This window comes from Hesperophylax consimilis, chromosome 30 (assembly GCF_061612785.1).
Source record: "Hesperophylax consimilis isolate HC1 chromosome 30, BYU_Hcon_1.0, whole genome shotgun sequence".
In the NCBI taxonomy this organism is placed as follows: Eukaryota; Metazoa; Arthropoda; class Insecta; order Trichoptera; family Limnephilidae; genus Hesperophylax; species Hesperophylax consimilis.
The window spans coordinates 18,431,033-18,575,211 of NC_142865.1; the positions used below are offsets into that span (position 1 = coordinate 18,431,033).

General features: G+C 34.8%; 2 protein-coding genes, 1 long non-coding RNA gene and 4 other non-coding genes across 8 annotated transcripts; 2 read left to right on the plus strand and 5 right to left on the minus strand.

The window, feature by feature from the left end:
- Positions 1–30,508: 30,508 nt before the first annotated feature.
- LOC149409723 (rho-related protein racG-like) lies at positions 30,509–72,240 on the minus strand. Its single transcript, XM_089649548.1, has 6 exons — positions 72,229–72,240; positions 68,375–68,475; positions 66,413–66,583; positions 50,817–50,899; positions 48,618–48,778; positions 30,509–34,626 (listed from the first exon to the last, which is right to left on the minus strand). The coding sequence occupies exons 2-6, from the start codon at positions 68,473–68,475 to the stop codon at positions 34,507–34,509; spliced, it is 636 nt and encodes a 211-aa protein (XP_089505674.1). The 5' UTR covers positions 72,229–72,240; the 3' UTR covers positions 30,509–34,506.
- Positions 72,241–76,454: 4,214 nt separating this feature from the next.
- LOC149409724 (uncharacterized) lies at positions 76,455–77,977 on the plus strand. 2 transcript variants are annotated; one of them, XR_016305147.1, is made up of 4 exons: positions 76,455–76,499; positions 77,311–77,395; positions 77,523–77,585; positions 77,687–77,977. It is a non-coding gene; the product is annotated as an uncharacterized LOC149409724 (long non-coding RNA). The 2 variants fall into 2 exon arrangements; XR_016305146.1 differs by lacking the exon at positions 76,455–76,499 and having other exon boundaries at positions 77,111–77,395.
- A 1,766-nt stretch (positions 77,978–79,743) lies between these two features.
- On the plus strand, positions 79,744–106,760 carry LOC149409725 (ras-related protein Rac1-like). Its single transcript, XM_089649476.1, has 6 exons — positions 79,744–79,852; positions 87,331–87,443; positions 95,766–95,930; positions 99,374–99,456; positions 103,555–103,715; positions 106,683–106,760. The coding sequence occupies exons 1-6, from the start codon at positions 79,850–79,852 to the stop codon at positions 106,758–106,760; spliced, it is 603 nt and encodes a 200-aa protein (XP_089505602.1). The 5' UTR covers positions 79,744–79,849.
- Positions 105,674–105,792, minus strand: LOC149409726 (5S ribosomal RNA). Its single transcript, XR_016305165.1, has one exon. It is a non-coding gene; the product is annotated as a 5S ribosomal RNA (ribosomal RNA).
- On the minus strand, positions 106,115–106,233 carry LOC149409727 (5S ribosomal RNA). Its single transcript, XR_016305159.1, has one exon. It is a non-coding gene; the product is annotated as a 5S ribosomal RNA (ribosomal RNA).
- A 6,382-nt stretch (positions 106,761–113,142) lies between the features above and the next one.
- On the minus strand, positions 113,143–113,261 carry LOC149409728 (5S ribosomal RNA). Its single transcript, XR_016305166.1, has one exon. It is a non-coding gene; the product is annotated as a 5S ribosomal RNA (ribosomal RNA).
- Positions 113,262–113,583: 322 nt separating this feature from the next.
- On the minus strand, positions 113,584–113,702 carry LOC149409729 (5S ribosomal RNA). Its single transcript, XR_016305160.1, has one exon. It is a non-coding gene; the product is annotated as a 5S ribosomal RNA (ribosomal RNA).
- Positions 113,703–144,179: the final 30,477 nt, after the last annotated feature.

Consider the following 144,179-nt stretch of genomic DNA (forward strand, 5'->3'; position numbering starts at 1 on the left):
CCGGGGTGGGACGATTGCCACGAATCCGTGACCTCGTTGTAGTAGGTTTTGAGGGGTTTAAAAAACACCCGGTCGAGTGGCTGAGTTTTGTGGCTCGTATGGGGTGGCAAGCTGAGCATAACCACATTCAATGCTTCAGCCTGAGATATTGATTCGATTGAAACATGCGAGGCATGATTGTCCAGGATAAGAAGAACAGGAGCTTCCGGAGTGGGTTTGGCATGTTCTGCAAAGTGTTTTAACCACTTGGTTCGTAAAGGTCATGATCAAAAAATTTTGTACGTAAATCATCTGGACGACCTCGATAAATTAATATAACAAATCACTTACTTGAACACACCAAACTGAAATACCTACTGAGAACATGGATAAGGAAACAATAACTACAAACAAACCAGATGAACTGCTAACTCTTAAAAACAATTTTAATATATTAAATAAAAATATACGAAGTATCAACAAAAACTTCGATGAACTTCAAATACTAATTAAGAATCTAAAAATTAATCTTGATATAATTATCCTCACTGAGTGCTGGATAAAGGATAAATATTCACCCTTACATATTAATAATTACACCTCATATGCAACCAATTTGAATTACACAAAAAATGATGGTGTGATAGTGTACATTAAAGATGACACTAAAACTGAAGTCAATGAAATAAAATTCCCAAATGCAAACTGTTTGAAAATCAAAGTGGGTGATGAAACCACTATATTAGCTCTGTATCGATCACCAGCTACAACTAATATTAATCAGTTTCTTGAAACGCTTTCTAATGAACTCAATCTTCTAAAAAACAAAAAAAATGTCTTCCTCATCGGAGATATAAATATTGACATACTAGAAAACGGTCATCCAAATAGAACTGATTATCTGCAAACAATGGCCGCCCACGGACTTGAAAGTTTGATAAATAAACCTACGCGTGTTACAAATGACACCAAATCTTGCATCGACCACATATTCAGTAAGACTGTTAAACCAACCAACTCTATCATATTCACCTCTACTATAACCGACCACTATACAACAATTTTATCTATTACAAAAAAGAAAATACAAAGATCGCAGCCCTACCCAATTATCGTGCAGAAGACAGAAACCATATGGAATGAAGTAAAACAACAATTACTAAATACAAAATGGATAAACCTACTGGAGAACCTTGATACAAATAGTGCCTGGAGTAAATTCATTGAATATATAACTCATACCATCATGTCAAATACCAAATCAATAGAAAAAAAGATTTCACATAAAAATCAACATCTTAAACCATGGATAACCCAAAGCGTTATAAATTGCATTAGAAAAAGAGATGAACTACACAGGAAAGTTAGTTTAAATCCTTGTGATATTTTTATACAACGATATTATAAAAGATACAGAAATATTTGCAAAAATGTTGTACGCAATGTCAAAGAAAATTATTATAAGAAAAAAATAGACGAATGTAACAATGACCCACGCAAATTATGGAAGATCATTAATGAAATTACAAGGGCAAAATCATCCCATAACAAAAGCATAGATGAACTAACAATTGAAAATACCCAAATCTCTTTCGAAAAGCATCCGGACAAAATTCTCGAATACGTAAACGATTTTTTTACAAATATAGGGTCAAAATTGTCAAAGCAAATCAGACATCCAAAAACTAGCATTTTACCAGAAGAAAAGGAAAGTATGAACCAGATAGATAAATTAAAGTTAACTAATGTAACCAATACTGAAATCAGAAACGCAATTGTATCCCTCAATGTTAATAAATCATCGGGAAATGATATAATCTCAAATAAAACAATAAAACAACTCCAAAATGAACTGACCTTCCCTTTGACATACTTGGTCAATCTGTCTATATCTACAAATGTATTCCCCTCATGCCTTAAAAAAGCAACAGTTATACCTATACATAAAAGTGGTAGCAAAAAGGATATATATAACTACCGACCCATAAGTCTCTTAAGCTCCTTTTCAAAAATCTTGGAAACTGTAATGAAGAAGCAAATTGTTCATTTTCTTGAACAAAACAAATTATTATCACCATCCCAATATGGCTTTAGGGAAAATCTAAGCACCAATGATGCCATAGAAAATCTAACAAGCATAGCCATAAAAAACATAGATGAAGGGAAAAAGTGTTTGGCTTTATTCATAGATCTTCAAAAAGCTTTTGACACAATAGACCATAAAATATTACTAACTAAGCTAAAAAAAATAGGAATGGCCGAAACAACAATGAACTTATTAGAGTCATATATAACAGGGCGAGAACAACAAGTACAAATTGGCAAACAAAAGAGCAAACTACTATCTTTAAACTATGGCGTCCCTCAAGGAAGTGTACTGGGACCGATCCTATTCATTATCTATATCAACGATTTAACTAACCTTACCATTAAAGGAAACATAATCAGTTTTGCTGATGATACTGTTTTATTATTTCAAGAAGAAAATTGGACGGATACATTTAATGAGGCTGAAAAGGGGCTTAGTGCACTTCAAAATTGGCTTAAAATCAACTCGCTTACCCTTAATATAAGCAAAACAAAATATATAACATTTTCAATAAACGCAAGGAGCCAACCAATAAAATCACTAGAACTAAAACTACACGAATGCCATGGAAATAATATACAATGTTACTGCCCCGTCATCGAAAAAACACAAAACATAAAATATCTCGGAGTAATAATCGACGAAAATCTTAGATGGGACCTACACATCAAAGGTATTACGGAAAAACTCACAAGCCTTATATATTTCTTTAAAAATCTAAGAAACGTATTAAATAAAAAGGATATGAAAAAGGTCTACTACGCATTATGTCATTCTCGAATTGAATATGGAATCATAGGATGGGGATCTGCTACACATACGTACCTACACAACCTGAATACGATTCAAAAAGGAATCATAAAGACCATATTGAAAGTACCAATTAGAACGCCTTCAATTGAAATATTCAATTCCTTTGACGTACCAAATGTACAGCAAATATATGCCAAAAATATATTATTGAAGCTCTTCAAAAATAACAAATCCTCTACTAGACTGTGTATGCATAACACTAGATCGAACAAAAATGATATAAAAAATATTCCAAGTTATAAAACCACATTCGGACAAAGAAACTATACATACTTTGCAACAAAACTCCATAACATCCTTCCCCAAGACATAAAACTAATAAAAAATCCTAATGAATACAAATCATTAATAAAAATATGGCTGAAAGAGGTCAATGAAAAAACCCTAATGAAAACACTAAAAACGATATAGAAGACACTAAAAACGACATAGAAGACACTAAAAACGACATAGAAGACAAATAAACCATATTTAAATAACTTTAGTCCGCCTCGGCACAGGACCCCCTAGTGAGGAGGACTAAGAAATACAATATTTTATACTTAATTTCACCATTATATTTTGTATGTAACAATTATTTTATATAGTCGCTAAAAAAAAAAAATAAAAAAAAAAAAAACTTAATAAATGTAGGAGTGTCAACATATCCCTTGTCAGTGACCGACATCTTACAGCCGACCGGGCCATTTTTTATTAAAAGAGGATTTTCCCTCTTTCTTTTGAATATAAAATAGGGCGGAATGTAGCCACCGTTGGCGTTGAGGCAGCAGATAACGGTAACTGTTTGGCCTTGTTCGGCACTTACATTTTTAGCTACTTCTTTCTGGCCCTGGTCGGACACAATTTTCGGAAGTTTGTCTGGAACAGTCTGGAACAGTCTGGATTCCAGTTTCGTCCATGTTGTATATGGAACCAGGAGCAAACTTGTATTTTTGATAAGCCGATTCTAGGTTACCAAAAAAACCTTCCACTTGATTGCGATTAAAACCCATTGTTCGGGCCACTGACGTTTTTCTCGCAGTTCGCAAACTTAGTTTGTGTCTCTTCATGAAAGAAATTGTGTAATCCTTCCCTGCCATTCCCTTTTCTTTATTAAAGTTGTGTCGAATCTTGTTTTCTTCAGCATATTTGAATATAAGAATTCGGAGCGTTTTGAAGGAAACACCATAAAACATAATGTTATTTATTGGCAGAATGAACATCTAAATGAGCATTACATCACAACAATATAATACTCCACCATGCAAGACGGAAAAAGAGTAGATTGGGAATACATAACACAATAAATAAACGGAATAAGTCGAAGCAGAGCTATTCAGTTTGTTTTTAGATTTTTGTATTTGCTTCTATTTATATTTGTTTATATTTAGTGAATGGTACGATGCGTTCCGAATATTGGTACTTAACGTATGGACTGTAATTATAACGAGTAAATAAGATCAAACGATCGTGTTTAATGTGTTTTCACAAAGAAAATAAGAGTGGGAAAAGGAAGCCTTTACATTGTGAATGATTCAATCTTTATTACAATATGGTATTATTGGTTGGGGAGGAACATATAATAAAATTTTGAACACACTTTTTTTTATATTCTTTATATTGGCTTTCACTCATTAAGAGTGATTTTGGCCATACATTACAACATTTTTCTTATTAATAAATACAACAAATTACAGGATAGAATTGACATGATTGACAAAACAACATTGATAAAACAACATAACATAACATAACGTAACATAAATAAACCAAACATAACATAACATAAATATAACATAACATAAACATAACATAAGCATAACATAACATAAACATATCATACTTAACATAAACGGTACAGAGCTGGTAACAGTAGATTATCACAAAATTATAAATATAGGAACCTGTGTACAATATAAGTGGGCGCTTTTCGTTATTAAACCAAAGATTTTTCTAAGTCACTTAAAGTAGTTCAAAGATTGGTAATCAAAGTAATTTTGAAAAAACCGTCAAAATTTTCTACCGAAATTCTTTTTTAAATTTTCAAAGTACCTACAGTAGACAAAATGTATCAAAAATATTCAATACTTCAAATTTACAAAGAAATACAGTCAAATACTCATAACTTGCAATTCAATACATCGGCAAGATACCAGAAAACTATTAAAATCCCAAAATTTAACACTAAGCTCATTTAAAATATCTATCTTTATAAAGGTATAATTTATTTTAATAACCTTCCATTAAATTTAAAAAATATCTAAAATATTCAGGAACTTCACCTTAAATTAAAAAATTACCTTAAACTATGATAAGTCCAAAATACGTCCACTACTTACATCTAGAAGTAATATTGTTTAAATCTTGTGTTGTTTCTTAATAATTTATTTACCTTAATACTAACATGTACATAATTGAACTAGAATTCCCTCACCAAACACAAGAGCATTGTCTCTTTATGGTGAGGAAAGGCTACTTTAATTTCTATTGTTTTATATATACATATGTATATATATATTTTTTTTTTTTGTAATTATTTTTTATTTTTAATAATATGTTTACATGGTACATAATTCATTTTACATCTTGTATTTTTTTTACTACTCTTCCATTGAAAGCATTTGCTTGTGTATGGAAGGGGAGTGTACATAAATGTTGTTGTTAGTTAGTACTTAAATAATTCTTTTTACATAAATGTATGTTTGCTGTAGTATTTTTTTTGATAGTAGTGAAGGATAATATATTAATTTATTAAATTTAAAAAAGAAAGGAAGTTATGGAAAACTAAGGATATTTGTGAGATTAATTAAGTGACAGTAGTTTTTTTTTTCAGAATATTTTTAAAATGTCTCTTGACAGAGAGCAGTATTCGGGTTTTATCATTAATGCTTCTGATTTCTTCTGGTAGACGATTGAAAAAAGTATCTTGTTTATATCCTGAATAAAAAAAAAATAAATAAAAATAAATAAAATTGAAAAATTACAAACTCTGATCACCGGGATTCAGGTAGACCAATTTTTTAAAATCTCAAACTTCTGACAGTGACGGACATATATATAATGGAGTTATGCCTGTTAGTACGATCATCTCCAGAAAAGTTCCGACAAAAAAACTCAACACGCTACAAGATTCACAGAAAACTTATTAATCCCAAAAGCAAACAAAACTATATTTCAATACACACCTTTTTTTTATTATTTTAATATAAAGATCATAGTTACATTAATACATACATATTTTGAAAAATATAATATTTAGGTCCATAATTGGTCATGTATACCTTATCAGAAAAGAGGAGCTCTTGTGCCTGATAAGGGAGCCACGATTCTTACTTAGATTCAATGTTATAATATGATGTTATGTGTAAAATATAAATATAATATATATATCTATATACATATATTTTTTTTAATATAAGGTTTTTTGGAAAAAAAGTTTGATTTTATTTATTTGTTCTTGTTGGTTCGTAATACAGCGCAATTCGGAAGGGAGAATGAATACCTTACATAAATTAAATACCTATGTTTTTATTTTTTATTCACATACATTTGTTAACATGTAATTGTTGGTGTTCGCGCAATATATATGGGATTGTTAGGTATGCATCCACAGGCTTAATGGACAAGTGTAATGTCAATACCAAATCCTGCAAATGTCCTACCTACCCTTTTACCCATCCCAAAATGTCACCATATTAAAAATATTGTTGCGACACATGTAAAATCTGACAAGTGGTGTCAGTTGCTTATCAGAGTTCGGAGTGATAATTAATATCAGACAGGGCGAATATACATATAATTTGTGAAGTGAAATCAACTAATACTCCTGGAGACGTGTGATAGTCATCAACGGGTGAGTCCATCTTTCCTGCATTCCAATCTGGGCTTATCTTGTGCTCCAGAAGCCCAGATTTATACCTTTGATTATTGCACTGTCCATCGGGTTTGTCGGATGCATATATCGTCCCATACCTATCATTCGGAGTAGTTTGGGACTGGTCCTTTGGGCGTGTGGCATATCACACCACCTCTAAAATATATAGTGGAGTCGCAGCTTCGCGACACCATTTTTGGTTCTTTAGAGCCGGATTACCAACGGGGTATTTAAAATTAACATATTTAAAGTTATAAATAAATATTATTTCCTCTTTATACTTTGTTAATTTGTATGTACTAGGTTGCATTTGTAATTATTGTTGTGTTTAAATTCCTACATACAATTAATCATGGCGACTAGCGATAGTACTCAGGATATTAAAATCAAGTTAGTAGAATCGAAGATTAATTTGATGCATAATCGTGTTAATGAATTATACGAGAAAGCGAAAAGTATTGCGGACAGGGAGACGAGAAGTTCGGAGGATTTTCTTAAACAAACGGTTAATATAGCTACATATTATGCACAATTTAACACATTTTGTGATGAATTTCATACACTTCAGTTGAAAAAGGATTCAAATTACAATATGAATTTCGATTTATGGAGTAAATTCGAAAATAAGTACTGTTTTGTAGTTTCTATACGCGAAAGCATTATAGCAAAGCAAGATTCATCACGTGATCGACAAAAGTTAAATAATTCACCATTAATTAAACTCCCACCGATCGAGATGCCATCGTTCGATGGTAATCAAGAGAATTGGTCGATATTTTATGAAGCTTTTAAATTAAACATTCACTCAAATCAAAATTTGAATACGTCGCAAAAGATGCAATATCTGATAGGGAAACTCCAAGGAAAGGCGTTGTCAGTTTTTGCGGGAATGCTTCCGAACGAACAAAATTATTTTTTAATTTGGGAAGCTCTCGAAAAGAAATATCAGGACAAACGCGTGCTAGGTACCTTTTATCTGAACAATATTTTGAATTTAAAATTATTGGCACCTAGTAACCCAAATGAGTTAAATAATTTTATTGAACGGTTTGCGTCTTCCATAGCTGCACTCAAGGAATTAGGTATTGATGACCTAACCGATTTTATAATATTACATGTTGCACTGAAAAAATTAGATATACAGTTGGTGCAAAATTTCGAAATGTCTATACGGGAGAAAGCTATACCTACATATACCGATTTAATAGAATACATTCGGTCGCATGTTAAAATCCTAGAACGAACTGGGCAAAATGATAATAAAGTTGTTAATAATAAAAACAAAGTTACGCATTCATTCGCTGTGGTCGAACCGAAGTCAAGTAATAATAATCGTAACAGGTGTCGGAAATGTAATCATTCTGATCATGTTGAATTGTTTAAATGTGAACAATTTAACGAATTAAGACCAAATGCTCGCTTTCAGTTTGTGAAATTAAATAATTTATGTGTAAACTGCTTAAGCGATAAACATAAAACTGTGAAATGTCCATCTAAATCGGATTGTAGAATTTGTAAAAAACGACATCACACCGCTCTGCATTTTGAGAGCACGGTGAATACTGAAAGTCAATCGAAAAACGAAGCCATTACATTAATAGCGCGTAATCATAAACATCATAATAATTTTTCTGCGGGTAATATAGCTACGAATGTACTACTGTCAACCGCGCAGTTATTTGCTTATGACAATAAAAATAATCAAGTAACCGTAAGGTGTTTAATTGATTGCGCCTCGCAACAAAATTTAATCAGTTTAAACACTTGTAATGAATTAAATCTTAAAATAATTCCTTTAAATAATTCAGTAGTTAAAAGTGTTGGTTCAGTAGAGACACCAATATTGGGACACGTTGCGTTAAAAATTAAATCCCGCGTTTCAGAAGATACTTATAAAATTAGTCTATTAGTTGTCGATAAAATAACTGATAAGCTTCCTACACAACATGTTGACACAAAGTCATGTGAGCATTTAGTGGGTTTAAACTTAGCGGATGAATCCTGGAACGTTCCATCCGATGTTGATATCTTATTAGGTGCACAGTTATTTCCATATATTCTGCTGGGGAATAAGGTTTTATCTAAACATAATACGAATGCACCACCGGCTATACAGACAGTATTCGGGTATATTTTTTATTATATGTATATTATATGTATATTTCTGTATTATTTGTAAAACATTTATGTACTACAGATATAATAACTATTTTATTTATATATGTACGTAAACTTTTCAATGTCACATAGTTAATGTAATAACACTAATAACAATGTATGTAAAAGCCCAATGGGCGTTTAAATAAATAAATAAATAAATATTGTAATGGGTGAAATACCTACGTGTACGCCGGAGGTTTCGTGGACGTTCGGCCCCATAACCAATGTAGATTTATATAATGCGTTATCCAAGTTTTGGACAATGGAAGACATGCCTATTAAGTCGTTGATGAGTGCTGAAGACGCAGAATGTGAAAAAATGTACCTCGAGTCAGTCCAACGGGATGAATCGGGAAGGTATATTGTATCTTTACCGTTTAAGATAGATCCTAATAATTTAGGTGATTCGCGCCGTGTCGCGCAGCGTCGATATGAATATTTAGAACGGAAATTTAATACGTCGCCAGAATTGCATTGCAGTTATAATGAAGTAGTTTCTGAATATCTGGAAAAGGGATATATGAGGGTTGAAGTTCCGTCTTCATCTAATATTGATGAGGGATATTTCATTCCCCATCACGCAGTAATTCGTAAAGATAAAACAACAACTAAAACTCGTGTTGTATTAGATGCAAGTACAAAGACCAGTTCAGGGTTGTCACTTAATGATATTTTATATACAGGTCCAAATTTGCAATCTAATTTATTTACACTTTTAATTAAATTTCGCTTATTCGCTGTAGCATTAACCGCAGATGTTAAGCAAATGTATCTACGTATAATGGTAACGGAAAGCCATCGAAAATATCAAAAAATTCTTTATAGATTTCACAAAGATGAACAAATTGGAGTTTATCAATTTAATTCACTCGCGTTTGGTTTGAACTGTTCACCATTTCTAGCAATGCGAACTATACGGCAGCTAGCGAGCGATGAAAGAAATTGTTATCCGAAAGCGGCGGAAGTTGCAATTAATGATTTATATATGGACGATTTTGTATATTCTGTAAATACTATAAGTGAAGGCATCACTTTGGCTACAGATTTAATGGCGATGTTCAAGTGTGGAGAATTTGAATTAGTCAAATGGTCGAGTAATTCTCCTCATTTACTGGCCCAATTACCAGAGTCGCACCGCGCGACAATGGATTTTTCGGATAAATGTAGCATTTTAGGATTAAAATGGGATCCGATATCTGATTGTTTTCGATTTATGATATGTCCGACGGAGGAAAAAACTATATGTAAAAGATCAATTCTTTCCACAATAGCTCGTTTATTCGATGTATTAGGTTTGGTTGCTCCGGTAATTTTATATGCCAAATTACTTTTACAAGAGCTGTGGTTAGAGAAAGTAGGATGGGACGAGGAACTACCCCAAAGTATTGTTAATAGATATGTCAAATTCAAGGAAGAATTACCGATGCTTTCTAATTTAAATTTACCTCGATATTTGGGAGTAAAGGAGGACTGCACGATAAATATTATCGCCTTCGCAGATGCGAGTATGAAAGCATACGGTTGTGTAATATATCTTCATGTCACGGATAAGGGTGGCAACACTACAATGAATTTGATATGTTCTAAATCCAAGGTGGCCCCTCTGAGAACAGTGTCGCTCGCTCGATTGGAATTATGCGCTGCGCTTATTTTATCTAGACTCGTTAGATCTATTATAGATACTTATAGAAATCGCGTTTCGATAAACGATATATTTGCTTTTTCAGATTCAAAAATAGCACTTTCTTGGATTCACTCGTCCCCGCACCGGTGGCAAACTTTTGTAGCTAATCGAGTTAGTGAAATTCAGGAAAATTTACCCGCGAAACATTTTTATCACATAGATGGCGTTACCAATCCTAGTGATTGTTTATCACGAGGACTACTGCCTGCTCAGCTGGTCGATCATTCTCTTTGGTGGCACGGTCCGCCCTGGGCTGCGAACCCAGTATCCGAGTGGCCTGTCGAAAGATTTTCCCCCTCACGGTAGGAGGAGAATACTTTGGAATTGAAAAAATCGCATACATTTACGATAACGTCAATAGAGAAAAATTCTCCGATATATAATCTCGCTTTAAAAATTTCCTCATGGCCAAAACTGCTGAGAATTGTGGTATATATTTTACGATTTATGCGAAAGTTATCACGCTCAACAGTTATAAGTTCCACGGAATTAAACATTGCTGAAATGAATGTATTAAAAGCTTTACAGAATAGGCATTTTAGTGCCGATATACAATTAATACAGAGGGATAAATTATGCTCACCTTCAATCCGAAAACTAAACCTGTTCCTAGATCATAATGGCTTGTTACGTATAGGTGGTAGATTAACAAACGCGAATATACCTTTTGAAAACAAACATCCAGTACTTTTGCCAAGACAGGATCATATTGTCGATATAATTATAGACTTTCACCATCGTGTGAATTGTCATACTGGTGCACATCTCCTTATGTCAATAATTAGACAGCGTTATTGGATCTTATCGGGGAGAAATCTAATACGCAAAAGAGTACATGCTTGTAATTTCTGTTTTAAAACTGCACCTTCTAATATTATACCGCTAATGGCAGATTTACCTACAGCTAGAGTTCAGGAAGCAAAGGCATTTACACATACGGGTGTAGATTTTGCCGGACCAATAAATATAACCCTTTCTAGGCGTCGTGGGGTAAAAAGTCAAAAGGCATATATATGTCTATTTATTTGTTTAACAACGAAGGCTATACATATGGAAGTGGTATCAGATCTAAGCACGGACAATTTTTTAAACGCATTTAAGCGTTTTCTATCCAGACGCGGACCGGTTTCGTGTATGTACAGTGACAATGCGACAAATTTCATAGGCGCAAAGAATTGTCTGGATGACTTATATAATTTTTTAGAGGCAAATTCAACTAAAGAAGTTCTTCGCAATGAATTTAACAATCGGAGAATTGAATGGAAGACGATTCCACCCCGCGCTCCTCACTTTGGAGGATTATGGGAGTCAAATATTAAATGCATTAAATCGCATCTGTATAGGGTTGTGGGTACTCAACTTTTATGTTATGAAGAGCTTCTCACAGTTCTGACACAAATAGAGGCTGTACTTAATTCACGGCCATTATGTTTATTAAGCAGTTTTCATTATCCAGAAGCTCTTACTCCGGCTCATTTTCTGATGTCTACCCCGATTCAGCATCTACCTGCTTATGATTTGACTAATGAACGCATTAGTCTACTGAAAAAGAAAGAGCTTTTGGACCACCTCGTTCAATCTTATTGGAAGAAGTGGCATATAGAGTATCTTCACTCTCTGCAGATGAGAAAAAAATGGAATAGTCCCGCGAATAACATTCTAGTAGGTACCATAGTATTGGTGCATCAAGAGGATGCGCCTCCACTTTATTGGCCGGTGGGCGTTGTTGAGGAGGTGTTCCCTGGTAAAGACGGAGTGGTTCGTGTCGCACGCGTAAGGACCCCACCGGGAACTTTAAACGACCAGTCGTAAAATTGTGTCCTTTGCCTACACAATAATTATTATTTCTTTATTTCATTATTTTTTTTTAATTTTCGTTTTAACTTTGTAATATTAATAGCGTATTGATAAGAATATTTATATTTCATCTTACTTCGTTTTACATTTAATTCTTTACTTTATTTGAAAGTACTTAAAATTTCGGAAGGTACTTTCAACGCCGGGAGAATGTTCGCGCAATATATATGGGATTGTTAGGTATGCATCCACAGGCTTAATGGACAAGTGTAATGTCAATACCAAATCCTGCAAATGTCCTACCTACCCTTTTACCCATCCCAAAATGTCACCATATTAAAAATATTGTTGCGACACATGTAAAATCTGACAAGTGGTGTCAGTTGCTTATCAGAGTTCGGAGTGATAATTAATATCAGACAGGGCGAATATACATATAATTTGTGAAGTGAAATCAACTAATACTCCTGGAGACGTGTGATAGTCATCAACGGGTGAGTCCATCTTTCCTGCATTCCAATCTGGGCTTATCTTGTGCTCCAGAAGCCCAGATTTATACCTTTGATTATTGCACTGTCCATCGGGTTTGTCGGATGCATATATCGTCCCATACCTATCATTCGGAGTAGTTTGGGACTGGTCCTTTGGGCGTGTGGCATATCACACCACCTCTAAAATATATAGTGGAGTCGCAGCTTCGCGACACCAGTTGGGTTATGTAATATAATGTGTATTTGTTGGGTTAGCTGGACGAAATAGTATGTAACCTATACCCTTTGTACTCTTTTTGTGAAATAAATATTTTTTTGAATTTTGAATTTTGATCTTGCTACATTTGGTAAATCTGATGTTAACATGAAAGTTCTGGGACACTATATTTTATTGATGTGCATCTAGTATTGTTTCACAAAACGAACTGAGGCTGATGTGTACTGTTTTACGATAATTATTACGAGTGGTGCGACATATATGCAACATATAAATACATACATACATGAATTCAAAATAAAAGCAACAAAAATTTGATGTACAGTGAAAAATAATAACAATAAAGTTACGATAAAAAAAATACATACAAGATATAAAATTACAGCAACAAAAATTTAAAGTACCGTGATCAGAGAATCACAACATTATTGTTACGGTATTTGTTCGGTATTGGTTTCGCATAGTACAAAACCGCTGTACCGGGGAATTAGCTAGTTGCAGGAGTTCGGAACTGTCCGATTTCTATTTTAATATTTTATATGAGTTAATTTGTAATGATTTTTTTTTTATAACTAAATAATACTATAGATTATGATGGTTTATAATACTTCTACGAATCATACAATTAATTTCTAAGATTTAGGTAGATAAGTTTAGTAAATTTGCCGATGTAGTTTGATAAATTTAACAAAGAACTTCTTTAGTGAGGACTTGTATCATGGATAAATGAATTGATTATTTCATGTTTATATTGTATCAGTGACATATTCCATACATCGATGTGCGAATACATATTTCCTAAGTTTTGAATTCTGTGTAGTGGTTTATTGAACTGCGCCCTGGTAGTAGTATTACCACAATAAAACGGTAGTACTGACCTTGTGTTTCTGGCTGGCAATAATTCAGGGCTGTCAATTGTATTATGCAAGATTTTAAATAGAAATACTAGACTACTAACTAATGATTCTGTTTTTTGGCTTACAAAGCTCAACATTTTAGAAGCATTTTTTGATTTAATTTCAATGTCATTAATAAAATTTAGTTTTTGAATATGAACCTCGGTTACAGTTGATAGCACTATATCACTGATGGAGTAATCATTAATAAATTGTTTTTTTATTCTATGAAATATCGTAATTAGATATAAATGCTTAAATGCATCTTGTATGCTTTGTCTGGTTAACAATATTTCAACACTGCAAGCCTACTCATATGTAAAGCATTTAAGCATTAAAATGAATCATCAACATTCAAAAGTGTTTTTTTCAACTTTGAGGATTTAAAAAAAAAAATCTCTGGTTGCGCCACAATACGAAGTATGTCAAAAAAATACAAATAAATAGTAGTATATCTGTGTGTAAGGATATAATGGCCAACCTTATGATTCCAGAGATAGCCTCATTTTTAATGTCAGTGCCATACAAACTTTTCTTAAAAAAATGATAACTCCTTCATTTGTACACGCAATTGCTTCATACGAAATTTTATAGCATAGTAATGATCAGCAGAATCCATTTCTAGCCAAAAAACTACCCTTGAAAATTCAAGTCTCTATGTCTATGAAAGGCGATTTTCAGCCCACTGTGCGGCGCCCTGGGAAACATTGATTGGATAAACAACACTTCTGCCATACGTCACCCAAAGTAGCAAGCTACGTTTGATGATTTAGTAGGAGTACCCGGGTTCATCGGTTGAGGCGTCTTCAGAATGCACCTGCTCATCGATGACACGCCAGATCGGGAGAGGCTGGTTTGGGGAGAGCCTTTGACCTCTCCAACTGGTGGTTGTGTCTCTCTCGACCCATCGCCTTGCGCCGCAGCGGAAGGGATATATTATTCGTCCTTCACTCCTGGAGACACTGATCCCTAGATTCCAACTCAGCCTTCCATAACTTTTTCCTACCTAGAACTTCCTCTCTTTCATTTCCTAAAAAATACCCTCCACACAGCACAACTCCAAAGGTGACCCTGTGTGGGGCTTATGTAAAAAGAAATTAAAAAATCTAAAAGCAATTTCGTTTGATACGGACGTAAAATTTTAATAAATGTTTTAAAAATTTACTGTTGTGATCAGAAAAGCAATAAATTTAATCAGTCCTAAGAGTATATAAGGCCGTCTTTTGTCCACAGTTTCATCAGAATAGGAAATTCTTTCGTAAACCAACAAAAATGAAGATCTTCGTGGGCTTTGCAGCAATTGGTAAGAATTATTCTGTTTGTTTTATTCTTGGAAATTTTGCTTAAGAGTTAAAACCCTTTAGAAAGCTGTGTAGGAATAGCCACTACATTATCTTTTCATCATTTAAAAATGTGCTCAAGCAATATCCTTAAAAAAAATTGTCAAATTTACAGCTACAGACAATACATATTAACATTTTAAAAGTATAGGATATGTTTAAAAGTGTGATAATTTTGAGGGTTTGTCATGTTTTGAAGGAAGATTTGTCCGGAAGAAAGTATAATAATGTATTACATAATAACCTTTATAAGTATAAGTATCAGAGAAGAAGAAAATAATACCAAGAAATAACGACACAAGGAAAAATAAAAAAGATAGATAATAAAGGGATAGCTAATAGGTAAGAACAATTTCTTACAGCTAACCCATTTAATATTAAGGTGCGTACCGTAGAGACAGAAAAAGATATATTTTATTCATTTGAAGTATTCGTTGAAGGTGGTAGTGACATTAATTTAACTTGTGATTGTCTAATAAATTTACCTACAAATTTGTGAAATATCTGAATGCTTCCGATGTATTTAAAATGTGCCACACATTTCTTACTTTTGAAATAGTCGTAAATAGATAAATATTTTAGAAACTAGAGAAAATTATCTTTGAAATGTTTGTATTAAAAATAAATATTGATATTTCTAAAAAAAAATGATTTTCATGTTTGAGATTAACAGAAAAACATTCCAGGGTATTTTGAATTGAAACGTCTATAATTTTGAGAGAATTCAATAATTAGAAACCACATTCGTTATATTTAGGAAATTAGTTAGAAAACTGTTACTTCACTTTTTATGCCGTTCATACAAAAATATATCGCACACCTAGATGAAGAGTAGTACAACTCAAAATACCTCTTTTTTCAGGAACAGCAAAAAACATTTTACTCGATTTTTATGTGACCGATTAAAAATATTTTTATATAATGTTGTATGTTATTTTACTAGAATATTTATTTGCTCAATTACTTATCATCAAATACACGTGTCACTTGTTTATTAATTAATTTCGTGTTATTTTAGTATTCGTGACTAAATCATTGTTTAATAATTTTATCAACTCAAATTAATCAACTATTATGAATTAGTAAAATTAAAATTACTTACTTTTTGTAAACAAAACCGGAGTATGTGGAGTTGATATGTAGAACGCCCGAGAAACAAGACAGGTTCAATCACGAATACCAAATCAACTAAAATAATTCACGCTTTATGACTGCAGTTAATCACGAATACAAAACTAAGTCGAAATAATCCAGTCTTTGTGCGTATTGACAGCACCTTCCCCTACTGCTGGTATGTCGTAATTGGTGATGTGTTACTGTTGTTGGTGGTGGGTGTAAGTGGAGCAACTCAGAAAGACTAATTTACATCGCCATCACATTATTATTTATGGAGATTTTAAAACAGGTGTCTTTGTAGTTTGTGTAGTTTTCGACGCAGATTCCGAAAATCGCAATAACTCAATTTTGAATTATTTCGAGTTGTGCTACCCTTTATCTAGGTTTGCGATATATTCTTTTAACTTTCAACTGATAGTGAAAAAATCCCCCAATTTCTAATCATACAATTTTAAGTTTTTTGGATGTATCCATGTAAAGAATAATTATATATCTTTTCAACAAATCACATATCCTGGTCAGATATGTCATTCAAAGACTCTAATGGAATATTTATTTATTTATTAGTAAAGGTAAGAGACAAACAGCTTATACATAAAATATAAATATATACATGTTAAATACAGTCAAGCCAAAAAAGTCTCCTATATTAAAATTGATTGGAGATGGAGTTTTATTGCATAAAAAAATATATATATATTTTAGGTGAGGAGGGGAGGAATAGGAATTTAGGATGAGGATAGGAGATGCTCTGGATACATTCCATACTATTGTATTAATTTTCGATCGTACGTTTTACTTCTAATCGATATTTGTGAAGTGTATTGCTAAAAATGTCTATGTTTTGAAATTTAGTATTATATTGGGCACATATACGTGGAATTGGCGAATTTTGTCTAAAGTTAGTTCTATATGTAGGTAAATGAAGCAAATGGGATTGCCGTGTTGATCTTGTTGGAATATGAATATTTATTAAATTGGTTAGCTCTGGTGAGTCGAGGCCATTGTTAAGAATTTTAAATGATAAGATTTGGTCAAAAATCAAACGTCGTGTATCAAGGGAGTTGAAGTTGTAGTAATTAATAGAATCGGTGTAATTTGAGAAATGTAAGTTTTGTTTATAATTAATGTGTTTAATTTTTTTTTTGAATTCTTTCGATTCTTTCAATGTGAGCTTGGTAAAAAGGAGTCCAGATCGGTGTGCAGTGTTCTAGGAGAGGACTGATGAACGCTGTGTAAAGGGAATATAGAGTCTTAAGGTTGCGGAAAGGTTTCGTTAAACGTATTATAAATCCTAGCATTTTGTTGGCTTTGTTGATGATTGCATCAGTGTGTTGAATGAAGTTTAATTTCACATCCAGTATTACCCCAAGGTCTCTGATAGATTCTACTTCTTTGATATGTGTCCCGTTTAATGTATAATCAAAGGAAACTTAATTTTTGTTACGTGTAAATGATAATTTATTGCACTTTGAGGTATTTACTACAAGTTTATTTGATTCACAGTAGTCAAAAAGACGATTGAGATCCTCTTGAAGCTTAATGCAATCTTCGATTGATTTGATAACTAAGTAGATTTTTTTATCGTCTGCATATTTATGCTAGGTAATTGGCGTGTAAAAAACATTTGTGAATATCATAAATATACACATTAAATAATAATGGCCCTAAATGAGAACTTTGAGGTACACCGGAGCGCACGGAAAAGAAACTGTACTTAGTTCCCGCAACTGATATACATTGAAGTCTGCTCCGAAGGTATGAAGTGAGCCATCGAAGTAAGTCACCATGGATGCCTATTTGACTTAATTTTTTAATTAGAATGAAATGGTTTACTTTATCGAAGGCCTTAGAGTAATCAGTGTAGATTACACCTACTTGGTTTCTATTGTCCATATTGCTCGTTAAATATTCCGTGAAATTTACCAGATTTGTTGGTACCGATCTTTTTTGTAGAAATCCGTGTTGTTGGTTTTGTATGTTGCGAACAATTGTTGCATAAATTTGATCGTAGACAATTTTTACAAAGAGTTTACTAAATACCGTTAGAATTGAGATTGGGCGGTAGTTTACAATATTGCTTTTAGAACCTGTTTTATGAATAGGGATTATAGTTGCTTCTTTAAACGCTGTAGGAAATTTTCCTGCTTTTAGTGACATTCTTAATATATTAGTTAGGGGGTATGAAAGATTTTTTGCATATTTTGAGACAAAGTATGGCGATATACGATCACTGCCAGCACCCTTACTAATGTCTAAATTCTTATTGATCAAAAAATTGTTTATTTGTACGTTCCCAATCGGGTTATGATTATTCATATGGGTAAAACTATTGACTATACTGGGATCATTCGTGTCCTTATCATTAACGTAGGTGGACTGAAAGTGTTTAGAGAATAGTTGACACACTTGATGAGCACCGGTGCCTGACTCATCTTTAAGGAGCATGATTTGTGGGATGCCATTTGTTTTACTTTTGCTATTAGCGTAGTTCCAAAGTTGTTTATTATTTATAAGAATATTAGATTCAATATGATGTTTGTGGCTAGTAATGTCCTTCTGAGGCTTGGAGGGTTAAAAAAGACGTTTCAGTGACGACTCAAATCGTGTGATTATTTAATGTTTCAAGGTTCAATTTTTTTTTTTTTTTTTTTTCTTTATTCATAAAAATATATCTGGAAAACTGTGGGTAGCCAACTTACAGACGATACATTTATATTATTTCTAGATAGGTATTTTAATTTAAATTATTGATTTCTTAATTGATTTCTGAGTAAAATGTTAGAAATTATTCATGGCTATTACCCCAGTAAAGTGGGCTACCCACAGTTTGATAATGCCTTCAGAGGGCGAAACAGCTGTCACGCGTAATAATAATTACACAGCAGAACTTGTTTAAAAATAAACTGTTTTTATGAACCCAATAACAATATTATTGAATATATAAAAAATAAAAAAAAATAAACAAAACAAAACAAAAATCTGTTTTATTTTTATTTCTTATTGAGTAAGGCATATGAAACCTTTGTACAGTTGGCATGCTGATGATCCTGGTGACTCTGGTGACACCGGGCACGACTGCACCAAACAATGGTCAATTGTTAAAACTGGGATGTAATTTAAATTGGGACCCGATTTGCGCCTACACAGGAAACGGGAACTGGCAAACCTTCATTAACAAGTGTTTCGCCGACCTTGACGCGTGGCTGCACTTCAAAATAGGTAAGACTGGAAAGGGGTGTTTCTTTCACGATGTTATTTCGTTCAAAGCGTGATTCACGGGAATATATATAGAACCTCCTAATTAAATTAAATGTCACTGTGGATGAATAAATTTTCCATATCGTTTTAAAATGTGGTGTTTTTGAACTTGCAGCTAAAACGACATAATTTAAACTGATTTGTGGGATGAAAATTAAAATTTCTACCCATGATGTTTATAATTTTATTTTATTTTCACAGTGCTATGCTAAAATGCTAATACAATGCTAAATTTTCCTCTTAATAATTTGTGTACATATGCCGTTTGGGTCCCACCCAGGATTAGTGTGTTCAATTCCTTGATTGGCTTTTGAAGTTCTCCATCACAACACAAACAACATTTTTAGCTTACTGTGGTGGTAGTAGGAGATTTTCAAATATTGTCAGGTTATTCGTAACACGGGAATGGTTTTCATTCTTATTTTTATTAAATAAATAAAACACCACATTGTACTGGATATTTGCTGTACCTTTTAATTTATAAAAATTTTGTGTATCAAAAATCTGAATCCTTTATTTAATATTTCTCCACATCACCATACTATTGTATTTCCATAATTAACCTCCCCACTCCCACCCGTTCATTTCTTATCAATTCTTCTGCCGATTTGGGTTTGTCTCTCCCTCCACTCCTTCTAACCCCTCTCCAAATGTTGATATATATTTAACTTTTGCATACAACCTTTTCTGGTGAATAGAACATAATTTTTGTAAAATGTAGATTGTGTATTTATTTACTCTTTTATAAGCCTATAAGTATATTGAATACATGAAATGTTTATTATAATTTACACTACGATTATTTTTATTCCAGAATACTCACCATGGTACTATGGTGAATGTTAGGCAGTAAGAGTTCCGTATGTATGTACTACGAGCAAATCAAATTTAAACCAAAATTCAAAATTACAATAAACTTAAAATCCAATTTCCAAAAAAAAATTTTTTGAAAGCATGTTCAACCAATATATATTTTGAAATAAATCATTTATTTGAATACAGTTTTCCTTATTTTCCCGTCCACTTAAGATAAGATTTATCCCTATTTCTTATTTTATTGATGTCATCTTGCCGACCAACAATACTTTAATCATTTTTTTTAAATCGCATTCTTATCTTAACAAATCACTAACTGGAACTTAATAAATAACTGAAAATAATTATTTTTGAACGATGTTAACGTATAGCAATAATAGATTAGAATTGAATTAGAATTGGATAGCAACAAAAAAGCCGCTGTCAATTGACAAATCTACTCTCATTACTTCTGGCTGCAACATCATCCCTAAATATGGCATTAAGCTTCTAGGTGTTCATTTAGATCAGAGTTTCCCAAAGTGGTCTATATGGACCCCCAGGGTTCGATATCGGCTTGCTGGGGGTCTAGGTCAGCGTGAAAAAAATTTGGGGGTCCACGAAATTCAAAAAATTCATTTACCTCAAGTCAACATTTAAGAGTTCCGTAAATGACACAATAGACCTAACACAAATATAATAGACTGAGAAATTACTTATTTTATATTTCGTTAAGTTGTTAATTGAGGTATATAAGTGTGTTTGTTGGAAGTGACTTGCCAGGTAAGTATGTTTTGGTATCATTTCTAAATAACAAATGTAGATCCTAGGAAATAAATTGTACAGCGCCCTTGAGGTGATTTTTCACAAAAACGGCGCTCTACAAATTATCCAATTATTATTATTATTATTATTATATAAATAGAAAACATTGCACATTGGAAGCCGCGAATTTTCCTAGTTTCCCAACTTGTTTTTTGAAAAACGTCCAGGGTAATAATGACGTTCAACATTTAAATTTACTTTACACAGACTTCAAAACTAAGTTTAAGAATCGGAAAACATGTGACAAGAAGAAATGACCGCAATAAGCACTGACAAATAACTTAAGGGGCAGTTCTGTAGGGTCAGCTACAGAAAGAAATTCCCGTTGCTTATCCTGCTTCATTTTTATTTGGTGTAATACCTCACAAGGGCGCCCTTGTCTGCACAGTGCAAAAACAGAGGAACTTTATTGCCACCCAGTGGTTGGGCAGGCAAGGGGAGGGAATCTTTTTACGAAAAAAAATAATGATTATCACACGGGACGTTAAAAGTTTTAGGAAAATTCAATATTCGGCAGGCAGGCAACAAAATATTTGGCAAGTGGTCTACGGGGCAAAAAAGTTTGAGAACCTCTGATTTAGATGAAGGTCTTCCTCTCAAATCCCAAATTAACAAAACAGTAAGCGCAGGTTTCCATTTCCTGCGTCAAATCAAATCTACAACGAGAAATATTCCGGCTAACGCCACAAACATGTTGGTTGATATTTTAATTTTATTTTATATTATAGAAACAAACAGTACATGTGTATTGAACAAGAAAACACGATTTTATTGCATTTAATATTATAAAATTTGCCAATGAAAAATGCATCAAAATAATCGGTTACTAGGCGATTCAAGCTGGAAAAAAAAATAATATTGAACACCTGACGCTGACTCATACACACACCTGCGTTTAGAACAGTAAACAAGTTTTTTTGTTTCATATTATTGGTGTCACAAGAACGCCTGTTGGAGAAATTATATACCCAGTTAAAAAAATATTGGGTCAGTCAAATTTCAAAAATTAACACGAGTGGACGGAACACCTCCAGTTAAAACGCGATCTGTTAATTATAATTATAAATTCCCGAGTGTCAACTGAAATCTGTAGTCGCTTCTGTTCCTCCATCACGGCACAATCATTTTAAAGATTACAACTATTTGCAAGAGCTGTTTACGGCCGGCACTCTATCATCTGAGCCAGACGCATCTGTCATCATTACCTAGAAGCCGGCCAATTCTTCCTGGCTATCAACTGAATTACCAATTGATGCTGAAAACCTAGAAGCCGGCCAATTCTTCCTGGCTATCAACTGAATTAGCCATTGACGCTGAAGCCTAGAGGCTGGCCGATTCTTGCTGGCTACCAATTGAACTGGCCACTGCTCCAGCAGTCCTCTACGCCATTTGCGGTATCGTATAGCGCGATGATGCACAATGTGCTCCAATCTGAAATTATCGCTGAAAGGATTCCGATTGTATCAGTTTTCTATCTGTGTTTTAAATCCCAGTTGTATTGAAATACATATAACTATTTCTTGTGAATTTTGTTGGCTGTAAAAAATAGGAAGTACCTATAAGCTACACCCCTTTGTACGTTCTGTACACCAGTACAATACTTGTAATTAAAATGTGAATTTTGATTCGAATCGTCTTTCTTTTATGATGGTTTGGATAGAACAACTCACGGTGTTTTACTTAAATCATTACCCAGGTTGAGGACTGATGTGTGTCGGTGCTTATTATTTACAGTCTTTTCTTTTCCTGGCAAACACGTCCCGTACAACATGATTTACAGATATGAAACAATATACAGGAATAAGATACCTCATGTTGAGTACCTATGATATGTATATATATATAATATATATTGTTGTAATTGTGTTGATATTGCCTTATTATAGACATCATCAAGTTCTCTTGTTTTATGAAAACTTGTTTTATTTATTGAATACACAATAAATAAATCTAAACCTACTTGGTATAAATGAGGTGAAATTTTAAATGCGGGCTCTCCATTTATAAAGGTTTTCTACAATCTACAACCTACGATCTACAACCTACGATCTACAACCTACGATCTACAACCTACGATCTACTACCTACGATCTACAACCTACGATCTACTACCTACGATCTACAACCTATGATCTACTACCTACGATCTACTACCTACGATCTACTACCTACGATCTACAACCTACGATCTACTACCTACGATCTACTACCTACGATCTACTACCTACGATCTACTACCTACGATCTACTACCTACGATCTACTACCTACGATCTACTACCTACGATCTACTACCTACGATCTACTTCCTACGATCTACAACCTACGATCTACTACCTACGATCTACAACCTACGATCTACAACCTACGATCTACAACCTACGATCTACAACCTACGATCTACAACCTACGATCTACAACCTACGATCTACAACCTACGATCTACAACCTACGATCTACAACCTACGATCTACTACCTACGATCTACTACCTACGATCTACTACCTACGATCTACAACCTACGATCTTCAACCTACGATCTACAACCTACGATCTACAACCTACGATCTACAACCTACGATCTACAACCTACGATCTACAACCTACGATCTACAACCTACAATCTTTAAACTTCGATCTACAACCTACGATCTACCACCTACGATCTAAACCTAATTTATTAAACGTTCGTTCGGTCGTTCAACAATGTATTTGATTTCGTATATATATATTTATGTATTGACGTTATTTTATAGATTGACACATTCTTTTGTAGAAAGAAATTTACAAGTTATTGGGATATCTGACAACATCGTGCTGTTACAACTAATATGCGTTTTAACAGGAAAGCTTTTTATTCGAAATTTTGCTTAATCAATCTATATAAATTTAGACAAAATTCAATCTAAATCTTTGCGAATTATAACTGGAGCGATGCAATCGTCACCCATCAATTCCCTTCAAGTAGAATGTTCTGATCCTCCTCTTTATTTAAGGCGTCAACTATTTGCTGACAAATTTGTTCTTAAATGTTTAAATTCTAAATGTCATCAGGTTTAGAGGTGGGTGAGTTCTGCATTTTTCCGGAGGCATCCGAGGACTGCTTCCTTTTAAAAGAACTCGAGTTCTTGGAGTGGGTCCGGGTCCGAGTTCTTGGGTGCGGACTGGGTACTGGGCGACTACCGGGACGCACGGGTCCGGCCAAGGACTCGGCACTCGGACTCGGATAGAACCCGCGAAAGAACTCGGACCCGTAGCAGGACAAGGACCCGCACAAGAACTCGGACCCACACGAGAACACGGAGTCAATCCCGTCACCCATCGCACCCGAGTCGCGAGTTGTGCAGTTTACATTTTGGCGAAGTTCAACGAAATCCATTCGTGTCTTGTCGTGTTCCAGCTGATTGGGCTACGGCTAATGCGAGGCCGTAACGGATGTAGTATTAGGTTCCAAGTTCCAGATGATAATTTTAGCACACGCGTAAGCAGTAATAAATCAAATGTAGTAACATAAATTTCGGTTGTCGTTGAGAATTTGTCGTTTTCATAATCTCTGTCCATCGATATAGATAAAGGTACTTGGTCGAAGCCTCTATCAAATGAAACTCAGTAAAGGCGAGATGTTTTAAAAACAAAGTCAGGAAGTAGTTAGGTACAGCATTGAACTATTAAAATTTTAACAATTAACAACATGTTTTAATATCTATTTATTCCAGTCCATCGATTTTAATATCTATTTATTCCGAAATTATCACGTGAAACACACGAGAAAACGCATGCTAAAAACCGGCACACAGCAAAACACACGAGACAAACGCGTGCACAGCAGACCTCCCACCGCGCCGTGGAGCACGTGTAGTCGATATGATTTTGTGACAAAATGAATATTATATTCCTCTCAGCGTTTCCCAAACTTGTTTCCGCAGTCCTTTTGGTTTTATTTTTTTCACAGATCCACAAAATTTTATTTCACTCAATATTGACGTATTGTTTAAATAAAATCTAATTCAGTACCTACACATTTTAGAACCTACCTATTTACATTAAAAAAAACTAACCTTAATTAATATTTTTTAAAGGAATGTAAGACAGTATAAATATGGAGAAAAAGTGCACGGCGTAATGCACAAGATTAAGAAGTTACCGCTTCATCGATATAATAAGTATAGATTAGCCCTCCCATACCTAATTTCAATCCAAAAGTAATACCACCTAACGCGTCATTTCATAATACTACTAGGTACCTACCTACCGATCGAGTTCCGTCGCATCTGTTGCGTAACGTGTTTTTTTTCTTAGGAAGAATTTAAACATTTTGATCTTTTGTTACTTTTCTTTGTACGCTGCCTCGGATCTATCTGTTAGGTACATCTATTTTTGAAGTATTCATATAACTGATCAATTTGTTAATAATAAAGTTTGCGATAGCCCGTACCTAAAATACTACGGACTGCCTCATGTTTGTGTTTGAAAAAAAAAGATTTTCACAAAACTAGCGATTCTGTTGCCGCGAACTTACTGGAGGACAAATTTGCTCCACACAGACCAATAAAAGGTAAAAAAACCAATGCTTATTGTGATCTTTGGACTGCGAGAAAATGCACTTTGTTTTTGATAAATGTTTACGTAAACCAATGTTTTTGGTTCGGGTGGCATTTTTAAGATCACAGGGCTTGTCTAGAGATACTTGGTCGAAGGACCGCTTAGATAGTTTGGACATGAAGAGCGGAGAAAGGTGTTTCAGGAGATTATTAGATTAGTGTGTGTGTAATATGGAAGATTGATTTGCGGTATAAGTCAGGGAAGACAGAGGCCATTTCACAACCACCTGAATCAAATTCGTAAGATTATCTTTATTTATTTATTTAGTACAGGATGCACATAATGTTGGATATTTGGCATAGCGCCGTTTTGTGAAAAAATCACCTTATGGGCGCTGTAATATGTCATAGGTATCACAAAATGAGAGTCGTAATTCATAACAGAAGACAATAATATTTTGTTATGAGATGAAGTTAAATGTAAAATAATAAATTAATTAGAGTTTTTATTTTATCCAGACTCCAGACTCACCATTTGGGAAACGCTGTAACAAACAATCGGCTTGGCTGCAACTCCCGAATTATCTGGTTTAGCCAACAATTTTTTTAAAAATATGTAAAAAGGGACGAACAATGGGCTTGATTTAAGGTAATAACTTTCGGATGGCTGAGCCTTCCAAGGTTGTTCCTTCAAAATCCAATGAACTTGTTTTATCTGTTTTCTGTAGTCGTTGTAGTTATTAACAGTGACAACAAAAAATACAGTATTTACAATGAAGTGTTATGGATATTATAAATAATAGGCAAGATGCTTTTTAGTGGCTTGTGTTTTTTAGAAGATAAATAAAAACATCCACTGGAGCGCTTTTCGTCAAATTTTTGCAAGTATTGCAATATCTTAGTAGCACCTCTAGGTACATCCTAGAGTACTTAGTGAGTCTAAAAATATTGGAAAAATGGTAAAATCTAGGTGAATTCATTGGCTATAAGCCGCAATAATCATTTCTTATTGTTTCAATACTAATATTTTGAGGAATGCTGTTAATTGTATCGAATGGCAGAATTGATTGCTGAAACAGAATTGATTGATAAAACTATCGACAATACTAGGGTAAGAATCAATTTTTTTTAAAGTGAAAACCCCAGTCACAGCCTAATTTTATACACCTAATTAAATTAAATATTACTTAACTTATTTTTTTTTACATCACTCAAATAATTTATTGCTATTATTGATTTATTAGTACATGTCAGTCGATATTATTATTTAACTAATTAGCTCATCGGTTTAGAAAAGCAACTCATAACCCCAAATAACTCCAATAAGTACTAGATATTAAACAATAAACAAAACATCCACTTACTGTAAAGCAGGTAAACAGAAGATGTCTTCACCACCAGAACTTACCACTCACTGCAGGACTCGCGAGGCCGGTGGTGGAGGGAGGCATTCGGGTTCGAGACCCCGAGTCCGAGTTTTCTGGGAGTTGTTGATTAGAGGCATTCGGGTCCGAGTCCAAGTCCTTAGAGGCATTCTCGGGTCCGGGTTCTCTGGGAGTCGTTGATTGGAGGCATTCGGGTCCGAGTCCCAGACCGAGTTCTCTGGGAGTGGTTGATTTCGAAAAGGAGTGGGAGTAGGACCCGCTTCCCGCAAAGGACTCGGGCTCAAGGACTCAATCCGGCTGAACCTACACATCGCTAATCAGGTTATCCCCAGCGTCTCGTTGTTCATTGACTCAACCCATTCATCTACAATCAGAGCTTCAACTAAACCTCTTCCTGATATCTGTAAAAATTTTAAGTCTCTCTCAGAGCTTCACATCATCCAAAATGATCTACTTCCCTTATACAAATTAAAATATAGTCACGTCACCCTATCCCCAACAATATTTGAAGGGATCGGAATCCTTAAAAGTCATTCCAATCTCCCGGCCCGAACTGTCAATAATATTTTCAATGACATTATTTCATCTAAATGGCCCAACTTTTCTCTTTTATTTACTGATGGATCCAAATCTCCCGACTCTCCTAACTGTGGTATAGGTATTAACGTTTACCACAATAATTCTAATGACAGAATATTTCATTCAATTTCAAATCAATTTTCAATATTTTCAGCCGAGTGCATTGCAATAATAGAATCTCTCAAATATATAATCAAAAATAATTTCGAACATTCCCTCGTTCTCTCTGACTCTCTCAGTTCCCTCCAAAAACTTAAATCCAGTCCTCTTCTTCATCCTGATGATCACTTTGTATGCCTTATTCGAGAGATGATAGCCTCCATTCAAAGCTCTGGTAAAACTGTAACTCTGATTTGGATTCCTGGACATGTTGGTATCATGGGTAATGATATTGCGGATGCCTTGGCAAAACAAGGAGCGTCCAACCCTGTTGTTACCCTCGTAAACCACATTCCCCTATCTGACATTTTTTCCATCATCAAAGATAGATCCCGCAATGTTTGGGCAGAGTATTGGCACATTGCTAGTCAATCCAAGGGAGCCTGCTATGCCTCAATACAAAGAACTATTCCATCAAAACCGTGGTTTCAGCAATTCCCTCATTTTTCCAAAAAAGAAATTTCTTCACTCATTCGAATGAGGATCGGACATTGTTCCGTTCCTTCCCATCTTTTTAAAATTCACGTTGTTGACTCCCCAGATTGTACATTCTGTGGTCTAGAAGTGGGAACTTTAGATCACATATTTTTTGGTTGTCCCTCTCTAAACAAATATCCTCTCTTCTATCAAGCCTTATCTAAAATTGCCTCCCCTCCATTCAACATCTCATCTCTTCTAAGTCTGAACTCGACTCCAATTTTCATTATAATTTTGAAATTTGCCCATTTAAATAAAATTAATATTTAAATTCACCTTTCATTTCTCAATAATTTTAAATGATGGCCAAGAACACCCTTGAAGGGTGAAAGCCAGAAATAATGTTAAAAAAAAAAAAATCTATATAAATAAAAATGTAATCTCCGAAAGGTCTTCACCAATCGCTTTGAAATTTTGACACAACGTTGAATTCGAATACGCGTGTTTTTATATTTCTTTATTGTATAGATGTCACTTGTTACAGGTAAAAACATATTTTTTTAAACAGCGTCATCTGTTGGATGTAAAAGCAATTCTTACGTTGTATCACGACTCGACTATTGCAATGGTATATATGCGAGTCTCCCTAAAATATACAGTGATAGACTTCAGTCAGTTTTCAATGCTGCAGCAAGGCTAGTAAAAAGGTGTTTCCAAATATTCCCACATCTCATAACATCTGGGGAACTTTCAATGGCTTAAGTGCCCTGAGGGAATCCAATTCAAACTCTGCTGGGTGGTTTTCAAAGCCATACGTGACACGGTACCACCCTAGTTCTAGGAACGGCGCATTCCAAGCGATGTTAACATTAGGTAAGCAATCCTTCGATCAGCATCTTCAACAGCCATAGGTAGACCATCACCATTACCAATTTTGTACACCGAGCTTTTGCAGTAGCAGGCCCAACAGCTTGGAACAAACTCCCTTCACATTTGCGAAAGATCGACAGCTCATCTGAGCTCAGAGCAAAACTAAAAACTCACCTTTTCAACTTGTAGTATTCAAAATAATTTTTTAGTAGTATGTCAATGCTCAGTCCTGGGGATTTTTCTCCTTGACCACTTGTGATAACTACTTGTTATAATTCTACTCACTTGTAATTACCATTTATAGTGTGTAAACTTTTTTTGGGAATATGTTTGTTTCTTACCACTTACACCACGGGCAGAAAACATAACAACCTGTATTTGTAAATGTTAATATGTATGTCGTAAATCAGCGGTATTGTTATTTTTAAATGATAAACTAATGTTTTTAAGACAAGGTTTTATGCATAGCATAAAGGATAACAAATAATTATAAGCAATATTTTTTTGTTATCCTTTATGCTATGCATAAAACCTTGTCTTATAAACATTAGTTTATCATTAAAAAATAAAAATATTTGACATGTTAAAAATATTTCACCAACAAATGTAGATATAATATGTCTCGACGCCATCTATTGAGAAATTTAGCTATTAACAAAGCCTTTCCTACAAAAATAAAGTTGGTTGTTTACAGGTGGAAGAAATATAATAAGCAGTAATTGTTGATTGAGGTACTAGTACATATTGAATTATTTGGCGGGTTAGAAATAAGCCGACATAGCTCAGTGGATACAGAGCATCTGACCGGACATCAGAAGGCACGGGTTCAATTCCCGTTGGCGGCATTTATTTTTACTCGGGAGATATTTTCAATTTGTATTAATATTTCGAGCGACTAATTATTGCTTATAATTATTTGCAGCGGTATTGTGTAAATACCCTCTCGTTCATAAACATACGTATTGTTTTAAGTCACTGGTTAGAAGTCTTAGTTGTAATTCACTAGACATTCATCTTAGTTATAAGTTACTAGTTATAAGTCACTAGCTTTTAAACGTAGTGATAAGCTACAAGTAATAAAATATAAGTCTATTGATAGGATTAGATTAAATGCATAACTTAAGTTGTTAAGCGCCCTCGAGATAATTTTCTCACGTAAACGGCGCTATAAAAATAATCAAATCATTATTATTATGATCAAAAAATAGAAAATGTATACTTTCAAGTTTTTTGTATCTCTTTCTGTCGTCGATATGTTGTCTTCTTTTCTATTTGTATCTATCGCTCTCTAATTGTTTTTTTTTTAATATATAACATATGGTTACAAAATATATTTATGTTCGCAATCTCCCCAATGAAGAAACTGGTTCTTGTGCTTGGTGAGCGAGTTACACTAATTACAAGGAATATAGAATAACATTATGCAATAGGTAAGTAATAAGAACAATTGAAACTTTTGGATTATCTATATGCATTGTGTAGTTGTATATATATAATATTCTGTTACATACTAATTATTTAGTAATTATGAAAATCTAAATGTAGTGGAGATGAGTATAGACTAATAATAAATATAAATAATGGGAAAAAAATGCAATTATTTAGTTCATTATTTCTGAAAGTGTAACTTCAGTTTTAGTTTAAGTTTGTTGATATCCTTTAATTTCTTTATTTCAAATACTTTATTCCTAAATAGGTATAGTTATTTTGCATTTTTTTGGTATTATATTTTGGTATTTTGGTAGGTATATATATATACTTTTAAGGACTACGTTACGCGGGTAAACCGAGAAAATTATTCTACATCTTACCCCCGTGAAAAGAATACCAAAATGTTATTATAATTCCTTAATATAATAACCCCGACGAGGTTAGAGATAATCGAAACCTGGTTGGCTGTCATTTGTAAATTCAATAAAAAGTGGTGTATTTCGAAATGTGCTATTTTCATTTAATATATAATATCAAACCCCAAAGTATTTGCTTCCTTCAAAACAAACACAAAATCTTTTATTCGACACAACATCAGATCAAGCAAGGGCCGGCCATGAACCAAACGGTGTGGCCTGGCACTGTTTTGGGTGTTAGTGTACGAACTCAAAGGACGAGGGTTTCGGCTTTCTGATTAGTCGGCCGACTGGTGGAGGGCCGCTGACGAGAATGTTTGTATTTTAACGTATGAGACCGCACAGTAGAAGGCAGGTTCAGATTTGTGTGCGCGCGTAGCGGCGCCGATAAGCTTAACCGGAATGAATACTTAATTGCTACTCGACGGTGACGCCGGATGTGAGTGGTTTATTTGTGCACCGGATAGTACCGCTTATTTTGTTGTGCAGGAAGGTAGTGTCGAAATGAGCGACCTGTTAACTGCCGCTGTTTCCAACAAATCGCCTGTCTGAGATAAAATAAACTCTACACACTGTACTTATGTTTTGTTTATTAATTTTAAGATAGAAATCTTCATCTGACGAGCTCGACAACTTGTTGAAACTGACAGCTGTTGACAGGCTACCGCACAGTTGGCGCAGTTTTTACTCGCGTTCTACGTGTCCACAACTCAGTGCTAACTGCCGCCGACGAACTCAGGCTTAATCTGAAAGCTGAAACCCGCGTCTTTTGTGTTTATATACTTAGATACTACAAGCGCCTTAGAGTTATTAAATTATTACATTTTCACCACACGACTCTGTTCAAATTCACCACACGACAATATTGAACTTGGGGATTCAATTTGCACTATTTGATGGCCTTTTCACGAAGTCAAGGTTCGAGCAGGAAATAATATGCACTCTCAACAATGACGAGAATTCGAGTAAAAATATGTCAAATTTTTGTTAATAACAAATGAATTACCATGGCGTCGATCTTCTTTCTTCAGTTCTTGTTTCTTCCAAGTTAAGACTTTTAGGAAAGGAAAGGGATAAGGCAAATGACAATTTGAAAAGGATATTGGGATGTGGAAAAATCACAAAACTGTTCCAATATTACAATATTAAACACAATGGAATATCTCAATTATGAATACCTACTATTACAACTAAATTTATTAAAATTATCCATTTATTAATTATAATTAATAAATGGATAATTATTAATATATAGAATTGTTAATGAAATTAAATCATAAATTCAATAAATTCACAGCCCTGAACTTGATTTCTTTCCATATACCTCGCAGTCCAGCATCTACCGTTTTATTGTCATAACTCCAACACGGCATCCCAATTGTATATTATTGTCGACATATTTAACCAACAATCTCTAAATATAAACAGATCTTTGTCATTGACATAAATTTAAAGACGCGTTATGTTCATATTAATAGAACAAAAAATATGAAACGTTCCTATTTCCAAATTGAAATCGAATAACGAAACGAACGAGAAAAGAATAGCTACAACGAATTTGTGTGAATGAATGAAATGGCTACAAATAACATCATGCATTGCTAAATAAACGGAACGCATCAGATAGAGATAGCCAATCAAAAAATATGTGAAACGGCGATAACGCCCTTCGTTTATCTCTCGCATGTCCGCGGCAAGCATGATGTCTCAAGCGAACGCCGAGCATTTTCGTATGGACGTCATGCTCTGACTGCTCGCCGCGCACATGCTCGCCTGTCAGTGAGCCACTTTTACCCTCAGTCTTGATGAACAAACGAGCGAGCAGAGTAGTAGAATACGTCTGTCCTTCATACTGGTTGTCCACTATACTGGTTGTCTTTTATACTCGTGAGGTTGCATTCGCTGTCTCACTTTATTTTGTATTTATTGAAATTATAAGTGATTTTTTAAATTCATCTTAGGTCTTACCAGAATTCATGTCGAAGCAGATCAACAAATCTAATTCGACAAACTGCCAACCTCTTATTTATTGTACTATGTATTCCCAATATATATTTTCATCTTGCATGGTGGAGTATTTTGTTAAAGTTTCAAGGTGTACGAAAAATAAAACAAAAATGTCAACAAAAGAAGCATTGGGTAGTAAGTTTAGAGTAAGTTGGCAACAATAATATTCTTCTGTTAACTAAAGTGCAAGGTACCAGACAGACACAAGCATAGGGTAACCATACTAACAATTACAACATGGATAGTATGAATAATAAATTATATAAAAAAAAATAACTATAAAAAATAGGTAAATAATTACCGATAGGTAAGTAAATAATAATAATAAATAGAAAGTAAGTAAATAAATTATAATAATTAAATTAAATAATAATACGAGAATGAATTAGATAGTAATAAGTACATAATAATAATACATTATAATACAATAAGTTATTTTAGAAGTAAATAAGTACATGCGCAGTAAGTAAATAAGGATTGTATCGAAACAGAACTTCCACACGGAATTATGATATAAGCGACAACATGGGTGATCCAAAATCATCACTCTCAGCTAGTACAGAGATTTTGACCATTTTCTTGAATGAATTTAAAGTACCTATAGTTTTTATATTTTCACCAAGCATATTATATAGCAACGGAGCTTTATATGAGAAACTTCTTTGTCCGAAGGATGTTCTGGTATACACCGGCTGATACATTAAAGAAGAACCCATTCTAGTGCTGCGCACTTGTTGAGATCTTTTGGCAGTAATAGTGTTGTTGAAAAATTTACAGAGAGCCTGTATTATGTACAATTAATGCCTTACTGTCATAATTTTGCTTTCACTATATAATAACTTTGATGGATACATAAAATTTCTCTTATACATTATTTTTAAAATTAATTTTTGCGCAACATTCAAAGGCTCTAAGGTAGTTTTGTTACAAGAATCCCACCAGACAACATTATATGAAAGCATTGATTGAACAAGAGCATAATATACAGTTTTTAGTGTAACTTTGTCCAATATGTTTCTTAGATTTTTGAAAATATAGAAAATTATTCAATATAAAAAAATTAAAGGAAAATTCGACAAGCGACTGAATAAGCGATGCACAAAAATAATTAATGTTTTTTAAAAACCATTTTTAATTCGTTCGAGAATTTTCTTTTAAACTTTATGAGGGGATATTCAAATAATTTAAAACAACACTAGATAATATTTTCTTCCAAATAATCTAAGTTCTCTTTGCCGTTTTGATTGCTTAATCGTATATTTGCAGGTAGTTGGGAGTAGCTCGGTGCGTTGTGCAGTTCAGTCTGAACGTAGCCAATGACGCAGTTTCCCGGAGCATATTCCACTGTAATACCGGTAATATAAATACAGAATTATGAAATAGAACTCAAAATATGCCGCATTTTTTCTTGGTCTGAATTCTTTCTTCTCCTTTATCTTTTTCTTCGTCAAGTTTCTCTTGATTTCTTCGGAATACTGCTCGTACTGCCTCTTCCATAATCTTTATCTAGAATAAAAATAATTCTTTAGTCAAACAAATCCACTGAAGATATAACCACTCAAGCGACTGGTCCCATATATATTTTATTTTATTTTATTAACGCCTAGAAGGCTTTTACATATACATGTTATGGGTTTTGTTGTTCAGTAGCATTATAAAATATTTTAATTACATAGCATAATAAATTGAGTATGAACTTACATAACAATGTGTAGGGTTATTGTTATGGTGTTATTATTTTATAAACATAAGCAAGCAAAGTTTATTGTACAAAGTACGTCGGTTGAATATTTTACAGAACATAGGTTAAACTAATACATAAACTTGAGAAAAATATAACAGATATAGGTAGGTAGTTAAGTAGATACAATTCAAGTATATAGTTACGGTGTTATAGGAATTTGGACAATGAGTTCGATAAGTTTATATAAATATAGTGTAGTTACAAGAGTGCAATAATGTAAGTAGGTAATACACACAAGACAAGTAAGTTTGTTATTATTATTATAAAGATAAACACTACAATAAAATAAAATAAAATACTTTTTTGTTTTAAAACCACGATATTTATTAATTTAAGAACCGACCGGTTTCACTTTACTTAAGCATCATCAGGGTACAAATTAATACTAAACAAGAAGTACATAATGTGTGTATATATATAACAAAATATAGAGGGAGACAACATGATACAAATATAAGCAACACAAAGACGGTCATAAAATACATTAACATAAGTGCACAAGTAATGGAAAAACCGCTAGATAATTATGTAGACTAATGGGTTATATCAATAAATCGGGAGAAACAAAGCATCAACTGGCATGGTGGTAAGGAGGTAAGGAGAACTGGGATTTTTTTAAGGGTTTATTGGAAACAGACCTAATATTGGACTACTTGATATGTCTAATTGATTATTAAGTATCTGACTTTTGGTTTTTACAGCTTTTTTAATTTCTAGTGCCTCTAAGTTGTTTAGTCTGTTACCATGCCCGTTTTTATGTAAGATGTTAGTACAATAATATAAACACTACAGTTTGTTGTAAACCATCTTTGTAATCATCAATCTTTATTTTGCCCGATTGGGAATTTTACAAAACAAAGCTTAGTTAATGAAACAATAAAATATGCGTTTGAAAAAAAAATTATGAATCTGGTACAAACATTCTAGTATACTGTATTTTAGTTTGTATACTGATTGGTGATGATAAACATCAATTGAGCTATACTTATTACCGAGTATGTGAAGTCTTTGAATAGGTGAGTTTTGAAAATAATTGCTAGCAGATATGGGAACATTATATAGAGCGGTTTGTCGAGTGTCGCGCGTAGGTACACGGAGCGATATAAGACTCGTCAAATCAATGGCGTCCAGTCTGCCATTCGAAATTTTGAAAAGAGATACTAAGTCGCACACTGTGCGTCTCAATGATAAATCGGTTAAATTTAGTAAGTTCATGAGGAAAGTGTAATTAAGATATTCGTTTGGAATTCCTAATTTATAATTAATAAATCGCAGAAATTTATGTTGCACTCTTTCAATTTTTAATTGGTGAATCTTATAAAATGGAGTCCAGATTGTTGAGTTATACTCTAGATTACTTCTAACTAAACCAGTGAATAGCAGTTTGAAGGAATTTATTAATTTAAAATCTTTCGCTGTCCTTAATATAAAACCCAAACATTTCATGGCCTTGTTGGTTATTTCGTTTATATGAGGAACAAATGTTAGTTGCCTGTCAAAAATAATACCAAGATCCTTAATATTCTCAACTCTTTTTAGGAAAATGTTGTTGATGCTATATTGATGCGTAATGGGATTTTTGATTCGGGCAAAAGTTATCGTTTGACATTTATCAATATTGAGAAATAGTTCATTGTGGGTGCACCACTCTTGTAGCCTCACAAGATTAAATTGTAGTACGTAACAGTCATGAATATTTGTAATGGTTTTATAAATTTTGAGATCATCTGCAAATAAGAGAATCATGACTCCATCAAAAACCGTAGTTATATCATTGATAAACAATAAAAATAGTACTGGTCCTAAATGAGACCCCTGTGGGACGCCGGTAAAGACTTCGAACTGGTGTGAATAGTGTGAGTTGAGTTTAACACATATTTTTCTTTTATGCAGATAACTCTCAAACCATTTCAAAATATTCCCTGTTATTCCAAGGGCACTAAGTTTATGTATGAGAATTTTATGTGAGACTTTGTAGAATGCCTTACTAAAGTCAGTATACACTACATCTGTTTGAAGACGCTTTTGCATTGTATTAAATAGGTATTCCTGATAGATCATCAAGTTTGTAAAAGTAGATCTTTTTGCCATGAAACCATGTTGACGATGTGAAATAACTTTGTTAATCTCAGGCGAGAGTTTAGAAAGCAGAGCAGATTCAAATAGTTTAGGGATTGACGATTGGATACATATAGGTCTATAGTTAGAGATATCTGATCTATTTCCTTTCTTAAAGATTGGAAATAGAAAACTGGTTTTCCATTTTTGTGGAAAGGTACCAATTTTTAGAGACAAGTTAAAAAGTTTAGTTAGAGGTAATGTTAAAACTGATAAGCATTTTGATAAGAAAATTGGAGGAATGTTATCGGGACCAGCCGATTTATTAATATCAATATGTACACTAGCTGTACTCAACCACCCGTAGCTGTGGCTCAGTCTGTCTTTGCAGATAGCGTGTTTTGCTTTTACGTCGGGTTAGACGTGAAAACTAAACGCTCTATTGATGGTGTTGTTTTTTTTATTAAAAAAGCATGTTTTTACTTGTGACATCTACATAATACTAGCGGGCCCGGGCAGAAGTTGTCCTGCCACATAACGCCTTCTTTGTAGACCGCATTTTATATAGACCTCACTTTATCTAGACCACCTTTAGTCGCTATTGTCGGATATTTTATGCATTTTACCTACATAGAATACATGCGCAAGTCACATCCATCGTAGATATTGTTTTGACGTTTCATTTGATATCAATCATTTCAGCAGATTGTGATTATTGTTCAGTAAGATAGAAAATAAGTAAAAATGCCACCGGTACCATTCTGTAGGTACTCAAACTGCCTTGAAGTATATGTCTTTCGCATTTTGACAGATCGCCGTACGAATACGATCCATAGATTATCGAGATAGATCCTTATTAGTCCAAACAAGAGCATAAAATGCAGCATATGCTTAAATGCATTTCATTACACCTGCATTAATAGCACCGCAGAAAATTTTTAAAAAATGTCAAAAACACTCAGAGACAACTGGAAATGCAAAGAATGTAAAACATTGGATGCTAAAACTCAATCACAATCCAATTACACTCCTTCTTCTAGTAAGAACTTTCGGCCTACCGACTCAACATACACTGAAAACCCAAAAAATATGAATTACATTATAAATTACATAGACAAAAAATTCGATGAAATGAAAACAGTGATTTTAAACAAGATAGAAACGGAATCTGCGGACAATAAAAAATCGCTTCAATTTATAAGCGACCAATACGATACATTAATAAAATCTATTGAAAAAATTCCACAGTTAGAAAAACAAATATCTGAAATTAAAAATGAACTAGAACAAAAAAACATAGAATTCAAAAGTATCTTAGTAAAAACAACAGAGATGGAACAGGCGACAATGGAAGAGTATCTTGAAATATCAGGTATCCAAAATAATGATCCTAAAATGACAAAAAACATAATAAAAGAAATAACTGCTGCGTGCGGAGTTCAAACTGAAGACACGGAAATTTCGAATATAAATCACATCCAAGATCGCCGACCAAACCACCCACCTAAAATAACTTTCAAATTAAATAACAAAAATAAAAGGGATGCTATACTATCATCAAGAAAAGGTGGAGGCAATACACCAGCCCGGAAAACAAAACATTTATTAAACATTGTGATGACATTAACAAACTAACATAAACACAACTCCACACGTAACTACACTTCACATCATATACTTACACAATTAATCACCAACATGGCGGATTACATGGAATATACATACTCGGACAACCAACACTACTGTGTAAGTACAAACGATTTTAATATATGGACAAACATCACAAAAGAAAAAAATAGAATCAAAATATTACACCAAAACATTAGGTCTATAAATAAAATTTTTGATGAATTTACGATATACCTACAACAGCTTGAGAATAATTTTGATATAATTGTGCTGACAGAATGCTGGTTGAACGATAAATATGTACCAAAAACTATCAAAAACTATAACACACACCACACAAAAAAACACAAAATCAAAATGATGGTATAGTTATATGCATCAATGATAAAATAAATACAATCGTCAAAGAAATACACATAATAGACTCCAACTGCATACACATAACATATGATAAAGAAACGTGTATTCTTGCGATGTACAGATCTCCATCCAAAAACAACATCACACATTTCCTAACTGCACTTAACAATACTTTAAAAGAAATCAACAAAAATAAAAATATCATCATCATTGGAGACCTAAACATAAACATCTTAAAAAACGGACACCCACAAAACATAGAATATCTAACACTACTAGCGCAGCATGGACTGGAGCCAACGATAAAGGTTCCAACACGAATCACACAAAACACAAAAAGTTGTATAGATCATATAATGATCAAAACAAAACTAAAAACCAAAACCGTAGTACTTGAAAGCACTATCACAGATCACTATATGAATATGATAGCAATAGACACCGAAAACACAAAACCCAACCAAAACAAAATATTCACAAAAAAAAATAATAAACTACTCAAACTTGAAAGAAAAACTCAAAAAAATAGACTGGAGTACAATATACCAAATAGAGAACGTGGAAGAGGCCTGGGATAAATTTAATAACATGTTAGCACAAGAAATTAATAATAACACTATAATAAAACAAGTAAAACTCACACACAAAGCAAAAAAAATTAAACTATGGATAACACAGGGAATATTAAACTGTATTCGTAAACGAGACAAAATTCACAAACAAATTAAATATACACCCTACGACATGGAACAACTTAACTACTATAAAAGATATAGAAACATCTGTACGAAAATTATTAGAGTGGCTAAGGAATTATACTATGGAGAAAAACTTAAAAAAGAAAAAAATAACCCAAAGGAAATATGGAAAACATTAAAAGAAGTTACATACACACAAAAATACAAACAGAAAAATACTATTGAAAATCTAAATATTGACTCCAAAGAATTAGACGTCAATGCAAATACAGAAACTATAGCAAATCATGTGAATAACTTCTTCGCAAATATAGGAAAAGTTTTAGCGAACCGTAAATTGTATAACACAAACGCACTAACACAAACAAATAGATCAAATATCAATTAAAAAAACGACACAACACAGATTTACAATAAAAACAACCTCGGAAGAGGAAATCGACAAAATAATAAACACATTAAAAAACCGAATTGCTCCTGGATTAGATGAGATAACAACGGATTGCATTAAGATATTAAAAAATGAAATTTTAAAACCTATAACACACTTAATCAACCTTAGTATAACACACTCCTGCTTTCCTAGTACTCTTAAAAAAGGACTAGTTATCCCCATTTATAAATCCAGAGACAAAATGGAAATATTTAAATATTGAAGACAATATTAGTGATTTCTAAACGAAAATCTGAAACAGAAAAATCACAAAAGGAAACGGTCACATCTGGGACTCGAACCCAGGACCCTTGTCTTTCCGGGACAGTGCTCTACCAACTGCGCTAATGGGACCCTATTCCCCTCGGTCACTTTTAACTGTATCATACATCGAATAAGAACTACTAACATTGTCTTCATTTTTTCACCGCACATTTTTATTGGCAACTATCTTTATGTATGATCGCAAGATTCAGCCCGAACTAAATGCAATCCAGACAGCGTCTTTTAGATAAACCTATCTTATTGAAGTGAAACTTCTTTAGGCGCGTAATGGATTTTCGGGGACGGAGTAAAACCGAGTCAGGATCGACACGAAAATGCGGGTACCCCCACCACCGCTCACCGTTCACCGTTCACTGTTTTCAGTAAAAGCAACAAATCATTAGCATGCGCATAAAAGTTTTTATGTGTTTTATTTAAGTACTTTTTTACTCGGTAGTATAATTTTGTTTGGCGCATGCCTTAGCTGTGGTACAGACGTGGACAGGGCTTTCCTGTACCGTCCGTCCGCCGTTCAGTCTGGTTTAGTCGTCCGTCGAGAGCGCTCGCGTCGCGCGCTTTGCCGTTCCATTCGTATTCCAGTATATAAATATTGTTTACTGTCGAGGAAGTTGTTATAAACTTTAAAAAATATGTTTAAAATGCCGTGTAAATATACGTGTTGTGCGTTCAGCTTGCTGCTGCTGGTTTTAGTGAGTAGTGCTGCCTCCAAAAATGTGGATAATTCCGATAGAACCTTCGAGGAAAGCAATTGCAGTAAGGTGAGACAGTTCCTCGAGACCAGGAACATCTCGGCTGTACCGGCTCGAGGCGCAGACGACAAAGGTAAGAAACCGACAAACCAACAGAACCCACATTCATAAATTGTGGTTCATACGGTTTGGTACAGAATTTCAGTGTTAAAAATGAGTAGTGACGAGATATTTAATTGTAATATTGTTATTTATGTAATATTGTATACTTGTGAATAAATTGAAAATTTTTGGAACTATACATTAATCGAACGTCATTCATCTATAAGAAAATATTAGAAAAAGCAAATCCATGCTTCGTCGTTGAATTATTTAACCTCTAATTTTCAAACTAACCTAAGAGAGAAAATAGAGATGATGAAATGAAAATAGAGAGAGAGGAATACTAGAAGTTTCACTTCTGTCTTGCGTAGGCTTGACACACCCACTTTTTTTTTTTTTTTTATGTGCGACATCTGTTGACTTTTCTGCAAGTCTAGAATGAATATTTATTTTTCGGAATAACTTTATTGAGTAAAACCTCAAATTATAATATTTAAATATTGAAGACAATATTAGTGATTTCTAAACGAAAATCTGAAACAGAAAAATCAGAAAAGGAAACGGTCACACCTGGGACTCGAACCCAGGACCCTTGTCTTTCCGGGACAGTGCTCTACCAACTGCGCTAATGGGACCCTATTCCCCTCGGTCACTTTTAACTGTATCATACATCGAATAAGAACTACTAACATTGTCTTCATTTTTTCACCGCACATTTTTATTGGCAACTATCTTTATGTATGATCGCAAGATTCAACCCGAACTAGATGCAATCCAGACAGCGTCTTTTAGATAAACCTATTTTATTTTTTATTTTTAATGTGCGACATCTGTTGACTTTTCTGCAAGTCTAGAATGAATATTTATTTTTCGGAATAACTTTATTGAGTAAAACCTCAAATTATAATATTTAAATATTGAAGACAATATTAGTGATTTCTAAACGAAAATCTGAAACAGAAAAATCAGAAAAGGAAACGGTCACATCTGGGACTCGAACCCAGGACCCTTGTCTTTCCGGGATTTCCGGGATTATGGGATTATAAAATAATGTACCAAATAAAAAAAAATAAAAATAGAAAAATATTGCATTCATTCGCATTTTTATTTATGTAGATTTACCATATTATATAATTCATACCATTTGTCAAAATATTAACATGGAAACACGCGAAACTGCCTACTGCATTAATCCCATATTTTCACATTCTATTTGGTACATTATGGCACGCTATTGTTCAAAACGTTTTTGCAAACTTGTCATCTTTTTGTAATTTGCCAAAAGACGTTCTAGTGGACTATAATACAAAGGCTTATAACAAAAAGATTGGTTGGTGGTCATTTCCATAACATGACAGCTGTGTGATATGGTTTAGAAATATTTTTATAATTATCTAAAGGCATTTTTAAAAAGTGTGGTGATCGGAGTGTCAAGCAATTAAAAATATGATTTGAGAAATAGAAATGCAAAAAAGTGTGCCCAAAGACAATGAAAGTATTTCTATGTTTGTTTTTAAGTTTATTTTGTAGAACTCCATTTTATTTCTTTTATGTAATAATATTATTATTCAATTTATAAAAACAGTTTATTTATAAACAAGTTCTACTATGTAATTATAATTAAAAGGAATAATAACCACGACCAACAGCTGCTCGAAAACAACATCGAAATCTTCGGAATCTCTGAAAATACCAACGAAGACATTGCCGACACGATTATTAAAATTGCGACCAAAGTGGGACAAAAGATAAACAGAGAAGACATTATTTACGCCAGCAGGGTAAAAATACGCCTACATCCTCTACCCGATGGGTCCGGACTTGCTACCCCTCGCGATACCCGCCCCCGAAACATTGTGGCCAAACTTGTTAGCAAGAAACTGAAGGACGAACTGATTGCCGCCATCAAGAAGAAGAAAGGACTCGACTGCAGTAGCATAGGTTTAGCCGGAGGGAAAATATTTATCAACGACCAACTCACAAGAAAAAACAAATATCTGTTACGTTCCGCGAAAGAGTTTAAAATCGCTAACAATTTCAATTTTTTATGGGTGCGAAACTCCAAAATATACATAAGGAAGAACGATACCTCTCCCGCAATCCTAATATCTGGCCTGGCTCAATTATCAAACTTGTTATAACTACAAAACCCTCTACCTTGTCTACTCACTTCTTTTATAACTCATTAAATCATAATTATCCATCCTTTACTCCCATGCTCACAACACATCACAACAACACACTCATTCTATCCATAACAGTCGCTAAAATGTTTAACTATCATACCTACACACTTGCACATTCAATATATTATCAAGCGTTACACTCGCCTAATGCATATCCCAGTGGACTTGTGACAGACAACAATAAATCGGTAATTTACTTCGCTCTCTTATGTCCGAAAAATTAATAATTTTTTATCAAAACGCGCGTGGCCTTTGCACTAAAACGAAAGAGTTTTATCATAATGTTTTGTCAAATGAATTCGATATAATTTTAATTACTGAAACATGGTTAGTAGACAGCATATCTGACAACGAGCTCTTCGACCCAAGGTATAATATTTACAGAAAAGATAGAGACACGCCCCTAACGGGTAAAACCAAAGGAGGTGGTGTCGCAATTGGTATAAAAAAAGAATTTACTGTTCACTCACGCGAGTCGTGGAGCTCGGAAGCTGAAGACATTTGGATTTCACTAGCATTAAAAGCATTAAAGTTGCCACACCCACCATTTGTGAGCCGCCACTAACATGCGGAACAGACGCTCACTGCTTCTCACTTTAGCCGTACTTTTGGGGTCCCCCGACGGATTGGTTACCATCAACTTCACCCTCCTGTCCGTTGCCCGTTGGTCACCGCGTGGAGGTATGAGAAACGAGGGTGGGAGAAGCTATGTCGGTCCAGGCCCTAGGACCAATGTATTGCGCTATAACCACCCGACCAACTAGGAAGAAGAAGAAGACCTACACACTTGCACATTCAATATATTATCAAGCGTTACACTCGCCTAATGCATATCCCAGTGGACTTGTGACAGACAACAATAAATCGGTAATTTACTTCGCTCTCTTATGTCCGAAAAATTAATAATTTTTTATCAAAACGCGCGTGGCCTTTGCACTAAAACGAAAGAGTTTTATCATAATGTTTTGTCAAATGAATTCGATATAATTTTAATTACTGAAACATGGTTAGTAGACAGCATATCTGACAACGAGCTCTTCGAAAAGATAGAGACACGCCCCTAACGGGTAAAACCAAAGGAGGTGGTGTCGCAATTGGTATAAAAAAAGAATTTACTGTTCACTCACGCGAGTCGTGGAGCTCGGAAGCTGAAGACATTTGGATTTCACTAGCATTAAAAGACCCAAAACGCCGTAAATCTAATATTCACATCTGTTGTTCGTACTTACCCGGAGTCGGTCCAAAGCTATCAAATACTCAGCGTTTATCCCTTTTCAACAGTCATACGTCCAGAATTTCCGACTTGACCACAAACTATCCAAACGATATCTTTCTATTAATTGGCGATTACAACATGCCTAACATCAACTGGAACACCGCATATCATCCCTGTGGTACTGACATCTGCTCCACCACCCTCCTTAACTATCTATCTTATTCGGATTTAAAACAATACAACCACATTCCAAACAGGTACGGTAGAACACTTGACCTAGTGCTCTGTAACACCACAGTCTGCGTCTCTCCTGCCGACTCTCCTCTGGTTCCGGAGGATGCACATCACACATCATTAATAGTTGAACTCAATATTTACGCCCCCACAACCACTTCCTCACCCCAGACGATCAAGTTATTCAATAAAGTCAACTATGACCTAGTCAATGACGCTCTGGCAAAAACTGACTGGTCTTCTGTTTTAAACGCACAGGACGTTAACACGGCGGTTAACAGCTTTTACCTAATCATCGACGCCTTGATAGATGACTTTGTTCCAAAGAAAGTTCTGAAACCAACCAATTTCCCAACGTGGTACTCATCGGCTCTTATTAACATTACAAAAGAAAAACTGAAGTTCTTTCGAGCCTGGAAACGCCACAAGAACCCACTAGATTACCAAACCTTTTCACTGCTCCGAAAAAGACAAAAGAAAATCGCTACTCTCACATACCACAATTATATTTCACACTTAGAACATGCCATACAAAATGATACAAAAAAAATATGGAGCTTTGTCAAAACGCAAAGAAAATCTCCCTACATGCCGGAACACCTAACATACGGCTCGAAAATCGCACACAACAGTAAGGAGATCACTGACCTGTTTGCTGACTATTTTTCTACCGTCTTCACTGATCATACCCCAAATTTAGCACCTGATGTTAACGTACCTGATCCGCTAAATAATATAGCCATAAACTCAATTAAAATCAATGAAGACATCACCTACAAATATCTTTCATCCATTGACATTAACAAAGGACCTGGTTTAGATAGTTTGCCTGGTATCTTCATACGTAACTGTAGTAAATATATCACTATTCCGGTCAGCGCAATTTTCAAAAAATCATTAAGTGAAGGAACGTTTCCTCATAAGTGGAAATCTGCCGTAATAACTCCCATTTATAAAAAAGGCGATAAACATGACGTTACAAACTATAGACCTATCTCTCAACTTCCTATCTTAAGTAAAACTCTTGAAAAAATCGTTTACGACCAACTTTACCCGACTATCGCTACATCAATTACACACAACCAACACGGATTCATGAAAAACCGGTCTACTACATCTAACCTGGTCCTATTTGTCAACTATTTGCACAGCAATATGGACGAAAGGGTATAGGTCGATGCTATGTACACCGATTTTTCAAAGGCCTTCGACCGCGTTATTCATTCAATTCTTTTAAATAAACTTACTCGTCTTGGAATACACGGTGACTTATTTAGATGGGTTAAGTCATACATTAGTAATCGTAGTCAAGTTATCTCAATAAATGGTGTCTTATCCAAAATAATCAACGCAACCTCGGGCGTTCCTCAGGGTTCTCACCTTGGTCCGCTTTTCTTTAATATATACTTAAACGACATAGGCTCTTGTTTCCAACACTCAAATTTTTTAATTTTTGCAGATGATATGAAAATTTATAAAACGGTCATCTCTCTATCGGACTGTAGAGAGCTACAAAGTGACTTAGATAGGCTCTGCAACTATTGCACAGCTAATTATTTGGACCTTAATGCTTCAAAATGCCACACCATGTCCTTCACCAGAAACAAGCATGTAATTAACTTTCCCTATTCACTCCGCGATGAACCCATGATCTCAAAAAGCGAATGTAAGGACCTTGGAGTCTACGTAGACAGTAAACTTATATTTAATACGCACATTTCTTCAATCACTGCTAGATCTTACAAAATGTTAGGTTTCATACTGCGTCTGAGTAAATTATTTAAAAATCCACGTACGCTAGTAATGCTTTATTCCTCACTAGTCAGAAGTACATTGGAATATGCATCGCCTGTCTGGAATCCCAAATACACTTACTATGTCAATAATATAGAGCTCATACAAAATAAATTTATTAAGTACCTAGGTTATAAATACAACAATAATTATATCTGCACTCTCCAATCCCTGAAATCCAGGCGAACGGTAGCTGACATGGCATTTCTCCATAAAATAATACACAACGAAATAGACTGCTCAGAACTTCTATCCCAAATAAATTTTAACACCCCATCTAAAAGAACTCGATACACCAACCTTTTTTACACAACTAGTAATAATACAAACGCTGCAGCCAATTCCCCTATTTATCGCATCCTTCAAACATTCAACTCAATTCAAACAAGCACAAGTACCGATATATTTTTTGATTCTCTCCCTCTATTTAAGAAAAACTTTTTTAGCACACTGAATTCACCAACATAACACATACAACCACACACAGACATACATGCACACGTACACACACACAAACACTCACACACACCTCTCTCCTTCCCCAGCACACTAATTAACTTAACTTAAAATTGTAACTTAACCGTAAAATGTATAATATACCTCCTATGTATATTGTATATATGTCAGCGACATGTCATTGGTACCAATTATTGTACTAACTTTTATAACTTTGTAACTATTGTCACCTATGTAATTATGTACTGTTTGTTTCTGCAATAAACAAAAAATAAAAATAAATAAATTATTATTACGTTTGACAGCTGTTTCGCCCTCTGAAGATATTATCAAACTGTGGCATTACCACTTACAGACATTACAAATACAAACGTTAAAACTTTAGTAAAAAAATCGTTACTGCGCCGGAATAAACTGAGATTGATAGCTAGCATGACCGCCAACTCACTAGCGCCAATGACTAATTCGAGCATTACTTGCCAATGAGATTGATAGCTAGCGTGACCGCCAGCTCACTAGCGCCAATGGCTGATTCGAGCACTATTTGCCAATGAGATTGATAGCTAGCGTGACCGCCAGCCCACTAGCGCCAATGGCTGATTCGAGCATTACTTGCCAATGAGATTGATGGCTAGCATGACCGCCAGCTCACTAGCGCCAATGGCTGATTCGAGCATTACTTACCAATGATATTGATAGCTAGCATGACCGCCAGCTCACTAGCGTCAATGGCTGATTCGAGCATTACTTACCAATGATATTGATAGCTAGCATGACCGCCAGCTTACTAACGTCAATGGCTGATTCGAGCATTATTTGCCAATGATATTGATAGCTAGCATGACCGCCAACTCACTAGCGGTAATGGCTGATTCGAGCATTACTTGCCAATGAGATTGATAGCTAGCGTGACCGCCAGCTCACTAGCGCCAATGGCTGATTCGAGCATTATTTGCCAATGAGATTTATAGCTAGCATGACCGCCAGCTCACTAGCGACACTGGCTGATTCGAGCATTACTTGCCAATGATATTGATAGCTAGCATGACCGCCAGCTCACTAGCGTCAATGGCTGATTCGAGCATTACTTGCCAATGATATTGATAGCTAGCATGACTGCCAACTCACTAGCGCCAATGGCTGATTCGAGCATTACTTGCCAATGAGATTGATAGCTAGAATGACCGCCAACTCACTAGCGCCAATGGCTGATTCGAGCATTACTTGCCAATGAGATTTATAGCTAGCGTGACCGCCAGCTCACTAGCGCCAATGGCTGATTTGAGCATTACTTGCCAATGAGATTGATAGCTAGAATGACCGCCAACTCACTAGCGCCAATGGCTGATTCGAGCATTACTTGCCAATGAGATTGATAGCTAGCGTGACCGCCAGCTCACTAGCGCCAATGGCTGATTCGAGCATTACTTGCCAATGAGATTGATAGCTAGCATGACCGCCAGCTTACTAGCGTCGATTGCTGATTCGAGCATTACTTACCAATGATATTGATAGCTAGCATGACCGCCAGCTCACTAGCGCCAATGGCTGATTCGAGCATTACTCGCCAATATGTAAGACAAAACATTGTGTCGTATTAATTTTTATTTTACCTGGGTATATTGAATCACTCCATCATATCTCTTGTTGGATACTTCGAAGTATTTGATAGCATTTATAAGCTCAGCTAAAGCCTCTCCCTCGGTGGTTTCAATGGGCAATTTTCCGTATCCGGACCACGAATCTTCCTTTTCTCTTAAGTCCAATCTGGATCCTAAAAAATATTAATATATTAAATTGAAACAGTTTATATAATACCTTGATGATTCCATGGCAAATCAGATCAGTGTTACTTGATCCCCTAACAGTTGATACCTCTGAAAATTGATCACGCAAACAATTATTTCTGTTGTATTTCTCCCGTATGTAGTATTTTTTTACTCAGCGGTGAATCACCTCAGCTTACTCCTTCGAGGAAACGACATTATTGTTTGCCAAAATAATTATATGGCAGATTTCCACTCTGCAGAACTGCAGATATTATAAATAAGAGTATATCGACTTTTGTTATCCTGCCGTTTTTCCTCTCTGCATCAGATAACAGTGAGGAAGTACAGCAGAAATAATCCTTTAGAATGTGCCCGAGGGATAAAGTGTCCAAGGAATCAACTGACCGAGGGATCAACTGTCGTGGGAAGAACTATTGGCGGATCAAGAGCGGGGTCACGAACAAGACAGAACAAAGAAGAAAAGTTATTAAAGAAACAAACCTAACCTTACATAACTTATTATTTTATTAAGACCAAGACTTTTGCTGCTATTTGCACCTGGTCCTTTTCCATTCTGCTTTAATCTCTTCCATCTCTTTTCAGTCTCCGAGTCGCTTTCAAATTCTGTCACCAGGCATGCCATGACGTATACTCTACGCTGCCATATAAATGTTTTGGGGTAAAATTTGAATTCTAGGTTTAAGTAGGTCCCTGACAACTGGTTGCAGTTTTAAGATGAAAATAATTTATTTATTTATTTTATTGATACATGATTTAGAGAGTACATTTGGTTTTTTGTGATATGTCACCCTCCATGCTAGGGATGACCTTGTGTTATGGCGGGTGAATTTTACTGTTTGCGGACATAGAATCTATACATTACTATAATATAAAAAAGAAAAATGATGTAAAGCTAGTTTGGGTTGCAAGAAGAGGATGGAGAAGTTAGAGAATTATAGGAAGATGAAAAATTTGAGAAATTATTAGTAAATAGATCACACTAATTAACTATGTACATACTATGCCGCTAAGTCAGGGAATAAGGATATATTATGTTTTTTAAATTGGTAGACTGTAGAATGAATGGGTATTGTAGTTGTAATGTATTCCGTGTGTATTATTGTATTGTTAAAAGTATTTGTTTAACTTTATCGTGCCATGTTTTCCTCGGACGTCCTCGACCTCTTCAACCATTCTCTTTCAAATCATACATTCTCATTACACCTATTTCTATATATTTATCACTTACATTTCAAATTACCACAAAAAAATATATGAATTAAACGAAAAAAAACACACTTTGTAATACACCACTTTTTATTTGAATTAATAACGACAGCCAACCGGGTTTCGCTTTTCTCAAGCTTCTTCAGGGCTAATTATATCAACTGGCTGTATTAATTCACATAAAAAGTGGTGTATTACAAAGTGTGTTTTTTTCATTTAGTATATAATGTCACACCCCAAAGTGTTTGCTCCCTTCGAAAATAAGAATGATATGATTTATGTCTTCCTCGGGAATCTCCGACTTTTTCTACCATTCACTTTATGTAGTATCATAAATTTCACATTTTTACTGTTCAAAAACTACAATTTTTCGACTTTTTTTCAACTCCGTATCTCAATTCAGTGCAGAGATAAAGTGTTAAGTATTTCTTGAGCGTCCCCAACTTCTATCACTTAAATAATTTTCTAAACAATCCTGACACTAATAAGAATAAACGTTTAAATTTTCAGCAAAATCGGTCCATAGTATTTGAGTCTACAGGACAAATAAAGAATCATTCATTGTTTTTATATAATATAATGGTACGAATACATCTGCGAACCGAAACGCGAACCGAGCCACGAATTACGGGAAAAAAACGAAGCAACTGCAAGCGACAGTTGGCGCCATTTGCGGTTTTTCCATTCCTTTCCCATAAGTTGAGGTTCAGCTCGGCAGTTCGGCTCGAGCATGTATACGTTGCATAAGATAGATAAATATGTTCGTACTTCGTTGTTTTGAACGCAGATATACTTAAAAACTGTAATCAGACTTACCGACTAAAATGATGGGGATATTCTCATAATATTTTTGAATATCGGGATACCATTTTGAAATAACGTTCTCGAATGATCTGTGGCTGAAACAAATGTTTGCTTTAATTTTTTGACAATATTTCAAAATTAAGATGAACGTCTGCGTGGCTTTTTACATACAAAACATAAATTTGTATTTGATGCCGAAATACCCAAACAAACTGATAATATATTTTTTTCAATAACTTATTCCATAACTAGAAAAAGGCATTTTTTGTACGATAATTTATATTTAGAAATTAAATGATAAGGTTGAAATATGCTCAAAAAACTTTTAAAACATTTTATCTACATATATAGAAAAATCTAAAACGGAATTTCCAAATCGTAATCTGGAAAAAAATAAACCATGGATCACAAGGTCTATTAAATTCAATACGAAAAAAAGTAAGCTATACAAACAAACAAATAATTTCCCTAACGACATAGAGTTAAATTGAAATTACAAAAAAAAAATATATATTTATATATATGTATGTTAGTTTTATATATATATATATATAAGACGACGGCCGAGGACAGAGGGCGGTGGAGGCTCATGTTAAAGGAGGCCAAGGCTCGAAATGGGCTGTAGCGCCATTGAAGAAGAAGAAGAATATATATATTGTTACGTAATATAATCCCCCTACAATTAAAAGGATGGTTACCCTACAATTAAATGGGGCTTGGTCACCCCAACTTACTCTCGCAGCTGGCCGCCGCGTGCTTGGCACGGACCACACACAGCGTCTTCGGCTCAACACTGGTCGCCACCAGCCGCCCCGACAGTCAAAATCCGACCTCGGGACCGATAACAGTGTCTCTCGCAGAGCAAAACTGCAACGCTCACAATGTCTGGCGCGCATAATTACGCGATATTAGACGCGATCTTGTTCCGGCTTGTAATTAAGACACGCGCTCTTACAGTTGGCAATTATTAATTCACCCGAACCTCACGTAGTTCTCGCGTGTTTAAACCAACTCAATTATTGTAATCAATAGTTTGCCGCATCATTCGTAAACATGATTCTACATCCCAAGATTAACCTTTGTTCGCCGGGACCACGCTTCCGCCGAAGCATCTTCTGTTTCAACTTCACCTCGACAGTACCGCCGGGCCTTTTTGGGCGCGGGAAGGACCAGCTCGGCCTGATGCACCATACCTCGTCTCAAAGCGAATCGTAAGCTTTCAATACCCCTTTCTTGTGTTCAAGCCATATAAATTCATGTAAAATCCTTGTTTCATCCGGTCGTCAAGTTATAGAGAGAGAGTAGAGATCTATGCCAACCCTGTATTTCTCGAGATGATCAATATACCTTGTGCCTTTCTACCCATGTGTTATTATTGTGTGTTGACCTTTCCAACCTCCTAACCGATGGACGAGCTGATGATTAAAGGAGCTGCTCACCTCTGATAGTACACGAGTTTCATCTGCCTACCCCTTTATCTGAGCTAGCCAATTCATAACCGGGTTCGATTCCTGTTGGTTCTACCTAATATAGTACGTATTTAACAATATATATAAAATAAAATAAAAATAACTAACGCGACTAATTAAAATCAGTAAAGACGACTACTACAGACATAAAATAATAGGTTCTGAAAACAACCCTAAAATAATCAGGCAAACAATCAACTGTGCAATAGAAAACAATAAACAACAGTTGGAGAAGCAGTCGATTTAAAATTTAAAATTTAATTTGAAATTAGTGTGAAATAATTTTTAAAATATAGACGTAAAAGAATTAATTAATTTTTAATATATATAATGGACAAAAGAGACATCTCTGGTCATTTTTGGATAGATTTTGCTCTGCAGGTGTGATAACGAATTACCAACACCTTTTTGCATTGATCAGTTGGATTCATCCAGTTTGTATAATTTGTCAAAAGAGGTCTATTGAAGGCTAAATTAATTGAAATATTCTTTGACAATAATGTGACTGTGTGTATTATCACAATGTGCTGATTCATCTTATCATTAATAATTCTACTCTCTTGAGAGCTGTTTGATCTTATAATTTCATAGTGCAAATGCAAGGTTATTGTGCTAATTGCTGCCTGCTGCCGAATTTTGGAGACCAAAGGAGCCGAACTCAATTGCAAGTGTATTCTCTGGTGAGTCCTCTGTTCATATGTATTTTTGGTGGCTGGTTTAAGTTATTTTCTCCTGCAGAGTGAATTTATTAATCAATCAATCAATTCTATGTGTTGGGGACGGAAACGCACCGTCGCAACGCGGAATCATAGGATTGGAAAAAGTTCGGAATGCCGACTTACCCTTTTCTATTCTTCCACGGTATTCTTTCCTTCTTTGCGCTGGTTCACAACAATTCACAAATTTCACCACGCGCGAGCTCACGGTGGCTTTGAATTCTCGACACGGTCGATAAAGGAGGCTCCGTAATCAAACGATGTTGACAGGACGAATATTTTAACTCAACTAAAGTCGGCATAGGAGAGGAGAGGAGTTGGGTAGATAGGCCACAATAATTTTAGAAAGGATATAAAGGTAGGTAGTACGATGCTAGGTGCCAACATTTCCGCCCACCTAATTTGAACGAATTAATAATTATGATACAAAATTTAATAAAAGGTAAATTTAAATATATACATAGGTAAATTGTTCATTCAAGTTGTATCCGTAATGCCTCGCAGAAAACAATAAAAAAAATAACTTTTTACTAAATTAAGTATAACTTTTCAAAGAATGGTTCCTGGACCATAACAAAATTTTGGTTTTGAAAAATATTTAAAATTGGTAATATTCCTTTGGTCTAGAATCTGAGTAAGAAACAAAACGAGAATTAGAGTATAGACATCTAAACCACAACAAAAAAATATATATATAGATCCCAATGGTAAATAAAATAAAAATAAAACACAACAAAAATATGGAAAATGAAAACGTATTTTTATTTTAGATGTATATCTTAAGATTTATCACTAATAATAATTTTATTCTTCCGGTAACGGGCAAAGCTTTATCACTGGTCGAACCAACGAACCAGATTGAGTTTTAACAGTAGCTACCCTAACTATTCCATCCTTACCGGGATGAATGTGGATAATTCGTCCTAATACCCACTTCATCGGTGGAAGACGATCGTCCTTTATTAACACTAATTGACCTAATTTAATGTTTGGATTAATTTTGCACCACTTTGATCGTTGTTGAAGCGTATTTAAATATTCTAAATGCCAACGTTTCCAGAAATGTTGCGACATCTTTTGGAGATGTTGCCACCTACTTAAACGATTAGACGTGGTGTCAAGAAAGTCATATTCAGGCAAACCTAGTAGGAATCCACCGATTAAAAAGTGGCACGGGGTGAGTCCATTCACATCCTCGGGGTCTGAGCTCATTGAACACAAAGGGCGGGAGTTGAGGATGGCCTCAATTCTAGTGAGGACTGTCGCAAATTCTTCATAAGTTAGAACGGTCTCACCTATCACCCGTTTTAAATGGTATTTTACAGATTTTATCCCTGCCTCAAATAAGCATTCGAAATGAGGACTTGCTGGAGGGTTAAAAGACCAAATAACGCCGCTCTGAATTAGATGATTAGATATAACATCACGCTGTGATGCCAAGAATTTATTTATACCGAGTAGGTACCGATTTGCACCGACGAAATTGGTTCCGTTATCGCTTATGATTTCAGAACATAACCCTCGACGATCTGTAAACCGGCTAAGGGCTGCAATAAATGCTTCAGGAAATAAATCAGACACGATCTCTAAATGAACTGCTTTCGTCGCCATACATACAAATAGACATAAATAACCCTTTGACGTTTTTGCTCCCCTACGTTTGTGATCTTTCAACGTGAAAGGTCCTCCGAAATCTACACCAACTCGAGAAAAAGCACGGCTTTGTTGCACTCGAGAGGGAGGTAAATCACCCATTAGGGGAGGTAGCACCGAAGATTTCATTTTATAGCAGACAATGCATTTCGACAATTGTGAGCGAATTTTATTCCGTGCAGCCACTATCCAAAATTTACGCTGAATAGTGAATTGAAGGCTTCGTGGCCCAACATGAAGATATAGTTTATGATAATAATCTATAATTAAATAAGCTAAATGACAGATTTTCGGAAGTAAGATGGGAAATTTACTTTCATATGACAAATTTGAATACTTGAGTCGACCGCCCACCCTGATAATACCGTGGCTATCAAGAAACGGTTTCAAGTTTTGAATTTGCGTTGAACATGGACTGCCATTTCGCATATTACGTATATCAACAGAAAAATACGTTTCCTGTTCAATGCGTACGATTTTCATAAGCGAATCATTTAATTCGCGAGAACTTAGATAAGTCGAGTTTGAATTTCCACTACCAGGACGTTTCTGACAATTATTTACGAAACGCATTATCCAAGCGACGACGCGTTGCAATTTATAAAATGAAGAATATTTACTAATAATCGAATTAGGTACTATTTGAGATGATACAAACGTTTTAAGGTTGCATGTTTTGAGTTCTGGTATTTCTCCGTCAGATTGATTGTACACAGCTGAACAAGGCCAGAGTGCTATTGGTTGGTGAAGCCATTTTGGTCCCGTAAACCACAAAGGGTGTGATATAATGTCTGCTGGGAAAAGCCCTCTTGAACCAGAATCGGCACAATTTTCCTCCGAGACAACATGCTTCCAAACAGCATTTGGTGTATTTTCCAGTATTTGTACAACCCTATTAGCGACAAATGTTTTCAATAAATATGGCGGCGTTTTTAGCCACGCTAGTACAATAGTCGAATCTGTAAATAGAAAAACGTTTTCTATTTGTTCGGCAAACTTTACAGATGACATAATATACTTTACAAGTTTCGTGAGAAGAACGGCCCCACATAATTCTAGTCGTGGAATTGACAGGGTTTTCAAAGGAGCGACCTTCGATTTTCCCATTAAGATGTGAGTGGTATTGCTATTACGCTCTAATAAATATACCACTGCAGAATAACCCAATTGTGAAGCGTCACAGAACCCTACGAGGAAAAGACGACTTGTCATCACCGTGTTGTAATATCTAGGAATATTCAATGTTCGAAGTAATGAAAGTTGACTTACAAATTTACTCCACGTATTATGAATATGTGGTGGAACATCACGATCGTCCCAATCGACACCTAACTTCCATAGTTCCTGTAATAGACATTTTGCGAAAAATGTCACTGGGGTGATGATCCCAAGTGGGTCGAATAAACGAGCTACCGTTGATAAAATTGTTCTTTTTGTGCATATCTTATTTGAAGGTAGATCGACCTTGTAGGTAAAATTATCAGTCGTTGGACTCCACTGAATGCCTAATATTTTAACAATTTGATCAGTTCCGGCGTTATCAAAAGAATGACCATCTTGCTGGTGCTCTTGCGAAACGTGATCCAAAAGTGACGGTGTATTAGATTGCCATTTACTAAGTTCTAATTTCCCAAGATTTAACAATCCAATGATATCTTGTTTTAGTCTGAGGGCTGTGCTAATCGTTTCTGTCCCTGTTACCAAATCATCTACATAAAAATCATCGCATAGAACCTTGGCAGCGTCAGGATACTTTGATCCTTCATCTTGTGCTAGCTGGCGAAGGGTACGAATGGCTAAGAATGGTGAACTAGACAACCCGTACGTTACAGTTTGTAACTCGAAATCAATAACCGGTTCATTCTGAGATTCTCTCCACAAAATATTTTGGAATTTACGCTGAGATGGAATAATTAATATTTGCCTATACATCTTACAAATATCAGCTGTAAATACATACTTATGAAAACGAAAATTTAAAATCATACGTGGAATTTCAGTTTGCAATTTTGGACCGTTCAATAATAAGTCATTTAGAGATAAGTTATTTGGTTGGGTTTTTGCCGACCCATCAAAAAACCACACGTAGTTTTGTAGTTTTACTGTCAGGATTCAAAACACAATGATGAGGTAAATAGAATGCATCTAAATTCCGAGGTACCCGTGTCATGTGTCCCAGACCCTCATATTCTTGTATAAAATTTCCATAATTAATTGCTAACATGGGATCCCTTTTAAAACGAATTTCTAGTTTGTTCAATCGCGATTCCGCAAGTTTTAAGGAATTTTGAGAAGGCATAATTTCAGATTTTGTTAATAATGGTACAACATATCTACCATCACATTCTCGATAGTGATTCGAAGCGTACATTGTTTCGGCTAATTCGTCGTCCGGATTACTCGTCACAATTGAAGGTGTTTCTTCAATTTCCCAAAATTTTCTAAGAGTATTGCTTAACGAATTTGTTTCAACAAATAAAGACGAAGGCGTTTGAAATGACGAATTTTCCATCTTCCCCATTATAATGTAACCGAATACACTGTTTACAGCACATGGAGAGCCGTGAATTATTTCATGGCCACTATTAAATATATCCAAGTATACGTCAGCTCCTAACAAAAGGTCTATTTTGCCCGACTTGTAATATGATTCATCAGCTAATTTTAAATTTTTAAATTGTGACGTTCCACTCGATGGTAAATCATATGACGGATGATTAGAAGTGATTTCTGTAATCACGACAGTTTGACATTGAAGAATAGGCCCTTTTTTATTTCGAGGTTTTATAAAACATTTTGTTTTTCCATGACAAGAATTTCCTAAACCGTTCAGTGAAATACGATGTTTTTTAATTGACAAACCCAAAAGCTGAGCACATCTTTCCGTAATCAGAGAGACTTCTTCTTCTTCGATGGCGCTACAGCCCATATCGAGCTTTGGCCTCCTGCAACAGTCGCCTCCAACTCCTCCTGTCCTCAGCGGCTGACTTCCAGTTTGTCACCTGGAGAAGCTGTGCTGCATCCCCTCTTACCTCATCTTCCCACCTCAGTCTGGGTCTTCCCACTTTTCTCTTTCCACCTGGGTGACCAGTCAGAATTCTTTTTGGGACGCGTGTATCCGGCATTCTCTGTACATGCCCAGCCCATCTCAGCCTGAGGAGTCTCATGTGTGCAGAGATGCTAGGGGCCTTATATATATCGTACAATTCTATATTGTGCCGGATACGCCACTGTTCGCCCTCTTTCACGGGTCCACATATTCTTCTCAGCACCTTTCTTTCAAAAGTATCCAGCATTTCAGCCATCTTTACCGTCAGTGTCAGCGCCTCACATCCATATGCCAATACAGTTCTTACAATGGTCTTATATATGGTTATTTTGGTTTTTCTGTGGACACTACGTGACTTAAACACTGGCAGCAAAGAGAAGTATGTTTTGTTGGCTGCTGTGATTCTCCTTCTGATTTCTGCTGGTTCCTCATTGTTCTCTGTCAGGCTGGAGCCCAGGTAGGTGAATTGGTCGACCACTTCATATGAGTAGTTGTCTTTAAATAGTGCACTACTTCTTCTTCTGTGTGAGGGGTTCCTGCTCTGTACCATCATTTTTGTTTTGTCAACATTAACTCGCAGTCCTACTTCCCGCGCCGCTGTTTCTAAAGGGTCGAAGACCTCCTTAATGGCTGAAATTGATCTTCCGACAATGTTGATGTCATCCGCATATCCGACAACTTGACTGCTCTTGAAACAAATATTGGAGCCAGTGTCTATTAGTGTTTTTCGTATTACATGTTCGAGCACAATGTTGAAGAGAGTGGGAGCCAGACTGTCCCCCTGTTTAAGTCCCTGTGATACTGTAAATTCTTCCGACAATTCTCCGTCTATTTTGACCTGACATCTTGAGTCTGACATTGTGGCTTTTATGAGCCTAACCAATTTAGGTGGAATCTGGAATTGTAGTAGTATGTCATATAGACACTCCCGATCTATGCTATCATATGCTTGCTTGAAATCAATGAATAGTTGGTGTATGTCTATGTCAAATTCCCAGCACTTTGCCAAGATCTGTCTGACGGTGAACAGTTGGTCTGTTGTGGATCTACCGGTGCGGAAGCCTGCCTGATACTCTCCCAGTAGGTTTTCTGCATATTTATCAATTCTTTGTTTCAGTATCATGGTGTAGATTTTATATGCTGTGCATAGAAGTGATATTCCTCTATGATTTTCGCATTTTAATTTGTCACCTTTCTTGTGAATTGGGCATATTATGCTTATTTGCCATTCCTCTGGTATTTTTTTCCAGTGTCCATATTTTAGTTATTAAATTGAATAGCAGATTTCTCATGTTTTCATAAGTTTCTATACTTTTTAATTTATTCATTAACGACGTAACAAACATATTCACCCGTGTTTTCATTCTAATGTTCGCTGATGATATGAAGATATATAGAATTATTGACAATATCGAGGACTGTCTAACACTTCAATCTAATATTAATAGCTTTAACGATTGGTGTCTTAAAAACAAATTAACACTTAATGTAAAAAAATGTCAACTTATGAGATTCCACAGAAAAAAAAACCCATTGTTGTTCACCTACTTTCTCAATAATCACTCCTTATTATCTGTTGATGAAATAAGAGACCTTGGTATAACCCTTGACACTAAATTAACATTCATTAAACATATTAATAATATAACCAGTAAAGCAATGCAAATGTTAGGATTTGTCTTACGGATTTCAAAAGATTTTAAAAATTTAAAAACTGTCAAATTACTTTACACTTCACTTGTTAGAAGCCAACTAGAATTTAACACCACCATTTGGAGTCCTTACTACAGTGTACATGAGAATTCCCTTGAGCGAGTCCAACATAAATTTTTACGTTATATTATTTTTAAATTGGGAATATTCATCGAAAACATTAATTACCCCTCTCTGTTACAATTATTGGGACTCGATACATTAAAAGAAAGAAGAATTTGTTTTGACCTATTTTATTTATTTAAAATCGTTACCAACCTGTTGAACTCCCCTGAACTTCTTTCGCTAATATGTTTCCGTGTACCTAGTCGATCAGTTCGTTTCAAATTACCCTATCATTGCAACAATACAGGATCTAACGCTGAACTCAATTCCATAATGAATCGCCTACATGTACTTGGTAATAAATATGTTTTGGATGAATCTATAAACATTGCTAGCTTATCCTCATACAAACACCACTTAATTAAAACTGTATGTCAGCGCTTCTCTGATTGACTATAACCAAATACAGTTTTAAAGTATTAGTTACAGTTTTGACAAAGCTCTTCAAAATGTCCCTGAAGTGTGGCACTGTGCCCTCTGGTTGGAAAAAAGCGGTAATTCACCCTATTCCCAAGAAAGGTGACCGCTCCAACCCGGCCAACTACCGCCCCATAGCGATCACATCAGTTCTGTCCAAAGTGATGGAACGTGTGATCAACGACAAACTGCTCACATACCTCGAGAAGAACAAAATTATCAATGACCGTCAATACGGATTCCGGCGGAACCGCTCGTGCGGTGATCTTCTCGCGTATGTGACGCATGTTTGGGGGCGTTGCCTGGAACGTCACGGTGAGACCCAAACGGTCGCACTAGACATATCCAAGGCCTTTGACCGGGTCTGGCACCGAGGACTTGTCAACAAATTGCATTCTTACGGACTTCCCGCATCCCTGTGTACGTGGATTGCTGATTTTTTAAGGGATAGGTCGATTCAGGCGGTTGCTGACGGTTTCACCTCTTCCTCGCACTCCATAAATGCTGGCGTCCCACAGGGATCGGTTCTGTCTCCGACTTTGTTTTTGTTGCACATCAATGACCTTTTGACATGTGCACCGATTCATTGTTACGCGGATGACAGTACAGTTCATGATAGCTTTTTGTTTGACAAGCCCCCAAAGGGCACACAAACTCCAACGGCTCGGAAGGCTTTGAAGCAGAGAATGGACGGTTATCTCGAGAGGATTTCCTCCTGGGGTAAAAATAATCTCGTCGAATTTAATGTTTCAAAGACCCAATCCTGTCTGATTACGTCTAAAAGGGATCCAAATGATAATCTAGTCTCCTTCAACGGAAGCAACCTTCCGAACAGGCCTTCCATTGATATGCTTGGTGTAACTATAAGTGACCAGCTCAGGTACGGGGGCTCCATCGAAGCCAGAGTAAAGTTGGCCTGTCAGAAGCTGGGCGTACTGTACAGGGCCCGCAGATACTTTAATAGTACACAACTGCTCACCCTGTACAAATCGCAAGTGCGCCCTACTGTCGAATTTGGCAGCCATCTCTGGTCTGGAGCCCCAAAATACCTGAAAAAAACCCTTGACTCTGTGCAGAAACGGGCGGTCCGTTTGATAGATTCCCCAATCTTAACAAACGGACTGCAATCTTTAGAGCACAGGCGTCAGGTAGGTATGCTGTCCTTGTTCTATCGGTATTACAATGGAAGATGCTCTGAGGAACTAGCGTCATTGATCCCTTCGGCACCGGTGCGTAGTCGGGATACACGCCAAACGCGCGCCCAACATTTGTACACAGTTGACACTTGTCACATGAGAACGGGTCGCTTCTACGATTCGTTCTTAAGTTCAACAGCTCGGCTGTGGAACGAACTGCCGGCCTCTGTGTTTCCTCCCTCCTACAACATGGGACTCTTCAAGACCCATGTTCACTCCTTCCTCTCCTCAAAAAGACCTTCCACACAGCATCCCCAAAGATGACATAGGCCCTGAGGGAAATTATTTTCTTCAGGGCCTCCTGTGTGGAGTAAATATAAAAAAAAAAAAAAAAAAAGTTTATCCGGGATTAATTGTAAATTAATTGTTTATATATTTATATATACATATTGTTGTATTGTATTTATAATAACTATTTCTATTGTTCTCTTTTATGTATTTTATATTTATATTTTTTTATCTATGTATATTCTGTATTTATAATAAGTAAAACAATTGTTATTCTCTTGTAAAAGCCGCTATAATCGGCGTTAATAAATAAATAAATAAATAATTACTTCAAAATTCTCCATACAAATATAAGAAGCATAAATAAAAATTTCGATGAATTGCAAATTCTACTAAAATCTATCGGACTTCGCTTTGACATCATAATTCTCACTGAATGTTGGATTAATGAGAAATCTTCACCTATGGAGATTGCTGGATATACTACCTACTCAACCTTAATTAGTAATAAACAAAATGATGTCTACGCAAAAAATGAAATAAAAGCTGAAGTGAAGGAAACCACAATAATAAATGCCAATTGTCTAAAAATTAAAATTGGAAATGAATCTACTATACTAGCAATCTATCGATCACCTTCATCTTACAATTTGGATCCTTTTATTAATTCCTTGGATGAGGTACTCTCTCTAGAAAAAGAAAATAAAAATGTTTTTCTTATTGGAGATCTAAATATAAATATTCTCGATAACGGTCACCCCCAAAAAAATGAATATCTGCAGACATTAGCCTCTCATGGTCTAAAAAGTCTTATAAATGAACCCACTCGAAAAGTTGAAAATTCCAAAACCTGCATTGACCATATAATGAGTAAAACTAAAAAACATACGCAATCTGTCATATACGAATCAACAATAACTGATCATTTTACAATAATCCTAGCAATAAACCAAAACAAAGCAAGGAAAATTCAAAATAGACCGTCGATAATTGAAAAAACAGAAACAAACTGGAATGCCGTTAAGCATAATTTGCAAAGTACTGAATGGGAAAAAATTCAAAATATTGACAACACAAAGAATGCGTGGAATAGCTTCATTGATATAATCCAACATAACATAGTGTCCAATACCAAAAAAACTACGAAGAAAATTTCACACAAGAATATACACATAAAGCCTTGGATCTCACAGAATATTATAAACTGCATACGAAAAAGAGACGAATTACATAAAAAACTTAAACAAAATCCTTATGATATACACAAGCTACGATACTATAAAAGATATAGAAACATCTGCAAAAACATCATAAACACCACAAAAGAGTCCTATTATAAAAATAAAATAGAAGCATGTAACGATAATCCCAGAAAAATGTGGCAAATCATAAATGAACTCACGAATTCTAAATCCACCAGTAATACATCAAAAATCGATGAACTGAACATAAACAAGGTTCCCACTCTATATGCCGAAAACCCTGACAAAATTCTTGATCATGTTAATGATTTTTTTACAAATGTTGGATCAAAATTAGCCAAACAAATTACACTACGTGTTAAAAATGATGCAGACAAACCAAATGAAGCTCGAAATCTGGAAAGAGAACTTAATTTCAAACAAATAACCGCTGACGAAATCAAAAACATAATTACTTCCCTAAAACCAAATGTGTCATCAGGGGATGATGTAATCTCAACCAATGCAATAAAACATCTCAGTGAAGAAATTACCTTCCCGCTGACACACCTTACCAATCTATCTATAGCTAAAAGCGTATTTCCCACATCCCTTAAAGAAGCTACTGTTATACCTATTTATAAACAAGGATGTAAAAATGATATCAATAACTATCGACCAATAAGCCTTCTCAGTACCTTTTCTAAAATATTGGAAAAAGTACGAAAAAAACAACTTATGATGTACCTAGAAGATAATAACCTAATATCGAAATCTCAGTACGGTTTTAGAAAAAAACTTGAGTACTGCCAACGCCGTAGACGATATCATAAATACGATCACAAAAAGCTTAGACCAGGGAAATAAATCTTTGGCAATTTTTATAGACCTGCAAAAGGCCTTTGACACGATAGACCATAAAATCCTTTTCAAGAAACTTAAAACAATTGGGATGTCAAACACAACTCTAAATCTACTGATAAGTTACATGTCAGAACGTTCACAGTGTGTTAAAATTGATAAGTGTAAAAGTAAACCTCTCCCAATCAATTACGGTGTACCGCAAGGAAGTGTCCTAGGACCTTTATTATTTCTGATATATATAAATGATATCTGCAACTTACACACTAACGGAAAAATCATTAGTTTTGCCGACGACACTGTCATTTTATTTAATGAAAGTGATTGGATAACCACCGTCAAACAAGCTGAAAACGGGCTTATCCTTCTGCAAAAATGGCTTATGCAAAACTCACTCACATTAATGTTAACAAAACTAAATATTTAACGTTTTCTATAACGGCTAGAGGACAACCAGCTGAGGATTATGCTCTCAAATTACATGATTGTCAAGGAAAAAACGAAACGCAATCATGCCACTGCCCCACCATAATACACTCTAGAAGTATAAAATATCTCGGCATTGAAATTGATGAAAATCTTCAATGGGACTCCCACATAAATAGTATTACAAAGAAACTCACAAAGCTTATATACTACTTTAGAAATATACGCAATATACTAAGTATAAATGATTTATATAAGGTATACTATGCTCTCTGTCAATCACGCATAGAATATAGGATTATTGGATGGGGATCTGCCTCAAACATCCACATGAAGCAGCTTATTAAAACACAAAAAGCAATAATAAAAATAATCCTTAAAGTACCCATAAGAACTCCATCAAAAGACATTTTTAAAAATTTTAAAATGTTCAGTATAATAAAACTTTACTCAAAAAATGCTCTAATCAAATTTATAGAAAAATATGAGTATTCTGCTGACCAACACAACTATATTACAAGGAAGAAATCCTCAAAACTTTTGAACATCCCAAAATTAAATACGTCTTTTGGCCAGAAAAATCATCATTTCCATGCTACAAAACTATATAATGCCCTGCCAATTGAACTCAAAAACACAACGGAGACACAAAAATTTAAAAACAACATCAAATTATGGCTAAGTTAACACGAAGATGAGGAAATCAATAAAATTATGAACTGAACAAATGTGAAGACAATTTTTTAAATTTTTTTGTAGATATTAACAAGGAAATCACGATCTACACCTATACAAAAACCTACAGTCCGCCTCGGAACAGGAATACCTAGTGAGGAGGACTGCGAATAATATACTTAACTTTGTAATTATAATTGTCATTAATAAAAAATAAAAAAAATAAAAAAAAAAATAAAAAAAAAAATAAAAAAAATCAATTTATTTTCATATGGAAATAAAATATTTCCTGATGGTCTGTGTTATTAACACGCCAGATCATCAACCAACAGTCAATCAATGAAATTAAAATTACGTAAAAATAAATGCCAAAAGATACCCAAAAAATGTGCTAATATCAAAAAGAATGCAGCAAATTGGAGAAAAAGCTACTTAAAAAATCGCCCTCAAATTATCAAAATAAACAATGTATATAGCGATGAAGATACTTCTGATTATGGAATCCCACAAGGTACAGTACTGGGTCCAATATTATTCATCTTATACATAAACGGGATATTTTCTCAATCACTTCATGGTAGTATAACCTCCTATGCGGACGATACAGTAATCATTGAAAGTGACAATACATGGGAATTAGTAAACCTAAAAGCAACAGAAGACATAAATACTCTTAAATACTGATTTGACATAAACTTACTATCTCTAAATAGCAAAAAACTCATGTTATACCATTTGCAATAAAATCAAATGATATTCATTTTTTTTTTTTTTTTTTTTTTTCGGAATAACTTTATTGAGTAAAACCTCAAATTATAATATTTAAATATTGAAGACAATATTAGTGATTTCTAAACGAAAATCTGAAACAGAAAAATCAGAAAAGGAAACGGTCACATCTGGGACTCGATCCCAGGACCCTTGTCTTTCCGGGACAGTGCTCTACCAACTGCGCTAATGGGACCCTATTCCCCTCGGTCACTTTTAACTGTATCATACTTCGAATAAGAACCACTAACATTGTCTTCATTTTTTCACCGCACATTTTTATTGGCAACTATCTTTATGTATGATCGCAAGATTCAACCCGAACTAAATGCAATCCAGACAGCGTCTTTTAGATAAACCTATCTTATTTTTTATTTTTAATGTGCGACATCTGTTGACTTTTTCTGCAAGTCTAGAATGAATATTTATTTTTCGGAATAACTTTATTGAGTAAAACCTCAAATTATAATATTTAAATATTGACGACAATATTAGTGATTTCTAAACGAAAATCTTAGAAATCACTAATATTGTCTTCAATATTCAAATGATATTCCTCTAAATTTTGACCTAATTATACATGATAATTTAAAAAAACATAGCAAAAAGAACTGCACAATCAACTGCTCCACATTGAAAATTTTAAAATTAAAATAAATACTTAGGAATAATAATATACAAAAACCTAAACTGGAAGGATGAAATCAACCTTACCGTCAAAAAAGTAAGAAAATTAATTTATATATTTTTTTTAAATTAGAAATTTCCTCTAATTGAAAAATCTAACTTCTTCATCCAATTTCTGAGAAATGCCTGTGTGTGCGTGAGTGCCACCAACAGTTGATAGAATACATTGTCATTGACAACGACTATATCTGTCGATCGGATGTCGGGAATTGGGTTAATTTCCACTGCATTGCATCATTTATTTATTCAATAATTCAAGAAAATAAAACCGAAATTCAAAAAGATGTACTTATTAAAAAATTAAGTTTTATTTATTTCACCTATTGGGATAAAAAATTTAAACACCACAATTCGACCAACGAGCTAATTCAAATGCAGGTTTGTTATGAAATTACTTGGTGGGTAGTTTTTTACTTCACAGCTTATCATTGATCGATGATCTTACTTGAAAACAACAATCTTACCACATGAGGTTGAAGCAAATTATGGCCACATCTTTTGGGGGGTGTGATTGGTATACGAAAGCATTGGGATTAGATCGCATCAGAATACTTTTCGTAGTTATTTCCAAACAACCAATGGCCACCGTAACTCCATCCACTTTCATTTGACCCGCGTAGTCCGGCCATCCAAAACTGAAAGAAAGCGAGATGTAAAATAAATCTATTTATTAAAAACAATACGACATGAACTAAAATAATAGCAATAGCTATCTAAGGTTGTGAGACATGTTGCCTAACACAAAATAATAGCAATAGTTTTCTACGGTTGTGAGACATGTTTCCTAACCCAAGATAATGAGCAATATTTAACTACTATTGTTAGACAAGTTGCCTAGCTAAAGAAAGAAAATTAGAAGTCTTTGAACGCAAAATATTTGGACAAAACAAATAAATAAACGCGTATAAGAAAGATATGTAAGTAACTGTTTGGAAGTGAGTTAGCTATGAGCTTCACAGATGCACTCATAAAGGGCAGTTCAAAGAGCTTGCTTGGAAGTCCGTAAGATGGCAGCTAGTAGCCAGTAGTCGCTAGGGTCAGTTAGGCTGCTTCCAGACTAACAAGGTGTTTGCAGATCTCTTTTAGCCAGCTCCTAGTTAGGTCGACCATCGAAATCACTCTTGTAATACGCGAAGTATTGAATAAATCCCTAAAGAACTGTTTGTGGGATCACAATAGTTACAAATATGCAGGACTAGCTGACGTGTACCCGGCGTTACTGGGGGGTTATCCTTAGGAGATAGATATATACCATTGCCGACTTTTCTGTAGGCTTTTTTAAGATATAAAATTCCGTATTACTTTATTTTGATGTATGTATATCATCAGTTCTGCAAGCATTTTTTTTTAATAATCGTGACAGCTGTTTCTGCGTTCAAGGCACTTTTAAAACTGTGGTTAGGCCACGTTGAAACGACTTATATAAATGATCATATTTAATTATTAATTTTTATGATGTCTAAAATGATTTATTACCGGTTAAACCGATTTACTGAGAAATTAATTGTGACAATAGATTATCTATTCTGTGGGGGTAATTTGAAATATTTTCTCCACATTGAATAGTATTTTTTTAATGATAACTCGACTGATACTAGCTTATTTAAACGTGTTAGTTCTGGTGAACATACTGAGAAGCGGGGAATAAATAATTTTCCTTACTTTATAAATTAATTGAGATAAATCTATTTGTGGAGTTCCAATTCTATATATATTTAAATAATGCAAGAGGTAGGAATAAGTAAAAAGAAGCTGATGTTATTTATGAAATATAAACATTTATTCTAATAAAACAAAGTAGTGAAGTTAATTCTTAATCTAATTGGGTTAATCTTAACTGGGTACTTAATTAATTCTGAAAATTACTTTCAGCTTCACACATTATACAATTATAATATCATGTGATTTTAAACGAGTCTGTGCTAATATTATAACAGTGACAAGGGAGATCCTAGCACAACGCATGTCGCCAACATCGTTCACCCATACAACTGCAGCTGAAATCTATTGTTAATTATATTAGCGCTCACCAAACGCAGAACTTCCATTGGCTTCACCGCTCTGATAGTCCGTGCAGTTTGGTCGTGGCTCGGTGACAGTCAACCATAAACTGTATTAGCGCTCACCAAACGCAGAACTTTCAATGGCTTCACCGCTCTGATAGTCCGTGAAGTTTGGTCGTGGCTCGGTGACAGTCAACCATAAACTGTATTAGCGCTCACCAAACGCAGAACTTTCATTGGCTTCACCGCTCTGATAGTCCGTGCAGTTTGGTCGTGGCTCGGTGACAGTCAACCATAAACTGTATTAGCGCTCACCAAACGCAGAACTTTCATTGGCTTCACCGCTCGTGGCTCGGTGACAGTCAACCATAAACTTGCCATATCTCTATATGTTACTATTAATTACATATTGTTATCACTTACATATTATAAAGCTCCCGAGAGAAAGGAAGAAAGAACAAAAGCGAACTTTTCCCGACGCCTACATCTCCCACAATCAAGAGATTTACATCTCTGGTTGCCATCTAAGGAAAACAAAAATAATGGTCAATGTCAATTCTCTTGCCAGTTAATCCCTCAAATAATTTTCATAAATAATAATGATCAAAGTTTCTTCAAGAACTTATTTAACAGGCACTAAAAAAAATAATTTCCCTCAAGGCCTATTTCATCTTGGGGAATGCTGTGTGGTTAGATATTTTTTTAAGCACAGTAAGATTTAGACAGATTGATGAAACCTAAGCGCAAGCCAAATAGTAAGTTTGGTGATCGCGCTTTCAGAGCATCTGGGTCGAGGGCTTGGAATAAACTTCCTCAGATCCATAACAAGTCCAACAGAATTCAGGTCTAAACTAAAAACTTAACTTTTTAAGCTGTCATACCCTTAAATATACAAATTCTGAGAGAAAGTCCAATTATATCCAATTATGTCCTAAATCTTGTATCTAAATTTCGCTAATAAACAATTAGTTAATGTCAATTATGTGTTAATTTTAACCAGGTAAGTATGGTACTATTTATTAACTTCATATATAGTTAGTAATAACAAAGATCATTGTACAAATGTATTTTATATTTGTACAGCGCCCTTGAGGTGATTTTGCACGAAAACGGCGCTTTACAAATCATCCAAATATTATTATTATTATTAGGAAGGAAAAAGGTATGAGAGGTGGGTAGAAAACTGTGGGTCAGTGTGTTTATGAGTAACGAAGTTTCAAATTAATCCCTTCCAATGCGGTGCAAAGCGATGTGTCGAGACAGTCCGGCCGGAGAGGTAAAAATATCTCGGTCAACCAGTTTCCAAAACTGTACACACAGTACATGGGAAGACAGATCCGCCGCTGAGACTTGGAGAATCCTTACCCCATGAACTCGGGCTACCCCATCCCATGGCAGGAATGCTCACCAAGTGTCTCCGTACGTAGCAAGCATATCGTTAACCTATAGCAGAGGTGTTAGTTATCCAATGGTTCCCAGGGGGTAGCGGTACTTATACCCGCCTCCCAAAATCGTACATATTAGGGAGTATTAAAAAAAAAAAAATATATATATATATATATATATATATATATATATATATATTTTTCACTTTAAGCTAATTTGTTCGCTTTTGGGAACGACTCATAAGGCCCTTGTTCTCAACTTTTCGAACGCTCAATCTCAGGCTCCGATCAGCCTAGTGATTTGTTCGTAACGTTCGATTCGCCTGTTTCCAAACATCTTTACCGTTGATTATCTTAAGTGGCCCCGCCCACTTTCATAGACAATAAAATAACATCAAAGTAAAAACTTTCAATGTTAAATTAATATTGACGAATTAATAATTGTATTTATTATTAATGCATATGTTTTTTTAAATACTGTAATACACAAACCGATATTTTATATTTTTTTAAACAAACGTTTGTAATATGTTAAGTGTTACCTTGACTTTATGCCGCCTTGTCTAGGCGTCGCGAAATTTTTCATTCTGATTTTTTATAACTAGTCATTTACTGAGGCAAGTTTAATCCAGAAGTTTGGCTTCCTTAAATTGGTTAATCGCTCAGTCGTCACCTTCCCGTTGGAGGGAGCGAAGTTGTGCGTTTGAGCAGTGTTGAGCCGAAAATTCGGCGGAACAGTTACCTAGTTAATCAGTAGGATTGGGAACAACGGCCGATATAGTAACTTAGAAATCGTTGTATCTCCCTTACTGTCATGGAGAGAAACGTGATCTAAGCTGTGTTAGAAGGAGAAAACACCACGATTTATAATAAAATCAAAGTTAACCACAGAAAAAAATAAAAAATGCTCCTTTACGAAACCAAAGTTTCCAAACAAAATGTAATAAAAATTATAAATCTTCGTGAATTTTTTATTAATTCTTTTATTTTATACCTATCCTATATTATGCTACGTTAGGTTTATGATATGTTATGTTCATGTTATGTGTATGTTATGTTATTTTTATGTTATGTTTATGTTATGTGTATGTTATGTGTATGTTATGTTTATGTTGTGTTCATTGTATGTTTGTGTTATGTTAATCTTTATGTTTTATAATCACATTTGTTTACTCCCATGTGCTGTGTTTGTTTATAAGATTGCCAATTTCATAGTTCTGTTTAAAAAAAACGCTACTAATTTTAGAAAAATCTTTGGTTAAATCACGAAAAGCGCCCACTTATATTGTACACAGGTTCATATTATTATAATTTTGTGATAACCTACTGTTACCAGATCTGTACGGTTTATGTTAATTATGTTGTGTTTTTGTTATGTTTGGTTTATTTATGTTATATTTATGATGATATTGTTAATGAAAAATGTTAATTGTATATGGCCAAGATCACCCCTAATGGGTGAAAGCCAAAATAAAGAATAATAAAAAAATATATCAATCGACGAAAACATGAGGTGACAGTTAAATCTGTAAAACATTTTGTCAGTAAAATGCTTGTTTTTTTTTTATATATGTTATTTCGTTGCCAGAAATTTAAGTTAAAAAACGTGAGGTGAGCCATTTTAAATGTTTTTATGTTTGCATTATAAACTTTTAGACGATAAAAATTGTATTTATTTATTTATAATAATAAAATTTGCAACTATATTTTTTCATCTTATTCTCCGTTCTGTTAGGACCGACATTTATTTCGTATTTTAACTGCTGTAATGTCGTACAATTTCTGAGAAATGCGTGTTTGTCCGCGAATGCCACCAAATTAAGTCTCACTACCTTCCATACACCTATAAGAACTAGTCGATCCAAAACTCTTTTTATTTGCAATAAAAATATCAGGACTGAGTTATTTAGATACTAGCTTGTACCTAGATTGCATGCAGTTGGCAATTTAGTAACAATATAGTTACAAAAAAGTTGGAATAAAGTTACAAGAAGGCTATAATAACATACCTTAGTAATAATAAAAATTAAGTTTAGCATAATACAATTTTTCTGTATTTTTCTGTTTAATTTTGTAAATGATAAGTCTATGTCGCCATCTATGGATTGTTTGAATAATTGATTATTAAAAATTGTGTGAATCTGCACTAACGTTCTAGAGCTCTAACCCTGTCGATAAACAGTTGCTTCTTTTTCATTGTTTATGTCCGAATCTGTCAATAGTGTCAATGATTTAGTATTTTATCCTATAAAGGGACTACTACCAGTGAAAAAGTGTTCTTTCCTTCAGAAATTTATTACAATAAACAGTGTTTATCTGTACAAGGGTCGGGCCCGTTATCAATAAATTGTTATTGTCAACGTTGATATTATAAAAAAGCATGTTTTGTGATTCAAAATAAAAAAGTTTAAATACGCTCCAAGTTTTTCCAGTAAAGTCCATAACCCAGAAAAATATACAATGGGTTCTGAATAATTTTAAATGCAAATTTTAATATTGATTACTGTTTCACTGAATTGTTATGTTCATATTATCAAATGTTTGTAAAAGCTATTATGGGCTTATAATAAATAAATAAAATAATAGAATTCATTGTCATCGACAACGAGTCTATTTGCCGAGTTTCAACTCGAACGAAAGTCGACAAGTGGAATAATTTCCAATTTAAATTTCCACTCATTCATTCGCGAAAAAAGTAAAATTAAACAGAACGGAAACTGCGTTGGAAATAATGTAAACACAACAACTCCAGATTCCTTACAAAATAGTATAGAAAATTTGGCATTTATCTAAAATAATCTGTATGTATACGACCTTAGAAACGAATAAATAAATAAATAACTGTAAATTCACAAGTATCAACTAATTGTTTTAGCAACTTCACTCTATTACTTCACACTGTGGCTTAAATTATTATACTTTATCATGCTCTTTTAGGAAACCGACCGGCCGGCGCCGCGACGCTCACGTCACTAAATCTATTTATATTTCCCCGTTTTTCCCTCTGACCTTTAACAAGGTGGGAAATTCACAGAGAAAATCCCCCTAAAATTCCCCGTGAATGTAGTTTTGCCGTAAAGCTTTACATTATTATTAGTTACTAATTGACGCGTACCCGGCGTTACACGGGTTATGAATAGTTTGGAGCAAAGTTTTGAATTCTAGTGTACCTGAAGTCTTGGTGCATTTTTAAAGTAGAATAAATATTATTTTAAAACTTTCAAAAATATTTTTTTAATGCATTTTTTCCTCGGCGTCTCCGACTTAATCTACCATTTACTTCATGTCGTATTATGAAACACACATTGAGTTACCATTAAAAAACTATTAAATTAACTATTTTTTTAATGATAAACAAATGTTTATAAGACAAAAAAAATTATGCATAGCACAAAGGATAACAAATTATTATAAGCAATTCCCGTCAGTGGCATTTATTTTTACTTCGGAGACATTTTCAGATTGTATGGATATTTCAGGCGACTAATTATTGCTTATAATAATTTATTAAATTTGAGTCTGTATCTCGTTCAGGTGCAGAGACAATGTGATAAGATAATCCGTCTTCCTCGGGCGTCCCCGACTTTTTCTCCCATTCACTACTGTAGTGTTACCATTGTAAAACTATATTATGGAAACTTTTTTCAACTCCGTTTATCATTCTAGTGCAGAGATATTAATTTATTTATTTATTGGTAAAGGTAAGAGACAAACAGCTTATACATAAAAAAATATATATACATGTTAAATACAGTCAAGCCAAAAAAGTCTTCTATATTAAAATTGATTGGAGATGGAGTTTTATTGCATAAAAAAAACCGTACGGTTGTAGCGAAACCCGGTCGACATTAAGTATTTACCTATAAGTGATGTTTACAAAGTTATTGTTTAATTTTAAATTATAATGTCACATCACAAAGTAACCGCTTCATATGAAGAAATATAAATTTTAGTTGAGGAGGGGAGGAATAGGAATTTAGGATGAGGATAGGAGATGCTCTGGATACATTCCATACTATAGTATTAATTTTCGATCGTTCGTGTTACTTCTAATCGATATTTGTGAAGTGTAGATATTGCTAAAACTTTCTATGTTTTGAAATTTAGTATTATATTGGGCACATATACGAGGAATTGGTGAATTTTTTAGTTAGAGTTAGAAAAAGTTAGTTCTATATGTAGGTAAAAGAAACAAATGGGATTGCCGTGTTGATCTTGTTGGAATATGAATATTTATTTAATTGGTTAGCTCTGGTGAGTCGAGGCCATTGTTAAGAATTTTAAATAATAAGATTTGGTCAAAAATCAAACGTCGTGTATGAAGGGAGTTGAAGTTGTGGTAATTAATAGAATCGGTGTAATTCTTTCAATGTGAGCTTGGTAAAAAGGAGTCCAGATCGGTGTGCAGTGTTCTAGGTGGGGACGGATGAACGCTGTGTAAAGGGAATATAGAGTCTTAAGGTTGCGGAAAGGTTTTGTTAAAAGTATTATAAATCCTAGCATTTTGTTGGCTTTGTTGATGATTGCATCAGTGTGTTGAATGAAGTTTAATTTCACATTCAATATTACCCCAAGTTCTCTGATAGATTCTACTTCTTTGATATGTGTCCCGTTTAATGTATAATCAAAGGAAATTTTATTTTTGTTACGTGTAAATGATAATTTATTGCATTTTGAGGTATTTACTATTTTGTTTATTTGATTCACAGTAGTCAAAAAGACGATTGAGATCCTCTTGAAGTTTAATGCAATCTTCGATTGATTTCATAACTAAGTAGATTTTTTTATCGTCTGCATATGCTAGGTTAGCATTGTTCTATGGCATACTGAGAAGCAAGCTGGAGTATGCGAGCGATGTTTGGGCACAGTACCACCAGAAGTACATTGACATGATAGAGCAAATCCAGAAGAAATTTCTCAGGTATGTCTATATGCGGACGCATGGAACCTATCTTAGGTTCATGAACCATATCGACTTACTTGAGGAAACTAATTCTGTGAGTCTAGCTATTATGTCTTATCGATAGCCCATTCCTATTGGGATGCTATGATTTATATGTACCAGACCACTACAGCCGAAGTCGATACCATGACCTATTCAGAGTACCAAAAGGCAAAACCGACATCCTGGCAAAGTGTAATTGTACAAATGTTCTGTTGTAAAATTAAAAAAAATAATGCCTGTGCCTTAATTCTCTACGAAGTCTTTCCACTCGAACAACGAGTGGTTCGACCGTCGTTCGACGTTGAATGACTTGACGTTTGGCGTATGTAATTATGAACCGTCGACGCGACTCAAGAACAAGAAAGTCGACCAATGTATGTACTTTTGACGGCAATTGCGAGCGATCTGGATTGGAGAATCGATACCTTCCTCGGGCCCCGCTTTCTACCACTCAAAACACTCTCTAACAACTCTTGACACTAATAAAAACAAAATTTGAAATTTTCAGCTTAATCGGTCCAGAAGTTTTTAAGTTTATAGGACGCAAACAACGAAATGTTATTATTTTTTTAATGATAAACTACTGTTTATAAGACAAGGTTGTATGCATAGTACAAAAGATAACAAATTATTATAAGCAATAATTAGTCGCCTTAAATATCTATATAAATTGAAAATATCTCCAGAGTAAAAATAAGTGCCACCGACGGGAATTGAGTGAACATCTAGTGGAAAATTTAAATTTATTGAGAAATGAATTGACGGGAACATCTAGTGGGAAATTTATATTTATTGAGAAATGAATTGACGGGAACATCTAGTGGGAAATTTAGCACTAACAAAGCCTTTTTTACAAAAATAAAGTTGTTTGTTTACAGGTGAAAAAATATAATGAGCAGTAATTGTTGATTGAAGTATTAGTACATATTGAATTATTTGGCGTGTTGGAAATAAGCCGAAGTGGTTCAGAGGTCCAGAGCATCTGACCGGATATCAGAAGGTGCGGGTTCAATTTCCGTCGGCCACATTTATTTTTAGTCGGGAGATATTTTCAATTTGTATTGATATTTCAGGCGACCCATTGTTTCTTATAATAAAGGAATTTTAATTTATCTATAGATTATTACAATCCATAAAATATAAATTCATAAAAAAGATGTAAACATGAATTGACTGTATTGGTATTTTATCTGTCTGCAAAATTGTTTGTTAACTTCCGGTTCCGGTTGTATGGTGGCCGTGTTGGTTACTACCTTTTTGTACCGCCAGAGTTCGCATGATCGTAGTTCCTACCACGAGCTGTCATATCGGATTAATCAATGTTATGTTACCTAAATAAAATGAAATTATCATTGAGACGATGACATTTCTTTGGACAAATTGTATTATTTCTTCTTTGGTCAAATATTTATGGATTATATTTATTTATAACAATTACCTGTAATTGTTATAAATAAATGTACAAATTATATATAAATAAAAAAAAAAAAAATAAATAAAAATAAATAATCGTACTTACAAATCTTATGATTTCAGATGATTTTTTTAAAAAGAGAACATTTGAAACCCTTTTCCAGACGAACGAACGAACAGTAATACGTTCGCCAATACAAATGTCCTAAAATACCCACAATAGATATTCAAATTCCACACAAGTTCCTTTCCCTCCAAAATGACCCAAATTATATTGAAATTAGCATTTATTTTGAATTAGCATTTGTATAATTTTCAGAGTAATTATGTATCACTAGTGACACCTATGAAGGTTAGGTAATAGTATCTATGAAAGGTTCTCGCCTCTGCTATTTGTTTGTAATTAAGTCGCGTCGGCAAGGCCGATTCGTGTTTTGCGGCTTTTAAATTTGAAGTTATCAACAGTCTTTTGTCATTAAAAGGTTGGGTTTGGGCTGGTCCAGTCAACTGTGGCTCGACCGCCGGCGGGCTTTTTTGAAATCCGGCGGGTTTTTTTTTTAAATGCGATTTTAACCCTTATGTATAAAGAATTTGTATAAAGTAAAAGGTCAGAATCGCTTGCGCCAAGTACGGACTAGAATTAGTTTTTTGTTTCATGAGGCTACAGGCCCTGTACGTGTAAATATAAATTATCTATGGTAAATTGGCGTCGCTTTTTTTATGACCTTGTTTCTGTTTCTAACGGTCGGTTTCTGAGTGAGCGTTAGCTGAAAACCAGATTAATCAGTTAATTCAACAAATAAACGTAAGTAATTGTGTTTTTATACATAGTTCATTGACCAAGTAATGTGTTTTGATAAATATAAATCATTTTTGATATTGTAAATTTATAAAAGATGACGTAAAAGTTCGCAAAAATTTTGCAGGAACAATTTTTACTTTTTGGATGGAGTTATGTACATGATATATTACATTATTTGGAGTTATTCGTGTATCATTGTATGGAAAAAACAATTGTTATTATAATATATATCGAAGCCCTCTTTTTGTCAATACTTCGTGATTATTTAAAAAAAAAATGATATGTCATGTCATGTGTCAAAAAAATAGCTGCGCGTAAATATTTCATTTTTAGCTGGGAATATTTACGTGATCATTATGCTATTTTGAGTTATTCGAATGTCATTATGCAGGGAAAACAATTGAGATTATGTAACAAAGCCGTTATATAGTCGATATTTAGTGAAAATATTTAAAAAAAATAAGTTGTGCATCTCTACCGTTTCACACAAATACATCGAGATTACTTTACATGTGTAGTGTTTCAACCGGCAGCGCCACTTTTTTACTGCTAGCGGCAGATTTTAAAAGTTGTGTTTTATCAAGCAATTCGCGTAAATTGTACAAGGAGGTCCAAGAAAATGTAAACTATTGTTTACGGAAATATTTTTATTGGTATTTATTATTTATTATGAAAAATAGTAATAAATATCACAAAATCAGAGCAGTTGTATAGGGTGTCCCAAAAAATAATACGAAAAAATATTTTTTGTTTATTATTATATATACAAAATTTATAAATACTAGTATATGTCTGATTGTTCCTATTATTATAGAATGGAGACTAATACTGGAGAGGTACGCGGTAGAAGGACTGGTGAGGCAGCGCCGGACGGAGAGGCAGCGCCGGACGGAACGATGGTATGTTTTTTATTGTTATTATTGTTATTATTTGTGTATTAGTAGTAGTTATATTAGGTTGGTTGTTTGCTTAATTTTTTCCAGAATTGAAAGACATTAGTGTAACAATAAATGTTTATTTTTTCAGGTTCCTGGAGCCGACAGAAGAGGTGGCAGAAGCACCGAAGAGGCAGCGCCTCTAGCAATCACGGTATGTTGTGTATTAGTAGTAGTTATATTAGGTTGATTGTGTGCTTCATCTTTTCCAAAATTGAAAGACATTAGTGTAACAATAAATGTTTATTGTTTTAGGTTCCTGGTCAGCCAATAAAAAGGAGGAGGCTAGACTTGGAGGAGCCCTCGGATGATCCAACCCCTTCAACCTCTACAGCTCCAACGACTCAGTTAATTATAATAAGACTAGGCTAACTTTTACAGTGCAATTTTTGTATTTTTTCCGACTTTTATTTTTATTGAACCACCCAGTACTTGAAATTGAAAAAATGCATTTTATGTTATATAAAATTGAAATAAATATTATGAAAAAAAATATCACTAAAATTTATTTTTATTCTCCTTGAATCATGATTCTTTGAACCACTCTGTATTTCGATTACAATGTGTATACAAGAATGGCGGCCATTTTGGAATTCCAGATATTGAAATAGACTTCAAATTGGTGAACTGTCTGAGGTAAATATTCTACATATTAGCATTGTTTTGGATATAAATTCACTATCGAAATAATAGGTGTTAGGTACCATTAGAAAGGTAATTCTATCTAGTTTATTTTGATGTAATTTTAACAATATTTCGCAATATAATTGTGTCAAAAATCAGGCTGGTAAAGTGTCGGCAAAAATGTTAGAAAATTTACATCATAGTGCATAAATATATTTTTAGCATTATTTATTTACAGGTTTCTAGTATAAAAAAATATTATTAGTAACAACAATAGTATAAACTACCAAAAACTGAAAGAATTGCTTTCATAACTTTATACAACACGGCACAAAAAAATTCTAAAGTGCACGCTTGGCGTGAGATTTTTTTTTGAAAAGCCTAAAATATTTTACATTTTCAAAACAACGTAAATGCCATTATTTCTTTGAAAACACCTTTGGTTTGTTTTTTTTTCATATAGGCTATTTATTCAGGTTTGTGTGGAAATAATAAAATCCGTTTATATTCATATACATAATTTTTTTGACAATTGTTTCCCGAACGGGGGAATTTTTTATTAATTTTTCAGATAAAGTTAGCTATTCTGGGAAAACGTCTTACGATATAATCATGAACTATATATGAATAATTAGCTACATTATCTGGTAAACAGAAAACAATAAAAAAAGCAAATACTTAGTATTTTTTCCAAAATTTGAGAAAAAACTCATCAAGGTAATTTTCGCGCTGTTTCCGAAATCTCAAAATCTCGCTATTGCTCAAAAACAACCAAAGGTTTCACCTTTCCTAAAGAACCACAGGAACTAGTCTGTATCTAGAGTATTTATTTACCTCTAAAAAGTGCCTAGTCATATCACGTGATAGTGGATATTTATTATTAAATAAAGTGATTCAGTTTACTCTCAATAACGGAGTTTAATTAAAAATACCCCTAATTTATAACAGCATTTTCGCGTTTTCTCTCTCGATCAGTGTTTGAAATTTTTTTGAAAATTTGTTTTGTACAAAACTAAATTATAATACCTACATTCTCACAATTATAGAATACTATTTTTAATATGGTTGGAATCTAGAAATGCTTAGAATCCCCGTATTTCCCCACAAAAAGGTTCTCCTATCAAAATTCCTAATTCTTGGAAAATCTCAGAAATTCCATGCAATTTGGGGAATTTCCTACGAACTGGCAATCCTGGTACGTTTACTTTATTAGCAATAAAATTATATTCTGAATTTAACCTTCTGGAAGAAAACACAGATGGTGCTAGTATTGAAATGTCAAATCTGTTTTTAATTCGTCAAGTCACCAACAGGAGTCGCATAGTAGTTTTCATAAATATACCACTCATGTTGCGTTCTATCAAACATAATATTATGAACATTTAGGTTAGTTTTGTGTACAAACTTACTTTGTTTCTTTATTATGGCGGTCGTGCAACGAACTGTTTTGGAAGGTCATCAGAATAATCACTACCAGTTATTACGATTTTCTGATTCTCAGCTATTGTGACGTTTTCTAGACGTGATTTAAAAAATGTTTTTAATGTGTCATAAAGTATAAAGTGTTAATACGAAATTTAGATCTGTAATGTCTTCAGTTCTAACCATAGACATCCAAATCAAAAAGATAATGTGACATTTTTGTTCGTATTTTGTAGAGCTGTGCTGTTAATTGTTAATATTGACAGAACACAAATACACGAACCATTTCGAAATTGTCAACTGCATTACTTTTACCGAGGGAATCAAGACTCCAGAGGCTGAATAAAACAATTACAATCCATATTACAATTTATGGTAAAATTGAAGAATTCCGCTGCTCGCTAAATACACTTTTTTTTAAAACACTTCAAATCAACTTTTCTACTTCTGGCGATAGTAATTAAACAGAAAACTTGGACACGTTTAATATGCACATTTTATTTTTAAAAAAATAACGGTTTGTATCAGTACCATGATAATGATAAGTACAAATATTACAGTATTTGGAAATGGAAAATAATGTATTTTAGTATCTGTTTCGTAAAAAATGGATAATTTTAAGTCTTTACTTCATGCAATATTTTGACTTAAAAATATTAAAACAGCTTTTTAGGTTAGTTAAATAAAACCTTCTGATTTACCTCAATGACTGGTAATTATTCGGAATCGCTGGACATGGATTATATGAAATATTTTTAAATGAAACCTTCTGATTTACCTTAATTACTTTAAAAGGCATCTGACTGCATTTGGGAAATCTTTAATTTTAGCATTTCAATTTTTAATTTCGTAAATCGAAAATTCACTTTCGTGAAAATGATTTCTGTTGATGACATTTTCTTTTGTTTCTATTCCTGATATGAGTGGCTAGAATTTTAACCATTTACTATTATGGAAATACTAGGTAGGTACTATTTTGGCCAAACTCGAAAAATAAAATATTTTTATGTTACTTAAAAGGCATAAATTATTTATATTTAGGTATTATTATAATTATTGTTTTATTTAACTTAACCCATAATAACCCAACCTAACCTAACCTAATCCTGTCATCAACAGAAATCATTGCAGCTGTCATCCCATACAACGAAAGTGAATTTTCGATTTACGTAATTAAAAATTAAAATGCTTAAATTTAAAATTTCTCAAATGCAGTCAGATTCCTTTTATATTCCTTTGTATGTATTACTACGCTAAAGCGTTGATGATTATTTTAATTTTATGTACTATACTATTATTATAGGTGCAACTAATCTCCTGCTGACAAGCTACTTGCAGTAGCTTAGCGGGTATAAATAATATTGTATGTAATCTTTATACAAATAAAAAAAATAAATAAAAAAAAGTAAATTAAGGTAAATCAGAAGGTTTTATTTAAAAATATTTCGTATAATCCGTGTCCAGCGATTTCAAATATTTAACATATTTTTTACTAAACCCAAACTAAGAACCTATTGTAGGATCATACCTTCATATTTTGGTTTAAAAAAACTAATTACATCCGTAAAATTGGCCCCAAGTAAACAATCGATTTTAATTTTAACGAAATAACAATTAAAATTCATTATTTTCCATTTTTTAAATTTTGTAAAAACCCAAATGTGTACTATTAAAATATATATTTCTGTTACGAACAAAGCAATGTACTCTCTCGCCACATCCTCTTTGTGGTTTGTGGTTATGAATGTTGTTTTATGAACTGATTTTCCTTACAAAAGGAAGATGGTACTGATTGATTAAACTATTTTAACTTATAACAGGCTAATTTGTCCGGTTTTTAAATTCGGTTCTGTAGATTCAAATTGTTTTGCTTTTGTTTCGTTTTGTCAACCTTAACCGTCATGGTTCGAAATATAAACTTAACGGTGTTAGAAAGAAAAAAATACCAAGCTATTTATTCAAATATAGAAGTAAACCACAGAAAAAATCAAATGTAAACCTCTACGAAACCAAAAGTTCCTAATGCAATTTGAGAAAATTTTTTGAAATTTTGTTTTTTTTTTATTAATTTATCCTTATGTAAACAGTAGACAGTAATGTTTATAATACATTTGTCTAATAAAATATGTGTTTTTTTCATTATCAGTAAATCTAGTTCAGTGTTTAGACAAAATAAAACGTAAATTTAGCCATTTTTTAAACTTTTTTTGTTTGATTTCAAAGTTTTAGGGTTTAAAAAATTATTTGTTTTTCCGAAAATTTAAATTTGAATCCGTATTTCATCACCTTTTAAAAACAGTTATCAGTTTTCGGAAATATCCAATTTATTTGGATTTCACTGAGAAGCGGAAATACACACTTTTCATATTAAAACAAAAACTAAATAAATATAAATTGTTTTTCTTTCTGACAGCATCTTTAAGAAGTGGTACGGTCAATTTACCAGAGACTTGAAGGGTTAAATTTATTTTATTGCGTCAAATAAAAGTAAATTTTTATATCTAATTTATTTGTATTTTAAAGCACAATGGGTCATTGGCCTAAATGCTCACGGGAACTATATGCAAACCGTCTCCATATTAGTGTATTTGTATTATAATATAGCACAATGGGTCATTGGCATAAATGCTCACGGGAACTATATGCAAACCGTCTCCATATTAGTGTATTTGTATTATATAGCACAATGGGTCATTGGCATAAATGCTCACGGGAACTATATGCAAACCGTCTCCATATTAGTGTATTTGTATTATATAGCACAATGGGTCATTGGCATAAATGCTCACGGGAACTATATGCAAACCGTCTCCATATTAGTGTATTTGTATTATATAGCACAATGGGTCATTGGCATAAATGCTCACGGGAACTATATGCAAACCGTCTCCATATTAGTGTATTTGTATTATATAGCACAATGGGTCATTGGCATAAATGCTCACGGGAACTATATGCAAACCGTCTCCATATTAGTGTATTTGTATTATATAGCACAATGGGTCATTGGCATAAATGCTCACGGGAACTATATGCAAACCGTCTCCATATTAGTGTATTTGTATTATATAGCACAATGGGTCATTATATATAATATACAATAAATTTCATTTACCCCTAATGACATTTTGCAATGTACGTCTCTCTGATAACAACCAGAATGTAGATTCCGCAGAAAATATTTTCACAATACATTTTGATTTCAGATGAATTCGCTGTTTTTGAACGTATTTCAAAATAAAAAATACTGTTATTGAAAGCAGATGACAGGCTCTTTCAGATTTTAGTATTCCAAATCGACGTATGTAATTAAAAGTATTAAAATTTTGAATGCAAACAAAAATAAAGTTTTTAAATTCGATTACCGATGGAATCGTAATTACTGCTTTACACGAAACTTAAAAAAACAAAGATAAACTTTTCAAATTTACTTACCGATGGAATTGTAATTACTACTTTACACGAAACTTTAAAAACACAAATATAAACTTTCTAAGTTCGTTACCGATGGAATTGTAATTACTGCTTTACACGAAAAAAAAGATAAATATTTTAAATTCGCTTACCCATAGAATTGTAATGATTACTTTACACGAAACTTAAAAAAAACTGAAATTAAGTTTTTCAATTTGCTTACCGATGGAATTGTAATACATACTTTACTACTTAAGACGATACTAAAAAAACGTGCTTAATTAGACAAAAGTACTATAAATATAAAATATTTTTTAGTGCTAAATTTCGTTATATAGAACTATTCGTAATTATTTGAAATGTAAACTGAAGAAGCGGTATTCTCTCTTTCTGTTAAAATCTTTCTGTCAAACACTGTTAAAACTGTAGTCTTGATAAATAATAGATGGTGATCTTTAACCAAAATAACGTTTATTGTAGCAGAGCACACACATTACAGCCATTACAGAGACTTATACTTTTGACACTTACTTCCTGTACATGTAGTGTTACCAACTGAATGTTATTTCATTGCCATATTACAACATCCTCCCTCAATGTAATAACATTTCAATAAATCGTACAAATAACTCTTTACTCAAAGATTTTGAAAGATTTTAAAATTAAAATTTTTATCCATCGGTGTAGCCACCGGTTTACAATTTTCCATTTGAAATTTTACAAGAATATTTTCTAAGTAACTTTTCTGACTTAGTTCAGTTATACCAGATTTTAAGTTCTGACTCACATTAATACCTAGAAAATCAGATATACATCCCAAATCCTTCATTTTAAATTCACTATTCAAAGCCTTTTTAAGCTGTTTAACTTCACAGTTATTTGTTCCAAAAATTAATAGGTCATCAACATATAACAATACAAAAATTATCATTTCCATTATACCTTTTGTATAAACACGAATCACGGCTTGATCTTAGAAAACCCTCTCTAGTCATGACATCATTGAACTTATTATTCCAACACTTAGGAGACATTTTTAAACCATACAGTGATTTGTTTAATTTTACAATATTTTCATTATTAGAATAAGCTCCTTCAGGTAACTGAATATATACCTCATCTTGAATTTCTCCATACAAAAATGCACCGGTAACATCCATTTGATAAATTTGCAAGTTCAATTTACTAGCAATAGCAACAAAAAGTCTAAAAGTGGATAATTTTGCTACTGGAGCATAAATGTCTTGATAACTAAACAAAATATCTTGTTCAAACCCCCTAGCAACCAACCGGGCTTTATATTGATTTGGAACTTTAATTTTGAACACCCATTTGCTACTAACAACCTTACTTGGATCTACTGGCTCATTGTACACTTCCCACGTATTGTTTTCTCTCAGTGTTTGCAGCTCTCTCTCAATGGCCTCCTGCCACTTAGAAGCATCAACCCTACTCACAGCGTCTTTGTATGTCATCGGATCAGGATCAACATTAATTTGTACATTGTTGCATTTATAGAAAGAAGTTTTTTTCCTTGTTCTTTTTGATCTCTCACAGTAGAGTGCAAGTGGATTATCTTCACTCACTGACTCATTTGAACTCAACTCATCAACACATGGTTCATTATCACTTTCCGATTTGGTTTCATATAGCATATTTTCTTCAGTAGAGATTTTCATACCACCTTCATCTTCCAATGTTCTAATTTTTTCATTTACCATTGTTTCAGTCATCTGTGATGGTTTGTCTTCTAAAGATGTTATCTCAATTGATTCCTGGAGTTTATTTTCATTTTCTAAGAAAATTACATTCCTCTTTGTTTCTATGGTATTCTTATGTGAAAAATTCGACCGGTCAGTGGTTGAGTGGGCATAGCGCTTGGGTCTCACCCGAGCGTCGCGTGTTCGATTCCTCGGCTGGCTAAGTCCTCCATCACAACACAAGCAACATTTTCGGCTTTCTGTGGTGGTAGTAGGAGATTTTCAAACATTGTTGGGTTATTCGTAACCTGGGAATGTTTGTCTTTCTCTTTAAAAAAAAAAAAAAATATATATATATCCTGTACCCTTTCACATCTTCGCTGTAACCAACCATTAGTCCTTTCTCACCCTTTTTGTCCCATTTTCTTCTTCTTTCTTTAGGAATGTGCGCATATACAGGTGTACCAAACACTTTCAATTGACGGATGTCAAAGTTTCTGTTTGTCCATACTTCAAAGGGAGATTTTCCGTTTACTTTGCTTTTTCCAGTCCTATTAAGTACAAAAACTGCAGTACTTACAGCTTCTGCCCATAGTTTTTTTGGTAAACTTTTTGCATGTAGCATTTTCCTTGCAGCCTCCACTAGAGTCCTATTTTCTCTTTCAGCCTTTCCATTTTGCTCTGGAGTATATGGAACAGTCGTTTGATGGGTCATACCACGCTTTGAGAACATTTCTTTCACTTCTTTGTTTATAAATTCCAGTCCATTGTCACTTCGAAAGATTTTAACCTTATTTCCAGTTATATTTTCAGTTTTATTTAGAAAGTCTTCAATACAATTCTTGATGTCATATTTATTTTTAACAAAATAAACATATCTAAAATTTGAGTAGTCATCTTTAAACAGAACAAAGTACTTCGACCCTCCTAATGACATTTCTTCCATTGGGCCACACGTATCCGCGTGAATTACTTCACATGTCTTCTTGCTGGTATAATTACTTTTTGGAAACGGCAATCGGTGAATTTTTCCTTCTAAACAACTTTCACATTTCGGAACTAATGTTTGTTGTGAATCGATGTTGTTCTTCTGTAAAACTTCCTTGACATACTCAAAGTTTTGATGAGCTAATTTTTCGTGCCACAAACTAAAATCATTTATTTCTGATTTTGCCACAATTGCAGTATTACATTTAAAACGTAAATCCATATAATAACCGCTTCCGTCTCGTTTTTCTACGGCACAAATATCTCCATCCTTGTAAAATTTGCAAGACTTGTCATCTGTCATCATAACATAACCTTTTTTAATAGCGCGATTGACAGAGAACAGATTAACTTTCAAATCTGGTACGAATAACATATTGTCTATGGTAGTGTCAACCCATTCCGTGTTGTTTTCCACCTGTACCGCCATCTGGCCGCAGCCCAACACACTAATTGACTGGCCATTACCGACTATCACTGATTTGTTCAAAATGTCTGTTAAATTTGTAAATAAGGCTTTATCACAACACATATGTTCATCCGCACCGGTGTCTACGAGCCACTTAGAATCTTGATAATTGTCGTAAATTTTATTTAATACTACAAACGCATTACTTTTCTTTGTGTTGTATTTACTTGAGTCTTTATTTTTATTAAACCAGCACTGCGATTTATAATGTCCAATCTTGCCACAATAATAACACTTGTCATTTTTGTTTTCTTCATTGTTATTTTTATTTTTCCTACATTCGCTCTGGAAATGTCCGATTTTTCCACACTTAAAACACTTTCCATTTTTTTATTTTTCATTACAAAAGCTGACGATGATGGGGTTTGTTGAAGTTCGTCATTCTTTTCAATAAATCTTTCTTCCTCCATCAACAACCTAGTCACTAAGTTTTCCAAGGTTTGTTTGTCATCAGGGGCAGATTCCCAAGCCAAAACAAAATGTTTATATTCTTCTGGTAGCGACATGAGTATTTTAGTTATAACAAATTTCTCAGAAATTTCTTCTCCCAATTGTTTTAACTGGTTCTGTAATTCTTGTATTTTTGATAAAAATGCAGACATTTCTGTTCCCTTTTCATATTTGTACTGAAAAAATCGCTGTTGTACAATATGAATGCTGGTCTCCGTTTTTTGTTCATACACACTCTGCAACTTCTTCCACATTTCCGCTGAAGTAGAGCATGATATAATGTGTAACATAACATTTTATGACATCCTTGTGACTATTAAGGACTGAACCTTTGCATCCTTGTTTTCCCAAATAATTTTCTGTGCACTTTCTTCAGGTTTTGTACTCCGACCTTCCACTATATCCAGCCATCCTTGTCCACGTAACAATACTGCAGTCTGGAACTTCCACACATTCCAGTTTCTTGACCCCTCCAATTTTAACATGTTCTGATTGCCTTCCATCATTATAAGATGTTTTTTCTCTTTTCACATGTACCTGGGCCCATAACCTGTAGTCTTGATAAATAATAGATGGTGATCTTTAACAAAAATAACGTTTATTGTAGCAGAGCACACACATTACAGCCATTACAGAGACTTATACTTTTGACACCTACTTCCTGTGCATGTAGTGTTGCCAACTGAATGTTATTTCATTGCCATATTACAACAAAAATCATCTGGGATAATGTCAGGCTGGGATATATCTTTTGCCGTTTGTGCTGAATATCTCCCAAAAATTCCCAAGGAGTTAAAAATATTATTCTAATCGTTATTTATTGTTTCTTTTAGATGATTTCCAGCCGGCAGATAAATTGCGCTGTAGTCGGAGACCCGGTAGTGGGCAAAACTAGGATGCTGTATTCATTCACTCTAGGGCTGTTCCCTGAACACATTCCCACAGTGTAAGTTTGTGATTCTGTTCTGTTCATTATAATTGGCTATGCCAAAAGAAAATAGTGACAGAAACGAACATTGAAGAATAGTGGAACAAATTTCTGCTGTCTGGGCCCCATACCAGCAAAAATACAGGGTTTTCTAATAAGAGGTGTTATTTTGAATAGCCCGCTATTTCGGTAGATGTTACTTTTGAAGCTGTTATTTTTGGACATTTGACAAGAAGAAACTACGTCATTAATAAAAACGGAACGGTAAACGCTTCAACAACGCATTTAAATTATTAAAATTCACTATTATTAATTATTAGAATTCCATCGAAAAATCAACTTGAGTGATGAGGCCCATTTTCACCTCAGTGGCTTCGTCAACAAGCAAAATTGTCGTATCTGGGGCTCGGAAAACCCAGGAGTTATTGTTGAAAAGCCTTTCTATCCCCTCTGAGGCTGGAGCAAGATTTACGGTGAATGGATTGCGCTATCGGGAGATGATTAATGATTTTTTATGGCCGGAATTGGATGGTATTGATCTGGACAACGTTTTCTTAACAAGACGGCGCTACGTGCCACACGAGCAACGAAACCATTGATCTTTTACGATTGAATATCAAAATAACACCTCTTATTGGAAAACCCTGTACATAGAATTATTCGAAAAAAAATCAAAAAAAATTCTAAGATATCTTTATATGAGAACCCATGGTGAATACCCACGATTTATGCATCACATAGATTTGCTCTCCGAACCGAGCTACGAAAGTCTCCAATCTAGGAGAAATGGGACCCTTCAAGTAACAGCTTTTAAAATCATTGACAGCCCATACCTCTTGGAATGCTATAAATTGTTTGTACCGAACAACTACCGTCAGTGTCGACGCCACGACTTGCTCTGTATTCCACAAGGCAGAACGGACGTTCTGGCCCAGCATAGCATGACAAGAGGTATGGTGCTGCTAAATGATACTTCTAGGTCTCTTGACATTTTCAACATTGGCCTTGAAGATTTCAAGTCATTTTAGGCAAGAACTCTAAAATATCGGTTATTGTAAAATGTTTCATTTAAAGCTTTGTATATTTCATGTGTATTGAAATAGGATTGCATCATCAATCTGTAATGCACAAAAAAAATCACAAAAAAAACAAACTTAACCTAAGTGGGAAGGATGGAATCATACATCCGTTACTCCTGGACATATTGACCATTCACACATTCCTACCCAGCCCATGCCTTTTTCCTTCCCAGAATATCCTCTTCTTCCTTTCATTTTACCTTGACGTAATTGGCGCTTAGACTTCTACCACCACACCCGAAGAAACCGTTTGTTTAGTGACATGTTAAACGGGAACGCGTTTGTGTGCTATTGTTGTCGATATGGTGATTGGTGATATATCCAACTTGACATCTACTCGTTCGGCCAGATGAAATTTCTTTATAAATATATATATATATATAATAATAATACTGAAACAGCACCGGGTGGTATCGAAACAGCCCGACCTAGCCGAAACGGTGACACGAGCGTGACAGATTACACTTTTAATGTCAAATTACGTGCTAGAGCAGTGCAGATATGTAACTCATCCCTTTCATTATCGAAGCGCCTTGAATTTTGCATCACTTTGATCATGCGTAATCCAATGTGTCTGGAATGTATTTGCTGGGAAATACTTATATACAATGTTAGCGCTACAACATTCACACATTGGAACTCGTGCACGGTGAATTCAAACAGTTTTGCTATATTTTCAAAGAGGAATTGCATGTCCTTTACTTTCAAGATAATTTTGAGAACGCTGACGTAGCAGTATTATTTATTAAATTATTTTACAAATATAACTAAGAAGATATAATGAATTTCAGTAGGGACCCCAATTCATTCATTTGGTCCACCTAAATAACACATTAGGAACAATTTGTCCTAAAAAAGATTTTTTTTTGCCGTCCTAAAAAAACATTTGCTTTTAACTGATACTTTGTTAGGAACTCCGTCAATTCATTCGTTGAAGGCCTGCAGTCACGTTCTTAACCCTTTCACATTATTTTCATTATTTTTTTCCACATATGTAAAATATGTAATTTTTGATAATACATCAGAAATTTAAATGAAAATTTTTGGTATTTTTTTTTTTTTTTTTAATTATTTTATGTTAATTTGGATTAATATTGGGCGTCAGAGGGTATTATTGAAATAGTAAGGTAAAATAAACATACAAAAGTAATACAAATAACTTTTTCATGTCAAAAATGCACTTTTACAATATAGTGATAATCTATAAGGTTTGAAACAGATAACATTTTAACTAAAATTCATTCAGAAATAAAGAAATAATCTAGGATAATAAATCTATAAAAAAATTCGCCATACTAGTCGAAAACATGTCCGTCACTACCAGTGTTAATTTGAATGAACATTGAAATTCATTTACAATATTCTGGCAAATGACCGTGAACATTGAATTGAACTGATGTTATTATTATAGAACCGATCTTAATGCGTTAAAATATTTTTAATTCGAGTAGAAAATATTGATATCTCACCTTAAATTAATTTATCAATGACGGCAGAAATTCGATGAAACTCACAATCAGCAGATGTCAAAATATTTATCGATATTGTGGCGGGAATAAGGATTTCAACAAAGCGGAAAAAATAAACGCCACAGAAAAGACTACAAGCTATAAGAAAACAAAATTATGGCTTTTCTTACGGTAAAAAAAAATTCACAAAGTTCATGTTAATTTGAATTAAAAATGGGGCTGAAAGGGTTTAACACTATTTCATATCAGTGAGTTTTCTCCGTGGTTACAATACCAACTACAGGGTGCGGCAGAGAGAACGGACGTTTTCGAGATGGGTAGTACTCTCCCCCTCTGTCTACGAGAGAGGTGGGGGGGGGGTGCCGCTTGACTCGTTAGTTCCTAGCATTGTTTTACCACTTGTCGTCATGGAGCCGTGGACGGTGGAGCACCGCGTTTTCGCCTATGATTGTTTCGTCCGAAATAATGAGTCAGTCAAGAGGTCAACAACAGTTTTCTCGTGGTTTGTGCCGCGTCCAACGCAGTATCATTGTGTTAGTGCCCCGTCTACATGTTCCGCAGGGCATGTGAGTTAGTGTAAAACAATAAAGTGCCATACAAACAATTAAAAAGTGAAACCAAACAAAATCGACCGCGCGGCCATCCGCCCGGCGGCCGTGCCACAAAACAGTTTTATAGTGAAATTTTCAAAGGAATTATTATTGTTACATGTTTTTTATTATTTCCAAAAGTGAGTCATCAGACAAAGTGTAAATTTCTAGTTGCTACATGAATTATTATTCTTCTTTAAAAGTGAAATAAACAACAATTCAATATAATGGAAGAGACAATGGCCGACTTGAGAAAACTCAAACCATCAAGAGAGAGTCTCATCGAGTACCTCAATTCAATGCCAAATACAAGGGTTACAAAAACTACTTACTCGCAACAAGACCCCCGCTCCACCGCCAACTCGTCAATCTACCAAAAAAATGCAGACGACTTCAACATCGGGGACGTAGCTTCCCTATTCCCGTCCCAGGCCTCGCCCGTCACCACCCAGGAGGATTACGAACCTGATCCAAACTTCCCGCCGCCACCCTGGATCACTCCCTACGGGAAAACTAACAACAAAAGGAGGAAGGCAAACTCTCCGCGCCCCATCTCTCCCGTCGCATCCTGCTCTCAAAACCGATTTGAAGTCCTCTCGCCCTCAGCCTCAACGACTAGCGATACAATCACTACAGCAGGCTCAAAAACCACAGACGCAGACCCCACCGCCGCGGCCGCCCCGAAAGTTTTCAAGGCAAAAATCCCTCCAATCATCATCCGTACCACTACCAACTGGAACCAAATGCGCCAAAAACTTCAGGCAGCCGGAGTGAAAGTCGCCAATTCAAAGGCAATCCCTACTGGCTACGTTTTAAATACAGAAAACTCCACAAGCTTTCGCACAGCCACCCGCCTTCTCGAAGAAGCCCAAGTGCCCTTCCACACTTTCCAACTCTATGAAGATAAGACGACGAAAGCAGTCCTGCGCGGGATACCCCCGTCTACCTCCACGGAGGAAATACAAGAGGAGCTAGAAGAGCTCAACCTCCCTGTCATCAGCGTCACCCGCATGCGCTCAGGACCCAACAGAGTGGCGGCCCCCTTGGTTCTCGTCCAGTTAAACCACGGCGAAGCCGGAAGAAAAATATTTGAGCTGGAAACCCTCTTCCAGCTGCGAATCAAGGTGGAATACCTAAATCCGAAAACCGCCCCCTCCCAGTGCCACCGCTGCCAGCTTTTCGGGCACTCCGCGAGAGGCTGTCACCTGCCCCCCCGCTGCGTCAAGTGCCCTGAAAACCACCTCTCAGCCACCTGCCCCCACAAGCGGGAGGACGGAGACGCCACATGCACAAACTGCGGCGGACCCCACCCCGCCAACTACCAGGGCTGCCCAAAGCGCCCCGCACCTTCCACCCGCTACGCTCGCCGACCTGAGGTAAACCCACAAGTTACCTTTACATCCAAGCCCTCCAACCCCTCCATCTCCTACGCCCAGTCCATGAACCCGCCCCCCACCCGCAACCCCTCAGGTTCTTCAAACACCCCCCCCCCAATAAACTCAGAACCCTTTTCATTTACAGATTTCCTCAAAAAATTAAACTTACAAAAAATCGGCGAACTCCTCGCCGATCTCTTACCAAAATTTCTCTCAGCTCAAAATCCATCAGATTACATTAGTATACTGCTCTCTGCAACCCCCCAGATTATTGCCCTTTTTTCAAATTAAATTATGGCTAACACCACCACCCCGCCCCACGCGCTCCGTTTGGCATTCTGGAATGCCAATGGTTTCGACAAAAACCTGCTCGAAGCTCGCCTATTCACCAACACACACAAATTAGACATACTACTCATAAACGAAACACACTTCACAGCCGCACAAGCACCAAAAATCGCCAACTTCACACTGTACAAAAACGACCGGTTACACTCACGAGGTGGTGGCACAGCCATCTACGTGAACAATAAAATCACACACCAACACAATATTACACCTACCCTCTCTACACTAGAGAGCACCTCCATTACCATCTTCACAAAATCTTCCGGGCCATTAAGAATCAACTCAATATACAACCCCCCACAAAAAGTAATTGATCCTAAAGACCTTGAGTTGCTTCTTGATGGCCCCACCCCTACTATTCTAGCCGGAGACTTCAACTCGAAGCACTCCGCCTGGAATAGTAGGCGCACCAACAAAAACGGAAGAATCCTTCACAAATTCGCCGCTTCCCATCCCGATCTAGTAGTCGCCGGCCCCGTGACTCCCACACATTTCCCGCCACGTGGTCACACCCCAGACGTACTAGATATCGCCCTCATACACAAATCATCCTGGGCGTACAGCATACAAACCATTAACGAACTCTCCTCCGACCACAACCCCGTGCTGCTAACCCTACATAAATTCACCAACCCCCCCCCCCCTCAAAAGCCAAACAAAAAACTGATTGGACGGCCTTTATGCAGAAAGTGGACGAAAACATCACGATAAAATCAAACATAAATAGCACCAACGAACTTGACTTTGCGGTTGACAATCTCGCCCTCACAATACGCACCGCCATAAATGACGCATCCAAACCTTTACCCGTCCGCCTCCCCTACAGCCCGACCGACGACTTACCAAAAGACATAGCCGACCTCATCTCCAACAAAAACTTTCTAAAACGACGCTTCACTAGAACTCCAGACCCCAGAATAAAGACTGCCATTAATAGACTACAAAAACAAACTAGACAAAGACTCTCCGAAAACACAAACTTATCCTGGAACAAAAAAATACAAGAAATTAACCCAAAGGACGGCTCCCTCTGGCGCTTATCAAGACAACTAAAATCTACACCGACCCCAAACCACCCAATACACGGTGAAAACGGACTAGTATTTGACGCACTCGACAAAGCCGAATCTTTCGCAGACAGCCTTGAAAAACAGTTTAGCCCCAGTTACAAACACGCAGATCCCGACCACATCGCCGACGTCAACCGCAACGTAAACCACATTTTTGACACCCTCCCCCCTGACAACACCCACTTCACTACCCCGGCCGAGGTACGCAGCGCCATAAAAGGCCGCAAAAACAAAAAAGCCCCCGGCCCGGATGAAATCACAAACTTCGCTCTTAAAGCCCTCCCCCAAAAAGGCATCCTAGCCATAGTCAACCTTATTAATACAGCTTTCAGACTGCGCTATTTCCCCAAAAGTTGGAAACACGCGCACGTCATAGTACTCCCCAAACCGGGCAAAGATCCACTTTTCTGCGTAAACCACCGTCCAATCAGCCTCCTCTCCAACATTGGGAAAATTTATGAAAAAATCCTCCTCACTAGGCTCATCAAGCACATTAACGAAAAATCCACACTACCCGACGAACAGCACGGGTTCAGAGCCCAGCACTCAACCCTCCACCAACTACTACGGGTCACCGAGCAAGTCATCGGTGGCTTCAACTCCAATAGATCTACAGGCGCCATTTTCCTGGATATAGCCAAAGCCTTCGATAAAGTATGGATAAACGGCCTACTTCTCAAACTCCACCAAACAGACATAGATCCCCAACTGCTTGGTGTATTAAAATCATTTCTTCGGCACCGCACATTTCAAGTGCGATACCGTGATGCAATCTCATCCCCACGTTTCATGACAGCAGGAGTACCCCAAGGCTCCCTGCTGTCCCCCACCCTCTTCAACATTTACACTCATGATATCCCCCTCCCAGACAACCCAAACTCCAAAGTAATGCTCTACGCCGACGACTCAACCCTCATGGTCACCCACGGTTCACCCAGGATGGTTACACATCGCCTTCAGCAAGACGTAAACAGACTCCAAGAGTGGTATGACCGCTGGCGCATAGACGTCAATCCCTCAAAGAGCGTAGCCGTCTATTTCTCCAGAAATGGACGAACTACCGCTCAGCGAGGGACCATCACGATGTACGGCCAAGTCATACCATGGCAAAAGACCGCCAAATATCTTGGAGTCACACTAGACAGGAGATTAACTTGGTCACCCCACATCAAAAACATTTTAACAAAAGCCCGGCAAACCGCCGGCGCTTTATCACCACTACTACACAAAAACTCAAAAACTTCAATATCCAATAAACTCCTCATATACAAATCCCAAATCCGCCCCATCATTACCTACGCTAGCCCTATATGGGCCAGCGGAAACACAAAGCGACTCGAGCAATTCCAGAATGCCTCACACAGACGGTACACCAAAAGCCCTTGGTTCGTACGAAACAGCATAATTAATAAAGGCTCGAACATCCCCCCACTCCGCAAACACATGGTGGATTTAGCCATACCATTTTATAAAAAATTAACTTCCCACCCGAACCCTAGCATTTCGTGCCTAGGTAAACCTAGCCCCTACGAGAACCCTTCCTACCCCCACCCAGTATCCATCATCTACCCACCCTAATGCTGGCTCTAAAAAAAGAATATTCAAAGTACAACCGATACAAAAAAGATAGTATTCGATTAGTTAAATCCTAAACTAATACCGACAAAAAATTCAGTCTCAAATACAAAAAATATAGTATAAAATACAAAAAAGCATAGTATTTTAAAGCCCCCAAGTTGTCAAAGCAGTCCAAGCATTAGGGCAGAAAAAAACCATCCCCCAGGTGACTTACCCTCAGGTCGCGAGAAATAGTCCTTAGCTGGACTGCACCTCGCAAAATGTAACAATATGATATAGTAATGAGTCAGTCACCGTCGTACAGCGTGAGTTTCGTCGCCACTTCAACATTCATCGGAATAGAGCTGTTCCCTTTCGAAACACCATCCTTCGTTGGGTTGAATCACTTCGCAGACGTGGTGAACTGATCAACGTAAGACCAAGAGGAGCTCCGCGAACAGTTCGAACTCCTGAAAATGGGGACATGGGGACACCTCAAGGCTAGAGCTTACGAGAACAAGCCCCGAACTCTGGACGAATTGAAGGACGCAATCCGTGTGGAAGTCGCCCAAGTTGAGAGAGCGATGTTGGAGAGAGTCTACGCAAACTTCCAAGAACGCCTCCAGCACTGCATCAACGATTTCGGCCACCACATGCCTGATGTGATTTTCCACACTTGACTGTCTTAAATGCTATTTCCTCGCCAACCTGATTCCATCAATAAATTTGTTTTTGAGTAAAAATGAACTATTTTATGATTTTTTAAAACCGTCCGTCCTCTCTGCCGCACCTGTATAATTTATCTCTGGTTCTTATTATTTATGAATAAAACGACAATAACATATTTTCAGATTTGACTGGCCGGACTTTACATCGCGTATGACAGTGGACGGAGTTTCAGTGACCCTGGGAATTTTCGACATGTCTGGCCACGATACATACGATCGTCTCAGACCTTTGACATATGCCATCAAACCACCTATGGAAGTAGTCATTATATGCTTCAGTATAGTGAGGTAAATATGGTTTTATAAATAGCTTCGTACTCTAGGAAATCCACCACTTTTCTGAACCGTTTTAAAGACCAGAGGAAATCGATAAACGTACAATATCGGTTGATTCAAAGATATTAGAAGAACGAGATGTGCTATGCGCAGTTCGTACTGAGTGGAATTGTTTTGCCCAGTGTCGCCGGTTTTGTTCACCAATACTACTGCACACCTTCGCTTACGCTAAGGTATCCGCACTAATACATAGAACAGATTTCTGTGCGTACACGTCCCGATACCGTTCAAAGTACCCTAATTAGGTAGTACTCCGCCTACGGTCCGGCGGCCAACATAGCATATCTCGTTCTTCTAATATCTTTGGGTTGATTGATGATTTTATACCGATTTCTCGTGCACGGTCGCGCTGTTGATCGCCAATAAATCGATTTCGATATACACTGGCATACGCATCTCTCCATGGATTGACAAGTTAAAAATGCTAATAAATTGACAATTTAGAAATAAAATACAAACTTCAATATACATTGACTACTTGCTTATTCTTTTTGACACTATAAAAGGAGTTAATTAGTTCTTTTTTTATATATTAACTCCACACAGGAGGCCCTGAAGAAAATAATTTCCCTCAGGGCCTATGCCATCTTTGGGGATGCTGTGTGGAGGGTCTTTTTGTGGAGAGGAAGGAGTGAACATGGGTCTTGAAGAGTCCCATGTTGTAGGAGGGAGGAAATACAGAGGCCGGCAGTTCGTTCCACAGCCGAGCTGTTGAACTTAAGAACGAATCGTAGAAGCGACCCGTTCTCATGTGACAAATGTTAACCGTGTACAAATGTTGGGCGCGCGTTTGGTGTGTATCCCGACTACGCACCGGTGCCGAAGGGATCAATGACGCTAGTTCCTCAGAGCATCTTCCATTGTAATACCGATAGAACAAGGACAGCATACCTACCTGACGCCTGTGCTCTAAAGATTGTAGTCCGTTTGTTAAGATTGGGGAATCTCTCAAACGGACCGCCCGTTTTTGCACAGAGTCGAGGGTTTTTGAAGTGAAACTTCTTTACGCGCGTCATGCAATTTCGAGGACCGGAGTAAAACCGACTCATGACCGAAACGAAAATGCGGGTACCCCCACCACCGATTAAAGTTCATTTGATCTAGTCAAAGTTTTGAAGTAACATATAAATGCTTCTTAGCTCATCCCGACAACTGGCGTTGGTGGTGTAATGGTCAGCATAGTTGCCTTCCAAGCAGTTGATCCGAGTTCGATTCTCGGCCATCGCACATTATTTTTTTGTTTTTAACGCCTTTTTCATTCAATATCTTATTTTTTAGTAGGTCAGAACATTTTTTAAAAGAAAATAATATTGCAAAATAATAAAAACACTTATCTCACTGTGATAAAACATTACTCCGCTAGAGCGCGCTTTGCGTTATTGTGTTGGATTAAAATTATTATCTAATCCGTATATTATGATAATTGTATTACATTTATTTAATTAATTTATTTATTTTGATAATATGTAATAATTTACAGAAAAAAAAATTAAAACTATCTCCCTCTGATAAAATATCCGTTCGCTAGAGCGCACTACGCGATCTTGTGTGGGATTCTATTTCTGTACATTGTACATTATTTTTAAAAATATATTATATTTTGGGTGTGATGTAGGTAACATTATAAAACATAACAAACTCTCATATTTTCAGAACCTACATAATATAATCAATTTATGCGGCTTTGCTTACAGTTGGTGCTCAGCGTGGTTGGCTTTCAATCAGTTAAGCGAGGTTCGATTCTCGGCTGTGGCATTTTTGAAGTGAAACCTTGTTGAGGTGGGGGAGCCGCTCACGAACGTTCTCTCTCTTCTCTTCTTTCCTCTCTCTCAGACACCAGCGAACTGCGCCACGCCAAGCATCAGCTGAAACTAGAAGTTTCACTTCTGTCTTGCGTAGGCTTGACACACCCACTTTTTTTCAGGTATTTAGGGGCTCCGGACCAGAGATGGCTGCCAAATTCGACAGTAGGGCGCACTTCATAAGTTATAACCAACAACTTTTGTTTCTCGAACTGGAACGGAATCAAATGATGAATTAATTAAGTCTACGGATCGTATATACGATTTTTTCAGTTCTAAGAGCTTAGTTCGTTCACCCCCCATTCTTTATAAGACAGTTATTTTGCATTACGAACTACATTATCCAAAAAGTTTTGCGTATTGATAGCTTATCCGATACCTTGTAGGCTGCCCTATGTCAATACGATATTGACAATATCCGTAATCTACAATTATTTAATGATATTTGCGAGCACGGTCAGAATATAATTCAGATAGTTGGTAGATAAAAGCCGCTGATTTTAGCGCGAGAGAGTGACAGTGGGCAGTGGGACGGGAATGTGGTCTTCCGTAAGCTTGACAAGTACAAAATCACTCATTTTGGCATTTTTGTTCGGGAGAAAAAAAAGATTGCGTGATAAAATTACACAGGAGTGAATTTCACGTACATGCCTATATTACACTGACAGAATTACGCACGAGTGAAATTACAAATGAACGAATTTACACGTCTAATGACGTCAAATTAAATTACTTCTACTGAAATTGCAAAGTCAAAAAAACTTAACTTTTTTTTATTTTTCGAAGAAAATTTCTTCTGAAAGCTTATCACTTTGTGATGTCATTATTTATTAGAATAATACACAAATAACTTTGTTTACATTACTTTAATATATATAACCTCTACAAGTATATACTACTAAATACTTGCTCCTGATGAGGTGAACACTGTTCATGAAACATGTGGAGGTTATATGTGTTAAAGTGATGTAAACAAAGTTATTTATCAAATATGATTTTAAGATTTTCACATCCAAAAGTATTTTTTTTATTTGTTTTTGGGGTGTTATGCCGTGTTATACGTTAATTTTAGCTCAGAGAGTTGGAGCTGGCAACACGGTATCACAACCTCATACATAAGCTCACATTTCACCACAAACTCAAATAACACATCTGCCCTGATGATGGACACTGCAATGCTGTCAGAAACGTTGGATAAAGAAGGAGTTAGCGCAACACGGCATAACACCCCAAAAACAAATAGCAAAAAAAAGTTATTTGTGTTTTATTCTAATTAGTTTTTTTTTTCAATTTGAATTTTATATACTTCCATAGGTAGCAATCACATTTTGGTTAGACGTAATTATAATTTTTTCCCGTATCTGTCATCTAAAAATGAGTCGAAGAAGCGGCTCGAACTTTTTGGTGTTAGGCATTACCATCGCCATGGAACGTGCTGATCCAATTGCGCCCGCATACGGCCGGCCCTGAACATTATGATACGCGATACGTTCCATTGGATACGGATTAATTTTAGGTATTTGATACGCAAACATCACCATGTAGGTACATCTGCGATACTTGTAGAAAAATAATTAATTACCCTTTTTTCAGTCCGTCGTCATTTGATCGCGTGACAACGAAATGGTTTCCAGAAATGAAACAATACTGCAAGAAAGCACCAATTATTTTAGTTGGTAAGTGTGATGCCAAATATCTCGACCGTCTAGAGCTAGTGAGTCAATGGCATCCCCAATTGGGGTACGTTGTGAGGTTGAAGGTAGTGGTGAAGGTAAGGAGATGGGTTAGAGGAAGTTCCTGGCTATTCTGGCGATCCGGTCACCAACACGGCTAAAACCATTTCAAGCAAAGTTTCGATTCTAAATGGTGGTCTTACATCAGCGCAATACTGAGAATATTTAACACCACATTATTAAAATATCGCAAAATGTATACGGAGATTGAACAAAAATACATAAAATTCCGGAATTATTTAACGCATTACCTGAAGACATTAAAAATGAGACATCTTACTCAAAAATCAAAACGAAAATTAGATCGTTCTACCTCCGTGAAACATGAAAACAAATAATATTGAGGATAAATACCTAGATCTGTGAAAACCAAATAATGTCAAAAACAAATAATATTGTGAAAAATACCTAGAACTGTTAACCATTGTTAAAAATAAAACAATTACCATAGTACATTATGATCATAAGCATTACAATAATTAGTAAGTATTTTTATATTAGATACATACTATTAAGTAAATATTATGTATTACGCATCAAGATATCAAGTTGAGATTTAAATATACGCAAATAAATAGGAATAATGAGAGATTTCATACAATCAAACTGATTGGTCAGTTTTGTAGGATTTAAGTAAGATAAAATATTGTACAAAAAAAAAAAATAAAACAAAATAATAATAAAAAAAAATAATAAAATAAAACATAAGTTGTGTAAAGTAACACAAACCAAACAAATTAAATTAAATTATTTAAGATAATATTAGCGATTGGTACTGATTGATTTCATGCCCCAGATGCGACCGTATATTTTACTGTTTAAAATTTTTCTTTTAACACTCCCGTACCGGACGGGGGGAACACACTTACACTAACGAGAGTTTTATGCTATATCTAAGTTGTTTTTTACACCACATACTCTGTAATTTAGTTAATCCTAAAAAAACTATTTGGTTATCGATCTGCATTTAAAAAATATATATTTTATTTCTAGTTTCTTAGATATTAAATAATTTGTACAATATTCCGGCAAAATTCCTGTCCCCTGCCCCGCACCTCAGCTTCGTAGCATCGGCTAAAATTCCCCCGTCCCCATCCCCACTATCCGCTCACCACCGAGAACGATCCAGCGAGCTACGAACTGGACCGTAAAAGTTGCATTTTATGGAAAGGGCTAACTCCCGGTCGCGTACACTGCACTACTGGTATTTCCTTTTGCGATGCTAAAATGTTCACTTGCCGGACAAAGATCGGCCTGTCTAGCTTGCATCCGGTAAATGTTTCATGTTTAGAGACAACATTAAAATTATATCTGTCTCTGTTTCTCACATGGAAAAGAAATCGGTCAGAAAGAGACACATATTTTGTATACATTTTTAAGTAATTTGAAGGAACTTGAATAAAAACAGAGTACTATATGGTTAAAAAGTCTATCGCAAACGTCTGTTAAATTTTATATTGGGTTATAGTTGCTAATTCTCTTAATTTTCGTGGTAAATAATTCTCTGCAAAACCGGACTAGTTTCGCCCTGCTATGGGCATCTTCAGACTGGTAAGTAGTTCATTCACACCTACTTATGAAATGGTGTTTATAAATTAATATCTATTTCAGGATTGTAAAATATTTATTCTGTACTTTTAATATTAGAATTTATGTAATCAGTCGGCATGTATTTATTGCAGTTTCTTACGGCATATTTACCAATGTTTTAAATTAGATCATAAAATTCTATGGTTTTAATTAATTTGTGTGAAAGCCGCACAAGAGCCCCAACAGTCCTATCCAGTGGAACCATGGCATCCCCAATTGGGGTATTTTGTGAGGCTGAAGATAGTGGGGATGGCGAGGGGGAGGATATGGGTAAGACAAAGGTGGAAGTACATGCATATTCACATCTAGTTACCATATAGGCTTAAGTCATTTCAAGCAAAGTTTGGATTCTACATGGTGGTCTTTCACTAGGGCGATACTGAAAGCATCTACCGCCCTGCAACTTGATATTATATATTTTTTCTTTTATAAATATTACAGCATCCGTTGTCGAAGGGTAAGGCTCTAGACTAGTAAACCGGAGGTCGCGGGTTCAAATCCCGGTGTGCGCAAGTAAATTTTAATATTTGTGATATTTCACAATTTACTTACTAGAATTCATTTAGGTTGTTGCTTGAAATAACTTTGAGCTTGTTTGGTGACCAGTACTGAATAGCCAGCTATTTCCCCAACTTCCTCTTCTCCATCTTCTTCCCCTCCCCACTACCTTTAGCCTTACAAAATACCAGTACCGGCTCGTGACTTTTGGGTCTACTATTAATTGTAATATTATCACTCTTTCAAATTTTATTTGATTGATTTGTGTTATTTCACAATTAATTAATTAAAATAATATATAGTCTATTTGCGGCACGTTCCAGAGTGGAAGATACTATCAGTATAGCCCTGGTGTAAGACCACCATTCAGAATTGAAACGTTGCTCCAAATGGCTTTAGCCGTGTTTAGTGACTAGATCTGAATAGCCAGGTACTTCCTCACCTTCCTCTTTCCCTTCCCCACTTACCTTCAGCCTCACAACATCCCCCAATTGGGGGTGCCATAGTCTCACTGGCTCCAGACGGGAGCAGTTGGGACTCTTGTGAGGTATTCACTATAAAAAATAAATAAAAAAAGTATCGCCCTGGTGTAAGACCACCATTCAGAATTGAAACGTTGCTCCAAATGGCTTTAGCCGTGTTTAGTGACTAGATCTGAATAGCCAGGTACTTCCCCACCTTCCTCTTTCCCTTCCCCACTTACCTTCAACCTCACAACATCCCCAATTGGGGATGCCATAGTCTCACTGGCTCCAGACGGGAGCAGTTGGGACTCTTGTGAGGTATTCACTATAAAAATAAAAAAAAACTCTAGTACACCTAAAAGTTCCGAGCCGCCACTCCAACATACCCCATTTGGGAATGCCATAGTCTCACTGGTTCCAAAGGATTGGATAGGAGCAGTTGGGACTGTTGTGGTGTTTTATATAAAAAAATCAAAAACAGGAATATCTGAGGTTACAGTAAAATATAATTTACTCCACGTTTAAGTTCTAAAAATACCTTTGTTTTCACTATATTCGAAAAATTCGTTGTATTTCGAACCCCTCGACATACAAACGAACCCATTATTTATGGTAAGGCAAACACTACGATTTGACCCTAAATGTAAATATACTACATAATATCATAAATTAGGAATTATAACCTTCACTAACATCTAAATATTCCATAATATTCGAAATAACATCCGTACCTAGTTTAGTAGTGGTAGGTTTTTAAAACTTAAAAATATGTATTTATAAATAGATCCATCATTTACGGACCACCCTGTGCAACAAACTAGCTACGCTGTAATCGCCAATCGCCAGTCGACATTCAGAATCGAGGAGTTATGCTCGTTATTGGCCCGCCTTCCCTGTTTTGTATGGAAAAAGGCGCATTATTATCTAAATTCATTAGAATATTAACTACGACTTTATTTATGAAAATATTTTGATAATGACTTCTGAAACACTTCGAATATACTCCCCCCTAATTATTACTAAAACAAATTACACAATATTATGCCATTAACATCCTTTAATAAGCAAAACAAATTGGGGTCTCTAGTGACCCCCCTTCGGATCTTATGTGATTTTTTTCTCTCCGGGACGAAAAGGTTAAAACTGTAAATATTATCTTCATTAAATAAATATTATAATTTGAACTTTTAATTTATTCAATTAAGATTTGAAGCCGCGACCTCCGGATTACTGGTCGAGAGCCTTACCCCTCGACCACGGCGGCCGTCAGTTTGCAACTGTTCTACGATTTCACGAGAGATCTTTGTCTCACTCTGCAACTACTAATGTCAAAAGAGATACTTTCTATCATCAAATGATCAGATCTAATTAGCCAGGTACTTTCCAACCTTACTCTACCACATCTCCTTCCCTTCAAGTACCCCAATTGAGGATAGCATAGTCCTATAATTTTTTTAATTTAACTCAGTAGTTATCACTTTGTTTGAAGGAACAAAAATGGACCTCAGAGAAGATTCAGAAGTTCTACGTATTTTATCTCAGTGTGGACAAAAGCCTCTGGATGTTGAACAAGGGAAGGTTCTAGCTGACTCAATAAAGGCTGTCAAATATTTTGAGTGTTCGGCATTACTACATAGTGGAACTACCCAGGTAAAATTATGAAAATTAATTCCCTAACCAAACGCATACAGGGTGAAAGAAAACGTACCGGAAGGATTTTATTGAGCATATTTTTGAAGTAAAAAAATGTTGGATTTCATTTTGCTATCCGATGTGATTTTTTTTACAATCAAAAACAACAACAATAAAAAATTCTATCACACATTGCTACTGGATCGTTGGGTACAGACTAGCTGTTCCAGCAGCTCCGGAACAAACAAAACAGAGACGAGTCGTATCTCGTGATCCGTTGCGTCGTGCGATAGATATTTATTTTTTAATTGAAAGAGATTTATCATCGGACAGCAAAATGACATCTTCGTTTTACTCCAAATATCTTCAGGAATTGCTAGTTAAAATCTTTTTTTTTTTTTTACACCCCAAACACCCCAAAAACAAACAACAAAAAAGTTAAAATCTTTTTCATTTTAAGTTATTCTTATCCTTTTTATTATTTTATTCTTGGTGTTGAAATAATGTGAAGTTCCCGGCATTACTCGGGTTTTAGTTTTATCTCGTAGACAATGAGATAGACCTTCGTTTTGTTTTGATAATCAGTTCGAAACAAAACTGTACATTTTTTTGCAAATCAAATTCACGCCACTCGTCTGTTTGCTCCAGACACTCTTCTTTATAAAGATTTCGGCGACATGTTGTAATTTAAATCACCAATATACTAATGACATTTGCGTTTGTTCAAAATCTTAAATCTCCGAAACTTTGAAATTTTTGACTCAATGTTGCATTCGATTACGCATGCGTTTTTATATACCTATATTATATAGGTCACCTATGACACTTAATTTTTTTTGCTAAACAGTGCTATCTGTTGGACGCAAAAGCAACACGCTTTTATTCTTTTTCTATCTGCACAGACAAACTTATCCACAGCAACGTGTGGCGGGGTACAGCTAGTTTGTAATGATTACTTAATATTTTAAGGAGAAATAACACGATCTGCCAGATTGTTTCCAACATGTACCATCTTACTTATAATAGAAAATACGGAGGGTAGAAACGGGTGATTAGAAAACGTTACTCATAATCACGCGCTTGCGTACTGCGTATCCGGCCGTAATACGACAGTATTAGAAGTTGACTGAGTTTTAAACCGCCCGAACCTCATGTATAGAAACGTATTACGATCGTAGTAAGACGTTGATTTGACAAATATTGATCGGTCGCGCAATGAAAATGTAAAAAATCAGTAATACCCATTTCTAGAACCATCAGATGAATATTTTTAATCGAATTTCTAAGCATTTCAAAACAGATCGGGTAAACTTCATCGAAACTTTTATCTTGAAAAATGTGAAGTTAGCATTAAATCGCGAAATGCGAAAATGACCGAGTTTTTGAAGATTAGAAAAAATAGGTAAAGCGGTCTAAAAGAATCTTACTTACATATTATTATGAGATTTTAACCCGATCAGTACACAGCCCTCTTCACACAGGGAATTTATATAAGTAAGACTGATTGAATATAGTCGATATTTGGCTAAACAGTAAATTGTATAGTCATGTATTAAAGATATTAACATGGTGCTTTTTGAAGTGAAACTTCTTTACGCGCGTCATGCAATTTCGAGGAGTAAAACCAACTCATGACCGAAACGAAAATGCGGGACCGATTAAAGTTCATTTGATGTAGTAAAAGTTTTGAAGTAAAATATAAATGCTTCTTAGCTCATCTCGACAACTGGCGTTGGTGGTGTAATGGTCAGCATAGTTGCTTTCGAAGCAGTTGATCCGAGTTCGATTCTCGGCCATGGAATATTATTTTTTTGTTTTTAAGGAATTTTTTTTTTTTAATGGTTGACCATAATATCAATCCACTAAGTAATATTTTAGGCCTGTAGCATAATTGAAAAGTTAAAGAATGATATAAAATTTTTTATGATGTTAACGATAAAAAAATGAAAAAAAACATAAAATTAAAATAAAAAATGGGCCAACGGCACGCGGTGTTCCCAAGCGGTCACCCATCCAAGTACTGACCGCGCCCAATGTTGCTTAACTTCGGTGATCGGACGAGAACCGGTGTGTTCAAAATGGTATGGTCGTTGGCAAAAGTTAAACAATATTAATTTCTATTCTACCTGCCAATAAATATATGAAAATTAGTATAAAAAAGCCCTAATAATATTGAAAAAATTAGCAAGGTGTGTGCGAGGTTGATAAAAATAATCATTACATACGCGCTTGAAAAAGATCGTAATTACATTAATAAGTTTGTAGGAATTTTTTTTTTCAATGGTTGACCATAATATCAATCCACTAAGTAATATTTTAGGCCTGTAGCATACTTGAAAAGTTAAAGAATTTTATGATATTATTAATTATAGTAATGATAAAAAAATAAAAAAAACATGAAATTAAAATAAAAAATAGGCCAACGGCACGCGGTGTTCCCAAGCGGTCACCCATCCAAGTACTGACCGCGCCCAATGTTGCTTAACTTCGGTGATCGGACGAGAACCGGTGTGTTCAACATGGTATGGTCGTTGGCAAACGCTAAACAATATTAATTTCTACTCTACCTGCCAATAAATATATGAAAATTAGTATAAAAAAGCCCTAATAATACTGAAAACATTAGCAAGGTGTAAATATTATATACCTAGTTTAACTCACTCTCCTAACTCATCTTCGCTGTCTACAGGCAGAGCGCACGACTGTGGTCGTGAAGAACCGAGGTTCGATCCCCGCTTTAACTAATTTTTTTTTTCTTTTTTTATAACTTTTAATTTTTTTTATCACATGCTACTTATAAATATGTCAATAGACAGAAAAAAAGAGAGAATGAAATGAAAAGAGAGAGAGAGAAGAATACTAGAAGTTTCACTTCTGTCTTGCGTAGGCTTGACACACCCATTTTTTTAAAACTGTGTTGTTTGTTGATTCTATTTCTTCTCTAATTGACCACTACGTTAGTAAATATGTTATTTTCTTTTGCAGATTTTCGAAGAGGCAGTTCGAGCAGTCTTAAGAAAGGACGAAGAGAAACAATCGAAAAGGAAATGTGTCATCATTTGAGTCAAAGCTCATTAAAATTACAAAATATATTATATTAAAAATGATAAATTTGTGACCAGATGTTATTTCCATAAACTCTGCGACTGTAAATGTATAACTGCACTCGGAAAGCGAGAGTGGTTTCCCTTGAATTGCGTCAGTAGGGAGTTCTAATTTTTTTACTTTGCGTTTAGGACACGAGACTACTTTTGACTTATGAGCGATTTTGCACAAGAGTCCACAAGCTTAAATAATAGTTTCAGACAGAACTTCAAATTATACAGCATGATATGTTGTGCAATTTGAAGCAACTCGAAACATGAGATTGTAGGATGTATCACATTACAATACGCACATAAATATGTACAACCGTACTTCATAGAAAGTAAAAAAAATACCGATTTAAAAAATATACATTTATCATTTAATTAATTTTAAAACGGGGGCTTCAGCACGGGTAAAGCATCCAGTGAGGCCCACATTATCAAATAATGTTTTGAAATATGTAAATAATTGTATCTAATGAAAAAAATATTATTTATTTTCAACAAAACAATAGAACAACTGACCGAGCGTGAAGAAATAGTTATTAGATCTTATATATAAAGTAATATACGAAGAAATAGTTATTAAATCTTATATATAAATATATATATATATATATATATATATATATATATATATGGGTCGCCAATATGGGAAGTGGGATGTAGATCGCTGACTTACCTTCAGCGATAGGGATGCCCATAAATTATCTGATTCCAATTTATGAGTTAAAACACTGATTGAAATAAATCGCACTTTACTGTTCATTTAAATTTACAAGGAACAACCGTAAAGACCCGCGCTGAAGCCCCCGTTTTACAATTAATAAAAAGATAATATTAAAATATAAATATATTTTTTAAATCTGTAATTATGGTACCTTTTATGAGGTACGGTTGTACATCATTATGTGTGTATTGTAATGTGATACATCCTACAATCTAATGTTTCGAGTTGCTTCGAATTGCACACTATATCATGCTGCAAAATTCTAAGTTCCGTCTGAAACTATTATTTAAGCTTGTGAACTCTTATGCAAAATTACTCTTAAGTCTCTTGTTCTGAACGAATCGTAAAAAATCTAGAACTCCCAGCTGACGCAATTCAAGGGAAACCACTCTCGCTTTCCGAGTGCCGTTATAAATTTATATTTGTAGAGTTTTTTGACATGATATCTGGTCACGTATTTATCATTTTTTATTTGAAGAACTTTTGGGCAGATACGATATAAAAAATCAGTATTAGGGAAAATGAGGTCGTAATAATATACTGAGAATTCCGACTTTATATCTTGATCTTTATCTCTGATCCATCTGTCTCAAGAGGAAACTTGGTTTTTGCACGCTTCAGTGAGTCTTGTTTTTGTCGTAGTTTGAAGTCTTGAAGCTTTCTTCTCTCAGCATCTTGGCAATTCTGTTGGCATCACATTGTTCAACTTGGCGTCATATTGATGGGGAAGAGGAAGGTGGAAAATTAAAGCTATTTCAAGCAACGCTTTGATTACGAATGGTGATCTTACACCAGGGGGTCTCCCATTCTGGAAAGCGTCGCAAATAGAATATATTACTTTAAATAGGTAAATTGTGAAATTACTTAAATTAATGGGATTTGAACCCGCGACCTCCGTCTTGCTGGTCGCAAGCTTTACCCCTCGACTAAGGAGGCCGTTACGATGCTTTAAGCTTGACATGACTTAAAGCGTGTGTAGCGGTAGGAACCAAAGATATTAGAAGAACGAGATATGCTATGTTGGCCGCCGGACCGTAGCCGGAGTACTACCTAATTAGGGTACTTTGAACGGTATCGGGACGTGTACGCACAGAAATCTGTTCTATGTATTAGTGCGGATACCTTAGCGCAAGCGAAGGTGTGCAGTAGTATTGGTGAACAAAACCGGCGACACTCGGCAAAACAATTCCACTCAGTACGAACTGCGCATAGCACATCTCGTTCTTCTAATATCTTTGGGTAGGAACCGTCCGCTTACATAGTATGACTTTTAGACACGCGTTGTCAGTGGTTTACGGCTGTCACTCGGAGGATACAAAATTTTTTCTGCGCGTTGAGTTCCAGAGAAGGCAGTTGGGTTTCGAGGCCGGTGCAGACGACACGTGAGAACGAGCTGCTTGATTGTCGGCAGATTATTCACACACGTGAGACATTTTAATAATCCTTATGAAATAGATACTTAATTTGGTAGCAATCTTAGATATCACCAAGTTATAAATTTGTTTAGAAGAGATTCTAGACTGGCGCTTATTTGGTGATGTCTTATTTTAAGATGTTTTAGTTAATAAAATTTTACAAGTAAATGTCGTTGCCAAGTTATCGTAGTCGTGCATATTACGTTTGTGCTTTCAAGTAACCAACCACCCCTGTTTTACTGAATGTGAGTCCTTGCTCTTGTATTTAAAGTTTTAATTAAATATTCAACATATTATTATATCTCAATTGATATTCCGCGTGTTCATTTCAATTCCCTTGATATTTCTGCAAGCGATGGTGGATCACTTCACCGGAATACAGTAAGATATATACATGCGGTGACAATCAACGTTACACGTGTTGAGAGACCAGTTATGAATAGCCAGGTAATTCTGAACCTTCCTCTTTCCCATTTCCTTTTATGATCATTCCCTTGCGTTTCACAACATATCCCAATTGGGATGCCAAAAACATAATGACTCCAAGCAGTTCGGTACTAGTGCGATATGCTTATGCTGAGATTTGAACCACGTTTCGGTTCTTCTTGGTTCTAAGTGAAGAAGTTGACCCATTCCGCTACAGCGAAATTTAATAAAATAATCGCAATCGAATCGAGTATTACGTATCGAATTGAAAATTAATAAACGTAATAAAATTTTATTGTTTTTTAAAAATAAAATTTTCAATTGAGTGATCAACCTTGGACGAGTAATTGAAGTTTTTTTTATTATGTTTTTTATTACCTTCTATGGCAAAGTTTGTACAGAAATAATATGAGAATTAATTTAACGATTTAACATTCCTCCTCACTAGGGTTTTCTGTTCTGAGGCGGCTTGTAGTGTGTGTTTTTTTTAAATATTTTTTTTATTCTAGTTGTTTTTAAATCTTCTTCAAAACGTTTGCAAGTAGATTATCATTTTGTTCTCACAGCTATAATAATAATAATACTTGGATGACTTGTATAGCGCCGTTTTTGTGCAAAAACACCTCAAGGGCGCTGTGCAAGCTATGTTTTGTCTTTAGTTTTAAATATCTTCATTTCTGATATTTTTTTGATTTGGTAGAGCAGTTGGAACTCTTGTGCGGTTTATACATAAAAAGGTTTTTTTATTTTTTTTTTATTCATAAAAATATATTTGACACGTGTCCGTATTACGGTAGTCGTTTTAATACAACAGTGTGGTAGATATTTAGTTAGGTATTTTTAATGGTTTACAATCGCTGAATTATCGTATGAAACCAGTAAATCAAACGATTTAAAACCTGAACATTAAAATAATCCATTTTCTGAAAGTTGTTTGTAAACATTTTATTTGCTTAAAAAAATTTGCTTAAAGAAATGTTGTTGAATTTATAAAATGAAGGTGGTAGGTTACATCATTGTTACAGGTAGACATTTATATTATTATTATTCGATAAAGACAAAGATAATGCCAATAAACAGCAGAATAAGAAGCAGAAAATAAAAATAGGTTAATCCCTGTCTTACCAGGACAATCCCTCTAACCACTCGGCCATTGTGCACTGACTTTGTTTTCTGAATCAACAATAATATCCTTAACAAAATTTCCCATATTTACATTATTTTCTATTTTACGAAATTATTAGTTTTAACAACTTTCTACCTCAATAGTTATTCTTCAAAATCTGAAACGGGCCGAGAATAGGTGTTCAATGACATCTATTTGATGCTCATCATGCTTTGTTTGTAATTTGTAACACCCCAGGCTTACCAACCCAAATCTCTGCGCTCCTGAAAAAAACAATATTTTAAAAAATTCCAAAATTGTATACTTGAAAATGCAGAACATCGTCCCTTTTAGGCTTTTAATCAAATTTTGATCACCTGTCAAGCCGTTATAACATTGATTAGCTGATCACAACATTATCATCAAAAGCGTGGGTCTGAATTTTTCAATTTTTTTTGCAGGTTTTATATTTTTAAGCGTAGCAAAAAGCACAAATGTAAAAGACAAGATTATCACTGAAAATTTTGATAAAATAATGATAATCTTTCTTCTTCAATAAGAAATGCTACCAAAAACAACGACGAACTCTTTGAAATTGCTGAAAGAACTCTTGTTAATGATCCGAAAGATTTTATGTTAAACAATTCAATCTGTCCCATTGGCTGCTCTGATGAAAATGTTGATACATTTTGTGCTCTAAATTTTGAAGGTCTTCTCAAAACTTTTTCCAATGAATGTTTCATGGATATGGACAATTGTACCAACAAAACAAGTAAGTACAGTTTGAAGGGCAACTTTGCAGTTATCGATAAAAGTGTCAAGGGAGATGGGCCATGGACAACAAATAATTGATTAACGTCACAAGACTTTAACAACGGGGGCTTGCAAATTTTATAAAACGTTTTTCAACTAAAAAATTAGCGATTTATGAATTTGTAACTTTCTAAGGAATTCAGTTAAAAAATCAGTGATTTTAGTAATACGTTTACCAGAATTAATTAAAATGTAACTATATTGCACACTGTTTTCATACTCTCTCTCTCTTTCAAACACCATGACTTTAGACTTACTTACATTCATCATTCACTCATTCTTCATATATTCTTCGTTCATCCTAGACACGAGAGACTTTAGATCATACTGTTAGCAATTAGCACCGCATCATCAGCATACAACAGACAACATACAACAGCCAGACCTGAAAAAACACCAATATCTCTAAAGTTATGTTATGTTCAGTTGTGCTTAATAAATTCATCATATCCAAAGTGTTATATTTTTTAATTTTCAGATTATATCTTCAAACACGATGGTGAATGCACTTGAATCAATCAAATCAATCAAATGAATCGAATCAATTTCTGCAGAAAATCAATAACAAAGAATTAAATAAAATCTTGCTTTTTTATATTATTTGTATTATTATTATTTTCAACCACTACAACATCGGCATGTGACTAGCATTTTATTTTATTTTTTAGATTCTTAGATTTCATGAAGTGGTGAATCATTTAAATTTACTGAATTTAAAGTTAATGTTCTTTATACAAATAGAACGGCGTCATATGCGCCTCACAATTTTTACCTTATATGGATGTTTTAAACGTTACCTGCCTATTATAGACTTAGAGGCTCTGTGGTTTATCGGAAGGGATTTTTTTTACCTAAAAACCCTACTAAAATTGCAAGTTTTGGAGAATCATATTCTTCAGCTTCAGCATCACTACATACATGTCTGTTTGTGTTATGTTGGTATGAGGGGGGAAATTCAGCTGCGCCTTATTATAGGGAATTCCTCCACATTCGCCTGTGGAGATATGCAACATCGCAGAAAACCATAGTCAGCGTGTGCCTAGCTTGGTGGTCTTAGCATTCTCAATGACTGTATTAAACAATGCACTGAATAATGAAGAAAAAAATCTTACCTACACAGACAAAAGGGGTTAACCAAAAAAAAATACCAAAAATAAATCAACTGTCCAATTACGAGGTACAACAATATGTAAGAACAAAACAATAGGGCCTTACTTATAAACGCGTTTTTAATTTTATACAACTGATAAACAACCGCTAATGTATAGCAAACGGTTATTTATCATTTGGGTGAAATTCAAAAGAGTTTATTAGTACGTATGTAAAACAACACCAACAAACAGGAGACAATAATGTTTGAAGTCAGAAAAGTTCTGGGGGCTGTCGCTAAATATGTCCCGATGCTTACCTCTACAGTCGATGTTATATTTTATTTAAAATTATTTATTAACCAATAAAACAACATAATTTTTGAAGTGAAACTTCTTTACGCGCGTCATGCAATTTCGAGGAGTAAAACCAACTCATGACCGAAACGAAAATGCGGGACCGATTAAAGTTCATTTGATGTAGTAAAAGTTTTGAAGTAAAATATAAATGCTTCTTAGCTCATCTCGACAACTGGCGTTGGTGGTGTAATGGTCAGCATAGTTGCTTTCGAAGCAGTTGATCCGAGTTCGATTCTCGGCCATGGAATATTATTTTTTTGTTTTTAAGGAATTTTTTTTTTTTAATGGTTGACCATAATATCAATCCACTAAGTAATATTTTAGGCCTGTAGCATAATTGAAAAGTTAAAGAATGATATAAAATTTTTTATGATGTTAACGATAAAAAAATGAAAAAAAACATAAAATTAAAATAAAAAATGGGCCAACGGCACGCGGTGTTCCCAAGCGGTCACCCATCCAAGTACTGACCGCGCCCAATGTTGCTTAACTTCGGTGATCGGACGAGAACCGGTGTGTTCAAAATGGTATGGTCGTTGGCAAAAGTTAAACAATATTAATTTCTATTCTACCTGCCAATAAATATATGAAAATTAGTATAAAAAAGCCCTAATAATATTGAAAAAATTAGCAAGGTGTGTGCGAGGTTGATAAAAATAATCATTACATACGCGCTTGAAAAAGATCGTAATTACATTAATAAGTTTGTAGGAATTTTTTTTTTCAATGGTTGACCATAATATCAATCCACTAAGTAATATTTTAGGCCTGTAGCATACTTGAAAAGTTAAAGAATTTTATGATATTATTAATTATAGTAATGATAAAAAAATAAAAAAAACATGAAATTAAAATAAAAAATAGGCCAACGGCACGCGGTGTTCCCAAGCGGTCACCCATCCAAGTACTGACCGCGCCCAATGTTGCTTAACTTCGGTGATCGGACGAGAACCGGTGTGTTCAACATGGTATGGTCGTTGGCAAACGCTAAACAATATTAATTTCTACTCTACCTGCCAATAAATATATGAAAATTAGTATAAAAAAGCCCTAATAATACTGAAAACATTAGCAAGGTGTAAATATTATATACCTAGTTTAACTCACTCTCCTAACTCATCTTCGCTGTCTACAGGCAGAGCGCACGACTGTGGTCGTGAAGAACCGAGGTTCGATCCCCGCTTTAACTAATTTTTTTTTTCTTTTTTTATAACTTTTAATTTTTTTTATCACATGCTACTTATAAATATGTCAATAGACAGAAAAAAAGAGAGAATGAAATGAAAAGAGAGAGAGAGAAGAATACTAGAAGTTTCACTTCTGTCTTGCGTAGGCTTGACACACCCATTTTTTTTTTTTGTATAATCGTCACTGGGCTGAGCCTGTTCCGAGGTAGCAGGAGTGATATCTTATTTTAGTTAATGATAATTTAAATAAAATCAGAGATATAAATAAAAGGATATATAAAAAAGATAAATAAAAAATATATAATTAGATAGATAAATAAAAAAATATGTTTATCGAAAGAAATGAAAATACAAATAAATGAATGAGAACAAAAGAGAAAAATAAAGGCGTGGAGTGTGTTATAATATATTGTGTACAAACTGTACAATGCCTTTGTTGACTATCCATGTGGGAATTTTGGTTCTTATATTTACACTTGTTGCCCGGTCTTTAATATCTTTTTCAATTAAATTGAAAAAATTTGGAGCCAGATTATGGAGTCTTTGTCCACAAGTGGTATTTATCTAATCATGTGTTGATGTCTGTTTCTTGTTTCGTAATTGTGTTGTACAGTATGATGGTTTAGTTTGTCTTTTTGATAATTATAGAGCTATAATTTGTATGTATAGTTGCTATATGTTCAGTACGGTGATGTCCTTATATAATTATTGTCGGGAATCTGTAAGGTTTTTTTGGGATAACTTTAATTAAGACGTTTTGCGCTTTGTCAACCAACCATACCGTGAGAGATAATTGATCGGGCTAATGCGTAATATATCTTTTTAGAGTCTTAGTTTGCATTATGTTTCGTATTAAAGAAATATATATATATATTTTTACTTTACCCGCTGTTTTATTTATTTGTTCTGTCCATCTAAAATAGCTGTCAATGTATATGCCCAAGTCTTTAATTACATGGGTCCGTGTTAGTGGGTTGCATAGGTAATTTTTTTTAGATGTGCAGTCATGGTTAAGTTTTCATCTAGTCTTGGTTGTCGTCTGGGATCTATGCTTAATGCCATGTACTTTGTTTTGTCTATATTTAGTGTCGGCAGATTATCGTCTAACCAATATTTTATCTTGTTAATTCCTTCAGTTGCTTTTTTAAATACACTTCTTTCAAGAATCCGATTTAAAAACAAGAACAATGTCATCCGCAAAGCAAATAATATCTCCGAAAATGTCTAACTGACACAAGGAATTAATATACAGTAAAAACGGGATGGGTCCTAATTCCCTTCCTTGGGGAACTCCGTAACTTATGTATCTATTGACGCTTGTTATATTTTCTACTTTTAGTGAGTGGCTGCGGTCAGTTATATATGATTTGAACCAGTTATAAGCTGAATTTTTAATACCTATGTTTTCCAGTTTTTTTAAGGAAGATTTTGTGGGACACTGTATCATAAGCCTTGCTCAGATCCAGAAATACCGAAAAGCAACTTTTTTTTGGTCAACATTTTTTAGAATGGTCTCTGATACTTGAATCTTGTACTCCGATATTCTTTCGGAAACCATACTGATTTTCTAATAAGATTTTAAGTTTGTCTAAGTAGTCTACAAATTGGATTTTCTCAGGGGCGCTTTAGAGTTGATGCAGGTATTACAAAAAATATAAATATTACAAAAATAAAGTGAATTCAAGTTGAGTAAAATGAAGTACAGGAACAGGTGACACGAAGATATAAGATGGAGACTCTGCAGCAAGAATCCTAGGTGGTGAAGAAACTGGACCAGCTGCTGCAGCGAGAGAGTTCACAGCGTCCAACAAAAGTGCCAGCACGAGGTTCGTCATCCACGTGGTTATTTATAAATTAGAAAAGAAAGTTGAGTCATTTTTGATACTATGTGTATTTATTTTTCTAATTTGAAATATTCTAGGCGTTTCCTGTCTGCAAGCATTGAAGGTACACCCACCCTGTCCCACCCCGGTATAGGTGACTTATGGTCACCCCTTCGGAGCTCTCGCATGAATCTAATTTTTTTGAATAAACGGCTCTACAATTTATATAAATGAAGTTAGGCCTTCAATGTCCCCGCATACGGTGTTATGAAGCGGTATGCAAGCGCTTACAAGTACTAAACTAAAGACAACACAGAAAAATAAACAACAAAACTATCAAGTTCAAGTGTCAGGCAGATAGTTGGTGGAGGGGACCCACACTCCAGTACCTGTAAACACATAAAAGTAAAGTAAACAATAGAGTGACGGGGAAGTTTCGCCGAACCACGACTGGCAGTCTTGTTGAGAAATTGGTGGTGGTTGGGGCGACTGGTGCAGGTCAGGACTTCCACACCCCTTAGCCGACCACCCGGTGGTGTGCGGTGGTGCGACCACCCCTGTCTGCAAGCAGTGTGGGCAATCAGGTTCTACCCGAGTCAGGCCATAAGGACTTGAGTTTTGTGTGCGTAGTATACGCGCCGCTCGTGAGTATCCGCCATACTTTTTTGTGTGTAGATTCAGCCTAAATGAGTTCTTGAATCTGGAACCTTTGCCGAAAGCGGATCCAACTCCAACTATGTTTTCAAATTAACCACTCCCAGATAACTCGGACCCAAACTCGAATCCGGACTCGGACCAAGCCTCGTACCCAGACTCGCACCTGACCTCGGACCCGAACTGAGACCCGGACCCGAATGCCTCTTCATAATAATGTAACCAGCTCCCAGAGTTGTCATCGTGACCCGTCAGCCTTCTACTAGCAACAAATTATTTGAGTGATTGTAAAAAAAAACTAACCCTCAGTGTCTATTGATATTTGATTAAATTAAATGAGTTTCTTAACTCTTGGAAATATAATTCATTATAAATATAATTCATCTATGTTGCTTATACTTTTTTTGTAATAAAAAAAAATTAAAAAAGTGGTGCATAGGTCCGAGTCCAGTGTAAAATTTCGAAACATTAAAAAAGTTTTGGTTAAATTTTGGTAATTATTAGGGATCGCTGGCAGTGTTGCCATGTTAGCATATTATATGCTAAATTTGGCATGATTACTCCATTTTTAGCATAACTATTATGTTTTTAGTATATAGCATATTTATTTGGCTTATTTTTACAGAAACATGAAAACAATAAAAACCATTTTTTTAACTAACAAAAATTATATCGATTGAAAAACTGGTGTCTCAATGGAGAAACATAGTTCACATTAAATGAGAATCGTTGACTTGCACTGTAGAGTTTTGGAATGAAGTCATGCAATATAAAGATGCAGCTAATAATAACCCCTTCGGTGATTTATGTCAGTTTGCAATGTCTATTTTAACATTGCCGCATTCAAATGCGGACATTAAACGTGTATTTAGCCAAATTAGTCTGGTCAAAACAAAACTCCGAAATCGTTTGGCGGTGAGAACCCTGAATGCCATTTTGTACGTGAGATTTGGCCTAAAGAGAGCAGGAAAGTGCTGTTATTCTTACACTGTTCCTGGCGAAGTACTACGCTGCATTGAAACCAAAGAAAGTTACGACTCCGTCTCTCAGCCTTCCACATCAGCTGCTGTTAATGAAGAAGAAGAAGATGAAGATGAAGATATTGATATTTTATTTCACTGATTTTATTTCTAAATTAAATTTATGATAGCTTTTTTTTGGCATTTAAAATATAATTTAGCATTTTTCTGCCATATTTTTCCCATCACTCTATTTATCAACAAATACTAAGTTAAATTTATGTTGGCTTTTTTTGGCATTTTTTAAAGGAATTTAGCATATTTCTGGCATATTTTGAAGTAGTTGAGCTGGCAACACTGATCGCTGGCCACGATTAATGCGTTTTTTCCACTTTCATTATTATAACCTGTATTAAAGGTTGGGTTATTATAGGTTAGGTTGAGTTAGTATAAACTAGGTTAGATTACGTTAATAAGTTAAAAATTAAAAATGAGAAAGTTGAAATTTAAAATTTAGGAAATGCAAACAGTTGCTTTTTATAGTAATTAAAGTAAATCAAAAGTTTTTATTATTAAAATAATTATATTAAACGTGGCCAGCGATCCCTAATAATTGTTTTTTTATAATTTTGTCTTGTAAAATTATATCGGGTCTATTATGACTAATCTTTCAGTCTGTTAATATAGTTTTATCATAATATATTTTATAAAATTCATTTTCTAAAAATGAATTTTGTTCGTATTCATAATACGGTACTATATTACGGCAGTCAATCAAGTTATGTTTAATTACCAAACTTTATTTTTTTATTATTACCTATCTGTGATTATTTACCTATTTTTTAGTTATTTTCTCGACACAACCGTGTCATTAACTTTATTTGTGGATTTAAATTTAATTATATTGTTATATTAAGTAAACTAAACTTATGTATATGTGAAATAAAACAATAATTTTTGTTTAAAACCACGAATTTTTATTAATTTTAAGACCGACCGGTTTCGCTTCACTCGAGCATCGTCAGGGTACAAAATTAAACTGAGTCAGTTTAATTTTGTACCCTGACGATGCTCGAGTGAAGCGAAACCGGTCGGTCTTAAAAATTAATAAAATTCGTGGTTTTAAACAAAAAACCTTGTTTTATTTCATTAAAATGTTAAACCACAAAGTGATTGCTTTCTACGAAAAAACTTATTTGTATTTTTTTAAATGATGTAATTGTAAAGCTGCACATCTTGACACAGGAATGCCCTAGGGAGATGTGCAGATTATGTTTTTTTTTATGTTAAAAACTATTTTTTTAATATTAAAATAAATCAATGAATAACCAATTAAACTAAAATTTACCACAAAAATATGAACATAGATACAGAAAATGAAAACATCTCCGGTGACAACAAAATTTTTGTACTTCATATATTAATCAAATTTCTCTCGTTTTCTCTAAACGTATCTTTCACCCACCGCTGCACTATCCACGCCTAAGTAAAAAAACGACAGTAATTTTCATTAATATATATTATATTATAGAATCTAATAGAATAGAATCTACCTACAACCTAGAGTTCACAGTGAAATACGCTCCGTATTAAAATTGCATAAACAGTAAGGATTTGCAAGTAAATACAAACAAAAAGTGTTAAATACTTTATATTACTTGGTGTTTTCAGAAATCAGTCAGTTATATTTCTTAAATATATTATGTGCTGAGCAGTGTCGTGTTTTAAAAATTTCAAATAAAAACATTTCTGAAATCATAAACATACAGAACGCGCATGCGCTCTAGAACTCCTGCCCTGTACGGTCTCCCAAAAATACATAAAAAGGAAATCCCAATGAGACCGATTGTCAGCGCTATTGGCGCTCCTACATACAAACTTTCCCAATACCTCTCGAGATTATTGCAGATGCAAACTGGTAAAACTGAATCGTGGATTAAGGATTCAACAGATCTGATAAGTAAGCTCAAGAAAGTTAAGACTGAGGAAGGAGATATTCTGGTCAGCTTTGACGTCGTGTCACTTTTCACAAATGTGCCTCTAGAAGACTCCATGACAATGCTCAGGGAGATATGTGAGGAAGACATTTGCAAACTTTTTGAACACTGCCTCAAAACGGGATACTTTGCGTTTCAGGGTGAACTATTTGAGCAATTGGAGGGAGTTGCGATGGGCAGTCCGTTATCGCCAGTACTAGCCAACTTTTTTATGGAGAAGTTTGAAGAAGTGGCACTCGACACAGCTTCGGCTGTCCCTAAAGTATGGTGGCGCTACGTCGACGATGTCTTCGCCATTTGGCCTCATGAAACGGAGAAACTAAACAAATTCCTGGACCATCTTAATTCTCTCCACAGCAAAATTAAATTCACAATGGAACTGGAAAACGAAGATAAAATCCTGCCCTTTCTAGATGTGGAGGTGATGCGAAAACACGATGGTAGCCTAGGGCATACTGTATATAGGAAACCAGCCCATACAAATCGGTACTTACACGCTGATTCGCACCACCACCCAGCGCAAAAGAGAGGACTTATCCATACATTGGTGACCCAAGCGACCAGAATATGCGAAGAACATAAAATCGGCGCGAAACTTACGAAGCTGACCGATGCACTGGAGCGTAACGGCTACCCAGCAAGTCAGACAAGGCAAATCATAAGAGCCAAATCTGCACCAAACGAAGACAGAGTTGAACAAGAGTCGAAAGTCTGTGCCTTCCTGCCTTATGTGCACAATGTGACAGACAAAATTGCCAGGATTTTGAGAAAGGAAAATATCAAGACTGTCTTCGGAACAACAACAAAGATACAGGACTTACTGAGGTCTGCAAATACTAAGTTTCCTCTGGAAACAGATGGAGTGTATAAACTCAGCTGTTCCGGATGTGACAAGGTCTATGTAGGCCAGACAGAGCGGACTATCTCCAAAAGAATTTCAGAACACTTCAGAGCTTGTAAACTCGGCCACCCTGACAAATTGGCAATTGCCGAGCATTTGATTGACACCGGGCATTACTTTGGATTTGTTCCTGAAATCCTGGGGAGACCGAAAACTTATAGAGCACGGCTGATTACGGAGGCCATTGAAATTCATAAAAATCCCGTAAACATTAATAGAGACGATGGAGCTAAGCTTAATAGTTCTTGGTATCCGGTAATTGACGGATACACCAGAGCTAAACGAAGAAAACCACTTTAAATAAAAAATGATACGTTAATGTATGCTCAGAGGGTTGGAGCTGGCAACACGGTATCACAACCTCATAAATAAGCTCACATTTTAACACAACCTCAAATAACACATCTGCCCTGATGATGGACACTGCAATGCTGTCCGAAACGTTGGCTAAAGAAGGAGTTAGCGCAACACGGCATAATACCCCAAAAACAAATAACAAAAATACTTTTGGCCGTGAAAATCTTAAATCATATTTCCGATGATGTTAAAAAAGTTACTACGGCCCTGAGAAATATTGATATTACCATTAATACTCAAGACATTAAAATGTACAGGTTGGGAACGAAGAAAATTTCAAACAAATGTAGACCAATCAAGATAGAACTCAATGAGGAGCATTTAGTCCGGAAAATCTTAATTAATAACAAAAAATTCAAAGATGGTGTTAAAGCCGGCAACGATCAGACGAGTCAACAAAGAAAACAACTTATGATGCTTCGGGAACTAGAAACTAGAAAGAAAAATGGCGAACCAAATTTAACTATAAAATATATTAATAACCTCCCCAAAATTATCGATGTTTTGCCAAAAAACTCTAACTAAATAAATGTAACCTGTACTATCAGAATAAAAGAAATGTTATAGAATTAAGCACGAAAGTGGTTGATGTGAAATTACAGAGGCCAGCTAGTAAACATAAACCGGGATCATGCCGCATCTACTACCAAAATATCAGGGGTATCAAATCAAAACTCGGAAAATTCAAAGTTACAGCTCCTACCATCACACAAGACGTCATCGTACTCACCGAAACCTGGTTGGAACCTTCCATTCATTCAGCGGAGCTCGGATTACCGAATCACAACATATACCGAATGGACCGGAGTCATAATACTAGTGCCAAATCAAGAGGAGGGGGCGTCTTAATAGCAGTAAATAAAAGCACTAACTCTAAATTAATTAAACATAAAAATTATGATGTTCAGCAAATATTTGTACTATTAAGCGGAAAATCATGTAAAACTTTTATTGGCAGTGTATATATTCCTCCCAACTCGGACTTGTCGATATACAAAAATCACTGTGAGGACGTCAAGTATGTAAAAACAAAATATCCAACACACGAAATAATTGTCTGTGGTGATTACAACCTACCGAATTGTATGTTTAATGATCCTAATTACTCGCCAATTTCTGATTGTGAAAGGGATATTCTGGATATGTGTTCTTATTTAAATCTTTCTCAATTTAATAACGTACCCATTGTTAACAATCGCATTTTCGATTTGATATTATCAAATGAAGATAATGTAAATGTATACGAATCTCCTGAGTTCATTTTCCCTATAGATAAACACCATCCTACACTTATAATTTCTATACCCTACACTGGAAATGATAATCTTAAAATCTCAAGAATTTGTTATAATTTTAAAAACGCAGATTACAATAAAGTTAATGAGGTACTGTCTAACATTGACTGGACGAGTCTAAATGACGGTGATATTGATTACAATACTGACTATTTTTACTCGCAACTCAATAATGTAATTTCAAATAATATTCCTTTTACCCAACATAAAGAATCAACGTATCCAATATGGTTCACTAAGGAATTAATTCACTTGATAAATTGTAAAAAAGAATCTCATAAAATCTATAAAGAACATAGATCTGTACCTAATTATATTAAATTTAAAAGTGTCAGGAAAGCTTGCAATAATTTGTCTAAAAATAGTTATAAAAATTATATAATGGAAGTGGAAACACTATAAATCATGACGTAAAACATTTCTGGAAACACGTTAAGTCTATGAAAAAAAATGAAGTCGGGATCCCCGGAACTATGAATCATAAACAAAGGAGTTCTAGCAACTTAAAAGAAATTGTTGACATGTTTGCCAATTTCTTTAAAGATGCGTTTGAACCTGACATTTCAGATGAACAAATTCCGGAATTTTATTCTGATATAAACTTGCAATTATCAAATATTAATATTAACATCACCGACATTACAAATAACCTTAAAACGCTTGAACCAAAATTAAGTTCCGGGCCGGATCAAATTCCACCCATCTTGTTGAGAATAGTTTGGGGCTTGATGGAGTCTTCAAAATAACAGACGCATGGTTTTGGTTTCACAAAACTGCATTTGTACTTTATTTAATGTTACAAGTTTAAATTTATTCCCGACCCGGGCAAAACACTTTTACAGGTGGTCAGTTGACCATAATTCCTGCCTGTTACTATTTTTTGGAGAGAAGAAGTGAAAAAATCCACTCTGCGAGGCTTTTTATAACCTAATCAAAATAACACACATTGACAATCTAATTATCCAAACAAATACTGTCATAGAAGCCAATGGTAATTAAAACACCTGTTTTAACAATAGGCCCTAGCTTTACTACTGACCGCTAGGTGCTAGGCAGTGCCCTGTAAAATAAAATGGTTGTGCACTTAGCTAATAACTTGTACATTTTAAACACATCTTAATTAAAAACTGTGCAGACAGCTTATCCATTCCGTTGTTCATATTATTTAATAAGTCTCTCTCAACGGGAAATTTCCCAAAACTTTGGAAAAAAATTACTTAACTCCAATATTTAAATGCGGGAATAAATCTGCAATTGAAAATTATCGTCCAATTTGTATCCAATCATCAATACCCAAGATTTTTGAAAAATTAATTCTTCTAGAGATAAACCCCAGCGTGAAATCCATCATTACAACTTGCCAACATGGTTTTGTTTCAAACAGATCAACCTTAACCAATCTATCCCTGTACGAAAATTATATAACAAATGCACTTGCTAATAAACAACAAGTCGATTCTATATATACTGATTTTAGCAAAGCGTTTGATAAGGTTTGCCATAAAATTCTTGTTAGCAAACTGGCGAAAATTGGCATAACCGGTAACGTACTATCCTGGTTTAAGAATTATCTGTCTAATCGAGAGCTTACTGTCTGCATCAAAGGTCAACTGTCCTACACTTTTACAGCTACAAGCGGCGTGCCCCAGGGATCACATCTAGGACCCATTCTTTTCAACGTATTTATAAATGACGTTACAAATGTATTTAAACGTGTCTTTATTTTGATTTTCGCAGATGATATTAAAATTTACCGAATTATTGACAATATTAATGACTGCTTATTATTACAATCAAATCTCATTAGCTTTTCTGATTTGTGTATTCTAAATAAATTAAACCTCAATGTAAAAAAGTGTCAAGTCATGAAATTTTATAGGAAGAAAAACCCATTGATTTTCACATACTGTATGAATAATCAAGCCTTAGTATCTGTACCCGAAATAAAAGACCTGGGGATAATATTTGACACCAAATTAACATTTATCTCCCAAATTAACAATATAACCACTAAAGCGATGCAAATGTTGGGTTTCATATTAAGAACTTCCAAAGATTTCAAAAATTTAAAAACTTTAAGAATATTGTATTCATCCATTGTCAGAAGCCATTTAGAATTCAACTCAACCATTTGGAATCCATTTTACAATATTCATGAAAAATCTATCGAGCGAATCCAACATAAATTTTTACGTAACATAAATTATAGATTAGGTATTCCTATTGAAAACATTAACTACACCTCACTGTTGAAAGTCATGGGCCTTGCCACATTAAAAGAAAGAAGAATATGTTCTGATCTCTTTTTTCTTTATAAAATTGTTAATAACATGTTTGACTCCCCTGAACTCCTTAGGTTGATCGACTTTCATGTGCCTAGTAGAACGGTTCGTCAGAAGGTACCTTACCATTGTAACATTGCAGGTACCAAAGCAGAAATAAATTCAGTAATGAACCGACTACACAGTGCAGGGAATAAATATTGCGTGAACACTAACGGTACTGAATGTCTATCAGCCTATAAACACATTATTATTAAATCTGTATGTCAAATATGAACTTGGCAAACATTAACTGAGTATGCGAACTATTTCTACTACTCTACAAAATACTTTTAAATAAATAAATATTATAATACTTAGTTCAATATTGTAATACTTAACTTAATGTTATACTTAGTACTTTGTTTAATGTTATGATACTTGACTTAATATTGTAATACTTAGTTTAATATTATAATACTTGGTTTAATGTTATAATACTTGACTTAATATTGTGATACTTGGTTTAATATTATAATACTCAACTAAATGTTTTTCTATTAGACTTTTTGTCGATTCTTATCCTAATCTTGCGTAATAGAGATTGTTAATTAAAGTTACATAGATTATAGGCTAATGTGAACAACAATTTCATCCTTTTTTATTCAATTGATTTGGAGGATATTGGCAGATCATATATTATTATTTCATTTACTTAAACTTCATGTTACCTACGTTTCGTAAACTCTTGTTTCATGTTACCTATATTTTGTTAACCTATGCATTGTTAAATCTTATATTTTATGTAATCTGTATATTCTCATATATTATGTAAACTCTTTATTGTTATTGTATTTAAAAAACATAATTGCACTGTATGTAAAAGCCCTATGGGCGTTTAAATGAAATAAATAAATGAAAAATAAATAAGTAATATAAAATAGTAAATAAAAAAAAGATTATAATATTTTCATTAAATACTAAATTAATGTACCAAAGCCGATTAGAAGGAATATATTGAAAAAAAATTGAAAAATAAGAATTAAATTTTGGTAGAAAAGCATTAAAAGCCAAGATACAACTAGGTACCGGTAATAAATTATTAAATGATATTTTTTAATAATGTTTTCGAACATGTACTGTCTAAATCTAATAACCATTTTCCTGTTTTTATACCGAAGGATGACAATTTCAAGTATTATTAGATTGTGTTTTTCTTCTTTCTGGATCTCTCTCGATAAAGGCAATTCTTCTTTCTAAATCTTCATTCAATTTTGCCAGGAGACAATTTTTATTTTCATTTTGTGATATTCCAACTAACTAACTAAGTATCTTACCATCACGCCGTTTCCCACAAGGGTAGGCAGAAAGGACGGCCCGCCAAACAACTCGGTCTTGGCATACACTTCTTTCCTCATTCACATTCATACATCGTCTCATACATACTCTTTTATTATTCTGTCTCTTGACATGGCCTGGCTCAAGTATCTGATTTACTCGGTCGTGCCATGTCTGCAAGCATTCAAATTTGCATCGTATATTCTCCTATTATTCTCTTCTTCTAATATTTCCATTCTTGAGTTTAAGGCGTCTGCTCTTTTATTGAAGTCTTCAAGGGAATAGACAAAGTCCATTATCAAGCTTTAGAAAAGGTGCAAAATAAATTTCTTCGGTACATCAATTTTAAAATGAATATTTCCATCGAATTTATAAATTATAATAACTTACGTACTGAAACCAGACTTCTCAAACTATTGGGTAGAAGAGTTCTAACTGTTATATTATTTTTATTCAAAATTATCAAATCTCTCATTGACAGCCCTGAATTATTGGAATTAATTTATATGAATGTACCTGCTAGACAAATTTGAAGCAAAGACACTTTTAAATGTAACAATAACATAAATACTAACTACTCTAAGTATTCGCCAATTCCAAGAATTCATCACCTTGCAAACAAATACTGTAAACTGGTAGTCACCGACCCTCGGTAGTGTGCAGTCGTGTTTACTTCCAGTGCTCTGTGTTTGACGGCTTACTGACAACGGCGCGGCGTACAGATAAGATTTATTTATTGTTACCTTTTCGTTTTCATTATTTTTGTTTCTATTATTGGTTTGCGACGCAGTTGCGTGTATTATTTCTAACATTTATTATTTCTTAAATAATATTTATTGTTTCATTATTTTTTTTTTAATTTGTTGAAATGGAGGAGGCTGAAAATCGACCTCCTGACCCTGAGTCCATTTCTAATATTGCAGACGTCTACGATTCTGATGATTCCCAAGCTTCTGTAACCATTCCTTCCCGAAAACGACGACCTCCGCTTTGCCTTAATGTACCTCCTAAAATTAAATCTTTTTCACAAACAAACGAATCCCCAATCTCTCATGGAAATTATAATGATACCATTCCTACAGAAGCAAAAGCCATTGAGCTTATGTATTCTATTTCATCTTCAGCTCCATTTATTGTTAATGTCCAAAGGACTGAACAGGGGAAAATAATTAATCCCCTGGATTTTGGTAAATTTATTTTTAGCTCAAAACTCAATTACCTCGGTATTATAAATGGATCAATAAAACCGGAAGGTCGATACAAACTATCCATAGAATTTAAATCCGCCACATTAGCTAATGATTTTGTTAAAAAAATACGTTCACTTTCAAATAATAAATTTAAATCTTTCATACCTACTTTCAATTTAACCAGAATGGGCAGAGTAAGAGGTATCCCAACCGATCTATCAGAAACAGAAATAGTAGACGCTCTTAATGACTCTCAATTAACTCCAAAAGTTTTAAAAGCACGTCGTTTGAATTTCAAGGATACTTCCACCGGCACCACTATATGGAAACCTTCCCAATCCGTTGTTATTACTTTTGAAGGTCAAATATTACCATCCCGTGTATTTATTTATGATTCCCGACGATCCAATGTTTCAACTGTTGGCGTTTTGGCCATTCAAAACCTATTTGTCGTTCCCCTCCTCGTTGCTTCCATTGCGGAGAGGATCATCCCTTTGAACAGTGTCAAAATACAACGAATAACCCTATTTGTATTAATTGTAAGGGCAATCATACTGCTGTTAGTGTGGCCTGTCCAGAGTTATCTAGACAGAGAAATATCAAACAGTCAATGGCTGCAGACAACATTTCCTACTTACAGGCTTCTAAATTATTCTCTCCTGCGAAAAAATCTTTTGCAGAGATAACGTCCAACGCTTCTATATTTCATTTTTCTTCCCCTAAATCCCCTCTATCATCTTCCCGCAAAGAAACAATTTTCAAACCGATAAAATCTAATCCAAAATTTATTCCTTCTTTCGATAAAAAACTACATAATGATCTTTTACTTAACCCGAATGGGAATAATAAGTCCCAGGCTCTCAATGGGACTGCCTTAAAAAACTGTTCCACTTCCGATATCTTACCTAAAGTCATGATTGAAAATTCTTCTTTTATTCAAACTTTAATTACCCTATTAATTACGATCCTTTCAAATAACAATAAAGTACCGTCCAACGCTGCCGATTATATGAAATCTTTACTCTCTAGCCTTCCCGATGTATCCGCAACTGAGCAAAATACTTCAATGGAATAGTAGAAGTCTATTCGCCAACAAAATTGATCTTGTACAGTTACTTGATGAACATAATATTTCAGTTGCTGCCATCTCCGAAACGTGGTTAAAACCCTCATACCAATTTAAGATTCCTGGATATCATTGTCTAAGACATGATAGACTGGATGGCAAAGGTGGCACTGCTCTTATTATACATAATTCTATCCCGTTTAAACAAATTATTTTCCACACTCTCCCCAATAATTTTCAGATAGTAGCAGCTGTTGTATCTGATATTACATTACTATCAATATAATGTCAATGATATATTCAATATTTCCAAATATGGAGACATTGTCTCTTACGCTGACGATACAGTCCTACTACTAAAAGCAAACACCTGGTCAGAACTAAATATCATGGCAAATACAGATATCAATGAACTAAAATTATGGTTTGATGAAAACTTGTTGACTTTAAACTCTAAAAAAACTTGTTATTTACCATTTTTCATTAAAAAACAAGAAACACCTAAAGAAATAAACATAATTATCCACTCTGTGAAAAATACAGAAAACCACAAATGCAATACGTTATGCACAAACATAGAAAGCAAGACCGATATTAAGTACCTAGGCATAACAATAGACCAGCGTTTAAAATGGTCCCCACATATAAATATTCTGAACAACAGAATAAGGAAACTAACATATATATTTAGATGTTTAAGAGATATTTTAAACGAAAAATTACTTAGAACCACATACTTCGCTTTCTGTCAATCAATTATACAATACGGCATTATAGGCTGGGGCGGTACATATAAAAATCAAACTCAAACAATTTACATATCACAAAAACTAATAATAAAAACCATATTAAAAAAACCCTATTCATATTCGTCCGAACTTTTATTCAAACAATTTAAGGTCAGAAAATTAAGTGCATTATACTTCTACCATGCAACATTACAAATTTATAAAAACTATATTCAAAATAAAATTGCACCCTTTAAAAATAACAGAAATCTTAGACAAACGTCAATACTTCCTACTCCTAAATGTAAAAAAACAATAGGACAGTTCAACCATGAATATCTCGGAGTTAAATTTTTTAACTCATTACCAGAAAAAATTAGAAACATGAATGCAAATATAAACGAATTCAAAAGCCACCTTAAAAAGTATTCCGAACAGTTGAACTGAATCGTACCAAATATAAACAAATATAACAACACCCCCATACACACAAGCCCTGCTTATTTATGGGGGTACATCGAATACCTACTTATATTATGTAATTAATAACCTACTATATTGTGTAATTATATTATGTAATTGTTATATTAAAAAAAAAAAAAAAAATATATATATATATATATCCCTCCCTCTACAATTTTTGTTGAAAACGAATGGTCAACATTTATATTCCAGATTCGTCCCCCGTATATGATATTTGGGGACTTCAATGCTCATTCTCCTTCTTGGGGCAGTGAGTTAACAAACCGTTCTGGCCATAATCTATTAGAATTAATGGATACCTATAATTTATGTATTCTAAATGACGGATCTCCAACTCGTTTCACTGCCCCTCAACATCGGAAAAGTGCAGTCGATTTATCTCTTTGCCCATCTTCGGTGATTCCCATATGTTCTTGGAACATTCTTAAAGATCCACTATCCAGTGACCATTTTCCTATAATAATTACCTTCCACCATCTATCTTCCTCGCATTCCTTTTCTATAAACAATAGTTTTAAATTTGGAGGATTTTTTCTTCAGAATTAGACTCCATTGTTCAAGCATCTAAGTCTTCCCTTGTCAACACTAGTTTACAATGTGAATTATTTCCTAACATGATTATAAAATCTGCAGAAAAAACATTTAAAAAACGTAATGTAAACATTAAGATAAAACATTCCACCCCATGGTGGGATGAAGAATGCACTAGTGTCGTTAAATCCAGAAGAGAAGCAATTTCCATTTTCCGTAAATGTATGTCTTTCGAAAATTACCTTTCTGTGAAACGTGCCCAGGCAGAAGCGAAACGCGTTTTGAAAAACAAAAAGCGGTCTGGATGGCGAAAATTCTGTGAACGCTGTAATTTGAACGAAATTCTGTAAATTCCTGAATCTCCCCAGTCATCCGTATGGTCCAATTTAAAAAAAATCGGTTCATCATATACTCCCCAGCGTTCCAAACATATTCCAGAAGAAATTATTATAGGTTCTGCTGATAAGATAGCTCCACCGTCAGTTGCCAGATGTGAGGAAATGCCTTCCTTTATTTCTTATCCATCTCACTCTAGCTGGCTGGACTCTTCTTTCTCAGTAAGTGAATTAAATCTAGTAATCAATTCCCTTCCAGACTCTTCTCCTGGCCCTGATGGAATCTTATATAGTTTCATTAAAGCATTCTCAGATATGTCGGTTGAATATTTTTTATTCCTAATTAATTACATGTTCGAAACAGGATTTATACCGGAAGTCTGGAAAGTTCAAAAAATCCTTCCGATTTTAAAACCAGGCAAAAATCCATCTGAAATCTCATCCTATCGTCCTATTGCTCTTTCGTCATGTTTAATGAAAGTAGCAGAACACTTGATAAAGAACAGATTGGAATGGTTTATTGAAAATAACAGAATTATCTCTCCTAATTAATATGGCTTCCGGAAAAAGAAATCAACCATAGATAATTTAAGTGTGTTAACAACAGACATCCGTATATCTCAGTCCCTTAATTCTTGCACTCTGGCCACATTTCTTGATCTTTCGTCAGCTTACGACGATGTATTAATTAACATTTTGAAAGAAAAATTAATTAAAATAAAAATTCCCTTAAAACTAGTTCAATTTATTATTAATTTACTAACAGACAGATCTATTATTATCCACTTTTCCTCAAAAACGATAAATCGCAAACTATGGAAGGGGTTACCTCAGGGGTCTGTAATCAGTCCATTATTATTTAATATATATATATATATATATATATAAGTGATTTAGACAATGCTATTCCTTCATCTATCAAGCGGCTTTATTTTGCTGATGATTTCCTTATATATTTATCACACAAAAATCTATCGCGCGCTGCGAAGGAATTGAATTTGGCTTTACATAATATTAAAGTTTGGTTGTTGACTAATGGGATGAATTTAGCTACGTCTAAAACCAAAGTAGTGGCTTTTACGCGCAAAAGAAAAATACCCCCCTTTTCTGTCTGCTTTGATAATGTCCCTCTTCAAATTGTTAAGCAAATTAAATTTCTTGGACTACTTTTGGATCATAAACTTTCCTGGCTCCCGCATATTCAGAACATTTCAGCTAAGTGTGAAAAGGGGCTAAATATTATGCGAGCTGTTTCCAGAGTGTGGAGGGGATCTCATCCTACTACTCTTAAATTAATGTATGGTGCTCTAGTGCGAAGCCATTTGCATTATGGAACATTTCTTTTCGATCCTCTTCCTAAATATTTGGACAAAAACTTGAGAGAATTCAGTCCAAAGCGCTCAGAATAATTATTGGAGCGATGAAATCTTCTCCAATTAATTCTCTTCAGGTAGAATGTGTTGATCCCCCCTTAATTTTGAGGAGACAATTCCTGGCTGATAAATATATTTTTAAATCTTTTTCTGTATCGCGTCACCCTTTAGAACAAAGCCTTCATTATTTGTTCAATAACTTAAATAAAGAATAAAGATTGACAGATAAAAATCGACTTCCTCTCCTTCTAAAAAGTTTTCTTTCATTCAAATCTCTGTCTTCTTCCCTCCAAAATCTACAAAAAGATTCTATCCTTCCTATTTTCACTATCCCATTTGATTCTATCAATTATATCCCCAACGTTATAACGTCATACTTCCAAACTGATATTTTAACCTCATCTAATCAAAATGTTGAGGAAAAATTTAAAAACATTACATCTTCTAAGTTTCCAGAATTTTCACTCATTTACACAGATGGTTCTAAGTCTGATAACAAAGATTGTGGAGCTGCGGTACACATTCCCGAATTCGATTTAGATTTGTCTTATAAATTGCCTAAAGAAATTTCTATATTTACTGCAGAATGCTTCGCAATTGAACAAGCTTTGAGCCAAATCCAGCTTTTCAATATTCGACGAGCCTTACTGTGCACTGACTCACTAAGCGCAGTGTTGAAAATTTCCTCAAATATCCATAAACCAGAAGACTTTATTATTTATAATATCAGAAACACCCTTAAATCTTTAAATGAATTAAATTTCGAGACAATATTGGTTTGGGTCCCTGGCCATTTGGGAATTGAGGGTAACGAGAAAGCCGATTCTCTAGCTAAACTTGGAACAATTTCTGGCTCTAATCCTTTAGATTTTAGAATTCCTATCTCTGACGTCATCCCAATTCTTAAATCCAACATGATCCGCTCCTGGGAAGAAAATTGGACTAATACGAAAACCCGAACTGGTGCTTTTTATGCTGGAATACAAAATCATATACCAAGTAAACCTTGGTTCCACGGCAAGAAAAAATCCAACAGATTTATATCCTGTATCTTGAGAATGAGAATTGGTCATTGCTCCATTGCATCCCATTTGTTTAACATCCGGGTCCTAGATAGTCCACTCTGCCAGTGCGGCATGGAAAATGAGACTCTTGATCACGTTTTCTTTAATTGTAAAAATCATTCATCCTTCAAAGGCATTTATCGTTTACTTATAAAAATCACCCACCAATCTCCCCTTAGTATTCCTTATTTACTTTCTCTCAACAATTCTCGCATTTTCTCAGTTCTATACAAGTTCATAGACTTAAATGACTTCAATATTTGAGATTTCCTATTACCGTATAGATTTCCCATAAAATTATAACCATCTCCCCTAACTTTAACGGCACATAGCACTCTTTTTAGAGTGAATTGCCTAATACAAAAAAAAAATACTGTAAACTTATTGATATATTTGGTGTTAATAACTTTGTGAGTTTCAAAACGCAACTAATTTTAGACCTATTTGCTAGTTATTAACGTGTATTATTTATCAGCTTTAAAAAAGGTCTTGCTTTCATACTTTGATTTACTTCACCATATTATTTTCTAATTACCTTATAAGTAAATTATATTTAGCTATTTTATCCATATACATGTTACACTTACATACATATACTGTCAACTTACTATGTAAAAGCCCGATAAGGCGTTAATAAATAATAAATAAATAAACAAATAAATAAATTTAAAAAAATATAATATGTTATATATTAATAACAGTTCATTAAGCCGTGGTTAAATAGTTACAAGAAAAGCAATACAGTTACTTACAATTAGCAAAATGCTTGAGTTGTGAATAAACTTATCACTGTCATTAATAATAATAATAATCATAATACTTGGATGACTTATATAGCGCCGTTTTTGTGCAAAAACACCTCAAGGGCGCTGTAAAGTTCCGTATTTACCGTGTTCAATTGGAGGCAGTACTTGCGTTTATAAAGAGAATTGACGCAACAAACCCGTGCGTGTTTCAAGACAGTACCTACTGCCTCCTATTGAACACGGAAAAGGAAATACGCGTCCTTGTTACTGGTCACGTTTAACCTACCCATTAGTAAAACAACGAAGGCATTTATTTAAACCTTTTATTCTTAAATGTTAACATGTATGTATCCATAGTATATTATTTTGTATTTATATAGTATGTTAATTTTTTGTTTTGTAAATTTAATATAAAATTTTAATATATAAAATGCAAAGGTACAGTGACGGGTAGCGATATCCACCTGTGTGGTTTATACAAAGTTAATTTAAAATTAAATAAGTCAAGTTACTGGTTGAAAATCTTAAGAATGAAAGCGACAAAGGTTCAAGTTAAGTACGACTAACCTTTAGCAGAATGCCCAAGTGAATCAGGAACGAGGTATTAGTGAGTGGCCATGTTGGGAATATTTGGTATATTGGGAATATTGGGGATATGGGGTATATTTGGGATATTGATAATATATGGGTTTTTTAAATGACTTAAGTAATTGGGGTTATTGGGAATACTTGGAATATAGGGGATGTTGGGTATATTAGGGATATTGTTTGGATTTTCAGGGTTGTTTGGATTTTGTGGGTTATATGGATTTGGTGGGTTATCTGGATTTTGCGGTTTGTCTGGATTTTCAGGGATTTTAAGATTTTTTGGGTGATCTGGATTTTTTGGATTGGTTGAATTTTCTTGATTTTGTGGGTTATCTGGATTTTCACCGTTGCTAGGATTTTTTGGGATATTCGGATTTTCTGGATTATCCGGATATTGTGAATTGGTTGGATATTGTGGATGGTCGGGATTTTCAGGGTTATTAGAATTTTGTGGGTTATCTGGTTTTTGTGGAATGGTTGGATTTTATGGATTTTGTGGATTCTGTATTTTCAGGTTTGTTAGAATTTTCTGGATTTTGTGGATTGGTTGGATTTTGTAGGTTATCTGGATTTTTTGGATTGGTTGGATTTTCTTGATTTTGTGGGTTATGTGGATTTTCAGGGTTGTTAGGATTTTCTGGATTAGTCGGATATTCTGGATTATCTGGATTTTGTAGTTTAGTTGCATTTTGTGATTGTGTGGTTTTTCAGGGTTGTAAGGATTTATTGTGTTATCTGGATTTTTTGGATCGGTTTTATTTTGTGGATTTTGTCGGTTATCTGGATTTTGTGGGTTAACTGGATTTTCACATTTTTAAGGAGTTTCTGGGTAATTCGTATTTTGTGGATTGTCTGGATTTTCAGAGTTGTAAGGATTTTCTGGGTTATTCGGATTTTCTGGATATTTTGGATTGGTTGGATTTTGTAGATTGTCTGGATTTTTGGGGTTGTAAGAATTTTGTGGGTAATCTGGATTTTGTGGATTGGTTGGATTTTCTGGATTTTTAGGGTTATCTGGATTGTCAGGATTGATTGGATTTTTTGGGTCATCTGGATTTTGTGGATTGGTTGGATTTTCTTGGTTATCTGGGTTTTCAGGGTTGGTAGGATTTTCTGGGTTATTCGGATTATTTGGATTTTGAGGATTGGTTGGATTTTGTGGTTTTTCTGGATTTTGTGGATTGGTTGGATTTTCTGGGTTACCTGGATTTTCAGGGTTGTTAGGATTTTCTGGGTTATTCGGATTATTTGTATTTTGAGGATTGGTTGGATTTTGTGGATTTTCTGGATTTTGTGGATTGGTTGGATTTTCTGGGTTATCTGGATTTTCAGGGTGGTTAGGATTTTCTGGGTTATTCGGATTTTCTGGATTTTGAGGATTGATTGGATTTTGTGGATTGTCTGGATTTTCAGGGATGTTAGGATTTTCTGGGTTATTCGGATTTTCTGGATTTTGAGGATTGGTTGGATTTTGTGGATTGTCTGGATTTTTAGGAATGTTAGGACTTGGTGGGTTACCTGGTTTTTGTGGATTGGTTGGATTTTCTGGATTTTGTGGATTATCTGGATTTTCAGGATTGTTAGGATTTATAGGGTCATCAGGATTTTCAGGGTTGTTAGGATTTTCTGGGTTATTCGGATTTCCTGGATTTTGAGGATTGGTTGGATTTTGTGGATTGGTTGGATTTTCTGGGTTATCTGGATTTTCAGGGTTGTTAGGATTTTCTGGGTTATTCGGATTTTCTGGATTTTGAGGATTGGTTGGATTTCATGGATTGTCTGGATTTTCAGGGATGTTAGGATTTTGTGGGTTATCTGGTTTTTGTGGATTGGTTGGTTTTCTGGATTTTGTGGATTATCTGGATTTTCAGGATTGTTAGGATTTATAGGGTCATCAGGATTTTCAGGGTTGTTAGGATTTTCTGGGTTATTCGGATTTTCTGGATTTTGAGGATTGGTTGGATTTTGTGGATTGTCTGGATTTTCAGGATTGTTAGGATTTTGTGGGTTTTCTGGATTTTGTGGATTGGTTGGATTTTCTGGATTTCGTGGGTTATCTGGATTTTCGGGATTCTTAGGATTTATAGTGTCTTCAGGATTTTCAGGGTTGTTAGGATTTTCTGGGTTATTCGGATTTTCTGGGTTATTCGGATTTTCTGGTTTTTGAGGATTTGTTGGATTTTGTGGATTGTCTGGATTTTCAGGGATGTTAGGATTTTGTGGGATATCTGGATTTTGTGGACTATTTGGATTTTGTGGATTGGTTGGATTTTGTGGAGCAGTTGGATTTTTTGGATCGGTTGGATTTTCTGGGTTATCTGGATTTTCTGGGTTATCTGGATTTTCAGGGTTGTTAGGATTTTCTGGGTTATTCGGATTTTCTGGATTTTGAGGATTGGTTGGATTTTGTGGATTGTCTGGATTTTCAGGGATGTTAGGATTTTCTGGGTTATTCGGATTTTCGGGATTTTGAGGATTGGTTGGATTTTGTGGATTGTCTGGATTTTCAGGATCGTTAGGATTTTGTGGGTTTTCTGGATTTTGTGGATTGGTTGGATTTTGTGGGTTATCTGGTTTTTGTGGATTGGTTGGATTTTTTGGATTTTGTGGATTATCTGGATTTTCAGGGTTGTTAGGATTTTCTGGGTTATTCGGATTTTCTGGGTTATTCGGATTTTCTGGGTTATTCGGATTTTCTGGTTTTTGAGGATTTGTTGGATTTTGTGGATTGTCTGGATTTTCAGAGATGTTTGGATTTTGTGGGTTATCTGGATTTTGTGGATTATTTGGATTTTGTGGATTGGTTGGATTTTGTGGAGCGGTTGGATTTTTTGGATCGGTTGGATTTTCTGGGTTATCTGGATTTTCAGCGTTGTTTGGATTTTCTGGATTGTTCGGATTTTCTGGATTTTGTGGATTGGTTGGATTTTGTGGATTGTCTGGATTTTCAGGGTTATTATGATTTTGTGGGTTATCTGGATTTTGTGGATTGGTTTGATTTTCTGGATTTTGTTGGTTTCCTGGATTTTCAGGGTTGTTAGGATTTTCTGGGTTTTTCGGATTTTCTGGATTATCTGGATTTTGTGGATTGTGTGGGTTTTCAGGGTTGTTTGGATTTTCAGGGTTTTTTGGATTTTGCGGATTATTTGTATTTTCTGGTTTGTATGGATTATCAAGAATCGTATTTCCTGGGATATCGCGCTTATAGATATTATGTTGATTATCTGAGCATTTTCCATTGAAGATCGGAGAGTACTCTAGAATTAAAAGATTCATTTATTAAAGATTGAGTGTTTGTGAGATAGAACGGCTATTTAAAACAGAATCATTTGATTCCATTCAAGCAATATACAACTAAGAATAAATAAATACACTATCATATATCACCACCACCTTGATGTTTAAAATTAAACTCAATTAGTCACATGGATAAAGTTACATGCGAAGAAATTAGACAGAGAGAAGAAGTACCTACAGCTATCTAAATTACACACCTCAAATATATGTTATTGGTTTCATTTTTTTGTTTAGTGTTTGCTAAATAAATTTCTTTTGGAAAAAAACAAAATTTTACGAAATTCCTGCCTAATTTAGTATGTTGGTCCATATTTAATTTGAAAATAACAATTCGGACATTTTTATAACATAAATACTTTTTCAAGTTGGTTTCACAGGAAAAAAAAATAATAAATGATTTTTAACAATATATTTTCTACGAGATTTAAACACGAGATTTAAAAAAGCACGAGAAAGAACCAAATGTTTGTGTCAAGCTATGTCAGGAGCCATAAAACATAAGGGTATGAATGAGATGTTGTATGAATGTGAACGAAGCAAGGAATGGATTCTACTCCTATGATGTTCAATTAGTCATACAAAAAATATTTTCAATGAAATCATCTTGTGTAAAACATAATATTCTTATGTTTAATGTCTTAAAAAAATCATTTGCCATTATCTTTAAGGAATCACTTTTTCTTTTAAAAATTCAATAGTATATTGTCAAATTTACAAAAGAAAACAGTTTATTACGTAAAACCAAAAACAGACGTTTCACCCTCTGAAGTAATTATAAAACTTATTCAAAGGTGAAACAGGTGTCACGCGTAGTAATAATTACGCAGCAAAAAATTGTTTACAAAAAAACTGTTTCTTTTTATATTACAAAAGGAGTTCTAGCAATCAAACTTTATAACAATAAATAAATATATCTTTAAAAGATTAAACTATTCCAAAAATTAAAATAAAATTTTGGAGAATTGGTACCGATCGCTAACATTTCTGAATATCGTTTGGTGTTGAAGTTGCGTCAATATTCCTTTCATTCATACGATTGCAGTGCTCCCTGTTATTTTGAAACTTTCTTGTTTCACGGAATCACGTTTTAAACAAAGTGCGCACTCTTACCTGTGTTGCTCATACATGCTTCGGTAATGGCCTGACAGTGACTCTCGAAGTCCTGGAAGATCCTACCTCCAATGTGTGCGCAGACTGGATATTGTTCGAGTGTGGCACATAGCATACATTCTTTAACTGGAAGTGCACCAATCTGCGTAGCTAGGACCACCAGCACCCCAGCTATTGATTCACGGTCAAAAATCACAATGTAAATGGGATGAAACTCAATCACCAGCACTCCACGCGTGGAATTTTCAATTAATTAATGTTAATTAAGTGTTAATCTCGAGTGACCTACAAGTTAAGTATGATACTGTATATTATCTCCATATATAGTTAGTAGATAATTATAGAAATGTATTATATATTTTTACAGCGCCCTTCAAGTGATTTTACACAAAAACGGCGCTTTATTAATCACCAAATATTATTTTTATTATTATTTTAACACACAGTACCATACCTACCTCGTAGGTCACAGGAGATTAACACTTAATTAACATGAACTAATTGTTTATTAGCGAAATTAAGTTACAGGATTTAGGACATAAATTTACCAATTAATTAAATGCAGAACGTGAATAATTAAATAAATTTAAAAAAGTTAAAATAAAATTAAAAAAATTACTGCAAAATCGATTTAAAATGTAATATAGAAACGTTCATAGTTTTCCGCTTGTGCTACCAGTTTTCGGAGACCGTAAACTAAAATGAAAGATCTGAAACTTACCCATAATTGGTGCGACGATCGTCATTTTGCTGGTTTGTGCATTCAATGCGCTTTCTTTGTGTGCTGAAGCGTGGGTAAAAAGATATCTTATATACCCTTGAGTTGCAATATGGCGGGCAGGGGTTGTCAAATATTGTCAGAAAACACAAAGTCTAAAAGAAAAGGATTATTTTTGTCTAGTGTATCGCAGCTGTACTTTTTTTAATATTATCTTAGCCATTTGTATATCCAAGTTTACAAATCTCTAATTTATTATAATTCACGTATAAACATCATTATGATGTTATTATTAACAACTTATGTACGCGTTTGACATTTGTCGTATGAGAACGTGCCGTTCTTACAACTCGTTCTTTAGTTCAACACAGCATCGCCAAAGGTGACATAAGCCATGAAAGAAATTGATAAAAAATAAAAATATAAATAATTTTTTTAGCAGTAAATATTGTTGTGTTTTTTTTTCCGATTTTATGTCCGGGTTAAATCTTCCCCATAGGAAAAACTAAACCCTTCCACACACTTTTCCATAAATGATCATCTAGTCAATCAACATTATGCAAGTGCATTATATATACGCATAGTGCATTATAAGCAAAATAAATTCAAAACAATACAAGAACAACACGTCAACTCACCAGAGATCAAATGGGAAAATAATTCACCGACTCCAGATATTTTCATATCAGAGGGTTCGGCTCGGTAGAACTCCTAACAGGGCCTATAAATCCTACTGATCCCTCAACATAAATATTTAAAAAATCTTTCGTTACCCTACATGTATTTAAAATGACTGATTTTTGCATTTTTATATATAAATTTTTTGATAGATCTAATACGCCTAAATTTAGAATGAGAGAGCTAGGTATAATGCCAGTAGCCGAAATAACGAATTATAATATTTTTATAGTCTAAGAATGCCAAATTCTTTTTTATCTCATTTCCTAAATCTGTATATTTTCTTATTTAGCTGTAGATGTTTATAACAAATTATTATTATAATCAATAATTAGTCGCTTGATATATCCATACAAATTGATAATGAATATTCCCGTCGGCGGCATTTATTTTTACTCAGAAGATATTTTTAATTTGTATGGATATTTCAAGCGACTAATTATTGCTTATAATAATTGGTTATTCTTTGTGCTATGCATAAAAAAATTGTTTTATAAACATTAGTTTATCATTAAAAAAATAGTAGATGTTTATGTGATTATAGTTTTTTAAATATTTAGCTGCAGATATTCATACTATTACAGCTTTTTAAAAATCTTTAGCTGTAGATATTCATGTTATTATAGCTTTTTTTAAATCTTTGGTTGTAGACATTCATGTTATAATAGCTTGTGTAAATCTTTCAATTAATATATTTTTTCCCACACTGAAATATTATTTTACAGATTTCTTCTCACTATTACTTTTAACTATTATTTACTCAGTCGTAGCATCGTATGTATTTTTTAACACAACGATTAAATCATTCTTTTCGGTAGTTGTGGGTCTATATCACCCAGAAATATGAATTCATTTCATTTCGGATATTTTTTAAGGATAAGATTTTGAGGCTTCTGGGAGTCGATATTGGCAGCATCAAGCAGTTAACGACAAATTTTAAATAAAATATTTTTTTTTTCAATAAGAAATAAATATAAAGATATCAATAATTTAAAAAATGTACATTTCTAAAGATGGCCTAAACCGGTACGGCGCCATATAAATAGTTAAGTGACAGATAGTTACAAACATTACGATGAATTACCATTTTTTTTTTGTATAATGTAAGTAAAATTTAGTTTGAAGCTCACTTATAATTAAATACTTTTTTACTGGTTTTAAAGTACGTTTGCAATAAAAATAATATCCATGACATTGTGTTGTGTTTTCATTATCTGCTAGTAATTGAAAAAAAAGAACATAAAGTTTTCATAATTATTTTTCTTATTAATTCACGTGGAAAGTATTTTTTTATTTGAAATAAATATAATTACAGATTTATTCTTGCTGGATAAGAATATTTAATTGTTTATGGTCAATTAGAAAATATTTTCGCAGTATCCTAGCATGTAGCTACGTTATTTGCGCCCCTTCTGACCAAAATCATATCCTAAAAATACAAAAAGTACAAAAGAGGTTTACGCGTTTGTTTAATATTTAAACATTTTTACGATTACTCAAAATCACAGTTGTTCCTACTCAAATTGCCTTTTACCTTGCGTTTTGTTCCCTTTTTTATTCCTGTTTATGTTAGTGTTGAGAAGTAAGAGCTTCACAGATGCATCATATACAACAATACCTATAATCGAGTGACAGCTGTGTTTTGATCTGCTCCCGAAATAAATAGTTAACAATCTGGTACAGCGAGAAAATTTCCCCGTGGATGTGTCAAATCCGATGAGAATTGTTAGTTTTACTAAGTCAGTGTTTGATTTGTCAGTGATTGACCAGTGAATAAATAATTATCAGTATTTTAAAATCGGTAAATTAACAGTACATCTCAAGTCAACCAAAAGGGTAATAGAGGCAGCGTTTGACCTACAGAGTCTACCAAAATGGCAAATTCAGAAAAAAATCTGAGAAGCAAAGGACAAACGACAGCTGCTAACCTTTCATCTGAGCCGTACGTTTTAAACTTCGACAATCTGCTGGAAAAAATGGAGATGAAAATGGAAAAAAAATTGGAATTATTTAAAAAAGCAATAATAAAGAAAATAGATGATGAAAATCAAGAAACCAGAAACACAAGGGACTTCATCAGCCGTCGGTACGATGACATTCATCTTAAGATGGAGACCATTATCAAACTGGTTTCGGAGGTTGAATTAATGAGAAAGGAGCTAACGGAAAAAGACAGAATAATGAAGAGCCTGGAAGTCAGACTGGCGGAAGTGGAGTGAAGAAACTCCCAACATATTACAACCTAAAGGGCTATCTGATCAATGGACAAAAGTTGCACGCAAACGGCGTGTTACCGTACGGGGTAATCAAAAGAGTGAAAAGGAGCCATCAGTATTGAACTTCTTTCACTGTTATCCCTTCCATCCTGATACTTCTTGCGATGACATGTCGCATTACCTAACGTCACTATATGGCACCGCATCATATAAGGTCGTAAAAATTAAAACTCGGGGTGAGTACTCCTCATTTAAGATCGGCGTGCCTCAGCCGGCTGTTGCCGAAGTTTTAAAATCAAAACACTGGCCGCGCCGCACATTCATCAAGGAATGGGAAGTAAGGCTGACGGCGCCTCGTCTTCCAGCGGTTGCGGTCGGCAACAGCTGACTCAACTCGCACACAAAAAAGATCATTTACTACCAAAATGTCAGAGGGTTGAAAACGAAATGCTCGCATTTTTACAATAATGTCGCGGCCGGTGACTGTGATATCATAGCACTGACCGAGACATGGCTAAATGCTGGTGTTTTGACCTCTGAACTTTTTGGTGGTGACTTCTTAGTCTTTAGAAGAGATCGAGACAATGGCAGTGGTCACAGGCAGGGTGGCGGTTGTCTCCTTGCCTTCAAGGGTGAGGATGGGGTAAAGGTAGAGCGCATCCACACCCTAGAAACTGAGCAAGAAGATTTATGGGTAAAAGTATCTTGCAAACTGACTGTCACATTCATTTGTGTGGTTTATTTCCCGCCTAACAGTAGGTGGGAAGTATTCAATCAATTTTTTGACAGGATACATTCTAATTTTGATGCAATTGGTCAAAAGAATGTCGTCATACTGGGAGATTTTAATTTGCATTCCGCTCGTGAAGTTTCTAAGGTAGAATCTGATTTAGACTATCTGTGCGCGGCCTTTGGTCTCTCGCAGTGTAATGACATTCTAAATTCCAATTCCAGAATCCTTGACTTTGTTCTGTGTAATACCAATCTTGAGGTGAGACGCTGTGAATTTCCACTTGTACCTGAGGACAGCTTTCATCCGGCTATTGAATTTCAGTGCAGCTTGATGAGAAAACCTTTTAAAAGTAACAGAGTCCCGACCCTTGAACGTGAAATCTCAAGGGGATGGAATTTCAACAAGGGTAATTTCATCAACTTGTATGAATCAATGAGCCGGATGGACTGGCAAAACCTCCGCACTTTCTGTACAGTAGATGAGGCGGCGCAATATTTTTACAGATGTATTTATGACGTATTTGATTCTTGTTTTCCCAAAAAACGTGCAGGCAGTGGTGGTCGCAAGTATCCGAAGTGGTTCTCGAGAGAAGTCATCTCGAATATAGAGATCAAACACGCCCATCACAAGCGCTGGAAAGCTGGACCCCTTCAGAGTGAATACGATCTGTTTAGTTTTTACCGAGCGTTAGTTAGGCGCGAGATTCGAGTGGCCTATCGAGCCTACCTGTCTGAAATTGAGGAAAACATCATGCATGATCCCAAGATGTTTTGGCACTATATAAAATGTCTTCGGAAGGATGGTGGTCTCGAAGACACCATGATGAAAGGTAATCAGGAATTTCGTGGCTTGGGTGTGGCAAACGCATTTGCTGATCATTTTCAATCGGTCTACAATAAAGACCCTCCACTTCTAGACATTAATAACACGGCCACATTTAATACCAGAGGAGCTTCAAACGTCGATTTAGGTATACTTACGGAATCTAACGTTATGAGTGCCATAAGACTCATGAAGAACTCATACTCTATCGGACCAGACTTTGTTCCCGTATTTTTTATTAAAGGGTGTGCCGAGTTCCTAAAAACACCACTATGTCTTATCTTCAACTTAGCTATAAATACTTCAACTTTTCCCGAAGTATGGAAAACTTCAAAAATATGTCCTATTTTTAAGAATGGTTCGAAAAAGTTAATCGAAAACTATAGACCAGTTGCTATACTATCAGCTCCTGCTAAACTATTTGAAAAATTAATTCATAAATTCATTATGCCTCAGATAGACGCATACATTATCCCAGAACAGCATGGTTTCCGGAAAGGAAGATCCACTGAAACCAACCTGATGGTTTTCACCGACTATGTTGCTAGGTCCCTAGACAGAGGTTACCAAGTAGACTGTTCGTACAACGACTTCTCCAAAGCTTTTGATACCGTGAATCACGATATCTTACTCATAAAACTTGCCCAGATGGGTTTTTCACTTCGGATGTTAGAGTTTTTTAAAAGTTACCTCAAGAACAGAAAACAATTTGTCACTCACGAAATCTTCCAATCTGCCGAATTTCTTGTTTTTTCTGGGGTTTCCCAAGGATCGATCTTAAAAAAATTGATTAGTTTCTTTGATTGAGAGTCCCACTTTTACCGGTCATTCACTGGGTCGATTCCCCCAATATTGGTGAGTCATATCTTTTATGCTTATTTTCGCACTGTAACAATAATGAACTCCTGCACTAGCAACAAAAGGTTGAAACCCCCAGTGATGGCCACGGATTAGTGGAGCTCTCATTCAAGGGAATTAAACAATTCTTTTTTTTTTGTTAAGTATAAAT

Coding starts and splice junctions, on each gene's coding strand:
- LOC149409723 (XM_089649548.1), bottom strand. CDS start 68,475: ATGGCAACCAGAGATGTAAATCTCTTGATTGTGGGAGATGTAGGCGTC. Junction 48,779..50,816: donor TATCCCCATCATTTTAGTCG/GTAAGTCTGATT, acceptor AATATTTTTTAG/GATCCAGATTGGACTTAAGA. Junction 34,627..48,617: donor GAGTGATTCAATATACCCAG/GTAAAATAAAAA, acceptor TTTTTATTCTAG/ATAAAGATTATGGAAGAGGC.
- LOC149409725 (XM_089649476.1), top strand. Junction 95,931..99,373: donor ATATGCTTCAGTATAGTGAG/GTAAATATGGTT, acceptor CCCTTTTTTCAG/TCCGTCGTCATTTGATCGCG. Junction 99,457..103,554: donor AGCACCAATTATTTTAGTTG/GTAAGTGTGATG, acceptor CTTTGTTTGAAG/GAACAAAAATGGACCTCAGA.